Consider the following 144,179-nt stretch of genomic DNA (forward strand, 5'->3'; position numbering starts at 1 on the left):
TTATCTTAACACACTCTGATAGGTACACAAAAGAATTACGGACATTGGCTGCGAGAGGTCATTGGTTGAAATTAGTTGACAAAGATGAAAATTTGTGCCAGACAAGAACCCGGATCTCCTGCTTGCTAGGCAGATGCTCTGACCACTGAGCCATCTGGACACAGTTGTCATTACAGCTGCACGGTCTACACTAGCACTGTCAGACCCAAATTCTCAACTTATCCACACACTTCAAATTTATTGCCCCTTGCGCATTATCTTCATTACACGTGACATTTAGCCGATTTCCGTAAGAGTCCGAACCTGGTGTGTATTTGCACTAAAGAGATCATTGGCCGACGTCACGCGTTCAGAAAGAATAGCCCCCGGCCCCCACGCAGACATTCACCCTCTATAGGTACTTTATGATAAGGTACTGACACGCAGTGACGTTTAATAGCACGAAAAATCTCATCACATGACCCATTTAAAAAGGAGGTACGAATATGGATAGTAAAATACAATGAAACCAAGGCAGACACTCAAACCAACTTTCACACGGTGGTAGCAAGCACGTGACTACTTTTCATCGTAAATCCTCAGGATACGTATAGCCCTTCGTTAAAAGTTCAATAGAATATGTCCAGAGACACGCTCACAACACGTGCACTATAATTTAACAAAGCTTTAAACATAAATTTTGATTTTTAATTTCATACTAAATTGTGGTAAAATACTTGTGCGCTACGTGCAGACGCGTTAACGTGAAGTGGCGCTATTGGCAGTGAACAGGGGGTAAGTCCCGGCGCACTCGCTCGCCCCTGTATCTCACACATGATACAGCGCTTGGTTTACTTCAACATGTCCCCTACGCAAGTAATATTTCGCTGGCCTGGAGACGCAGTTATACTCGGTGGGCGGCCTTTGGTGCGGTAAAAAGCTCTGCTTATTGTTATGTACACCTTAAAAACCCTGCAGCAGACGTTGTATGTGGAGTAACCTGCCTACTGTAAGACAGCTTGCTGAGTGCGGAAGGCTAAAGTAGCATTATGTCAGTGCCTGCCACTGGATTTTTGTAACTGTTGATTCACGTGTTGCCCGAACGAGCCAATGAAGCACAAAGGAGTAGATGGCGCCAACCTGAAGGCATATCACCCTTGAAGCAATTGTAATAGCAAAAGCAGGATATCTGGCAACCAAGGCAAAGGAAAATAGATAAAAAATTGGAAGAATATACCTGTTCATCGTGACAGATACCAAAATGTCACGTTCTCCAGCGCCCGCCAGATAACATCCCTATGTGCAGTGCAGTGTCACTGGCTGCATAGTCAACAGGCGCGGACATCCGGCAAGGCACATTGCGACGACTGACCCAAGAGGGGATCACAGCAGATGGAAGTACATTGCTACACGTTCGGTAGACACCAATCACCTGACGGATGACATCAAATTACATGGCGGGCTAATGAAGAAGCAGCTTGTCATCCTATCCAGGAGCAGCCATGCACGCATACTGAGCGCACACATTTACGTGAAATTATACCCAGCATCGTCGTACTTCTAGGGCCAGTCCACTTTCGGTCTATAGCGAGTCCACAGCGAGTTCATGGTGCGACCAGTCCACAGTCAGGGTCCACACTAAGAAGCAAGCGATGCCACCGTCAGTACAGTAGATCTCCACTCAGTCATTTTGGAATTTAACTTGGTGGGTACGGACTTGTAAGAGCGGGACTGCATGTGAAGTTGCGCGTTTAGTTACTGGAAGTTGTCTATTTCAGGATAGGCTGTTTGTGTTCAATTAAGCCAGAGTTCTATGTTATTTCTGAGTTTTCTAATAAATGCAGCTATTGTAGTCGCATTATTTATTTGTGTAGTTGCCTTCAGCACTACCACTGGCGCAGTCGCCCTGAATTGACATGCCTCTTGGACAGACAGACACATTCACGTTACCGATCACTGTTCATTGTTCATTTTCCAGAACGCGTTTAGAATATTTAAACTTCCACCGCCAGGATGATTTACGTTGATCGATATGGCATATTTGTGTTATATTACAACTTTGGAGTAACCGCTGGTACTGTCTGTGAGACGAAGAACATAAACCCAAAATTTACAGGTACAAAGCTAACCGTGCGTTGGTATCAGGTTCCACATACCTAAGAAAACCTAGCAATGGCTTGTCGAATCCATTACACGAGACTTGCTGCTATGTGGGTTACGAAGGTGGACCAGAAGCTTTTAATCAGACAACCATAACGTTTTTGGCTCGTCTATGTATTACACGGTTTTGAATACTTGGGAAGCAAAAGGTGTTTGAATTAGAATTAGTATTATCCAATAAACGCTCTCGCTAGAAGTACACTCTACCAAAACTACGGTGCTGTAATTTTCATGCAGTACATCAGTGGCGTAAAAAGCAGTAGGATTACTGGTAATATTTGTAGCGTTGGTGGGAAAAAGAAGATAAATGAATAAACAGCAGAGGAATTGAGTTCCGACGAATTCTCTTGGTTTTTTGTTTCTTTGACTGTTTGTTTCGCACATAATTAGAACTGCACGTATATAGTGTTAGTCCATTGTGCATTGAATATAGCTATAAAATATAATGCGCATTTTGTTGTTGTTGTGGTCTTCAGTCCTGAGACTGGTTTGATGCAGCTCTCCATGCTACTCAATCCTGTGCAAGCTTCTTCATCTCCCAGTACATACTGCAGCCTACATTATTCTGAGTCTGCTTAGTGTATTCATCTCTTGGTATCCCTCTACGATTTTGCCCTCCACACTGCCTTCCAATACTAAATTGGTGATCCCTTGATGCCTCAGAACATGTTCTACCAACCGATCCCTTCTTCTGGTCAAGTTGTGCACAAACTTCTCTTCTCCCCATGCGCATTTTATAAGTAATAAAATTAGCTTATACCGTTGCTTCTGCCCTCTCATGTAACCAGAGGAATCACTTCTGATACAGCTGAGGTTTACAAACAAAAACGTTAAAAAATCTATATAATTATTGTTGTCATTTTGTAATGAATACAACATTCTTATCACGATCGAAAGAAAAGTTGCCTGTCATTACTGACAAGCGCTGAAATTATTTATGAGCGACAGAAACACGTTTCCTATAATCTCGGCGTAGTATTAAAGGGATAATTGATATGGTTTTAGCCGGACGGTGTGGCCGAGCGGTTCTAGCACTGCAGTCTGGAACCGCGCGACCGCTACGGTCGCAGGTTCGTATCCTGCCTCGGGCATGGATGTGTGTGATGTCCTTAGGTTAGTTAGGTTTAAGCAGTTCTAAGTTCTAGGGGACTGATGACCTCAGAAGTTGAGTCCCATACTGCTCAGGGCCATTTGCACCATTTGATATGTTTTGTTTCAGGGATTTCTTTCTTTTTTTTTATTCTCACTACAGCGTCCTCCCGCTTCAAGTTTCAAATCAACAATTTTCAAATAAAACCTGATTTAAACATTTCAATTTCAATTTTACTATAAATACGGTTTATTTTTAAATAAAAGGCAGGAGGAACAGTTAAGTAGAACAAAAAATATTCTATAGGTTACGCGGCCGATTTGTACATGATGCAGTACCATTAATTAGACCATCGCTTGTGTTGGACGTCAACGTGCAATAAACACCCCCTCCCCCCCCCCCCCAAAGACAACAGGTGGAAGCACTAGCAGTGGGTGCTGTACGAAGTGTGGGAACGCGGGAAACAGTGCAGCCGTTTACTTAATGGAGAAACGGAGCGATTTATCTGACGTACAAAAGGGCATGCTCATTGGATTTCTGGTCTATGGTGGAAGCATTGCTTGTAAACTGTTCGCGTGCCACTGTGGTTAAAAAATACCATGGAAAATGGCCCTTTCCAAAATCGTCGCGGAAGCAACTGTGATGCACCACAGGCCATGGACGACAGGCGTGATCGACGGCTGCTGAGTTTTCTAAACGAATACACGTGCAAAGTTGAGCAGCTCACCGCCCAGATGAACCAAGGGGCTACGAACCGTGTCGCTCCAACCACCGTTCAGCAAACTTGTTGCTTATCGACGCCGGCAGCAGGCGCTTGGTTCATCCACCCTCTCTGATGGCTGATCACCGACGCTGAGGGCTGGAATTTGAGCGCCAATACGACAGATGGCGACAGATGGCCATTTCAAATGAATCACGTTTTATGCTAAATCGGGCAGAGCTGTCGTCTATAGTTCTGCAACAATTGCCGGCAGGGTCCAGGACGGAGGAGAGAGCATAACGGTCAAGGGAATATTTCGTGGCATTCCGAGGCTTATCTCGTAATACTGGAAGGCACAATGGATCAAGTGTGCATCTAACTTTGGGGACCATCTCCGACCCTACATGCAATTTATTTTTCCTCGCCATGATGGAATCTATCAACAGAACAATACAAAGTGCCACACAACTTGTTGTGTGCGTGGATAGTTAGAAGATAACGAGGATGAGTTTACCGTACTCGCCTGACCACCAGACATCCAGGATTTAAACACATTTGAGAATCTGTCGGTTCTTCTCCATTTCACAGCTCGAACCAACGATCCTCAACCGTGAAACCTATCATAGTTGTCCACTAGAATCGGTGTGGCTCCACGTCCCCGTCGAAACATTCCAGCACCTCGCTGACACTCTTCCTGTACGCCCGCGCTGAAAAAGTTGGTCAGTCAGGCTTTCGACAGGAAGTTACATTAATTTGACAGGCCGTACATATCCTCAGTCAGTTTCCAGATGGTTCACCGCCTCCTGTTTCTCAAGAAAGACACAAATCGTACACGCAAACAAAGTGATCGAAACGCGGCAACGCCCAATAGATATGCAACATACATAACCTACAGGTAACCCAGTCAAAATCTTACACTACCGGCCATTAAAATTGCTACACCACGAAGATGAGGTGCTACAGACGCGAAATTTAACCGACGGGAAGAAGATGCTATGATATGCAAATGATTAGTTTTTCAGAGCGTTGTCCGCAGCTCGTGGTCGTGCGGTAGCGTTCTCGCTTCCCGCGCCCGGGATCCCGGGTTCGATTCCCGGCTGGGTCAGGGATTTTCTCTGCCTCGTGATGACTGGGTGTTGCGTGATATCCTTAGGTTAGTTAGGTTTAAGTAGTTCTAAGTTCTAGGGGACTGATGACCATAGATGTTAAGTCCCATAGTGCTCAAAGCCATATGAACCATCTTTTTTTTTTCGGAGCATTGAGACAAGATTGGCGCCGGTGGCGACACCTATAACGTGCTGAGACGAGGAAAGTTTCCAACCGATTTCTCAAACACTAAAACAGCAGTTGACCGGCGTTGCCTGGTGAAACGTTGTTGTGATGCCTCGTGTAAGGAGGAGAAACGCGTACCATCACGTTTCCGACTTTTATAAAGGTCGGATTGTAGCCTATCGCGATTGCGGTTTGTCGTATCGCGACATTGTTGCTCGGGTTGGTCGACAGCCAATGACTGTTAGCAGAATATCGAATCGGTGGGTTCAGGAGGGTAATACAGAACGCCGTGCTGGACGCCAACGGCCTCGTATCACTAGCAGTCGAGTTGACGGGCATCTCATCCGCATGGCTGTAACAGATCCTGCAGCCACGTCTCGATCCCTGACTCAACAGATGGGGACGTTTGCAAGACAACAACCATTTGCAGGAACAGTTCGATAACTTTTGCAGCAGCATGATCAGCTCGGAGACCATGGCTGTGGTTACCCTTGACGCTGGATCACAGACAGGAGCGCTTGCAATGGCGTACTCAACGACGAACCTGGGTGCACGAATGGCAAAACGTCATTATTTTGGATGAATCCATGTTCTGTTTACAGCATCATGATAGTCGCATCCGTGTTTGGCGGCATCGCGGTGAACGCACATTGGAAGCGTGTATTGGTCACTGCCATACTGGCGTATCACCCGGCGTAATGGTATGGGGTGCCATTGGTTGCACGTCTCGGTCACCTCTTGTTCGCATTGACGGCACTTTGAAGAGTGGACGTTACATTTCAGATGTGTTACGACCCGTGGCTCTACCCTTCATTCGATCCCTGCGAAACCCTACATTTCAGCAGGATAGTGCACGACCGCATGTTGCAGGTCCTGCACGGGTCTTTCTGGATACAGAAAATGTTCGATTGCTGCCCTTGCCAGCACATTCTCCAGATCTCTCACCAACTGAAAACGTCTGGTCGATGGTGGCAGAGCAACTGGCTCGTCACAATACGTCAGTCACTACTCTTGATGAACTGTGTTATCGTGTTGAGGCTGCATGGGCAGCTGTACCTGTACACGCCATCCAAGCTCTGTTTTATTCAATGCGCAGGGGTGTCAAGGTCGTTACTACGACCACAGATGGATGTTCTGGGTACTGGTTTCTCAGGATCTATGCACTCAACCTGCGTGAAAATGTAATCACATGTCAGTTCTGGTATAATATATTTGTCCAATGAATACCCGTTTATCATCTGCACTTTTTCTTGGTGTAGCAGTTTTAATGGCCAGTTGTGTAAATGACCAAGGCTCCTTCTAATACTACGGTAGTCTACGGTGGCCAACGGTAGTCTTACAACTTTAGGTCTGACTCAAGAGTTGTGCAAGACTTGAAAAGAGACGTGGTTTCACAGTTAACGATGATGAAACCAAATTTGAAACGTGAAACGGGAGGGATAGAAGAAGAAGATAATAGAGCTGATTTCGATATAATCGCACAGATCCGCAGTGGTGCTTCCCATGAACGCCGTGTAGCTTTTGGCGCCGTCTTGCGAACTTCCGCGAGACGGGCGCCGCCTTGTTGCGCTGGTTTATTGCACGTGCAGTGGCCCAGACGCTCCTGCCGTACTTGTTGCCGCCGGTAGGCCCTTTCTGCGCCGCTGAAATATCAGACCGTAACTCAGGCCGGCGTAACAAAGCCGGCGTTAACTGCGGCGCCACTTTATGCCTCGCGAGAGCGCGACCAACAGCCCCCCGGTCGCGTTATCAGCGCCCGTAAAGCTCTCAGCCGGCAGCCGGAGCTGCGGATGCGACACTGTGCCACTGCGCAGTGGGGCGCGGCGCAGACTCCCCTGTGTCTCGGAATGGCTCCCTAGGCGGTCTCTTCTTAATAACACTGCAATAACTCCTAATTCTAAATTTCATTGTGTTCTGTTATTTATTCCACGCACTCACTGTATCTTGTAACTGTGTTAAGGGGACCACACCGTGGTTCAGGTCGAAAAGAATCGATTTTCGATTTTCCTCATATTTAGATAGATTAAGGTTTTATTTAAGTACTCTTAAAAGGATTTTGCTGAAAAAACTTTTTCGAGCATTTAAAGGCACGTGTGTTCATGTGCCACGCCTACTTTTCTGTCACCCACTGTCAACCCGCCCACTGTCAACTCTAAACCATGTGGAGATGCCATTATTAGCAAAATAAAATGTGTGGGCCATGTTCAAAAACGTTTGGGAACAAGGCTGAGAAAACTAACTGTTGATATAAGAGGAAAAAAATTAGAAGATGTAAAACTGTTGACTGGACAGGGTCGGTTAACTAAAAGTGAAATAGGAAGGGGAGCAGGTATACTATGAGCAGGCAATTAGAAGAAATAAGGACAATCTTTCACTCTGCAGCGGAGTTTGCGCTGATATGAAACTTCCTGGCAGATTAAAACTGTGTGCCAGACCGAGACTCAAACTCGGGACCTTTGCCTTTCGCGGGCAAGTGCTCTACAAGTTTTCAGGAGTGCTAGTTCTGCAAGGTTCGCAGGAGAGATTCTGTAAAGTTTGGAAGGTAGGAGACGAGGTACTGGCAGACGTAAAGCTATGATGACGGGGCATGAATCGTGCTTGGTTAGCTCAGATGGTAGAGCACTTGCCCGTGAAAGACAAAGGTCTCGAGTTCGTGGCTCGGTCCGGCACACAGTTTTAATCTGCCAGAAAGTTTCAATGAAGAGAAATGTTTGGGCAATATTCTTCCATAAGTCCTCTGCTGATGATAAGCCATGTCATGGATTGTGTCCATCAGCAGAAAATTCGTGCTGCAAATACAACAGGGCTCAGGCAACTGGAGAATCTAATTCTCTCCAGCATTGTCTTCCTGCTGCTGTTATTACAAAAATGAAATCTATTTTCAGAGACTTGGCTCATCCTGGCCTTCCAAGGAAATATCTGCATGGGCAGACACGGAGCCCAAATGAATGTTTCAACAGCATGATTTGGAACCGCCGTCCTAAAACTGTATTTGTAGGCTCATGATGCTGTTATTATATTAAATTGTGGTGATATTGGAAAGTGTTCGGTACTGAAAAAGCTGGGAATTAATCCTGGTGAAAATATGATACTGGACTGCAACATTGCGATAAAATGAGGATAGACGATGCTGACCGGTCTGCATCTAGTATGGCCAAGAAAGCAAGACAATCATCCAGGAAGATGAAAAAGAAGCTGTAAGGCCTGCTAGAGGCCAAAGAAGGGACATCATATGCAATAGAACAGTTTTAAATAACTGTAAGTAAAAAATATAAAAAGTTTTTCTTTAAAGTCAATTTCCCACAAACCAAAATTTTTAGAACATATGCCCCATTATATCAGAAACTATCAGAGACATAAGAATGAAATTTTCAGAGACTCTGCATAACATGAAAAGCCACCTCTGGTACTACATTCATTAATATTCCCCCGTTAGGAAGTTAGCAAAAAATATTTTCTGCAGAAAAATCTTAATATTTTTTGTTAATAAATTTACAAAAGTGTTTCTTAAAAACTGTAAAATGGATAAAGTAGATTTTAGTCTAGTTGACTCTATTGGCATCATGTAACATACAGTAAAAATATTAAGGTCCTGCATCAAATAGTTTTTTCAGAAATGGGTCAAATACTTGCCTAAATTAACATAGGTTGGATAGGCAGGGTGTGGTCCCCTTAAGGGGCTCCGGAAAGGCTCAAAATCATGAAAAGTTCAATTTTTACTTTTTTGCGTTTTCTGAATCTGCAGACTATTACCTTTTAATAGATATATAATTTATTCAATTCCGAAGACTACAACTATTTTTAATTTTTTTTTGAAATGTGTTCTACATGGGCGTGACCCACTGTGGCGCTGTTAAACTGCTGTCAAATGGTGTTATTATTAACGTCCGTGTTCATCAGGTACATTTTAGTGATGTGAGATAAAGTATGTGTTGTGGCTAACCTGTGATGGTTCAATATATATCGCTGGTGTGATCGTCGATTTTTCATGTTTATTTACTCTGTCGTTATCTCGAAAAATTTCGTAATTAATTCTGTTTCTTGAGTCTCTGTTTTGTTGAAGTATAATAATGAGTAAAAGTAAAGTTATTAGAAATCCTCTGAAGGCTTTTAAGAAAAGGAGAAATGTTGGAAAGCCAAAGGTATGTGTTATTACTGTAAACAATAAAGACGATAACCAAGTGAGTGAACCTAACCTCTCAAGTACACCTGCCCATAGCAGTCAAAGTGGGAAAGAAAATACTTCACAGAAGAAGCTTGGTTCAATGAGTGAAAACTATGAATGTTTTATGGGCGAATCGGATGTGAATGAAATATTTCATATGTCGGTTCTCAAAGGAATTTTTTCAAACTGTGTAAGATGTATTCATTGTAGTGAAGTTGGTCTGGAACTCTCCAAAATAAAGCACGTAGGACTTGCTAGTGAAATACAACTGAAATGTGATAAGTGTTCATACATGAACACCTTTTGGAACAGTGTTGCAGTAACTGCAACTGAAGAAAATGGTAGCAAAATCTACGAATATAACAATGAGCGATGCTTGCTTTAGACAAGGAACGCCTTCGGACTGCAGACAGGGTTGTAAAGAGTCTAGAAATACAAGCAAGAGTAAACAGGAGGCGGAAGAAGAGGAAGCTGGAGGAGTAGTTTGCAGAGGATGAAGATAATCAATCCTATCGACCTGGAATACACTAACAAGTTAATCCAATCTTTGTCGCTCGATTCCCAAAACTTTTATTTTCTCATACTAATTAAATGTTTTCTAAGGATCTTCCAAACATATTTGTTTCAAACTTTCAGTAAATGTTACACAGTACCTTCTGCATAATTTAACACAGCCTTTTTCCAAAAAACTGTATATTTTTGAATATATAAATAAAAAATTGCAAAAAAATGTTGTGAATTTTCATTACAATTGAAAAAAAATCATCTTTAATAACTGAACTAAAATTTTGTAAAATCCCTGTGTTAAGTTGTAGCCCATATTCCAATAAATAATCTGTAAAAAGTTCAACTTCCTACCTCAAATACTTTGTGAGGAAAGATGTAATTTATAAGTGTTATTTTAACATTGCAAGTATAGGGCGTTCCGGAGCCCCTTAAGTGGATAGCGATTAAATCGAGAAGAAATAACATTAGGGTTCCCATCGACGGCAAGGTCATTAGATATGGGTTTGTAGCTCGGGCTGTGGAAAGAAACGGAAGGAAATTGACCTCGTCCTTCTCAAGGGAAACATTCCGGGGTTTCCTAAAATCGATTTACGGGAAACCACGGAGAAGCTAATTCTAGCTGGCCCTACGTGGACTTCAACCGTCTCCTGTCCAGTACGAGACCAGCGACTAACCACTATGTCACCTGACTCTGTAACAGCAGCTCACTTCCGATATAATAATAATTTAAAAAATAATAATAATACACAGCCCATTCACACTAATGTGTCCAACTGTTGAAAGCCTGTGAGCTCTGCGCGGCTCGCGGTTATTGCCGTTTACTGCTCGTCATCATGTTTCTGTGGTTCTGTACCTCGTTTTTCTTTTAATTGGATTTAATGGCGTCACTAGGTTGCTGCTTTGCTTGCCCGTGAGTGGTAGCAGCAGTGCTTATCAATAAGGCCACTGTCATACCATCTCTGGACCGACCGCTAGTATTTCCAGATCGTCTTGTGTCAGTTGGGAGTTCAGTCCGGACGCAGCAGCAGTTAAGTCTGGGACGGAGCACCAGTGAGGTGCGGACAGCCAGCGCTCACCGACCGCTGGAGACACACATGAACTGTCCGACGGAAAAAGATTGGAGCGGGGCGACCGTTGGTCGGTCGTTCGGGTGGTCGTCTCATCGGGCGACGTCTATTTGGTCTTTTGACCGTTTCTGGGCCTCGTCACTTGGTCATCTTGCCGGAAATAGGTCGGTTCCTTAATTGTGCAGAGATGTCGAGGCTAATGGGCAAGAATTACCTCTGCATGGATGGGTCCTAGCCAGGGAGCCCGGGTCACCGTGTCTCTCAGTTCCGAACGGACATGAGTCGGGTTGGAGCTGCAGTCAGATTCGGACAGCCAAGTCCCGCCCGACACACATAACTTCAGTTCGCTCGGTAGTCTCATGGGACGACGTGTATTTGGTCGCAGACCGGTTGTGCAAACTATCTGTGTGTTAAATTGATTCGTCCCTGTTGTTCCACAGTGATTTCTTTTACTATTGTTCGAGTTCTTGTGCAAGTGTGTTTACATCCAGTTGTGTATAGCTTCTGTGATTTCCACTGAGCAGATGAATGCTGTCTGCGTACTGGAATAGGCAGTGGTTGGCTGCGTCAGAGGGAATTGATTAGGTTGTTGGTTGATTAGGTTGTTGGTTGATTCTTCAGCCGTCTCTAGGTCGTGTTGCAACCCTATCGTTTAGTGTTACGATTGGCTGCCTGTCTCACGTAAACTGTGTTTAGACTTTCCTCCCCAGGCCGACTTTTGGAACCCTTCTGAGCACCACTGTTTATTTTTTGTGATTGTCATTTTATTTGGTCGTAGGTACTGTGCCAGGCCTTCACCCGTGTCTGTTTTATGTTTAGTATATGGCCTTCAGCCGAACTTCATAACAACTTTAGGCCTTCAGCCGAGTTTCATTTAAAATTCTTGTTGCTCGGCATTTAGGCCTTCAGCCGCGTTTGTTTCAGAATCTGTGGCTGTAACATGCAAATCCTTGTCTGTAAGGTTTGTGTTTAATTATCTTGAATTCTCGAAACAACCTTCAGCCTTGTTCTGTAATTATTCTTGAGTAGTTGTTTGGGCCTTCAGCCGATAACATACTTAAATTTTTCTTAAGATGTCTTTCTGTTGTACTGTGTAAAGGCATATCTTTAAAGTCTCTCATTTTTCATCTAAAGAAATTTTTTTTTTTAAATTTGGCTTTCAGCCAAAGAATTAACTTAAATTATCCTTAATATGGCCTTTAGCCGGAATTTGTAAATGCTTGGCTTTTATAGAATTTCCTTAGCTGATCTGAAATATTATTTCGGCCTTAAGCAGAGAAGATATTGTAATTTTACTTAAGTGAGGCCTTCAGCCGTTACTCTAAATCCTGGTGTTTTAAAAACAATCATTTAAACTTATTATGGAGTACTTGGACCCTCAGCCGTGAACTGATCTTTGTTGTTTTAAATAGAAAACTGTGCTTTGGTTTGAGGAATAAAGTTGTGTGTGTTCTTTTATATAGAACAGTAATTGACCTTGGCCCCTTTCCACAACCTGATCCGCTCTGTCCTGCGAAACCAGATTTCAGCCTGATTAACAAACTCAGCGAGATGTGCAAGAAAAGAGTCATTGTGATTGTGGAAGGTACCGACAGGGATGTGGAGCCATGCCGACTCAAGTATCGTGGTCGCCTGCGTTAGATTTGTCGGCTGATGATCCCTGGCACCAAGTATCTGATCAAGGTGGTCCCACAGATACTCGGTTGTATTTAAATCCGGTGGGAAAGAGAGTACGTTATGTTCCTCCTAATGCTCTTCGAACCACACACGTATACTGTGAGCTGTGGGACACGTTGCACTGTCTGGTGGTAGATGTCATTGTGCTAAGGAAAAGCTAACTGCAACTGGAAGTTGAGAAAGTTCCCAAAAATACATGTATAGAGATATATGAATTGATCCATTGTGTCTTCTAGAATGCCAAGATCACCTGAGGAATGCCAAGGAAATGTTCTCCAGACCATAGCGCTCCATTCTCCGCCCTGAACCCTTCCGACAATTGTTGCAGAGTGTTTGCTTACAGACGTTCAACGTGGTATACGCCAACGGCCGTCCGTCTGATGGGAGCATAAATCGTGAGTCATCTGTCGACACTCACACCCAGCCCTCCAGGTGTCAGGCACTCAGATCGGTGCGAAACGTTGCGTGTCGATAGAGTGCTAACTAAAACTCCGATTTAGTTCGTACCACGTATTGTCGGATGGCAGACCGGACGTAAACTAAAGCAGAACTACAGAGCACAGGAAATGCATACCCCTGAGTAACACATATATCTTACGTGGGTGAGTTAGTAGAGTGTTAAATAGTCGTATCAAGGGGCCTGGGCCCAAACCTCAATGAAGATATTTTCTTTACTGTGTTGTAAGTAAAATGTTGTATGGGACTAATACCACTTCCGCACGTGAGATGCAGTAGAATACTATTCCGATTGTTTATCGTTTATCCTGCTAAGCTACAAATGTAGTTGTTGCTTCGTCACGAATGGCATCTGTTATGTCACATGTGTCCAACGGAACATCGCACCCATCTACAGAAACATACACTACAGATTTGCTACTTCCAACTAACCAAGTGAAAGCAGATTGCCAAAAGAACATTGCTTCCAACTCCGGAAAGTCATTTCACATATCAGGAATATGTTCCCCCATATAACATTTTCACCTGCAAACCGTTAAAAAAATTGTTACCAGTGAGGTGTGAAGGTGAGACATTTGGTATGATGACCTCACGCTCTGCCAACTCACAGACGCGAGATCTGCGAAACTGTGGCTCGCAGGTACGCCTTTCGTGTGCTCCGTAGCTCTGGTGCTACTTTTAATTAACGTTTTCGTGTCTTCTACTGGACGACAGCCCAAAGTAAGTCGGTGTTTCGGTTGATCCTCAAGCGACATACAACGTTTCGTACTGATCAGAGCGCCTGCAATATGGATGTTTGGGTGTGAGTAGACGCCCAGCTGCAATATTGGGGTGTAAATTCCAGTCTTCGTCACCGATAAACAGCAGTCAGCGTGAATGCATAAACCAGGCGGATGCGGCGACAGCCCACGCTCAGCAACGTTCACTGAACGGTTGTTGTCGAGACATTGTTGGTAGCCCCTAGGTTCACCTGGGTGGTGAATTTCTCAACAGTGGAACTTCTGTTCTGGATACCACCATTTTGCTATGCACTGTATACTCTGACCACAACGGCACGCGAACAGTTTCCAAAATCACCCGTTCCGTAAATGTTTCTACCCTAGGTCTTAAAGCCAATGATCGTCTCGTTTTGGACGTCAGATACATAGCACCATTACGACAACGACTGCACTGTTTCCTGCGTCCCTCAGACACGCTTTATGTATCCTCCACTACTAGTGCTGCCGCACGTCGTCTGTGAGTGTTTATTGCACGTTGATATCGAACGTTGGTGGCAGTCACATTGATGTGACTGGACCGCGTGGTACACTACTGGGTATTAAAATAGCAACACTATCAAGACTACATACAAAAAACGTCAAATCGGCGTGGAGTGCATTTCTTCGATTATCATTTCAGTGCAGTTGCACAAGCGACACTGGTGTGCAAAATGCAATGACGATAGAAATTTTCAGCTGATGGATCACTGCAACATGTAGAATCTCTGTCTTCCTCTCCAATTTTTGCCCTCTACAGCTCCCTCCTAGTACCATGGAAGTAAGTCCCTCAAGTCTTCACAGATGTCCTACCATCCTGTCCCTTCTCCTTATCAGTTTTTTCCACACATTACTTCGATTCTGCGCAGAACCTCCTCATTCCTTACCTTATCAGTCCATCACCTCAAGATTCGTCTGTAGCACCAAATCTCAAATACTTCGTTCCTCTTCTCTTCCGGTTTTGCCACAGTCCATGTTTCACTGCCGTACAATGCCGTAAATTCTCAGAAATTTCTTCCTCAAATTTAGGCCGATATTTGATATTAGTAGATTTCTCTTGTCCAGGAATGCCTTTTTTGCCATTGCTAGTCTGCTTTTGATGTCCTCCTCGCTCCGTCCGTCATTGGCTACTTTGCTGCCTAGGCAGCTGAATTGCTTAACTTCGTCTATTTCGTGACCATCAAATCCTGATGTCAAGTTTCTCGCTGTTCTCATTTCTGCTACCTCTCATTACTTAGTCTTTCTTCGATTTACTCTCAATCCGTACTCTGTACTCAGACCATTCTGTTCAGCAGATCATGCAATTCTTCATCACGTTCACTCAGGATAGCAATGTCATCAGCGAATTGTATCATTGATATCCTTTCACCTTGTATTTTAATTCCACTCCTGAACCTTTCTTTTATTTCAATCATTGCTTTCTCGATGTAGATTGAACAGTAAGGGTGAAAGGCTACATCCCTGTCTTGCACTCCTTTTCAGTACGAGTACATCGTTCTTGGTCGCAAACTCTTATTATTCCCTATTGGCTGTTGTACATATTGTATATGAACCGTCTCGCTCTATAGCTTACCCCTACATTTCTCAGAATTTCGAACATCTTGCACCATTTTACATTGTCGAATGCTGTTTCCAGGTCGACAAATCCTATGAACGTGTCTTGATTTTACTTTAGTCTCGCTTTCAGAATTGCCTCTCTCGTGCCTTTACTTCTCCTAAAGCCAAACTGATCGTCATATAGCTCCTCCTCAATTTTCTTTTCCATTATTCTGTATATTATTCTTGTAAGCAACTTGGTTGCATGAGCTGTTAAGCTAACTGTGCTGTAACTCTTGCACTTTTCGACTCTTGCCGTCTTCGGAATTGTGTGGATGACGCATTTCCGAAAGTCAGATTATATGTCGCCAGACTAATACATTATACACACCAACGTGAATAGTCGGTTTGTTGCCACTTTCCCCAATGATTTTAGAAATTGTGATAGAATGCTATCCATCCCTTGTGCCTTATTTGATCTTAAGCCCTCCAAAGCTCTTTTTTCTGATTCTAATAGTGGCTTCTCTGTCTCTTCTAAATCGACTCTTGTTTCTTCTTCCATCACATCAGACAAATCTTCCCCCTTATAGAGGCTTTCAATGTATTCTTTCCACCTATCCGCTCTCTCCTCTGCATTTAACAGTGGAATTCACATTGCACTCTTAATGTTATCACCCTTGTTTTTAATGTCACCGAAGGTTGTTTTGACCTTGATGTATGCTAAGTCTCTCCTTCCGACAATCAGTTCTTTTCCGATGTCTTCACATTTTCCCTACAGCCATTTCGTCTTAGCTTCCCTGCACTTCCCATTTATTTCATTCCTCAGCGGCTTGTATTTCTGTATTCCTGAGTTTGCCGGAATGATTTTCTAATGACTCAAACTGAAGCCTACTCTTCATCAGTACTATGATGTGATATGAGTTTAGATCTGCTCCTGGGTACGACTTACGATCCAGAATCTGATTTCGCAATCTCTGTCTGACCATGATGTAATCTAACTGAAATCTTCCCTTATCACCCGGCCTTTTCCAAGTATACCTTCTCCTCATGTGATTCTTGAACAGAGTAATCGCTGTTACTAACTAGGACTTGTTACAGAACTCAGTCTTTCTCCTCGCTCATTCCTTGCCCAAGCCCATATTCTCCTGTAACATTTCCATGTACTCCTTCCCCTAAAACTGCATTTCAGTTTCCCTTGACTGTAAGATTTTCATATCTCTTTACATACTGTATTACCCTTTCAATATCCTAATAAACTTTCTCTATCTCTTCATCTTCAGCTTGCGACGTCTGCCCTGTGCATCCGAACTATCTTTGTCGGTGTTGGCTTGCTGAAGATTCTGGTGAGAACAAGCCTATCACTGAATTGTTCACAACACACACTCTGCCCTACCTTCTTATTCATAACGAATCCTACTCCCGTTATACCGTTTACTGCTGCTGTTGATATTAACCTATACTCATCTGACCAGAAAGCCTTGTCTTCTTTCCACTTCATTTCACTGACCGCTACTATATCTATACTGAGAGTTTGCATTTCCCTTTTCTGATTTTGTTGTTTCCCTACCACGTTCAAGCTTCTTACATTCCACGCCCTGACTCATAGAGCGTTATTCTTTCGTTGATTATTCAATCTGTTTCTCAAGGTAAACTCTCCCTTGCAGTGTCCTCCCGGAGATCCGAGTGCGGGAGGATTCTGGAATTTTTTGCCAATGGTGAGATCATCATGACATTTCGTCAGTTACAGGTAACAAGTCCTGTGGATACACGTTACGTGTCTTTAATGCCTTCTGCATCTTCATGCCGTTGATCATTGCTGATTCTTCCGCGTTTAGGGTTAGTTTCCCACCCCTAGGACAAGAGAGTGCCCTGAACCTGTGTCCGCTCCTTCATCCTCTTTGACAAGGCCGTTGGCAGAATGAGGGGTGACTTCTTATTCCGTAAGTCTTCGGCCGTCAATGCTGATAATTAATCAAAAGTTAAGCAGCGGCGTGATTCGAACCCCAGCACCCCAGCACTGCACAGCCGTCATTCCACCGCTTTCTTTTTTTGTTATTTCTATTTTTCTCCTTTTTCGCTACTTCCTCCCTCTCCCCAACTCTCCCCCTGCCGCCGCCTAACCTGCAGCACTTCACTGTCTGCCATCCCCACGATACTATCCCCCCGCCCCCCCCCCCCCCCCCACTGACCGCCCCAGCCTCTTCCTTACCCCCTCCCAGTTACCACTCCCATCATACACTGGCGCTCCTGTTTGCAGTGTGGTTTCAGTTGCCTGAGACTGCAGTCCTGTGTGTGCACTGCGTTTGTGTGAATATGTGTGTGTGTGTGTGTGTGTGTGTGTGTGTGTCTATTGTTGACAAAGGCCATTGGCCAAAAGCATTAAGTGTGAAAATCTTTTAGTTGTGCCTATCTGCGACTCAGCATCTCCGCTATATGGTGAGTAGCAGCTTCCCTTCTCAAAATATTTATGTCTATACTTAACTGTTTTTAACACCAAAACTGCTTCTGATACCACAAAACTAAAAAAAAAAAAAAATAAATAAATAAAAAAAAATCAGCTAGTTATCCAACTACTGATACCACTGTTGGTACTACAGAATTCGTTCTTATTTTCATTTATTTCGGTGTACTTAACGTGCAGATGTTTCCTTCCGCTATTGGACCCCCCTCATACTACTCCAGTCAACAGCCATTGTCTACTGGCTTCAGTCTCCTGGACGTATGAGAGGCGGGAAATGGTTCTTCACAGGCTGTGTGTGATCACTACAGACGGCAATTCACGCTCTGCAACCTGCTCCCAAGCTGACCACAATGTTCTTGTAAGAGAAGGTTCCATTTCTTCATTGATCAGACTGTTGGTACATATCTGTGTAATACAACACGTGTATACAACGCATTCCACACGTGTTCTATGGGATTTAAATTGGGTGGACTGACAGGCCAGTCCAATCCTCCTTTCATTCCAAGATCCTCCACGCATAATTTTCGATGCGCTCGTTTATTGTGATCCTTAAAAATGACGTCAGGACCAAATGCACCCTGAAATTACGCCATGGGGAAGGAATACAATCTGACAATAGTATTGACCTGCGAATTTATCGTGTTCTAAGATTTGGATGTCAGTAAACTGATGCAACATAATGCTTCCCCACACTGTAACATTTGAACCACCAAAACGATAGTGTTCTTGGCTGCATTACATGACACCATGTCTTGCCATATGAGGGTACGATCAGAATCACTACTCAGACAATCTGCTCTCATCTGAGAACAACAAGCGACCCCTCTCCTCGTTGGTCCAGTTCCTATGTTCTTATCACCAACGCAAAGGGTCAAACGGTGACGTCGATATGGGTGTGTCAATGACTCAGATGCCTTTGAGCACTATGAGACTTAACATCTGAGGTCATCAGTGCCCTAGCACATAGAACTACGTAAACCTAATAAACCTAAGGACATCACACACACATGCCCGAGGCAGGATTCGAAACTGCGACAGTAGCAGTCGCGCGGTTCCTGACTGAAGCGCCTACAACCGCTCTGCCACAGCGGCTGGAGGTGTGTGAATGGTAAACAACGTAATGGTCTATGTGTGTTTGCAGGTTATTTAGCCGCCAAATAATTGTTAAAATTCATGGTGCATCCTTCAGCTGTCATTTATTTAGCACAATTTCGGCCAGCGAGCATTATAAAGCTTAGCTGGGGTAAACGGCGGTAAATACTTAATTCTCTGTGTATTATTTTATAGGGTTTCTCAAACATTCATTCTGGTGAAGATATCCTTAGATGTGTCGAGACCTACATCAATGCACCAAACAGTTATTTGCAACCGGTTGGCTGTAAAATTACTACGTTAAAAGTTATTTATTGTTTCTGAGAAACAGCCATGTTTAAAATTGTTATACCATAATTTGAAAAAAAAATAATTTGCTCTTTTAAACCCATCATAGTACATACAAAATTTGTCATACTAACAACTGTGTATGATAATTTTTGTCAGGAAGCAAGTCCACATAGACAGCTAATAACAAAAAGCTAAGCTTGACAATGGCCGACGACAGAAACTAGTAAAGAATTGTGCAAAATAAATGAGAGCTGAAGGTTTCACCTTGACTTTTAACGAGGTGATGGTCATCGGGCAAAAGGATCAGGACCGTGCAGTCGCTGTACCAGTGTGGAGCGTGAGATGGTCTGCCTTGCAGTCCTGTTAACTCTGTTTGCAATCACAGCTATTGTGCGTCTTGCCCGTTAACACCGTGAAACGGTCACCTGCTGCTGTGGCTGACCTTGGTCGGCCACTCCGCAACTTCCTGTAGCAGTGCGTGCTGCTCGGAATGCCCCCCATGCACATGAAACAATGCTGTGCGCAATATCAAACTCCTGAGCTACTCACGTCATACTTTGTACATATTCCGGATTACCCATTATTCTTCCACGTGTGAAGTCATCCAGATGTTGTCTCCGAGCTATGTTCCAATAAAGAATAACTCTGCAGTTCACCGCAACAGCTCGATGATTGCCGTACACTGCCTTTCCAGTTTCTTCAGTTGACTCGAGTTGCAGGGAACTTGGCGCTATAGTTATGCTGATCTCAGAGCGTGTGACATCAACTTTCTATGCAGGGCTGGAGAATCTATGGCAAGCTGCTCTCACATTTCCGTTTATTTCCACCTGAAACGTCCCCTTAGAAAAGTTATTGAATTACTGTGCTGGTAAACCCTTTACGTTATTTGATTTTCAAACAGCTGACCAGAACTGAACGTACTCAGACATTTCGCTCTTTACTTATTCTGAACAACACTAAACTGATACACAATATTTTTAGCATAACACAATTTGACCTTCAATAATCCCTACAAAAGAATGGCCCTGACTAACAATAACCTATAACTTTCATGAATCACTTACTTCACAAAAATCTTCGTTACTCGAACTACTGCAATACAGCGAGCGCCACTACTGCCAGCTAAGTAAGAGATTCTAACTACTGAAGGCACTAACTGCTGATAGGTATAGTTAGCAAATGAAAGATTTTGATAAAGAACAAACAATTTATTTACCTTAATAGTGCTCAAAAGTCATAATATATATATATATCAGTTCATGACATCCACTCTTACAAATTTACTGTCTCTGATGGACACACGTCCAGATCATCCGCTCTCAAAACTGCGCCATCTCTCTCCCCACATCCACCACTGCTGGCGGCTCACCTCCAACTGCGCAACGCTACGCGCTGTTAACAGCCAACTACCCAACATTACAATAGAAAATTCCAACAATGCAAACCAGCCATAGACTGCACACAGCACAGTCAGTGATTTCCATATAGAGAGCTACATGGCGTTACAAACATAAAAACCTGAACAGCCTACTTACACACCGAGTTGTTAATATGTTACGTTAGTTTATCTATCCCTGCCTTAAGTTCTGCAGAGTAGTTTATACAGACATTACGCCATACACATTCTGCATTTATTGAAAAACTGTGTACCTGTTTCCTCATCCAGAAATAACGTTAAGTGCTGGTTGTCTGTGACAAGATATTGTTGCGTCGTGTATAATAAGGAGAGATACAGGTATCTATCGCCACTTAATGGAATTCAACAGTAGCAGGATCGTAGCCTATCGAGACTCTTGTTTATCGCTTCGTAATATTGCTGCTCGCTTTGGTCAGCGCCCCACGACTGTAATGGGAACATTAACGTCTATGGTTGGCAGTAAGGCATCCTCAACACCGTTTACACAGCCGGTAATTTGTACGGTAGGCGTTATGTTACTGACGTCTTGAGGGCCGTGACTTTGCCCGGGCCGTGACTTTGTCCTGCCTAGGATGCCTCTGTGGCGCTATGTTTCAAACATAAGACCACATATTTCCCGTGCTGTCCTGATCTACCACAACGAAGACTGTGTTTCGCTATTGCTCTGCAGGTCTCTCACCCACTGCAAACATCTGATCATGGGCTGCCGAGAGACTGCTACGCCACATCTCGCCATCTACTATGACTGACGAACATTAGCATTTAGTTGGAGCAGCCTGGTGTCACTTACCCCATCTGTCATCCCAGTCCAGTTGGACTCGATTCCCTGTCTGGTTAGAGCCGTTGATGTCTGCAGACATGACAACTCTGTATAGTGTCTTTCGAACGCTGTATACCCTCAAATGACTCGTAATTTTGGGTGGTTACTACTATACTGTACAAGCACATTAAGTGAATTTTTTTAATGTCCGGTATGACCTCTGTTCACAAATTTAAATACCTTCTAAAGTTTTTGCCCTAATTATGGCCATTGGAACATGGCGTTTTCAGAACGTACTTCTGACCAGAAGCGATTCTGGTAGCTGGAGTCAAAAATTCTTGTTAATCACACCTTTTGCGCTCTTATTGTGATATTTCCATAGAAGCTTTCATCCGCTAACATGTAGTTCTTTACATCCATCCGAGAAGTGAAACACTAATTTTCATAAATTTAGCGTAATAACTTTTAATACAACCAGGTATTTTCTTAAAAATTTTCATCCCCTTAGGGTCTGAATTTCCAGAAAGAGGGAAATACTTTATCTTTATTTATAACACAGAAGTCAAATACCAGTTTTCATAGCTTTAAAACTACTTTAGTAGTAATAATTGATTTTCAAAATAACTTTCACAAACCATTTTACTCGCTTAAATTTCTATAAGTGCTGAAACACGTATTTTTTAAATTTCTCACTGACAAATGAAATACAAGTTTTCGTAGTTCTAGCTTCAGTATGACTTAATATCGGAATATTTTCGAAACCCCTTTCATTCCCTATTTCATCTTCTCAGGAGTGGAATTTGAAACAGTGTTTTCGTAAACGAAGCCTACAATGTAAGATGAATATCCTCCCCAAATTTCAAGTTTCTATCCTTGACATTATTCACTGGACAATGATGGGTCACTCTAGCCCTATTTCACACCGCTTAGGGACTGAATTTCCACAAAGAGCGAAACATATTTTTTTCGTTTTTAACTGTGAAGCCAAATACAATTTTTTAAGGATTTACCTTTAAAAATGTTTTCACAATGAAATCTTTTCGTAAAACATTTCACGCCAGATTTCACGTCCTTTAGGGGTTGAATTTCCAAAACAGTGACATGCATTCGTTTTTTCTTTTGCAACAAAGAAGCCAAGTATAAATGTCTAATTGAGAATTTTTTTACCCGGGAGCTAAAACAGATTTTTACCCACTATTTCATCTCCATAAGGATTAAATTTTCAAAAATCCAGAAACACATATTTCTTTACTTCTGAAAGAGAAACCAAATACCAATTTTCGTAGTAATACCATCAAAGTCGCCTCATCAGCGAAACGTTTTCAAAAAGTTCTATTCCATAATTCACAAAAAGTTCTATTCCATAATTCACCCCCGTAGGGGCTAGAATCTAAAAGAATACGTCCTTAAACGAGTCCTACACTATAAGATCAACGCTGTTTCCAAATTTCTACCCTTACTGGTTTGGGCTGGGTGATGTTGAGTCTTTTATTCAGGACATTGCCTTTTATACGAATAGATAATAATGTTCTCACGAGGAACTGAGTTTGGGGTAGATGGTGTGTTGTGCAGAGAGCGCAACTGTGGTCACCGCAAATGGAATGTTATGTTGATACGTATATTCGAGGGGTGTTTGTTTTGTATATTGGTATTCCGGTTGATACGGGTTTATTTATCAAAATGGTTCAAATGGCTCTGAGCACTGTGGGACTTAACTGCTGAGGTCATCAGTCCCCTAGAACTTAGAGCTACTCAAACCTAACCAACCTAAGGACATCACACACAGCCATGCCCTAGGCAGGATTCGAACCTGCAACCGTTGCGGTCGCGCGGTTCCAGACTATAGTGCCTAGAACCGCTCGGCCATTCCGGCTGGCGTTTATTTGTCGATTGTCATTTTTTATTTGTAGTTCACCATTGTTCTTTGACTTTTCTCATTTGGAGACAGCGAGTGGAGCTGCGGATGGTAGAAAATGCAGTACCAAGTGGAGGAATCAGAACATTTCCGATATATTCTTCTGATTGATTTCGGTAGAGGCGTGTCAGGAACGGACGCAGCCAGAAAGATTTGTACCGCGTGTGGGGATACTGCCACTGGACGGCGCTTGGCAAGAAAATTGTTTTCTCATTTTAAGGAAGATCGTTTTGACATTAATGACTCTCCACGTTCATGAAGACCAAAGACCTCTGCGGTTTCGTGAAGATCGTTTAAGCACATTAATTCACGATTGTCGACGCCATTGTGCTCGAAAATTGCCAAATCTGATGAACTGTGATCATTCCACCATCGTACGACATTTGCATACAATGAGGAAAGTTCCAAAATAGGGTGCATGAGTACTGCATTCTCTGAGCCAAAATCACAATATTCAGCATGTGGTCGTGTGTGCCTGTTCATCATCAATTTCCTCGTGAATAACACCGACCATATCTATCCTCTATGGTTGCTGGTGACGAGAAATGGTGTCTTTATGCTAACATAAAGAAAAACAAGTTGTGACTGAGCCAAAACAAAGCACCAACTCCCCATACAGAGTCCTGGGCGCATTTACAAGTGACAATGTTATGGAACAACAAAGGTGTGGTCTACTAGGAATTACTTCCCCGACGTGTTACCATCATTGCTTAAATTTATTGTCAATAACTGAAACGTCTTGTGGACGCAATCCAAGAGAACCGAGTAGGCAGTCTGTGTAAAACGATGCTACCCGACGATTATGCACGGCCGCATTCTGCTGGGCCAACAAAAAACAGAGGAGTTGATTTGGGAAGTCATTTCGTACGCACCTTGCTCACCTGATCTTCCGACATCAGTTTTTCACTTTTTCTACTCTCTATTGAACAGCCTTCTAAGCGCTTTATTTCCGGATGGAAATGCGCTCCAGACATGTCTCCATGAGTTCTTCACCTTCAAACCATTTGATTTCCACAGTTGCGGAATCAAAAGCTAATACAGTATCGGCAAACTGTTATAGACAATAAAGGAGAATATATTATTGACGAATAAAGTCTCAGCCGGCTGGTGGTTGCCGAGCGGTTCTAGGCGCTTCAGTCCAGAACCGCGCGACTGCTACGGTCGCAGGATCGAATCCTGCCCGGGCGTCGATGTGTGTGATGTACTTAGGTTAGTTAGGTTTAAGTAGTTCTAAGTCTAGGGGACTGATGACCTCAGCATTTAAGTCCCATAGTGCTCAGAGCCATTTGAACCATTTGAATAAAGTCTCTGTTACGTGTATCTTCTGTGCTACGAACCTGTGAAAAACCAATACTTTAAAGTATCACATCACTTGGCTATCGTTAGACCCCATGCTGGACGTCGTGTTTATTCGAGTTCCACATCATATCACCAGATATTGATGCATTTGATCGGGGCCAGATCATTCGTGCATGATACGTGGCTTCTTCCAACTCTAAGGCCGCTCAGACACTTGGCGTTTAGTGCGCTTCTTTTTCGGGGAAAAGCCGTCGACAACAAACAGCCTTGGCAAAACGCGTCGCTAACAAGTGTCGCTGTCGATCAGGGTGAACTAAAATAGCTGACGGACGGGCAAACGACAGCAGACCACTCACCTATAGAGCAGTGGACTGCTGCAAATAGTGAACAGCCATGCCATCCTCAATCACCTTCTTGCTACCTTGGGGCACTATGGGACTTAACAGCTGTGGTCATCAGTCGCCTAGAACGTAGAACTAATTAAACCTAACTAACCTAAGGACATCACACACAACCATGCCCGAGGCAAGATTCGAACCTGCGACCGTAGCGGCCGCTCGGTTCCAGACTGTAGCGCCTAGAACCGCATGGCCACTCCGGCCGCCTTCTGCTCTTCCCAAAATTGTTACATTCTGCTGACTGCTTGCTCTTATGTGTGTTTGCATCTGATGACGCGAACTCTGGTAGACTCGTATTCCTGGCCCGGCATCCCAAACGACACAACTTATGCCTGTACCCCTGACCTACGTTCCACATTTCGCTGCTGCTGTTCTGCATAACTTTATTAACTAGAACTTGCAGTGGAAACGATAGTGAGGAGAAATGGTTTGTCCACGTCTTACGGGAGTGTTAGCAGAATGCAGTTTAACCGAGGGTGCGTTGTTTTGATGTTCAAATGTGTGTGAATTCCTAAAGGACCAAACTGCTGAAGTTATCTGTCCCTGGACTTACACACTACTTAAACTAACTTATACTACGAACAACACACTCTCTCATGCCCGAGGGAGGACTCGAACCTCCGGCGGGAGGGACCGCGCAATCCGTGATATGGCGCCTCTAACCACGCGGCCACTCCGCATCGCCGTTGTTTTGAAACATCCTCTCAGATGTCGCTTTTGGTGGACCTACAGTGTTAATCTTTTATTGTATGTGTCTGGAAATCAGGCTACGCGAAAATTGCAATTTCTGCAGCTGCCAGCTCACTCTGCCCAACAGAGACGCAGAATTAAAACCACAATAAAGGAGGGAGAAACTATACGATTATGGACATCTGACTCATTCTTTTGAAGATCACCTGTCAGAGAATTGCAAATTTTCTAAACACCTAATACTTTCAAATTTTATTCTTCTTCTTAGAATCCAATAAAAATCTCACGAAGCAGTCTCCAGAGAATGTGATATTTACAAGTGTAGTCGCAGATGGACAAAAGTTTCAACTTTAGTAACAACAGGCAGAATACTGTTGTCCTGTTTCATGGTGTAGCATGGATCTCTACTGATGCATGTGAAACTAATAATATTCTGTACCAAATGAAATAACTTATTGGCAAAGGCAATGACGCAGCACAAACGATTTTCACCACATTATATCTTAAAGAGAAGCTGGAAAAGTACGAACTAGAAGTAAAAGAATCTGAGAATTGTTTGGGGTACTTCATACCTCAGCAAGGTAACATACGTGTGAAATTAGTTACCGGAGATAGGGTGGAAGTAAAACTACGGCTTATTAACAGGATTAAGTGTCTGTGGAGTCAAAGACATGTCAGGGGGAAAGATGTGCACCTTTCTTGCAATAGTGGCGCATACATGCAGACAATAATACAAATTAAAGTGGCTGCGAAAGTGGATACAGCATAAGAGCTATTTAAAAACAAAATTATATTTTATAAATCTACATATTTTATGAAATATACCAAACAAGTAATGACTAGCTATTGAAAAAACGTCAACAATTGCACAGAAGCATGAGCGTATTAATATCCGCTGCCCTCTTACCTTATAAAATAATCATTTAAAATGGAAGAGGCTATATAGAAATGTATCCTTGGCTAAGAGATGGAAAATGTGGAACGAGTGCGTAAATTACTTCATTTACTCTGTACGTTAAAACATGTTTCGTATTACAAGCGGGAAAAGAACATCTTACCCGTCATTCATCATCGCTTGCCTGGGGACTGAGTACCCAGTAAATGTAATGTGCACTAGACGGAATCCTTGAAGAAAGGACAAGGAATGCGATGCGGTGACTTCCACAGTCTTTATCTTTTTAAAAACTGATAATTAAAGTCGTATTGCAATGAAGTCAGTCGTTGATGTTTATTTTCATACCACCCCTGTAATTTCAGGAGCGTTTGCAAAGTGATGGAAATGTGTGATTTAGTTCTTTCCATTTGCTTGTAAGTGATATAAAGTTTTAAAATTAAAAATATAATTGGTCCTTACACAGTGAGACAACTGTTTCTTCTCCTTCTCCTGATTCTGCTTCTTCTTCTTCTTCTTCCACAGCGTTTATCCGCAATGTAGTGTAGTTCACGCCTCTGGCTGTCTTTCTCCAGTTGATACAATAGTTACTTTGATCGGAGGCGATTCCAACTCTCTTAATGTTTGCTATATGGAGGGTACCTAACTGACGTTGTGTCGGTCTCCCAATAGGTCGTTGACCATCAGCTTTCAACGAAAATCTGCGTTCTGCTCTTGTTTCTTGATCTCCTCGCGGTATGTGTCCACACCACTGTAGACACATTAAAACCACAATGAAAGTTAATATCAAAAATATATAACACCACAAAAGACTACCGACTGGCGCAATTCATCCAGTGCCTGTTGCAGAATAGACGGTATTTTGTCACGCTGCAGTCGAAGAAGAGCCGATGGTGGACCCAGAAAAACGGCCTACCTCAAGGTAGCGTCCTCGCCCCATTGCTGTATAATATTTATACCAATGACCAACCGATCAACATGGACGCTCGCTCCTTCATCTATGCAGACGATACAGTCGTTGCCACCCAGGGAAAAACCTTTGAAGAGGTAGAAAGTAAATTAACTTTAGCGATTGAAAATCTGGGTGACTATTATGATAATAACCACCTCAAGCCAAACCCAGCAAAAACCCAGGTCTGTGCTTTTCAACTACGTAATAAGGAAGCATGGAGGAAACTCAACATAAGCTGGAAGGGACAACATCTATCTCACTGCGACACACCAAAATATCTTGGGATTAAACTTGACCGTGCTCTCACCTACAAGGAACACTGTTTGGCCACAAAGGTGAAAGTGAGTGCCAGGAACAACATCATCCGCAGGCTAACAAATAGCAGATGGGGAGCGCAACCTACAGTTCTCCGCACGTCAGCTTTAGCTTTATGTTTCTCCACTGCGGAGTACTCGGCACCCGTTTGGCAAAATTCCACCCACGCTGAACAAGTAAATATAGCATTGAATGAGACTGGACGCATCGTGACAGGATGCCTCCGCCCAACTCCCACAAAGCAGCTGTACCACCTCATGGGCATAGCCCCGCCAGACATCAGAAGAAGGACTGCCGCAGAAATCGAGAAACATAAACAGGAGACAGATCCCAGGCATCCAATGTTCGGATACAATCTTCAACCACGCCGACTTAAATCAAGGAAGAGTTTCCTACGAACAACTGAAGCAACTCTTTTATCGCCTAGAGCACGACGAGAAGAGATGTGGTACAATGTGGACCCAGGAAGACCAGGGAATAGCCCCAGGGAAGAACCCACAGCTGGCTCTGAACTCCCATATACGACCTGGAAAGCCCTGAATAGACTACGAACAGGCGTATGAAGATGTAGAGCAAACTTGGAAAAATGGGGCTACATCAGTGCAGACGAGCCCTGCGAGTGTGGAGAACAGCAAGACCCACAACACCTACTGGTCTGCAGGAAACTAAACAACCCGTGTTCGACTCAAGACCTATTTGAAGCAAATGGCAAGGCTATTCAAGCTGCAGTGTATTCACGTGGGATATGAAAATCGCTCTGTTTCGCATCCTTAGCGCTTATCGTTATATGTTACATACTTTTCTATATTATTGTAGTTAATTTACCTTATAACCATGTACTATTGTATTATAACTGCTTCTCTTGCATTGTAATATAATTTTTTTTTGTAAAATGGTGATGTCTTGGATACGATAAATAAAATAAACTGTGGACTTCTTTCATTCTTCTTCTCATTCAAATCCATACCGCCTGCGAATTTCATCATTGGTCACATGATCATGAAGATTTAGGCAAAATGTGCACAAAAACATTTTGGTTTCGAATTTTATTTGCATTTACAACTTTTAATTCGAGTGTTTCGTGCGAGAATCCCCGCAGCTGAGACGCACAAATGTTTCGAAGTCAGACGCAGTAACGTATGTTGTACTAAGGAAACATACTATTTCTGGGATATTTTTAGTCAAGCTGTTTAATATCTGTGGTTCAATTATAATCATACAGATTATACAAGGATCTGTAATCGATTACAAACGTTAGCCCTTGGGATCAAGTTTATCTATTCCATTGAGTTAGAATTAGGAACCACCACAAACTAGATGCTCGTCATATGTTGTTTCGCTTGGAGCACTCAGGAACGCAGCACCTTTATATATAATTCCCTTTCCTTTGTTAGTAACAATTATTACAGTCTTTAATATTAATAAACCACTTCAGGCATGTTTAGTCCTTCATTTTTACATACTATCGGATTCATGGCACTAAAAGACACGTCTTCAGGTGAAACCCGGTAATGATCTGAAAATGGAGTACTACAAACAGTTGAAGCGGTTTATTAATACTCAAGATGATCACCCATAGCTGTGGTTGCCCTGTCTATAAGGTTGTCTGCACGGTTATTATAGTGTGCACATCCTGATTCGGGCTTAGTACACACGAAATAGATGAGATTGAAATCCCATGTTTAGGCTAATTTTTCAAACCTCAGCTTTCAACACTTATTATTACACTTTCGCCGCTCTCCATTTCTGTTAGCATAATCTGAGCAGTACGCTGTGAATAGGCTCGTTGTTTATAGTTCTACTACTCGTATTTTCCTGAAGGAGGAGCAGTTAGCAACAATAAAATCAATATAATTACAAATGAGTTATTTCCTGGCACAAACGAGCATGTGTGTGTGTTCGTATGCGCCTGCGCTCATTTACCATTTACCATATTTGACCTTTTCTATTTCTGCAGTAGTCTCCAAAGGAAAAGCACTCATGGATTTTTCATACTTTTTTTCCACATAATATTGAGAATGCAGATTCAAGAGAATATTTAAAATATTGTAGGCTGGTTTAAAAGTGCCGTGGTGATTCAGGTGTGAGATATTCTCGTCTACGCTAAAAATATAGCACGCAAATGCCGAAAATTTATAACCGTAATGAGAGGGTTAACAGAACAGGCAGAAAGAACGCAGGAGCAAGGCGCATCCTCGCGTGTTTTAAACGCCCCACAGGAAATGTAGGCAACGAAAGGGAAGCGTTACTACAAGCGGAAGTGCATTATTTGCGCGTCAACGAAATATCTCCATCGCGCGGCCATTATCTGGGTGATAAATTAAGAGAAAATTACGGGAGCGCTGCTCGCGAGTGGGGCTATCGGCTCCGGCACGTGAACACAGCGAGAGTAGGGGCCGCCCTGTGACGTAGTTAACACTGTGCGAATGGCCGACCCACTGACCCGAATGCAGCGCAGGTCTAGCAGGCGGTGACCTCTCACCTGCCCACAGCGGTAAACAAAGAGGAGTTCTTTGGAGTGGGACGGCGACAGCACCTCGACTGTGGTCTTCTGCGGTTGCGCCGCTTAAAGAAATGAACTTTGCTAGAAATCTTTATTGTAGCCTTATAATGGACTATGAAATGGAACTGGTCAGTGCCACATTTTGTACTTCTCGACACACCAAAATAAACTGGTTACTAAAATAAACTGGTTGTACTCAGATTAAATATATGGATAAATCGATGTACACATTATTTATAAATCACAACAGAAATCTGATTTTTAGTTACTTACAAGCAAATATTAAAAATCATGTAATGTGGAATTAACAGGTTTTTCCAGATTTTGAAAACACATCTGAAATAATAATAATAGTAATAATTATAATTATAATTATTATAGTTCTTGTTATTTCTATAATTTTTACGATAATTTGAAAATAGGTGTTAAGTGAATTATTAATCACATACGACTTTCTCTGAATATATAAACCGATTACTGGTAATACCTTTGCACTGCATAATTCGCACTTTTCAGCACGTATTACTAGAGTTGTATTGGAGAAATGTTTCTCTATATGACCAATGCTATTTCGTCACATGTTTGATGGTGATGTGCTCATATTTTCAGACCGAAGCAATAACCAATGAAGGTGGAAAAGCGCCACAACGTTTTATTATACAATTTAATGCAGAAAATGGAAATCATGGATGTCTGCTTGCCAAGCAAGAACTTGTCCACGTGGACACTGAGCAGCGAGACCTAAGAAATTTAGAAAAGACTACATAAGAGAGACATGTTAAGCAACATTACTTCCCGTATACGAAGCATGTTCAGAGAGTAACTGTATTAGATTTTTAGAAAAATAGTATTTGAAAAAAAAGAAAAACAGTATCTGTTCATACATTTGTTGACTATTTTTCCACATAATGGCCAACCCATTCAATGCGTATGGTGACCTGTGGCACAAGCTCATTGTGCCCTTCTCGAAGAATTATCCCGCCAGCTTCTTGCTATGCTTCAGAACGTCTACTGCACCTGCCCGTCGGTTGAAAATTTAATTCATCACTGGTGTGCCTTCAGAGAAGTGAAAATTTGATAATCTCATGGCTGCAAATCCGAGAGGGCTCCTGTGTTGTCGTGCAACAAGCACACTTCTCTCGTCAGCATTGCCCTCCCTTTGTTCTGAATGTTCCTTTTCAGTTTTTTAGGGTTGCGCATTGCTTGTCTCTCGCTGAGGCAATAATTTGATCAAAATGATGCATTTTCGGTCTCAAATCAGAGGCCGTCATTTTTTTGCCGAAATTGTGGTTTTGAATATTTTGGCAGTTCGGAATTTGGTGTGACGCCACTCGGACGACTGTCTATTTGTCTGAAGCATATAATGAGTTTCCCTCACTTCTTATGCAGTAGCAAAGGAAAACCCTCGCGTTCCAGTTCAAGTCGCTCAAGAAACTCGTAGGCGCTACAGACATGATTTTTCTTGTCCCGCTCCGCCAGTTGCTTTGGGATATATCTTGTGCACATTTTCCGATTATCTCAGTGTTTCTGTGAGTGTGTCGTATAAGATAGTTCTGAAGAGTTGTGGAAACATGGCAGAAATTTCATGCATTGTCAGTCGGAGATCTTCACAGATAGTTCCCTCGACTTTTTGCATCAGTCTAAAAGGAAGGACTTCCCCACCTCTGGTCATCACGAACATTTACTCTGCCGCCACTAAAGGCCCTTTGCCAATTAAATAGGCTCGTTCTGTTCATAACACCTTCGCCGTAATGCGTTCTGATTCGAGAAAAAAATCTGTAGTTGTTATTTTTCTAACGGTACGACCGGCCGCCATGTCATCATCACCCCTTAGGCGTCACGGCATGCAGATAAGGAGGGGCAGGTGGTCAGCGCATCGCTCTCCCAGCCGTTGTCAGTTTTACGACTAGGAAGCGGATCACAAGGAACGGCTAGCACTCGGAGGGACACTTTTCACGCAACTGGACACTGTAACGTGATTTTACGTACTACCGTGTTACTTACACACTCGCTCTGCCCAGGTGATCCACCTCTACCACTCATTGTTGCCGACAATTAAAAACAAAAAACCACAGCCCGTTAACGATACAGTCTACATACTTCCTGAACATACCTCGTAGTATTCTGTTTGCAACGTCGTAATCAATCGCCCCTCCGTTTGTACTTTATCATCTGCAGCATACAGCAATGCGCACCTTTGACTGTCTGTTGACCTGCTTCTGTCAATGATACGCGTAGCTTAAGTTCGTTGAGTTTTTGTTTTGCATGTTGATATTACAGTTATAGGAGTGTTTATTAACTGTCTTTTATTATTTGTAGCCCTTTGTTGCTGTTTGAGTTAACATATTGTCATTTTGTAATCTGTAAGCAGTGACTGGAGCTGTAGACGTAGAAAATGGAATACCAATTAGAGAAATGACAACGTGGCTGCCATATTCGTTTGTTTTAGTACAGTGGCGGGGTGAGAGCAGCGAAGGCGACCAGAGAAGTTTGTGACGTGTATGGTGATAATGTCACTGGATGGAGCACTCCTAACTTTAGGAAGGATCGTTTTATCATAATTGACTCTCAAAGTTCAGTAAGGCTTGAGAGTTTGATGAAGAGCTCATAAACGCATTAATCCACAATGCTCCACGTCAGTGAACTCATCAACTGGCAAATGTGATGAAATGTGATCGTTCCACCATGATGCGTCATTGGCATGCAGTGGGTTCAAAAACTGGATGCTTTGGGACGGCATGCTCTAGGTCACAATAACAATAGCATCTTAGCTTGCTCGTCAATTGACACGTGGACAGCTCTCACCATTCCTATCTTGTACCGTTAATGGTGACGAGAAATTGTGTCTTTATGCTAACATAAGGAAAAGAAGGGAATGGTTGAGCTGAAGCAAAGCAGAAAATCCACTTGCAAAGACCTGGGCGCATTCAACTAAGATAATGTTATACATCTGGTGGGACAGCGACGGTGCGGTGTACTACGAATTGCTTCTCCGAGATGTAACTGCTAACATTTATTGTCAACAACTGAGACGTCTTGCAGATGCAATCTAAGTACAAGGACCAGGAAGACTGCGTTAAGCTATGATAACGGCCCCTGGCATTCTGCCAGATTGACAGAAAGCACTAATACCCCACCAACATTACGCACCTCATATTGCGCCCTCTCTATTGAACAACCTTCAAGGAAATTCCTTTGCGGTTGAAAATGCTCTCGCAACACGGCTCGATAACTTATTAGCCTCAAAAGCGCGTGATTTCTACGATCGCGGAGTCGAAAAGTTACGCCACCATTGGAAGACCGTTGCAGATACTGAAGAAGACTATATTACTGATGACTAAAGGATCCATTATGTGTATCTGTTGTGTTTATCAAACTTACGGAAATAGGCTATGAACTTAATAAATAGCACAACATATAGAGGAAGTCAGAATTAACTTCAAAGTAAAGTAGTGAAGTGGGAAACAAACACAGACAAAATTAAAACGATAGTTATAAAAGGATGTCCATAGGGCCGAGTGTATGGCCTTATATTTTGGAATAATAACTCCACTATTTAAGACACTTCAGACGTATTCATTCACTGATTGTGTCATAACATGTGCTGATGACATGATGATGATTGTATCTCACGACTAGAGAGAATAGTTGGAGACAATAAAAACTGAGATCTCTGCAAATAAGACGACATGTATTCTTCTTCATGGGAAACTGGTAAAAAGTACCTCTTTATAGCTAGATGGGGTCTCTATTCGGGAAAGTCCAATTTGAAAGTATTTGGGTGTCCTTCTACATGAAAGGTGGAATTCCATAGCTCATATTTGTAAAGGACTACAAAAGTTAAGCAGAAGATTCTGACACTATTTATAAACGAATACCGACCACCAGTACTGGCGTTTATAGTGTATAACTGTCCCATTTCGACAGCAATGTTTAGCTTCGCTGCAAATGAATAGGACTCGAAATTAAGAAGTGAATATGTCGTCGCAGTCAAACTGCAACACATCCAGAAAGGAATATTGCTAAGTCTGATAGATGCTCTTAGTACAACGCCTGTCAAGGTACCCCTGGTCTTGCTAAGAATTGGCCCATTGGCAAGAAAGTAAAATATCCACAAGTCGGCACAGTTCATCTAGAAGACGCTAAGTACTGAGCTGCCCAGAACATCACTAACAAGAACCTATTAAAAAACGGGTACTTGCCAAATGACAGCGTGACGCAGGAACAACAGCACGGAGGATGGATAGGTTTTTCCCTAGTATACATGAAAGATTTTAGCGCTGTTATGTGAACCCCTCCAAAATGGCGTCTGAGATTATCACAGTTTCTAAAGCGGATCCCATTAACACAGTAGGGGTAAACCTGCATCTGATATAAGTCTGCTAACCTGCTGATGTCCCAGTGCAACCCCTTCCCCGACAGAAAAAAATTACTACAGCAATTAGCCCAGATATAGATAGAAGCCTGATTTTCTTTGAACGAAATTCATAAACACAGAGATAATATAATGGTGTTTATAGTCAGTTCTCAAATTCATAATAATAAAAAGAGAAATGCAATAGACCCTACACAAAACTGTTAAAATTTTACCACTTTCGCTCCATCGTCACCAAAAGCAGAAGGCTTTCCTTTACTAGAAGTGCATTCTGTCATCTCATCTAAGTATGAAATGAACGCACTTAACATGTGGTTGATACTAAATATTCACACCACAAACATAACAGATAGGGGCATCATCTCATTGGTGTAGGACAGTGGCGTGCAAATAACTGCCACTAAGTGAGTTTTACACTCAGACCAGAGTGTAGCAGAATATTTAAGTAGGGACCTACACTCTACTGTAGCCAAAGACGAGACAAATGTGTTCAACTTAAAAAATTTTTGTGTATTTAGTATAAACTCTACGACATTCTCAATCAAGTGATAAGCCAGTCGCACTTACCTAATGGGAACGGTTTGTGGGGTCTTCTGATATTTTCATAGTTTATTATCTTTAGCTAGTTTGCCACTTTAAGTCACGCCAGTCTCAGAAACTATTTTAATGTAGGTACTAAGGAGACTGCCTTTGAGCGCCGATGCAAACACGAGAATTTGCAGCCTACGGCTTTTAGCGTAAGGAATAACCGTTGTTCAAACAGTGTACTTGCTGAAAAGGGCGGAGAAGAGGCCACCCTCTTTCCATGCGGTTGGCAAACTAGTCCTAAAAGGTGGCGGAATTAGCAATGATCAGCAATGGAAACTACTGCATTAAGGATACGTAATGTATATCCACAGAACATGTGGCGTGTAAGCGAAAAAGTGCCATGATGATCCATCCTTCAGTCAAAAATACCGAATGAACCTTCCATTCCTAACTCAGTGAGGGATCTGCCAAGGGGCAGTTGATCATGAGAAAAAAAAGAGGAAAAACTAGCGAAACTGTAACATGGTATGTCTCGGAGCTTGGAACGACAGAAATATCAACATTCCAGGGAAACGAGAATGTAGAGAGATTAATTCAAAGGCTCGGTTCTAATAGAGTGAGGATCAGAAAAATAATATGAGAAGAAGAAAAGTGTTTCTGGTCAGGCGGAAACAGAGTAATACCAGAAAAATGGTTCAAATGGCTCTAAGCAATATGGGACAACATCTGAGGTCATCAGTCCCCTAGACTTAGAGCTACTTAAACCTAACTAACCTAAGGACATCAAACACATTCATGCCCTAGGCAGGATTCGAACCTGCGACCGTAGCAGCCGCGTGGTTCCGGGCGGAAGCGCCTAGAACCGCTCGACCACAGCGGCCAGCTTATACCAAAAGCATTAGAAATTGGCGCGAAGGGGATAGGATTAATCGTGAACAGAAAGGTAGGGCAGAGGATGAGTTACGATAAATAATTAACCGACAACCAACCTACGCCAACAACAATAGTTCAGGTATACATGACGACATAAGAAGCAGAAGATGAAGAGACAGAGAAAGTATATTAGGATACTGAACGTGTGTAAAGGGGATGCTGCTAATAAATATGGGCAGTTGAAATTCGGTAGTAGGGAAAGGAACAGAAGACAGATATACTAGAGGTATAAGCTCAGGAATCTGAAGTACTAACTACTAATGAGGTAAGTCTGAAGTTCTCTGAGTCTGTAGATATCAAGGTAGTGAATATCGCAATAGGCCGTTCAATTAAGGTTAAAATCGATATCCCTCTTAAAGGACACTCGTAAAAGGATGCACAAATATGGACACAAGGAAGGTAAATGCTAAGAAACCTTGGAGACAGAAGAAATACTTCAGTTGATGGATGAGAGAAGTAAATACAAAAATATTCATATGAGTCAGGAATACAGCAGTGTAAATCATTTAGGAATTAAATACTCATTATTAGCAAGTCCAGGGCAGCGAAGCCGAAATGGCTGCAGAAACGGTCGTCGGAAAGGCTGATTCTTCATACAGAAAAGTCAAAATAATCATCCCTGAAATTAGGAGTAAAGCGTCAATGTTAAGAATGCAATGGGAATTCCACTATTAAATGCAAGGGAGAGAGCAGTCATGCATAAACATTATACCGAGACTCTCTATAAGAGCTACAAACTGTTTGACGACGTGATAGAAGAAGAAATGGGAGTCTCTGTGAAAGATTTTAAACACAGCTTTAGAAGACTAGAGATCAAGTGGGGTGGAAGGCATATTTAACATACCATCGGAATTTATAAATTTTTCGGGTGTCAACTAACTACTTTGTGATTTCTCAGAAGTATGTATGAGTCTGGAGATATGTCATCAGACTTTCGAAAAAATATCATGTACAACCCGGAAGATATCAATGGCAGATAAGTGTGAGAACCAGCACACAATGAATTTAGCAGCTCATGTAACCAAATAGCAAGAAAAATGGAAGCAAGACTCAGGATAAGTCAAGACACATTCATACAAATTGTTGACCCAGAAAAAACGCACAACAATGTGAAATGGTGAAAAATATTCAGAAACCTCAGAAAAATAACTGTAGGCTACGGGGAAAGACGGGTAATATTTAGTATCCACAAGAACCAAGAGGAAAATGTAGAAGGGGTAGATCAAGATAAAGAGGTCGGACTGGAAATGGTGTCAGAGAGGGATGTAGTATTTCGCCCTCACTGTTCAGTCTACACAGCGCAGAAACAATGGCAGAAATAAAAAAAAACTATTCAGGAGAGTAAAGTTTAAGATTAAAGGGATCAGTGACTAGATCGATTGATAACAGTGTTTTCTTCAGTGAAGTTGGGAAGAACTGCCATACTTTCGTGTGAAATGAGCGCTCCTCGTGACTCGTGCGAAAGGTTAGCTTTACCACCATTAACGGCTCACTGTAAAGCTATGGTGACAGATGAATGTACTGTGTATCTCAACTCCCGCTCTCGAAATGTTTGTGCGTGGACGAAAGACAACCCTGAGAATGACCACATCCGAAATGCTGCGCTGTGGAAGCAGTCGCACGTGGCACAAATGTAACTTTGCACCGAAAATGTTGGTCAGCATACAAAGATGGTTTTAAATATGTAATAAATATGTAACAACATTCTTTCCCGTGTTACTACATTCTTTCATGTGTCTTCTTCTGTTAAATACAATTTCTGATAGAGTTAGGCAGCCATTTCATGTTTCTGTTTGCCTTTTATGTTGATTCTTGTTTCAGTAAAATAACGTTTAACACTTCTGATAGTGACATCTGGCCAACTGGCGGACAACACTGGAAGCTCCGCGATGCTGTTCACGGAAGACGCTGTTATCTCTAGGAAGGTAGTAACGCCAGAAAGCTGGAGCGAAAGAGCGCCACAAATCCCCACTTTTTTTTCTGCCGTTTGAAAAACAGTGATCCCTAACGTAAACCAGTTCGACCACGCAATGAAAATCCTAAATGTAATAACTAAAGGACTGACCCTTTTAGAGGAAACAGAAATATACTCAAACCAGTATAACACCCAGACAGAATCTTGTAACCAGACAACATCGTTGACTTCCGGCAAGTAAAGCAGCCATATTTATAGAACACGAAAAAGGAGAAGACCTGCAGGGGATCGACTATTGGCTGGGAATTCCATTTGACCAGAGCATAAATTATTGTAATGTAATGCCCATAAACAGCATAAAAATGCGCAACCTGAGCGAGCTAAAGCGCAGTGGCACATAAAACCAGTTGTGGCGAAATGATATGCTGGATGGAAATTCATTAGGAGGAATCTTGAAGAAATGTAATTCTTGTACGAATGGGGTGGTCCACAAAACTCTTAGTCGACCGATTCTTGGCTACTGTCAGTTTATCTAGGACTCTCTCACCCATTTAAAAAAAAAAAAAAAAAAAAAAAAAAAAAAAAAAAAAAAAACTAGTCAGTGGCGCAGAGCCGGTTCCAAGCGACCAGACGACTTTCCACAGCTGACGACAATGGTAGTGTAGTGCTGTGCCCATGTGCCAGTCTGCTGTATGGAATCATTGCAGTGGGACTGATCGACGTGGAGACGTGGGAGAATGCCCACCCCGTGAAAGAATTCGCTCGACTGCCCAACGTGTCAGTGAGGAATGGTATTTATTTCAGATCCTGCAACATGGCGTAAGATCATTGGTCGTAAACATATCACAACTGACAGGCACCTCAGAAGAGTGTTACATCTTGCAAAAGACCCCCAGTTTCCAATGCGACAGGACTTGCTGCTGTCAATGAATAGATATCCATCTCAATTACTTTCCTAGCCAACGATACGGAGACCATGCAATCAACATTTTGTAGCCTAGAATCTTGAAGAAGCGGCACATGAAGCTGCGAACCTTCAGTGAGGCAGTCAACAGAAGAACGGAACTGAAGCTGACTGGAAACACGTGGTTTGGCCCGACGTGTTGCAATATTGTCTCTCTTCAAATGACGCCAAGCAACGAGTACCCCGATGGTTCCATGACTCATCTAACCTGTAGTGTACTTCAGGCGGCAAGTTGTTCAGTGATTTTTCCCATCTCTTCAAATGGTTCTATGAGGCGTTTAACTGCTGTATGCACTGGGTGCATTTCAAACCACGTGTGGTTATTTTTTCTCTTCTTGAGATGACGCAAGGCACCGAGTACCCCAATGGTTCTATGAGGCGTTTAACCTACAATGTGTAGTGGGTGTTCTTCAGGTCACACCTGGTTATGTGAATTTTTGCGAATGTTTTACATAACGTAAGTTGGGCCCACGCACTCTGCTTACCATCAACGTGAACCAGGATGTTTATATCAACACAATCCGTCTTCGTGGTAAGCATGACGGTCTCGTCTTCCACGATAACAGCATTTGCACACATACGTTTCTAGTTTGATGAACAATCAGGTATCGTATCAGATCTCCATTGTACGTCTATATCTTAATCTCGTAGAAAATACGCTGGGACCATTTACAATAGCATTTTTTTTATTAAAAATGAAATTCCTCCAGCCGTACTTAAGATTTTTTATTTACTTCGCTACTAGTTTCGACGTTGCGTCAACGCCGCCTTCAGGCTCATATACTTTGATGAAATCAGTTGTGTATGGCTCAGTCTAGAACTGATTTCATCAAACTGTATGGGCCTAAAGATGGCGTTGACGCAACGTCTAGTAGCGAAGTAAATAAAATATCTTAAGTACAGCTTGAGGAATTTCATTTTTAATAAAAAATTATACCAGCTGTGTCCCACCTTCATCCATTTTAAATAAGAATGTGCGAAGATTTACAATAGCAAGTGAAACGTAGTAATTACTATTCATGCAATTTGGTAGCTCTACTGGGTCTAATCATTAATGAGTAGCTTCAGCTGGATACCTGGAGAAACATGTAGATTCTCTTCCTCGCCGAACGTAGCATGTCACGGAGGTTAAAGGCGGTGTTACACGGTATTACCTATATGTCATTAAGGGATGATTAATTTTTTGTCTGGTGCGTGAAAATCAAATAACAACCAAACACGCAACATCCGGTATTCGTATCATTTCCTCCACTTGTTCTGGGACCTTAACTATTTCCTTAAGACAGTATGTTAGAATTCGCATTCGCGAGGCCTAGTAGTGTCGAGCACAGTGAGCTTGCCCATAGCTAAGGGGAGCCACCAGCTTTGCCGCTGCGGGCTGTTGTTTGCAGGAATGCGGTGCCGGGACCCTGCGGCCTGGCACGCAGCTAGGGGATTCCCGGCGTGGCCGCTGCCCGCCAATCAGCGCGCTGTCAGCACGAGCGTCCGCAAATTGCATAATATCTGCCGCCCAGTGGCCAATCAAACACACGTCAACGTGAGAGCCCTCCCCCTTGGCTACCGGAGCTCCGCGCTGGGACATGTCGACAGCTTGCCAACTCTTCGACTGAAAACACAACATGAATTTGCCGTATTGAATACACACAGTCTGGTCCCTTTAATCCCGCAAACCAACCAACCAATACACACGCTTGACAGCCTTCGCTGCAATGCAGGTTCTACGTAAGAAACTGGCGCTATTTTCATAAATTTTTATTTCCAATCATTGCACTGTACTGACGATGGGGATGAAATCGTCTTCTGGAACAGCTGAGTACAGAAAGTGGTTTCACAGAATACACAGAGCAAATATCGTTTCACAGTTCTTCGGTGATTGCTGGAAACTGACAGAGCGAAAGAAGAGCAATATATATTTATGGGCGTGGCAGTGTCGCGTGTTTGTTTGTGTGCTAGAGAGAGAGTGTGAGTGAGAGAGAGAGAGAGAGAGAGAGAGAGAGAGAGAGAGAGAGGTGGAATACACCAGCTGCAAAACAGAAACTCTTTGATACAAAGTAGCCACAAATAATTTATCGAGTTACAACACATGGTCAAATGTTACATCTTGACGCACTCGCCCGGTATTTATTAAACTTTGAGGAGATGGTCATCATCTAATGGGTACTGATGATTAAACTATCACTCCACTCTAAACCAACGGCCACCATTTATGAGGTCCGCAGGCGCGAATACACTCTTGTATTCGTTGTGACATGGGAGCAAACAGCCTCCCAATGTCATTTGGAAAACATTTTAGCCATACCTGAACATGTGCTATGACAACGTAATAACATTGCTATAAGTCCTCCAATTGCATTCCAGGCATGTTCACGTGTGACATACCAAGCGACCAGGAACACCACTCAAGTATCCGTAGATAGTCATACCCCAAGGTTTCCCTGGCGTGGACAGCAGTGTGGGGATTTTGCTTTATCCTGCAGGAACAAGTAAAGAGTGGAACAAGGAAAGAGTGGAACAAGGAAAGAGAGGAACAGAGAAAGAGTGGAACAGGGAAAGAGTGCAACAGGTAAAAAACTTAACAGGGAAAGAGCTAAACAGGGAAAGAGCAAAACGAGGAAAAAATAGTACAGGGAAAGAGCGGTACAGGGAAAGAGCAGTACAGGGAAAGAGCAGTACAAGAGATAATATTGCTACAAGCAAACCAAAGCAAATGAGCTTCAAGAGCCCATGGAGGCACGGGACATCTCCCCAAGAGAGGGAAAAGGATAGGAGAAGGGGAGACAAGCAGCACAGAGTGAAAAGCGGTGTGTAATGTGACAACGTCCCCCCATGAACCATGGACCTTGCCGTTGGTGGGGAGGCTTGCGTGCCTCAGCGATACAGATGGCCGTACCGTAGGTGCAACCACAACAAAGGGGTATCTGTTGAGAGGCCAGACAAACGTGTGGTTCCTGAAGAGGGGCAGCAGCCTTTTCAGTAGTTGCAGGGGCAACAGTCTGGATGATTGACTGATCTGGCCTTGAAACGCTAACCAAAACGGCCTTGCTGTGCTGGTACTGCGAATGGCTGAAAGCAAGGGGAAACTACGGCCGTAATTTTTCCCGAGGTCATGCAGCTTTACTGTATGGTTAAACGATGATGCAGTCCTCTTGGGTAAAATATTCCGGAGGTAAAATAGTCCCCCATTCGGATCTCCAGGCGAGGACTACTCAGGAGGACGTCGTTATCAGGAGAAAGAAAACTGGCGTTATGCGGATCGGAGCGTGGAATGTCATATCCCTTAATCGGGCAGGTAGGTTAGAAAAATTAAAACGGGAAATGGATAGGTTAAAGTTAGATATAGTGGGAATCAGTGAAGTTCGGTGGCAGGAGGAACAAGACTTTTGGTCAGGTGAATACAGGTTTATAAATACAAAATCAAATAGGGGGAATGCAGGAGTAGGTTTAATAACGAATAAAAAAATAGGAGTGCGGGTAAGCTACAACAAACAGCATAGTGAACGCATTATTGTGTCCAAGATAGACACGAAGCCCACACCTACTACAGTAGTACAAGTTTATATGCCAACTAGCTCAGCAGATGACGAAGAAGTTGATGAAATGTATGATGAGAAAAAGAAATTATTCAGGTAGTGAAGGGAGACGAAAATTTAATAGTCATGGGTGACTGGAATTCGAGAGTAGGAAAAGGGAGAGAAGGAAACATTGTAAGTGTATATGGATTGGGTGAAAGAAATGAAAGAGGAAGCCGTCTGGTAGAATTTTGCACAGAGCATAACTTAATCATAGCTGACACTTGGTTCAAGAGTCATAACAGAAGGTTGTACACATGGAGAATCCCGGAAATACTAGAAGGTATCAGATTATATAATGGTAAGACAGAGATTTAGGAACCAGGTATTAAATTGTATGACATTTCCTGGGGCAGATGTGGACTCAGACCACAATCTATTGGTTATGAACTGTAGATTAAAAGTGAAGAAACTGCAGAAAGGTGGGAATTTAAGGAGATGGGACCTGGACAAACTGACTAAACCAGAGGTTGTACAGAGTTTCAGCGAGATCATAAGGTAACAATTGACAGGAATGGGGGAAAGAAATACAGTGGAAGAAGAATGGGTAGCTCTGAGGGATGAAGTAGTGAAGACAGCAGACGATCAAGTAGGTAAAAATACGAGGGCTAGTAGAAACCCTTGGGTAACAGAAGAAATATTGAATTTAAGTGATGATAGGAGAAAATCTAAAAATGCAGTAAATAAAGCAGGCAAAAAGGAATACAAACGTCTCAAAAATGAGATCGACAGGAAGTGCAAAATGGCTAGAGGACAAATGTAAGGATGTAGCGGCTTATCTCACTAGGGGTAAGATAGATACTGCCTACAGGAAAATTAAAGAGACCTTTGGAGGAAAGAGAACCACATGTATGAATATCAAGAGCTCAGATGGAAACCCAGTTCTAAGCAAAGAAGGGAAAGCAGAAAGGTGGAAGGAGTATATAGAGGGTCTATACAAGGGCGACGTACTTCAGGACAATATTCTGGAAATGGAAGAGAATGTAGATGAAGACGAAATGGGAGATACAATACTGCGTGAAGAGTTTGACAGAGCACTGAAAGACCTGAGTCGAAACAAGGCCCCGGGAGTAGACAACATTCCATTAGAACTACTGACGGCCTTGGGAGAGCCAATCCTGACAAAACTCTACCATCTGGTGAGCAAAATGTTTGAGACAGGCGACATACCCTCAGACTTCAAGAAGACTATAATAATAACAATCCCAAAGAAAGCAGGTGTTGACAAATATGAAAATTACCGAACAATCAGTTTAATAAGCCACAGCTGCAAAATACTAACGCGAATTCTTTACAGATGAATGGAAAAACTGGTAGAAGCCGACCTTCGGGAAGATCAGTTTGGATTCCGTAGAAATATTGGAACACGTGAGGCAATACTGATCTTACGAATTACCTTAGAAGAAAGATTAAGAAAAGGCAAACCGACGTTTCTAGTATTTGTAGACATAGAGAAAGCTTTTGACAATGTTGATTGGAATACCCTCTTTCAAATTCTAAAGGTTGCAGGGGTAAAATACAGGGATTGAAAGGCTATTTAAAATTTCTACAGAAACCAGATAGCAGTTATAAGAGTCGAGGGACATGAAAGGGAAGCAGTGGTTGGGAAGGGAGTGAGACAGGGTTGTAGCCTCTCCCCGATGTTATTCAATCTGTATGTTGAGCAAGCAGTAAAGGAAACAAAAGAAAAATTCGGAGTAGGTATTAAAATCCATAGACAAGAAATACAAACTTTGAGGTTCGCCGATGACATTGTAATTCTGTCAGAGACAGCAAAGGACTTGGAAGAGCAGTTGAACGGAATGGGCAGTGTCTGGAAAGGAGGATATAAGATGAACATCATTAAAAGCAAAACGATGATAATGGAATGTAGTCGAATTAAGTCGGATGATGCTGAGGGAATTACACTCCTGGAAATTGAAATAAGAACACCGTGAATTCATTGTCCCAGGAAGGGGAAACTTTATTGACACATTCCTGGGGTCAGATACATCACATGATCACACTGACAGAACCACAGGCACTTAGACACAGGCAACAGAGCATGCACAATGTCGGCACTAGTACAGTGTATATCCACCTTTCGCAGCAATGCAGGCTGCTATTCTCCCATGGAGACGATCGTAGAGATGCTGGATGTAGTCCTGTGGAACGGCTTGCCATGCCATTTCCACCTGGCGCCTCAGTTGGGCCAGCGTTCGTGCTGGACGTGCAGACCGCGCGAGACGACGCTTCATCCAGTCCCAAACATGCTCAATGGGGGACAGATCCGGAGATCTTGCTGGCCAGGGTAGTTGACTTACACCTTCTAGAGCACGTTGGGTGGCACGGGATACATGCGGACGTGCATTGTCCTGTTGGAACAGCAAGTTCCCTTGCCGGTCTAGGAATGGTAGAACGATGGGTTCGATGACGGTTTGGATGTACCGTGCACTATTCAGTGTCCCCTCGACGATCACCAGTGGTGTACGGCCAGTGTAGGAGATCGCTCCCCACACCATGATGCCGAGTGTTGGCCCTGTGTGCCACGGTCGTATGCAGTCCTGATTGTGGCGCTCACCTGCACGGCGCCAAACACGCATACGACCATCATTGGCACCAAGGCAGAAGCGACTCTCATCGCTGAAGACGACACGTCTCCATTCGTCCCTCCATTCACGCCTGTCGCGACACCACTGGAGGCGGGATGCACGATGTTGGGGCGTGAGCGGAAGACGGCCTAACGGTGTGCGGGACCGTAGCCCAGCTTCATGGAGACGGTTGCGAATGGTCGTCGCCGATATCCCAGGAGCAACAGTGTCCCTAATTTGCTGGGAAGTGGCGGTGCGGTCCCCTACGGCACTGCGTAGGATCCAACGGTCTTGGCGTGCATCCGTGCGTCGCTGCGGTCCAGTCCCAGGTCGACGGGCACGTGCACCTTCCGCCGACCACTGGCGACAACATCGATGTACTGTGGAGACCTCACGCCCCACGTGTTGAGCAATTCGGCGGTACGTCCACCCGGCCTCCCGCATGCCCACTATACGCCCTCGCTCAAAGTCCGTCAACTGCACATACGGTTCACGTCCACGCTGTCGCGGCATGCTACCAGTGTTAAAGACTGCGATGGAGCTCCGTATGCCACGGCAAACTGGCTGACACTGACGGCGGCGGTGCACAAATGCTGCGCAGCTAGCGCCATTCGACGGCCAACACCGCGGTTCCTGGTGTGTCCGCTGTGCCGTGCGTGTGATCATTGCTTGTACAGCCCTCTCGCAGTGTCCGGAGCAAGTATGGTGGGTCTGACACACCGGTGTCAATGTGTTCTTTTTTCCATTTCCAGGAGTGTAGATTAGGAAATGAGACACTTAAAGTAGTAAATGAGTTTTGCTGTTTGGGGAGCAAAATAACTGATGATGGTCGAAGTAGAGAGCATATAAAATGTAGACTGGCAATGGCAAGGAAAGCGTTTCTGAAGATGAGAAATTTATTAACATCAAGTATTGATTTAAGTGTCCAGAAGTCGTTTCTGAAAGTATTTGTATGGAGTGTAGCCATGTATGGAAGTGAAACATGGGCGATAAATGGTTTGGACAAGAAGAGAATAGAAGCTTTCGAAATGTGGTGCTACTGAAGAATGCTGAAGATTAGATGGGTAGATCACATAACTAATGAGGAGGTATTGAATAGAATTGGGGAGAAGAAGAGTTTATGGGACAACTTGTCAAGAAGAAGGGATCGGTTGGTAGGACATGTTCTGAGGCATCAAGGGATCACAAATTTAGCATTTTAGGGCAGCTTGGAGGGTAAAAATCGTAGAGGGAGACCAAGAGATGAATACACTAGGCAGATTCAGAAGGATGTAAGTTGCAGTAAGTACTGGGAGATGAAGAAGCTTGCTCAGGATAGAGTAGCATTGAGAGCTGCATCAAACCAGTCTCAGGACTGAAGACCACAACAACAACAACAACAACAACAATGTGACAACGTGCCGTCTACTGAATGGCAGGCATAGTCAAAGCGCAACGGTAGAGAAAGTGGACACACATACCATCTGTGGGGCAGAATTTAAGGCAAAGCGGAAGTGCTTCCGCCTGGTCGCAGCTTAATTAAAGAACGATATGCGGAATACAGTGTCTGGCTTGTGCTGCACTCTGGCAGCGAAATAACAAAAGTGTTAAACTAAATAATATTGTTACATGTAGTAAAATATAAATGTAATATTACTTTAATATACGAAAATGACTGTAATTGAATGTTGTAATGCAAAAAGGTGGGAATTTAAGGAGATGGGACCTGGATAAACTGAAAGAACCAGAGGTTGTAGAGAGTTTCAGGGGGAGCATAAGGGAACAATTGACAGGAATGGGGGAAAGAAATATAGTAGAAGAAAAATGGGTAGCTCTGAGGGATGAAGTAGTGAAGGCAGAAGACGATCAAGTAGGTAAAAAGACGAGGGCTAATAGAAATATTTGGGTAACAGAAGAAATATTGAATTTCATTGATGAAAGGAGAAAATATAAAAATGCAGTAAATGAAGTAGGCAAAGAGGAATACAAACGTCTCCAAAATGATATCGACAGGAAGTGCAAAATGGCTAAGCAGGGATGGCTAGAGGACAAATGTAAGGATGTAGAGGCTTGTCTCACTAGGGGTAAGATAGATACTGCCTATAGGAAAATCAAAGAGAGCTTTGGAGAGAAGAGAACCACTTTTATGAGTATCAAGAGCTCAGATAGCAACCCAGTCCTAAGCAAAGAAGGGAAGACAGAAAGGTGGAAGGAGTATATAGAGGGTTTATACAAGGGCGATGTACTTGAGGACAATATTATAGAAATGGAAGAGGATGTAGACGAAGACGAAATGGGAGATAAGATACAGCGTGAAGAGTTTGACAGAGCACTGAAAGACCTGAGTCGAAACAAGGCCCCGGGAGTAGACAACATTCCATTAGAACTACTGATGGCCTCGGGAGAGCCAGTCAAGACAAAACTCTACCATCCGGTGAGCACGATGTATGAGACATAAGATTTTTTTTATGGAATGTATTGTGATAGCGCTAAGAAGTAAAATTAAATTATGAGAGGCACCCACATGCCTTGCTCATACTGTGGCATCAAGCAGTCAGGCCTGCAAGATGAGTGGTCTGCCAAGCGAGTGGATTCATTGTTATTGATCGAGTAACATGAACTCTCGTACTCACAATTTAGTTACAAATTATCCTCTTGTACGAATAATACGCAACGGAAACGCACATCTGACTATCAGTAATTTACAGAACTCTGACTGTTCACTACGCACTGGCAATACCACATTTTCTTTTTGTCTTTTATTTAATGGCTTTTATCAACACGTGGCCATCTCACTGAATATGAGTGGCACACACATTATAAATTCTGGATATCATGACAACATACAACTCGAAGGAAAAGGCCACCAATCTTTTTCTTTTCACTATCTTATTTATTCCGATAAATTCTATAACCTAAACACACAAATTCTATAACCTACAACAATAACACACGAGAAATTCCGCCCAGTGGGCTTGGCTTTACATTCGTGAATCTCTATCTTGTGGTCTCATAATTATTTAACGCTACAGTGCACTTTCTGGATAGGATGGTGGATCTTTTATTATATCTCACACTTCGACTCTCACAATCATCATCACGAAACTTTCCTCCAGAGCGAGCAGTAGAAAAGAAACACGCATAAACCACTAATCTTTTGAAACTACCTCGCTACTCTCCCATGCAAATCACACATACCGAAATTACATGACATACACCACACTACAATATGAAATACTACACAGGGAAAAGTCACAACATTATCACTGTCAGCTTTCCCACTTCAATTAATAATTATCCCAGTTTCACATGACACTACCCCACTTCGTAATTCTACTTTCCTACTTTGAACTCTGGAGATATATGCACGTCTTCCTGTGCAGTGCAAGCCAAGTGGCGTTGCTGGATAGACGGCCGACTCACTTTGCTTCTCTCTCAGAGTTTGAATCTAGCGTCACACGGAATCATATCACGCAAAGTAATATTAAGAACGTATTCATCACACACGCGAGTCCTCAACTGATACCATGGACGAGTACTTCTCTTTATCTTTTGTCTCATACACAGTTTGAGACTCACACAGTACTCACCATGTGGAAGTACTCGTCTCTAATTTCAAGTCCTGAACACGCCATTTCTTAAATATTTCAACTTATGGTACACACGCTATTTCTTAAATATTTCAACTTATTGTACACACGCTAGTAATTCAGCTTAACTTAAGCACGCGGAAGTATTTCAACTTATTGCTACACGTGGTTTCATTGTGACCATTGGTCACATCCGAAGATTACTACGATCCCATTAATATTACCTGCCTGAAATTTAATTCTCCCCACAAAAGTTCCTGAAATAGAGAAATTGTTATTTCAAACTACTCTTAAATATTCCACATGCACACCATGTCTCCACTGTTTTGTCTTTACGGAGCACAACTAAAACAGGTCTTAACAGCACAAGATCCAGCGGCAGAGTGCTGAAACATGGGCGTTCTTCAGGTGATCTCGTACCTCTGTCGAGGTGGGGGAAGACCATGCTACCGTATTGGTCAGCCACATTTCAGGCGCTCAAAGCTCCGATAAGTTTCATCTCTTTGGTTCCACCAAAGGTGGCCAAAGGATCGTCTCAAAGATGATCATATATTCACATTCACTATCTGCAGTTAGCAGACGACCATACATTCATTCATTTCACAGATCTCACCAAACTGGATGTAGGGATTTATTTTGTGGGAGTGCACATGTGATCAATTGAATAAATAAATTGTCATTCTTTTCCACACTGGTATCCAGGTTCGCTGTATTAATTGAAATTGAGTTATTATTAGAAAAAAATGTGCTGTTCTGACAAAAATAATGAAGTATGTTGTACCTATTTTGAATGTTGGGCGGACTGTACCCTTTCACCACCGGCTACCCATGCAGAAAAAAATGACATGGTACTATCCTTGCAATGCGAGGGTAGTTCCGAACATTTTTTTTAAGAAACCTGTATTAGAGCAAACGTAGCAAGTCATCAAAATAACCAGGAGGAGACCTTAGCCCCTGGTGACCTCAAATAGACGACCAAATGCTGTTACTTTACCAAATTATTGACACAGTTGTTGCATTATTGTACTCTCCACAATCCGGAGTAACGTACACATACAAATTTACAACAATCCACATGACAAATAAAACATCACATCATACAAATAAAAAAATAATGTTGAGGTAAAAATTTGCTTAGTTACTGGGATCTTCGTTATTTTTATGAGTAATCCGGACTTCACTAATTCTATGACAAATAAAAAAAATACTAATTGTTCTCATGAAATTTTAAATAGCTCACCGTCCAAACACAGAGCAAGTACTCTGACATTCATAAATTGCGTTGTAATAATCTTTTAGACTGCAATGTCTATATACAAAACGAAATCAACAAAAGAAAAAAAGTTGCGTACACTTGTTACATGTAGAAGACAGGCTCCATACCATTACTCTAAAATATACATCAAACCTACAGAGAAATAAAGCTGAGAAGAAAAACAATGATATATACCACAAGTTACATACTGGTTACGTAATATAGTTCGTCTAAACATGTCATACCTCATTAACTATCATCACCTAAGCAATTGCCACCACTACTCGACTGTGAGTTTAACCTTATCCTCGTCCACCAGTACAAATACCTGCTGCTGAGCTAGTCAGTCCATCAACTTTGATCAGTACACGCAATAAATAGTTAGCAATAAGTGCTTGAATCCACCAGTAGCTCTCGTATCTTACTCTACTGCTCATTTCTCTTTTGTTACACATTTAGATGACAAGAACTTGTATTTCGACTAGCCTTCGTGACACTTTAATGTGAAATATCACTACTGTGATAATGAAAATAAGTGGCTTCAGTCAACACACCAACAAGATCATTACTGTCCACGACATCAAAATGCATCAGTTAATTCCGATATTTGTTGTGCTATGCAAACCCTTGTCCCCTGTGACAACCTTATTGATCAATGCTACGTTGGTATTACGCCACTGGCTAATAATTAAAGCACCATTGTACTAAATATTCTAATAAACATGCTACGTGAACTTGATAACCCAGAATAAACAAACAAAAAAAACTCTAACTATTCTAAACACAAATGTTACTGAAATACAATTACACTTGCTGTCCCTTCAGGAATGAAACATATAAAAAAAATTACACAATTACAAGTAGAAATACATTATTCCCTATCTTGCGAGTCACACGGAATCATTTCATTCTGTGATTTTCTTGGGTTCTAAAAAGTTGCTGACAGGTTCCCTAGAAACACTGTCTCGGTGTCAAAGCTCTCCCATGGTTACCCAGACGAAAGTCTTTAAGTCACTCAAATTGGCATTTTGAACACGCACTGAACAGCAAACTGTATCTCACATTAAACACAAATGTCATAGTCACTCTCAGCGTACCATCCACACGAATCTGGTCGTCCAGAAATGGCCCTACGACTACTATTACCCACGGTTCTGTCCTTTCAGTTCATGGTGTAATTAAAAGTCGTAAGTTCCAACAAACAGCACCTATTCCCACACCAACTAAAGAAATGTCTCCTACTACAGACGCAAATGTCAATGTCCCACTCTAGTTTCTTGCGTTCGTACAATAATTAGTCACCAAACGACAACTGTCCTCTTTAAGAATACCAAGCGTCCCACATGCAATTCACAAAGCACACTTAACCAGTCACTGCCAAAGGTTTATGGATCCCACCGTTCAGTGGTCAAGACAAAACAAAACAATCGTCCTGTCAGTATTGGGACAGGGCCGGCACCATTCCAAAATACCGAATGTATCCGGCACGTGTTGCCTCTCTAGTCGTTATTACCGTAGCGGGTTGCGACATAGAGAGAGTCCTTTCCTAAGCATCGTTAGTAGACAGCAACAAGGTCGCACGCAGTGTATCCGGCAAGTGTTGACTCTCTAGTCGTTATTACCGGCGCGGGGTTGTGACATAGAGAGAGAAACCCTTTCTGGAACTCGAACCCTGCTCCTCCTGGGTGGAAAGGCCAAGTGCTCCCACCTAACACAATTAAACCACCAGACACACATGGAATTGATGGGAAATTAAAAATGCCGGAGCCCTTTCTGGGACTCGAACCCTGGTGCTCCTGGACGGAATGCTCAAGTGCACCCCCAACACATGAAACCTGTCTAGATGCGGGAGAGGAAGGTTAGGTTAGTGTACTTTATTTATTTTGGTCGAGAAACTGACGCAAAGATCGATCCTAATTGCGTAATTAATCACAAAGATAGGTCCTAATTACACAACTATATGCAAAGCACTACAGAAGGACGGCATAAAATCGCAATACGCCGCGGAAACTGACGATACCATACAACTGGTGTTATCCTGCCAAGAAAAAAATTCTCAGAACCACTCGAAACCAGCGACAGAAACATCGAAACTCTACCCTACACCTACAAGCTGCCAGAGTCGATATTAGCTAACTTTGAGACGGGTGTATTTCCTGCTTTTCATGTATGCGTGTTTCTACTGCATTACAGAGAAGTTATTATCAGGGTTTTTTTTATTTGTATACGTCTACGGCATTGCATGTTTCGAATTCTTTAAGTTCAATGGGCCCCCATGTACAATTAATCTTAAATAGAGTGATGGTAGAACTGCTGTCTGGACGCTTCCATATGAGGTCTACTTTTTTCGTATTTGGTCTTCGTGGTCCTTATGCGCAATTAATGTTAGCTGCAGTAGAGTCGTTTGGTAGTTACCTTGAAATGAGGGTCTCTAAATTTAGTGTTTACAGTTCCTAGGAAAGAACACCGTCCTCCAAGGACTTCTGTTTGAGTTCTGAAAGCAGCTCCATGGCACTTACAGGTAACAAATCTAGAAGCCATTCGCCGAAATTCTTCAACATGACCTGGAACGGATCAATCCCACCAGTGAAGTAAGCAGGACGATAGTAATACTTCACCTGAATGTTACTGGTTTATTATTCCTACTCATCAGCATTAACTTGCATTTTTTCCGCATTTAAGGCTAGCGACCATTCATCACACCAAATGGAAATTTTGTCTAAATCGTCTTATGTCCTCCTACAGTCACTCAGCTTTGATGACTTATCGTAGACCGCTGCATCGTCGGCAGACTATTGACCCGCCAAATCATTTAAGTATAAAGAGAACAGCAGCTATCCAATTGCACTGGGCTACATATTGGATATAGCCACTCTCTTATCCCTGAGCCTGTTAAATATGCTCGTGCCTTCGTTAACGGGCTGCGATGGGAGATCGTGTCATATAACTTCCTGAAATCTAGAATATCATAGCTGAAGCAAATTTTCTATACTATGCGACCCAGTGGTCCCCATACAACAAAATTTAACATCAAACACATAATATACACACAATCCATGCCAAAATAAGACAAGCACATGAAAATAGGAAAATAAATACACACAACATAAAACAAATAATCACAAAACACAAATAAAACAGTGCCTATACTAACACAAATAAACATCGCCAACAAATCACAAAAATCTAATCTAATTATACACTACTTTGTTCCCGGCCGCGTTCTTCCGCTGCCGAGTGTGCCGCCCTAGTCATTCTTGTCTGTTTTGCGCAGTTTGCATACGGCCAGGGTTCGCAGGACGTATTTTGATTATTTGTGTAGGTTCTGGATTGCGGTCTTCACTCGCTCTCCAGTTCTGCACTGGTTGATCCCTTCCATTTTTATTGGTTGGTTTCCAGTTATTATTACCCTGGTTCCACCTACGTTCCTGTGGCGGATAATGTTTGTCCTCTATTATCGCGTCACTTCGGATTGTTTCTTCAAGTTGCATGCTTTGTGGGCTGCACCGCGTTCTGCACTGGTTGATCCCTTCCATTTTTATTGGTTGGTTTCCAGTTATTATTACCCTGGTTCCACCTACGCTCCTGTGGCGGATAATGTTTGTCCTCTATTATCGCGTCACTTCGGATTGTTTCTTCAAGTTGCATGCTTTGTGGGCTGCACCGCGGAACTTACCCGTAAGATGACAATGGTCTCTATGAGGAGTCTCAGCTTTTCTATCTAAGGCCAGCCCGCAAATATGACAATTAACGGCCTTTTCATACAAGTCATCATTTTCCTTTGATTTGGTCATGGGAATATTGATGCTGTAGAGCTTGTGAACTTGCCATGAAAGTTTTCCAAGCTCAGTGAGAAGCCAAACCGCCGGATCGCCCCCTACATAAGACTGATAGCTATTAAGTTTACAATCATATGCGCATACAACTTGGAACGCAGTCGCATAAGGTAAGTGTTTTTGTGTGAAGGTTGTGTATGAGGCTAAGGGGTTCCCTTCACAACGAGTAATAGGAGCCAGCAAGCATCAAAATCGGCGTACACAACAAAAGGACAACGCTGCTGGTGGTGAGCATTTTTAAATTTAATGAAGTTATTTTCCTCAGTGGGCATAACAACACGTACCGGGTCCATGCATGCACAATCTAATAGATGTGTCGCTAATAACTCTTGAGATGAAAAATAATTCAAACACCTTATACAAATATGTTGTTTATGTTCATTTTTACTTAACTGGGAGGAAATGAGTCGGGACATGTCTTTGATCCAGACGTAGTGATAATTATCACGTTCAGAGAAGAGCAGCATGTTGACATGCAACTCTCGCTCACATGCAAATTTTGAGAAATGGAGGGGGTCTACTAGTGTATGCTTGTTCTGCTCATCTGACTTGCTTTTCCTCTCCAGGCCACAAACGTGGACCGATATTGCGGTATTCTGAGCTTAAAACTTAGGTATGTCCTGGATTCTTAAAGGGAACTCTATTCCATCAAAGTTGTACTGTCTCTTAATATCTTTGACTTTGTAACTGCTGGGACGCTCGGGATGATGTTTGTAATTGTAATTGTAATTGTAATTTCTCTCGCAAGCCAGGACTGACCATGCAAAACACGCATTATCATACTTATTTTGAACATTAATGCACGCCTGCTTTTTCTCAATATCTATAGGGAGTTTAACTGGACCCTCCATTCATTGGATCATAGACATGTATATGGATGTCGAGGTGTGGTATACTACTGAGCGCTTTAGCGGATCCACGTACTTCCATCTCGGAAAATTGGGCCATAATAGCGCTCAAGGTGGATTCTCGGTACAACTCAGCAATCGATGTGCTCCGATAAATAACACCATTTTCACCCCATATATAATGCAGAGTAGCCGTCTCCGCGTCACCTTGATGTTTAGGGGGGTGACTCAGTTCACTGCATAATACCGCACTGCATTTAAAGGCGTTAAATTCCGGATCTTCCAAGAGTTTGAGGAGCTCGGTCTCCAAGACGGGGAGGCACGCCTCCAAAAACCTTACAGGATCGCGATACCTCCTGCATGGATTCTCAATTCTGGTGAAAGAGATTCGCCCCTCAAACGCTCTAGCAACTGCTGAGTATTCTAAGGGAGTCATTACGCCGTTATTCTGATCGAATTCGTTATCGATAGGACGGGGGAGAGAACTACCGTTAGCCATAAGGAAATTACTATTATTACTGTTGCTACAACTAGGAGTCCACCCGATAGATGAATGGACTGGTGATGGGTGATCGTAATCATCATCATTTGCGGGGAGAGGCATACGTCTCGAAAGGCATACCTTGCGTGGTCGGCGAGCTGCTGTTTCTAGAGGAGGAGGGGGTGACAGCCGGTTTGAAGGGTCAGGCTGTGGCGACGGCGGACGGGCTGCGCAGCCAAACGGTTGCGACAGCGCTGGGGGAGGAGATGGCGCTAACTCTCTCTCTATGTCACAACCCCGCGGCCGCGGCCGCGGGGTTGTGAGAGAGAGAGTTAGCGCCATCTCCTCCCCCAGCGCTGTCGCAACCGTTTGGCTGCGCAGCCCGTCCGCCGTCGCCACAGCCTGGCCCTTCAAACCGGCTGTCACCCCCTCCTCCTCTAGAAACAGCAGCTCGCCGACCACGCAAGGTATGCCTTTCGAGACGTATGCCTCTCCCCGCAAATGATGATGATTACGATCACCCATCACCAGTCCATTCATCTATCGGGTGGACTCCTAGTTGTAGCAACAGTAATAATAGTAATTTCCTTATGGCTAACGGTAGTTCTCTCCCCCGTCCTATCGATAACGAATTCGATCAGAATAACGGCGTAATGACTCCCTTAGAATACTCAGCAGTTGCTAGAGCGTTTGAGGGGCGAATCTCTTTCACCAGAATTGAGAATCCATGCAGGAGGTATCGCGATCCTGTAAGGTTTTTGGAGGCGTGCCTCCCCGTCTTGGAGACCGAGCTCCTCAAACTCTTGGAAGATCCGGAATTTAACGCCTTTAAATGCAGTGCGGTATTATGCAGTGAACTGAGTCACCCCCCTAAACATCAAGGTGACGCGGAGACGGCTACTCTGCATTATATATGGGGTGAAAATGGTGTTATTTATCGGAGCACATCGATTGCTGAGTTGTACCGAGAATCCACCTTGAGCGCTATTATGGCCCAATTTTCCGAGATGGAAGTACGTGGATCCGCTAAAGCGCTCAGTAGTATACCACACCTCGACATCCATATACATGTCTATGATCCAATGAATGGAGGGTCCAGTTAAACTCCCTATAGATATTGAGAAAAAGCAGGCGTGCATTAATGTTCAAAATAAGTATGATAATGCGTGTTTTGCATGGTCAGTCCTGGCTTGCGAGAGAAATTACAATTACAATTACAATTACAAACATCATCCCGAGCGTCCCAGCAGTTACAAAGTCAAAGATATTAAGAGACAGTACAACTTTGATGGAATAGAGTTCCCTTTAAGAATCCAGGACATACCTAAGTTTTAAGCTCAGAATACCGCAATATCGGTCCACGTTTGTGGCCTGGAGAGGAAAAGCAAGTCAGATGAGCAGAACAAGCATACACTAGTAGACCCCCTCCATTTCTCAAAATTTGCATGTGAGCGAGAGTTGCATGTCAACATGCTGCTCTTCTCTGAACGTGATAATTATCACTACGTCTGGATCAAAGACATGTCCCGACTCATTTCCTCCCAGTTAAGTAAAAATGAACATAAACAACATATTTGTATAAGGTGTTTGAATTATTTTTCATCTCAAGAGTTATTAGCGACACATCTATTAGATTGTGCATGCATGGACCCGGTACGTGTTGTTATGCCCACTGAGGAAAATAACTTCATTAAATTTAAAAATGCTCACCACCAGCAGCGTTGTCCTTTTGTTGTGTACGCCGATTTTGATGCTTGCTGGCTCCTATTACTCGTTGTGAAGGGAACCCCTTAGCCTCATACACAACCTTCACACAAAAACACTTACCTTATGCGACTGCGTTCCAAGTTGTATGCGCATATGATTGTAAACTTAATAGCTATCAGTCTTATGTAGGGGGCGATCCGGCGGTTTGGCTTCTCACTGAGCTTGGAAAACTTTCATGGCAAGTTCACAAGCTCTACAGCATCAATATTCCCATGACCAAATCAAAGGAAAATGATGACTTGTATGAAAAGGCCGTTAATTGTCATATTTGCGGGCTGGCCTTAGATAGAAAAGCTGAGACTCCTCATAGAGACCATTGTCATCTTACGGGTAAGTTCCGCGGTGCAGCCCACAAAGCATGCAACTTGAAGAAACAATCCGAAGTGACGCGATAATAGAGGACAAACATTATCCGCCACAGGAGCGTAGGTGGAACCAGGGTAATAATAACTGGAAACCAACCAATAAAAATGGAAGGGATCAACCAGTGCAGAACGCGGTGCAGCCCACAAAGCATGCAACTTGAAGAAACAATCCGAAGTGACGCGATAATAGAGGACAAACATTATCCGCCACAGGAACGTAGGTGGAACCAGGGTAATAATAACTGGAAACCAACCAATAAAAATGGAAGGGATCAACCAGTGCAGAACTGGAGAGCGAGTGAAGACCGCAATCCAGAACCTACACAAATAATCAAAATACGTCCTGCGAACCCTGGCCGTATGCAAACTGCGCAAAACAGACAAGAATGACTAGGGCGGCACACTCGGCAGCGGAAGAACGCGGCCGGGAACAAAGTAGTGTATAATTAGATTAGATTTTTGTGATTTGTTGGCGATGTTTATTTGTGTTAGTATAGGCACTGTTTTATTTGTGTTTTGTGATTATTTGTTTTATGTTGTGTGTATTTATTTTCCTATTTTCATGTGCTTGTCTTATTTTGGCATGGATTGTGTGTATATTATGTGTTTGATGTTAAATTTTGTTGTATGGGGACCACTGGGTCGCATAGTATAGAAAATTTGCTTCAGCTATGATATTCTAGATTTCAGGAAGTTATATGACACGATCTCCCATCGCAGCCCGTTAACGAAGGCACGAGCATATTTAACAGGCTCAGGGATAAGAGAGTGGCTATATCCAATATGTAGCCCAGCGCAATTGGATAGCTGCTGTTCTCTTTATACTTAAATGATTTGGCGGGTCAATAGTCTGCCGACGATGCAGCGGTCTACGATAAGTCATCAAAGCTGAGTGACTGTAGGAGGACATAAGACGATTTAGACAAAATTTCCATTTGGTGTGATGAATGGTCGCTAGCCTTAAATGCGGAAAAAATGCAAGTTAATGCTGATGAGTAGGAATAATAAACCAGTAACATTCAGGTGAAGTATTACTATCGTCCTGCTTACTTCACTGGTGGGATTGATCCGTTCCAGGTCATGTTGAAGAATTTCGGCGAATGGCTTCTAGATTTGTTACCTGTAAGTGCCATGGAGCTGCTTTCAGAACTCAAACAGAAGTCCTTGGAGGACGGTGTTCTTTCCTAGGAACTGTAAACACTAAATTTAGAGACCCTCATTTCAAGGTAACTACCAAACGACTCTACTGCAGCTAACATTAATTGCGCATAAGGACCACGAAGACCAAATACGAAAAAAGTAGACCTCATATGGAAGCGTCCAGACAGCAGTTCTACCATCACTCTATTTAAGATTAATTGTACATGGGGGCCCATTGAACTTAAAGAATTCGAAACATGCAATGCCGTAGACGTATACAAATAAAAAAAACCCTGATAATAACTTCTCTGTAATGCAGTAGAAACACGCATACATGAAAAGCAGGAAATACACCCGTCTCAAAGTTAGCTAATATCGACTCTGGCAGCTTGTAGGTGTAGGGTAGAGTTTCGATGTTTCTGTCGCTGGTTTCGAGTGGTTCTGAGAATTATTTTCTTGGCAGGATAACACCAGTTGTATGGTATCGTCAGTTTCCGCGGCGTATTGCGATTTTATGCCGTCCTTCTGTAGTGCTTTGCATATAGTTGTGTAATTAGGACCTATCTTTGTGATTAATTACGCAATTAGGATCGATCTTTGCGTCAGTTTCTCGACCAAAATAAATAAAGTACACTAACCTAACCTTCCTCTCCCGCATCTAGACAGGTTTCATGTGTTGGGGGTGCACTTGAGCATTCCGTCCAGGAGCACCAGGGTTCGAGTCCCAGAAAGGGCTCCGGCATTTTTAATTTCCCATCAATTCCATGTGTGTCTGGTGGTTTAATTGTGTTAGGTGGGAGCACTTGGCCTTTCCACCCAGGAGGAGCAGGGTTCGAGTTCCAGAAAGGGTTTCTCTCTCTATGTCACAACCCCGCGCCGGTAATAACGACTAGAGAGTCAACACTTGCCGGATACACTGCGTGCGACCTTGTTGCTGTCTACTAACGATGCTTAGGAAAGGACTCTCTCTATGTCGCAACCCGCTACGGTAATAACGACTAGAGAGGCAACACGTGCCGGATACATTCGGTATTTTGGAATGGTGCCGGCCCTGTCCCAATACTCCTGTCTGCTAAAGACAAAATATTTTCCACCACTCACAACGTGGAAACACCAGTCCTTCACTTTCCACCTTATGGAGACATACAAGCAGTCATCTTGTTTCACGGCCCCACAGACCAGTACTAGTCAATAGTTGCTGGTAAAAAATGCCCGCCAGACTCTGCCGTCGCTCCGCCGTTGAGCAGAAGGAACCACCCGCTGTTGTCTCTGCGGGATACTGTCCCCAGTCGTAAGGGTGGCGGAACTTATGAATGGCCAGTGGTACGTGCGTGTCGCCCCAGGCCGTTCACCTGCTGTAGCGGGTGCGTGGAGTGTACCCCGACCGGCAGTGGAGTGGGGAGTGCCGCGGTTCTGTTGCCAACGTCTGCTTGGCTTATGTGGTACGGGCGTGTTCTGTGTAGCCCCTCAACGCTACGACACCCAATCAGTCACACCCTTCCATGCATCTCGCAACATTACAGACAAAAGGATATTCTTACATTATTTAAATACTCATTGATTACATGTATGATCTATCAGGTACATTGGTAATAAAAGAATCTTTGTTCTGAAAAAAAATAAAATTATACACCCTAGTTTTCTACACATACAACTTCAACTTTTATCCCTTTTCTATATACAGCCCATACTTGTGCTACTGATTGTACCTGTCGTCCCGTATACAAAACATGAAAGTGTTAAAATAAAACAAAAGGAATGAGAAACAATCTATACAGCTCATAATTACAATATCAAATAGCAGACTACTCTATCATCCTATCACAGTGAAAATATTAGAAAATGTCGATTCTAAAACTACAATATACAGTGAACCTTTGTGCTTGTGACAGACCGAAATTAATACCCCTTGAAAGTTTTCTAACAAAAAAATAAGAAATAATCTACACAGCTCACAATTACCTACCACATGTTATTAAATAGTAAACTACTTTAACATCCTAACACAATAAACATTTTAGAAACTGATGATTCTAAATCTACAACGTACAATGCACCTTTGTGCTTGTGACAGACTGAAATTAGTATCTTTTTATATATTTTACCTTTTTATTATATATAACAACATTTCTAGGACATGTATGAACCATCTACATGTCAGATCCTGACCTGACATCGAGGTTCATCCCAATCAAACAATAACACAATAATGTTTTAGTTATGTATCGGTAGCACCCCTTTACAGGAGTGTGCGCATTGATCACACTACTCTACGACTCTCACTCACCAGACATCACATTTTCCTTCTCATTCAACCCATTAATACACTAACAGAATAGGTCTAGAAGTCAGCTAACCTTAACACCACCACACTCACGACAACATACCATACCTTTGCTCCCTTATACTCAACCACATAACACATGAAGCTGCTTCGAAGATAGCTTTCCAGTCTCCAAATTCGTCATTTCACTCTGGCACCTCTCTCCATCGGCTTACCTCTGCATTCAATTTACCGATTATTCATCCTGCTAAATATCAACTTAGAATTGCGACATTTCATCTAAGAACAAAAAATACACAAATTATTCATCCTGCAAAATAACTGTACACATTATTGGTACCGATTTGATTAGTTATACTTCAACAACAACAACAACAAAAATTATTTTTTTTATATAGCAAATGTTATGGTAAGAATTAGATTTACACTTATATTACATCTTACGTCGGTATTCCACAACGTTCACCATCTGGATGTCATACTCCCTTTATGTCCTTTCACGTTGTGCAGTTGTCCTCATCTCTTCATTCGTGTTTCGGCTCTCCGTCCTTCCATTACTCCATCATTTCCTGGTCTTCCTTCGCCATTCGCATCTACCTCGATTGCAGCATACACCGGCCTCTCTGTAACATACATCTAAGACATCTCCACATTATTCAATTCTACTCACCTTTATTTACCACTGTTTCATCACGTCGAATCTCTCTTTATTAATCACACTGCCTCACGTCGCTTCTCTCCTTAAATATCCCCTTTATCCACTACTATTTATCACGTCGCTTCTCTATCTGCCATCTTTATCCACTCATTAATCATCACCTCGTTTCTGCTTGATCCTTATTCATATGACAAAAAATACGTACATACGCCACTCTGTCGACTCCTGTTCATGACTCATTCGACCAGTCTATTCCGTCATACTTCCTGACATCCCGCCTGATAATTGTTATGTTCGATTTGACCCTGCACAACGTTACACACCACAAATAAATACACTGACTATCTACCATAAATTGCCTACTTTAGATCTATCCTTAACTTTTCCATAATTTGATGTTAGGAATGTGATGAAGCCCACGAGATTGTTTTCCCTTGATCGTCTCAATCAGTACAGCATTTTCATGGACAATCCGCCTCACTCTGAATGGTCCACTATACACAGTAAAGAATTTGCTAGTTAGGAATGTGAGCTTACATGAGAATTAAATGTGTGCAGAGAATATACAAGTTGGGAGAAATGGGCAGCCCAAGTGTTAGAAACTTAGGTGCTAGTGGCCTCTTTCCCTAACACCGGATTCCGAACAACCATACACACCACTTCATTATAACTATCACCACGACAATGACATACTATAGATCAGATGGCATCTGATTTAAAAACTTCTATCACATTACTGATGTTACCTGTAACAGCAGTATAAACGTACCCTATTCCATACAGATCACAATGTTTACGTTTTACATTACGTGTTAAGTACCTGCAATAGTCAAATCACACTAATTAAACTGGACTCATTGGCATTGTTACATAACATTTTTTTTAGCAACTGGTTTGTTTTGAGGAAACAGTCCTTTTACTTAGGTGTTCGAAATAAAAATTTGCAAATTTTGCTCTGGGAGACCAGCCTAACAGATGCCATTACTGGTGTTTTATTCTCTGATCAGAAGTATGGTATTTGCATTCCTACATATTAGTAGAGTATGTCTGCTACATAGACAATTTTCAGTGCCAGCGGCATGTGTTTTAAGGCAAGATGCTGAGGGCTGATATGTTGGATTAGTTTCTCCTATCCATCAATCCATTATGAAAAGAATGAAATGCCAGGATTCCATGCTCTCCTGTCATTCTGATAGTGTCTATCCTCGACACTATCTGACCTATGAGTCGTGTCTCCGTTCACCATATTGCTCTCATTACCCAATCCTTGTAACAAGTGCTGAAATGACGCAGAATTGTCTACGCCTCTGCCTGCTATCGCTATATCTCTGCGCAATTTCACTGGCAACTTCGCTATACAGATCCTAATGAGCTCCCCAGGTTCGTATGTCACATCCAAATACCTGTTTCGTCTGAGCATTTCCTGATAGCACGCCACTGGATCTCTTATACCACCTTCGTTACAATTTGGCATCATCAATATGCTTTGCTTAACCTGGTCCTGCTTACTTTTCGACCAGAATTCATTTAAAAACTTGTCACAAAATATCTTGTAGCTACTACAGTCTTTAATAACTTCCTGCATTTTCGCTCTAGCCTCGTCCCTCAAATGGTTACACACAAACTTCATTTTGAGGGGCAGTCCCCACGATGAAGGTAATGAATCTTGAAATTGAGACAGCCTTGGACTACACCCAGTTGGGTTTGCCACCTGTTTTATCCGACACAACCGTTCTTCTAACTCTCTGAGTTCGTCTTCTGCTTTCTGCCTATTTTCGTTTTTTGAATTTATCTCCCTCTCCCTCTGCAATCTACCTGGTGGTGTGTCACCTTCGCTACTGCACGCTAATTGCAACTGTGCTAGTTCTTCGCTATGTTTCCTATTTATTTCTAATTGCGCCTCTTTAAGTTGTAATAGTGATTGTATCTCCCCCTGGTTGGCATAAACCTCTCGCTGCGTACTGTCTGAGCCTGTCTCGCCTCTTATACTGAGCTTTTCTACACCTGCACTAATCGTATTCATTCTCACCACTACCTCTTTGATTCGCTCATCCGGCAACACGTCCCTACATTCAGTAGTATCACTCTCTATTGTAAATACTCGTACCTCCAAATTATTGGCTTTTTCTTTCACGGCGTCACATACTTGCTTCAACGCACCCAGATTCTTCTCCCCCTCATCTATCCGATTATTAACTGCGGGCAGACGCTCATCGATAACTGTGTGTAGCTTCGTCATTGACTCCTCGTTTCCCTTATCCATTGCCTCCAGTCTTTCCTTATTTGCTTCTGATCTTTCCTTCACTATCTTATCCATCGCATCCAATATTTCCTTAAACTCCCTATCTCTCTCCTTATTATCTCTATCCATCGCTTCCAATCTTTCCTTATTTTCTTTATCCATCGCTTCCAATCTTTCCTTATTATCTCTATCCATCCTCTGTAAAAACTGCAGTAGCACATTGTCATTGGCTACTCTCGGTGCGCTCACCTCGTTCGCCTGAGAAACCGTAGCTTCGCCAAGGGTAGCTTCGCTTTCACTGCATACCTGACCTAGCCCGGCTCGCCCGCGTCGTCGGGAAAAGCCCCCAGTTGCGGACAAAGCCCGCCGCTCAAAGGATCACCTAGCCGCGGTCCACTGAACAATGCAGCCCCTTCCGAGAGTTTGCCGTTCCCGCTCATTAGCCCATGGTCGACACCTACTTCCTGCTGCACTGCTACATTCACCCCAGAATCGCTATTCTCCATGGTGACTACACTTTTCGACTGCGACCTAGTTACTACGGACATAACGCAAAAAAAATTATACAACGATCTTCCAGCCTTGGACGATATAGCAATTAATTACATAAAAAAATAAAAGATCCTCACCAATCCAGAAAGAAATTGCAAACAGAAAAAATTTTACTTCTTAGCGCTATCACAATATGTTCCATAAAAAAAGTCTTAACAGCAAACCCTAACAGCAAAAAATCCTGGAAGAAAATATCCTGGCTGAAAACAATCCTGGCAGGGTCGAAATTATGAGAGGCACCCCAGAGTGCTGAAACATGGGCGTTCTTCAGGTCATGCTACCGTATTGGTCAGCCACATTTCAGGCGCTCAAAGCTCCGGTACATTTCATCTCTTTGGTTCCACCAAAGGTGGCCAAAGGATCGTCTCAAAGATGATCATATATTCATATTCACTATCTGCAGTTAGCAGACGACCATACATTCATTCATTTCACAGATCCCACCAAACTGGATGTAGGGATTTATTTTGTGGGAGTGCACATGTGACCAATTGAATAAATAAATTGTCATTCTTTCCTACACTGGGATCCGGCTTCGCTGTATTAATTGAAATTGAGTTATTATTAGAAAAAATGTGTTGTTCTGACCAAAATAATGAAGTATATTGTACCTATTTTCAATGTCGGGCGGTACTGTACCCTTTCAGTATGTGCTACGGTAACGTTGCTAACAGACCATTTGGAAGTGAGCTGAAAACAGATATGGACTTCGTTTATTGTATGGCTACAAGCTACCGTAAATGGACACTAAGGCTTGTAAAATGCGGTATTTCGACGGAGATAGGCTGTGAGCGCCAAAATAGTACGGTTTCCCACTCTGAGGTACATGGCACTGCATGGTGCAATGCAGTGTTAATTGCGACGAGTAGCTTGTGCCAACGGCGAGGTGTGAAGGGACCGGTAGCCGCATCCAACGGCGTATTGTGATCTCAATAACTGATGGGGTCCACTGGTGACCTCACTGTTGTAGCAACGAACTAGAAGTTATCTTACAAGAGTATTATTATGAACAGTGGTTGTTATACCGACGCCATTACCAGTACATTTATATTTTGTGAATCTGTTTGTGTAATAGTCAAACCAAGTTCTCTACAGTGTGTAATGTTTGGAGGAAATAATAATTTTGTGGTTTAAATTGCATTCCCCGAGTGTAATCAATTATTTAAAGGAAACAGCTCATTATTACCCCATATCCAGTGGGAACATCAGTGAAAAGTTATGGTGCGTGAGTATCGACGTAGCTATATTACAAGAGAAAATAGTCGGAATTAACGCCGAAATTGCCTGCAGACGGCGCTTCATGCAATGGATGGAAGATATCAGGTACTATGGTGCCACCTTAATTACTATCCAGCTCGATATGGTGGCTTTTCAGTACATTGCCATAGTCAAAAATGACTCGGTTCCGCCCGAGCAACATGATTCTCAATCAGTGTTTGCAGTAACTATATTGACAAGCAGTTCTATATTGTTCTTTAATTAAGTGTTCAAGGAAATTGGTGCCACCACAGTACACATTGTGCCTTCAGCACAATGCAAGCTCAATAACATTAAATTCAGTAATTATAATTTGTGTAGTTAACATTAACCTAAATCAAGTTCAAGTGTTTATCATATGTGTTAATGTATTAGGAAACAATTTCAGGCTTTGGTATTGTTTTAAATGAATAGTGTCCTCTTGCTCGGCAATATCAAACATACAGAATTAAGTGCTCCCTGTTCAGTCACTTCAAAGATATTATCAATGCTACTAATAATCAAATACAGACGTAAAAATAAGTTTGTTACGCACCATTATCATTATTTATTCCAAAAATTCCATGTAGTAGTTGGATCATCATAGGGAGTCTATTCTAACCTATTACACGCGAGAGCCACTTTCCGGAAGTCCGATGCCAAATGGTCTAGTCATAATACAGTCAGTTCGGGTAGTGGCATTGCAGGTGCTGCAAGGGCTGGGGCCCCGTGGTCGCCAAGCACGTACTCATCAAAGAGCGGTGAGCCCCCTGGTGGGCTTTGATGGAGTAACAGGTAGCAACTATCTAAGAAAAAGTGAGAAATATGTATACTTGCAGTAACGTAACGTATTTATAACCTATATTTATGTGGTGCAAACATTGACTCGAACAATACACATTTGTTTCAGTGGTTGAAAGATATATCAGATTGGATTTGCTGATATAAAAATAATAATTATAATCCCGTGTGAGGTTCTTAGATTCTCCATCGGGCGCCCCTTCAGCTAGCGGATAGAGAAAAGCCTCCCAGATGTGGGTGGTACCGAGGAAAGCAAATACTTGGTGTGGACCAAATACTAACACAATCCTCAGTGGCTACTCAGCCTGTTGAACCCACAATCCTGACAACTCTAAGTGAAAGTCAATTGTACTCTGGTCAGAGTCTGTTAGCTCAATGAGCTCGGCTGGAAACATTTGGTTCCAAAGGCTTCAACAACCTCTGGTCCTATCCGGTCCTGGTATCATTCAGGCCAAACTAATGAAGCACAAACAAACCATTGCAAGTAAATTCAACTTTACCCAGGCGGTACACAACCTGCCCGTTGACAGACGGCAACTGGACTTTCGGATTCTGAGGAGTACAGGCTAGCACAGCAGAGAATATTGGAGATCTCAGGTAAACTTCCCTACAAGCAGAAAACATTCATTGGAACAATAAATATCAATACATTGATCCAAAAAGGTAAACTACATAATCTCACATAAGAAATAGACCAACAAAAATTCTCATCCTTGCTCTTCAAGAAACATGAGAAACTGACAATGAAACCTTGCTATACGGAAACTATCGCTTCTTCAAAACACAACAAAAGGTAGCGAAAGGCGCACTAATCTTCGGCATGGCATTTCTCGTACACAGATCCATCATGAAGTCTGTCAAAGAAATCACAGCCATCAACAATCGACTTATGACTATGTGTACTCAGAGTTACAATAAAAAATATACACACATCAATGCACATGCCTCCACCAACAACGAAAATAAGAAAAACGATGAAAATATCGAAAAATTCTTGAACTCACTCGAAAAAACCAGGAGCAAAATTGAACAATATGATGTGGAAATCCTAATGGGAGGCTTCGACGTTCAATTTGGGACAGAAAAAAACCTATAGAAAGATCATCGGTAAAATTTCAGTGCACCAAAATACTAACAACAACGGCACACTTCTGATTGACATTTGCCAACAATTCAACCTCAGAATGATGTCTACCCACTTTAGGAAAAAAAACAGAAAAACAGAAAACGTCGCGATCTCCGATCCAGCATCTTGGTGAATACCAGAACGGCCACATTGCCATCTCCTATGCCCACTACAGAATAATCCACGTTATTCAAGTCCGACGAGGCGCGAGCATTGACTCAGACCACTACCTCACATGAGTTGAAGTGAAATTCTCTCCGAAGAGAGTTCACATAAAAATTCTCTGCATTCAAAAATTCGACACATTCAAAATTCAAGAAACCAATATCACAGAAGAATGGGAGAAAGAACCGACGAACAGCTCGAGTGACTTCTGCAGAAAAATTATTAGAAAACCCAAAGAACTAAACCCACTTGAGAGAAGGCAAAACACTCATGGTGGGACTCCAACTACGATCAAGCCATCATCAATCGCCGACTTGCCTTCCAAAAACACAACAGCAACACATTGACAGGAACCCTACAACATTTCCTAGACATCCGCAAACAGACAAACAGAACCATCAGGAAAACCAAAAGCGATTTCATCATCAAACAGCTGAAATCAGTTGAGGAGAATTTCAGACACTACAACAGCAGAAATTTCTATAGAACTTTCGCAGACAAAATTAAAGGTTACTCACCACAAAATTTGACCTTCAAGAAACAAAATGGTAAACTCACTCTCACCAACCAAGAAAACTATGAAGAACTTCTCCGATCTCCTTAACTACCTCGAACCAAACTATTCCCACACATATCCCCAAGATACACAAAACCCGAAGGCGATCCACCGACAGAAGAAGAAACCCAGCACCATATCAAAAAACTCAAGAACTGAAAGTCGTCGGAGAAGACGGAATCATCTCATAACTACTGAAAAATCTTGGACCACGATCACTTCAGGAAATAACACAAATCATTCAGGAAATCTGGCGAAGTGGAAAGCTCCCAGACGACTGGAAATGTGCAGTGATCTACCCATTCCACAACAAATGGAGATAAATCTGGTGTGAATAACTACAGAGGAATTTCTCTCCTTTCAGTTTCTTATAAATTCATCTCTGCGTGCCTCTTACACCGCGCACAAGAACAAGTAAAACCCTCAATTGGTGAATACCAAGTGTGATTTAGACCACACGGATTTGGCACCGAACAAATTTTCAACCTGAAATCCACACTGAAAATAAGAGCCATAAGAAATCTTCCAACCATCTGCACATCCGTCGACTTCAGGAAAGTCTACGACTCCATCGACAGACGATCCCTCTTTAATATATTCGAAAAGTAATCTCGACCCTAAAACAGGACGACGCATCCAACAAACCCTAGCAGACAGAACTTCGAAAGTCTAATTCAACGAAGAAATCTTACAACTCTTATCCATTAAGACCGACGTCTGGCAGGACGATGGCCTCTCCCCATTACTCTTCAACATCGTCCTAGATAAAGAAAAAGAAATGAGAAACACAAACATCCTGAGACCCACCAGGCTAGGAAGACAGCAGCATAACATCAACGTCACATGCCCAGCTTTTGCTGACGATCTTATGATCCTTTCCGGAGATGAACAAACAGCAATTCATCGGATTGCAAGTCCCCAAAGAATGTGCCGAGAAAGTTGAACTACAATTTCTTTGTCAAAAACCGAATTTGTGGCCACAAAACACAAAATTTGATCGCAAAATAGGCACAATAAACAAGTCAATTACTTTAAATACTTAGGCGAAATCATTCAACCCATAGGTACGGAAAGATTAGCACAAAAAAAGACACGCGAACTGAAAATGCAGAAAGTATATGGCAAAATCGCGGGCATCTACATCGAGAAATGCTTGAACATCAAACCCAACACCGAGGCTACACGACTATTACCAAACCTGAAGCACTATGCCAGTGAAACGTGTAACGTTCCCTGGCAAACTCACGTTATTTAAAAAAAAAAAAAAACAAAAAAAAAAACAAGAGTTTATTTGTATCATATACGCCGCTCTGGGCAAGTTGTATATATCGTAATTATTGAACAAAAATATTACTGAATGTGGTGTAAAAGACATTTGTTATTCTCCTTATATTTTTTGTTTTAATATTTCTCTGTATTTAGGATAGGAATTTTTCTGTATTTATTATGTGATTGTAAAATGTGTCAGTATTTGCGATAGCAGAGATATGTTGCCAGAAGAGAATAATATCGTCAATTTGCAAAGAAATGTTAATAGTCAGCAATACTATTTAAGCACAATGCATTATGTATTCTTTGGTCTTCTCTGTTCAGAAGTCATTGCGGTAGGACACTGTGAAAGAGTTTTTTACGAATGGGTAGACTTCTTTTGTCTCTGTCTGGACTTAGCCGCCATTAGACGATGCGTTACGAATTAATGTGAGTTGTATTGTTGTTTGATCTAAATATATTAGAGTTTATCAAAAGTGTGAATTATTTATGGAAATTAGCTTGCCCACGTCATCTATAAAATTTCTTTAAGAATTTTTCAGCATTTTTTTAGCGGTGTTGCTGGGCTGTGCCGCGACCAACAATGATAGGCATATAAATATATTTAAAAAATTATCAAACCCGTAAATCGGGAACAGATGCATAAAAATCAATGGTGAATTAAGAAATTGTTCTTCTTTTTCAGTGATCCTGTGGCTGATAAAATTTGAATTAATTATACGTTTGTGCATTCGTAGGCGGATAGCTAATGTTAGTTAACTTTGAAATTTAAACAGTTTGGTTCTCTCAAAATATCTTAAATGTGTAATGAAGTAGGTTTGATCAGTGATAAATGTCGGCTTGGCAATAATTAAAACATTTTCTGCTAATAGAGGTAATCTTGTGTTCTATGGCTAGTGCCGGGATAAAATTCAGTAAAAATATTTAACAAAAAACCCACTGCATCTGGAAAGTGTATGCCAAGGCCGAATGATTTAAAGGACTCAATTCTCAACCTAATATTCTTAACCAGTTCATATGAGTTCACGTAAATATTATTTTTTCTTTAGATGTACGTAATTCTTAAGAAAGTAAAAAATTTTTATTACCACACGAAAATCAGAGTGGTTCTACAACAAAGTTCGCACGAAAGAAAATTAACTTAAAAGCAAAAGATAAAATTTATTATTCTTCTTTAACGAAATTTCAAATCAATCCCATTCATTACGACGATTTCGTTAAATTGGCGCCCAACGTATGGCACGAATATGCAGTGGCCACTAAATACCCGTGAGATAACTAGGGAATTAATATAGTCGAACTTTGTTGCAGAACATTTAATAATTTTTCTATGTATTGTATGTATTGCATAACCAATATTGTGTGGTAATACCTGTGTATGATTTTTTGCATGAGAACACTATGTACCCAGAGGCAAGCTGAAGAAGAGAGCTCAATATTTCGAAAAATCAATTACCTACCACAATATCAGGGGGCAGCTGCACCCAAGATAGATCACCAAAAGGTAAAGCTACAGTGTAGTTGTCCTGTGGGTAGTAAAGTAGCCTCAGTGCAGTGTTCTCGGCTCATTAGTGGTGTGCTTGTTGTTAGTACTTTGTTTTAAAATAACAGGACATTTAGGTAGTTAGTCATTGTAGTATATAGTAAGTGTGTATTAGTTAATGTCCATTTCTTGTGTGATTATGTCAGTGAAACCTGAGTGTTAGGATATTTAGTTCAGATTTTATTTCTTTTGTTTACTATGGTTAGATTGCGTAGTCAGAAAGATATCAACATGGATAATGAGCAACAGTCAGTAAGTAGTGATACCGAGTTGGAAAGTGGGACACAAAGTAATGTTAGTGACGTAGTTCAGGAAGTACAATGTGAGAATCTGGGGGCAGAAGGACAAGAAATGTTGCCACTGCCACCCAGTGATTCAGTTGATAGCGGAAATACTGTGCCATCCGCAAGCACTGGACACGGACCAGAGAGTGGTGTGATGTCAGAAGTGCAATCATTAAGAGTTATGTTCGAGCGCATGCTCAATTTCCAAGCTGAATTTGTACATATGCAAGCAGAGCGTGACCAGAGATTGGTAGCTGAATTTGCATGCAAACAAGCAGAACGCGATAAAGAACGTGATGCTAAACAAGCAGAGCGTGATAAAGAACGTGATGCTAAACAAGCAGAGCGTGACCGACGCCTGCATGAGAGGGACTTGCAGTTGATGCAAACTTTAGAAGTTATGCAAAGTGAGCTTGTTAGTTTGAAACAAAAATATGAAACCATACCCAAAACAGTGCATGAATTAAGCGAAAGAGTAGACAGTATTCAAGTGGCTAACGCCAATATCGTAGAGGAAATTAGTGTCCTGACTAACAGAGTCGAGCAATTGGAAATTGACACATCTCAAGTAATTGAGGGCAAAGTGATCGAACAAGTGCACAAAGTAGAAAATGAAGTCATAAAAGAAATAGATCAGAAAGTGCACGCCGCAATTGAGGCCAGAGATGTGGGCTCAAGTGCGGATGTGCAGGATCTATAAAAGATAGTGCACAAAGACATTCCGCTGTGGCAGCGGAGTGTGGACCGTCGTCTTGCCGAAATGGACCTTAGCTTGCGGCATGACGAGGCACAGGCGTATGTCACGCCAGCCAGGACCAACAATGATAGGCATATAAATACTGCAGTAAAAAATTGCGACTGCGAGACAGAACAGGCAACCAATGTAAGCGAAACAAATAAATGTCATTCCAAAGTAGTGATTGAAGAAAGCTTGATTAGGAACCGACAGTTTCAGATCTTTACAACGGAGAAGAGATCTGTTCACCCTGTAGTGTTTATCAAGGGATTTAGAAACATTTTGCCTAGCGTTTGGAGTCATACCCAGAAAATACAGTTCGTTATGTCTTACATACAAGGAGATGCTGCTCTATGGGCAACCGAAGCAGCTGACAGTTGTGATACATATGAGCAATTTGAAAAAGCATTCTTGGCCAAATATTGGTCAACATGTATCCAGGAGAGATTACGGAAGGAGGTATATAATCCAGAGCCGTATTCTCCACGACTAGGCAATTTGCGAAAATATTTCGAGAAGTACATTAATAAGACCCGTTACTGGGACGGACAGATTTCATCCCGGGATTTGATCAGGCTTTTGAAATCACACTTGCCGATACATGTAAAGGAAAAGCTTATACACGTGCCTGAAAATGATATGGAACATTTCTTGTCTGTTCTGGACTCAATTGACCTGATTCAGGAGGACGTTAAGGCAGCCTCTGAACAGGCTAGAAGTAACGGAAATGGTTATAGAAATGGTAGAAATAACACGCCTCCACCAAGTAATGGAAACGGCGGAGGTAATAATAGGAGACAAGAGTATGCACAAAACGGAAATAGAGGTAGAGACCGGAACGGCAATAGTCCGCCGGTGAATAATGACCGGAAAAGGAGGTTCGATGATCGGTATGAGACAGGCCCACCAAGCAATAATAGATGGAAAAATGCCAGGGGGCCGAGCAATACTAATACTTATAATGATGCAAACCGAACTTGGCCGCAGAACCAGAGGCCCAGTCCGGGCCGGCAAAACAGTGATAGGTATGACAATAACCGACCGCCACCACAAAATGCGCCAATTGCGCAACCGTGGCGGCCGACGCAACACAACGTGCACATAGTGAAGGTTAGTGACACAGAGCAGCCACACCCATCCACTAGCAATAATTCAACAAACTAGATGCAGCCGAGATACGCTCTCCATCGTCGGCTGAGGTTTGGAGTGAGAGCAGCCCGACACAGAACAAAACACCGAACAAAATCTGTATCCTTAGGTATAATGACGGGGTACAGATGGGAGATGAATTAATAACTGAACCATCCACGGGCATAAAGGAGCACAAAGACAAAGTACAAGCGATAATAGGGGTCAAAATTAATAATATTGATGTGCAAGCGGTCGTAGATACAGGTGCTACTGTCAGTGTTATGAGTATGGACTTATTCAAAGTACTGGGGAAGGAAAGGCGTATGCTGACTTTTCCCGTGAATAATTGTAAAGTCACTGGAGCCATAAGTGCACAGCGACAAATAATTAAACTCCAAGTGCGGGTAGAGATGTATTTAGGGGATGAAGCCATAGCGTGCTCATTCCTGGTAGTAAAGGGTTTAAAGGTAGCCTGCATTTTGGGGGTAGATTTTTTAAGAGAGAGGGACGCAATAATCGACCTTTCTCGGGGAAAATTAAGCTTGATGAATGCTGGTAGGAGAATAGAATTGTCCATGCTCAGATCTGAAGAGGTACCTGTACCTAATTGTAACGCTATTAACATAAGGTGTAGGAATCAGTGGATACTACATTTAGACAATCATTGTCTAGGTCAGAATCTCTATTATCCTGACGTACAAGGTGATCAATTAAAAGCAAATGTGGACGCACTTGTGAACAAAGTATCACAGTCCGAAAATTTAAATTCAATGCAACAACAGGATTTGGTGCAGTTATTATTTAATTATGCAGATGTATTTTCTGAACGACCAGGAATTGTTAAGGGATATCAGTACAAGATCGAGGTAAAGCCTCACAAAACTTACTGTCGAGCCTCATACTCCATTCCTTGGCCCAAGAAGGAAAAAGTTTTTTTACGAACATTTGGAGAGTTAAATAAATTGTTCAGGTTATACATTGTACAACCTTACCAGGTGCGCTAAAAAAGGGAAGAAAAATATAATCGACATGTGACGAATAACCAAAAAATTTAGTGTTGGGGACTTGGTACTCTTACGCAATCATCCTAAGTCCTCGGCATCCTTGAAACAGAATAGCAAGTGGCAATTGGTGTACAATGGACCTTTTAGAGTAGTAAGTGTGCCACATGAGTGTAGATATCTCTTAGCAGATCCCCACTCAGGAAGAGTACGGGGACTGTATCCGCGTAAGGATGTAAAAGCATTCCTACAGTAAAAGACTAATAGTCCTATGTGGACACCATTCTTTTCTAAATAATGAACATTAATGATGTGTGATCTTTAGAGATAATGTACTAGTGTAGAAGTGTTTAGTTATAAGAATATGATTGACTTTCTCATGTGTATGGATATTTGTGTTATGTACTCTTTTAATTTGTGTTATCTAGAACATGCTCTAAATGTTTGCACAGATAATCTGATTAGTGCAATTATTTGTAGTGTTAAGCTGTGACAGAGTTCAATCAAAAAGAACATTTTAGTAATGATTAGTTAGTGTACTACATAATTTTCTATGTGCCCAAATTTGAAATATTTCTTGGCACAATTTTTTCTATTATGTGTATGTATGTAGATATGTGTAGCTGTCAGATTGACAGATTCGAACCCAGAATAATATCAATAATATGAGGCCCTGAGAACTTTATTATCTCACCAACGTTATTAGAGAAAATAATGCACCCAGTAGTGACCCGAGGGCACCACGGGAGGCAAACTTGTTTCAAATTTATGTAATGCAAAGTTACGCACAAAGAAGCTTCAATTGAAGCATGTGCAGATTCAAACAGTAAAAAAGTGCTAGCCAGATACAGTCCAAGTCAATTTTTGCCTACAGAGACTACACTGTAGTTACGTAGGACGTTGATAGTAAAGTGTGACATGAGTTCAAAGGAGTTATTGAACAATATGCCTGAATCCGGCTGGAATGCACAAATAAAATCTACTCGAACACGAATATAGATGACTTTTGGGCAAACTAATACCAAATTTTAATATTTTGTTACCATGTACGCAAATATCACACCTTGGTAAAGAGTTACGAATGTGCTATTACAAAAAAAAAAAATTGCACAGCGGACATTGTAAATAAAAATAAAGGAACTTAAACAAAAGTGTAGTATTGTGCGGCAGAGACAGACAGTGACTGTTAAACCTACAGCAATACGTCACGGAGTAGTGGAGTATAAGTAATAAAAAACTGTATCATCGCCGTGTGTGCAAGTGGACAAGGAACTAGCACGACACGAACAGTGAACCGATAACGGACGGTGGATCAAGCTAGTGTCAAACTTTAACTATTTGTGTGTCAAGGGACGCTAGGAAAGCGCATTGACTACAGAGATACATTTTGTCCAAAGGTGAAAACTTGCGTGTGACTAATGACAAGTCATGACACGGTGAAAAATATTGTATGCCCATAAAACGTGTTACTGTGACAACGAAACATTGTGCAAACCAGACTAGTGAAGGCCTACTGAGTAATAACTGCCACTAACTGTGTACGTTCTTTCCCACAGCAGGAAAAATGCCTATAAGGATAGTACACTGTTTCTGAACTTGTTGCATGTTTCCTGGAGCACTGCAAGAAGACGTCGCACGGGCGAGCGGATATCCAACGCGCATCCGGCTACATCAGCTATGCAGCGGCCGCAGCAGCCCGTAGCAGACCAGACAGACAGCCACGCCCCTCCGCGCCGTAGCTGTCAACGCCGGGGGCGGTGACCTACACGGAGTCAGCGCGCCGCGCCGAGCGCCGCTCAACAATCACTCCGCACCGCTCACCAAATACAGCATTATTGATTTTTTTTATATTCACATAAACTGAATAACATGTCAATGACTTCATTTCGATAAACATTGAACGTTTACTACGTAGGACAAGTGACCTTGTAGTGTATCACAAGAATAATAGTATCACACACAAAAAAACTTGAGTCGAACTGTATGTGACTGTGATATTGTCTAATTGTGTAACCGTTTGTGACGAACTGCATTTAATCCAAATGAATAACTGCTAAAAAGACAATATTGACCATGAACCAACTGGGATGGCTGGGCTCCGGCACAGTTTTGCCCAGGTTTCCTGTTTGCCTACGCCCAAATGGGGGAGCCATGAACTTATATAACCCTGGGACTAAATAAAAGAGCCATTCCGTAAAATATACAAGTGTAAAGAACGTTACTGGCACCATTGTGTCAAAGTGTAAAAACTCTTTGCCAAATGCTGCCAGAGGGCAATGTAACGTTCCCTGGCAAACTCACGTTATTAAAAAAAAAAAAACAAAAAAAAACAAGAGTTTATTTGTACCATATACGCCGCTCTGGGCAAGTTGTATATATCGTAATTATTGAACAAAAATATTACTGAATGTGGTGTAAAAGACATTTGTTATTCTCCTTATATTTTTTGTTGTAATATTTCTCTGTATTTAGGATAGGAATTTTTCTGTATTTATTATGTGATTGTAAAATGTGTCAGTATTTGCGATAGCAGAGATATGTTGCCAGAAGAGAATAATATCGTCAATTTGCAAAGAAATGTTAATAGTCAGCAATACTATTTAAGCACAATGCATTATGTATTCTTTGGTCTTCTCTGTTCAGAAGTCATTGCGGTAGGACACTGTGAAAGAGTTTTTTACGAATGGGTAGACTTCTTTTGTCTCTGTCTGGACTTAGCCGCCATTAGACGATGCGTTACGAATTAATGTGAGTTGTATTGTTGTTTGATCTAAATATATTAGAGTTTATCAAAAGTGTGAATTATTTATGGAAATTAGCTTGCCCACGTCATCTATAAAATTTCTTTAAGAATTTTTCAGCATTTTTTTAGCGGTGTTGCTGGGCTGTGCCGCGACCAACAATGATAGGCATATAAATATATTTAAAAAATTATCAAACCCGTAAATCGGGAACAGATGCATAAAAATCAATGGTGAATTAAGAAATTGTTCTTCTTTTTCAGTGATCCTGTGGCTGATAAAATTTGAATTAATTATACGTTTGTGCATTCGTAGGCGGATAGCTAATGTTAGTTAACTTTGAAATTTAAACAGTTTGGTTCTTTCAAAATATCTTAAATGTGTAATGAAGTAGGTTTGATCAGTGATAAATGTCGGCTTGGCAATAATTAAAACATTTTCTGCTAATAGAGGTAATCTTGTGTTCTATGGCTAGTGCCGGGATAAAATTCAGTAAAAATATTTAACAAAAAACCCACTGCATCTGGAAAGTGTATGCCAAGGCCGAATGATTTAAAGGACTCAATTCTCAACCTAATATTCTTAACCAGTTCATATGAGTTCACGTAAATATTATTTTTTCTTTAGATGTACGTAATTCTTAAGAAAGTAAAAATTTTTATTACCACACGAAAATCAGAGAGTGGTTCTACAACAAAGTTCGCACGAAAGAAAATTAACTTAAAAGCAAAAGATAAAATTTATTATTCTTCTTTAACGAAATTTCAAATCAATCCCATTCATTACGATGATTTCGTTAAAAACGCTAAACCTCATTTACAAAGGGGACATCGAGAACATCAAGAAAGCTGGAAGAAAAATCACCCGAAAAATCCTTAGGCTAAAACTAACACATGAAGGATAACGTCTAAAATCACACACAGTAATAAAAAGAAAACACTTCAACATCGAAACAGATTTCCGCAAATGAAGACAGAAATTCTACGGCCACATCACGAGATTAGATGACAGCCAACTAACAAGGAAAATGTTTATGTATCCACAGAAACCAAAAACTACAAGTCTGTATCAAACAAGTCCAAATTGATCTAAAACATGCCAACACCACACCCACAGACATCGACAGTCGAAAAGTCTTCAGACATAAAATCCAACGCTGGGAAACAATTCCAGAAGATAAACCCAACATATCTAGGAGAGAATGGACGGAAGGACGTTGCGCTAAACACAGCTAGATAATGAATGAATTCAGGAAGAACAAGAAAAATAACAGCAACAGATTATAATTTGATTTATGTGATTCTCTATGGGTCTAAGCAATGTAAATAAACAAATAAATAAATAATAACAGTAGTAGCAGTAGTACAAAATTCAGAAAATAAAAATGACCATTCAGGTGCCAGCCAACGCATTATGAAAGACGAGATTCAAAGTAACATCTAATTAAGCAGCTCACGGAATGGACGGCAACGAAGAAAAATACTAATGAGATCAACGCACATGGAAAAGCGTTGGGTACTAAAAGTTAATCACGTCAAGGTCTTCAACTATGTCGAACGTGATCTTTAGTTAACGATAAGAGATGCTTAGTACTAGTAAATAGAAGAATGGTAATAAAAAAGCAAGCATTTATAGCCAAGACGTTTCAAGAAGTAAACGCATCAAAGAGGTAATACATAAATGCAATGCAAAATCAACTGTACCGGATTTACATCTCTATAACTCTAGGCAATCAAGCAGAGAACTTTCTGGAAGCAACAGTAGTTTACGTGCAAGGGACGGTGGCTAGGACAATATGGATGGAATGAATGAAAAATCTGAAAGCACTACGAGATGGAAAGGAAGTCAAATGGGGAAAATAAACAGAAGGAAGATGCAAATCATTTGATACATCTTTATATACATCATCATACTCATCAATGTAGTTACGGATAAGGTGTGAGGCTAGGGGCTACGAGGGCGAACAGGAATCTTTACTTTCAGGACACCATGACCAGAACAAAATGCAACATCAAGAGACTACCAAACGACGGAATATAATGGTTTCTTCGATAAATTGTAGGACATAGTAAGAGAGTGAATCAGTATTTGGGAACTATGAAACAGCTTTCATGCTACTTGTTGTTCATATCTGCAGGAATTAGAGGTCTCCTTGAGGATACACCAGCTCAGCGGTTAGCTTATGTCCTCAAATTTTAACACACGTTTCTCCGTTGAGGATCCCCTCAATATGCCATAGGGGAAATGCTCCCCGAGCCAAGAAGTAGCCCCAAACGCCAACAAAAAAGCGTCTCTCACTTTCCACGAGGTATTTCGGACTGAAATACTCTCCCCGTCACTCTCACCTACAATATCAAAAGCGTTTATCTGTTAATAAAAACGCTGACGAATTGAACACAACCACGCATGTAACAAAGGCGATACCAAACAAATTTAACGACAAAACAAGAAAAGTATTTTACAACTATTCAGCATTAAAATATCGTAAAGTCACTTCTATCGAAAACAGTTTCATTTACAATACTTTATACAACAACTCTATTGATTTATCACCTGAACCGGAGCATTGGTAACGGAAGAAAATATTTTCTCGTCAGAAAATATGACGCTGCTCCAGTCAAACTCGATTTACTCTTCCGCAAAAGCCTTACAGTCGATCTTCTGATAATCCGTCAAGCGTTGCTTTAAAGCAGCACTTCGGCATAAATGTCCATGACCTTTCAGTATCCTTCTCACAGTTCTTAAACTAACAGGAAAATGAATAGCCACCCCCAGTTGACGGCAACTGAGGAATGGATTGGGGTGTATATTGTCCAACATACATCGGTCGCCCCTCTCACTAGACCCACGGGGTCGTCCACTCCCACTTTTACGCCAGATACGGCCTGTTTCGATATAGTTATTCCACCAACGCCGGGACGTCTTCCTCGGTACTCCGCACCTCTCACCGGCTTCAGACGGGCAGTAATATCCATCCTCAATCAGTGTGATAACCTAACTCTAGTCTCTCGATTCCACTGAGCGAGCGTTGTGACTGGTGCTTTTGAAAATCAACCTTGAACGTCCTCATTTGCCTTTGCTTGGGGTTTTTTAGGGTTACATGCTAATAGCTGTATCTCTGTACTCAAAAGTGGACACATTTAGACAGGTTTTTAATGCAGTTCGTCTATTCTACCACCTGCTAAAATATCTACTACTCCTCCTAAAACACCCTGTATATGCTTATGTGTGGTGCCTGTTCTTACAGACATGTCCGAAAGAAAAGACACCACGAATCCGGGTTCGAACCTGGTAAGGCACAAATTTTCATCTGCCGCCCTAGCTGTTTTTAACGCCCTGTGACAGCCTGGACATCTGTCCTTCGATATTTAATTGATTAACAAGCTGTCTGTTTCGTTTCGTAGTATCGGTTCTTTCAGAAATGTCCGAAAGGACAGACACCAAATACACGCATACACACAGATATTTCTATCTTTAATGCTATTTGGAAAATGTTTTGCAACTCTGTTATAGTGACGGACTAGAGCTGCATTAACCTAATTATTTCACTACATATAGTTGTAATTTTCTGAATAGTTCATGTTTAATAAGTGACAATGATTTGGAAAATTTATGTTTGCGAGATAGCTATTTTATGCGTTAATACAGTGTCTCTCATTGTTTACTTTGTGGAAAACCTGCGTCTTTCTGCCCTAGCTTGTACTACAGCAATAAGTGAATGCACACATTCGTGATACTTCACTGGATCTGCTACTGCAACTGTAGCCATAGATTCAAATCCCGCTGGAAAAGTATATTTCAAGTCAGATGGTTTTGCTCTTCCTCTATTGTCGTTGGAAACGATCACAACTGAATTAATTATAGGAATCCTACGAAACCCTTGAGTCAATACTGCGATGCTGTGCAGATGAAAAGAGTAGTTTTTAAGTTAATAGATGACAGATGAAGTTTGCGGATTCCGCTACATTTTAATTGTTGGTTCACAGGCGCTTTTCTACCGCTTATTGTAACTATCTGAGATTGCTAAGGTAGTTTACAAAATATATTGATTATAACGATGTCATTAATCCAGTGTAGTTTGAAGAGCATTTTCGTCCAGAAATGAACTGCCTCAACGGTTGATCGATCAAGAGCGGGAAAGGTAAAATTTTACCATTATACCATCAGAGGGTCAAGTGCCTGACAGATGAGTTCCTCATCAATCTCCTTGATAGTTTTTTTTTCTCAAAACATAGCGCGTTATCATGCAGTAGCACACGTGATGTAGTTTTGTCGGTCGATTTTCTTACACTGCGACCAAAAGGTGTCTCAGTTGTTGGCAACGGTATCCAGCTGTGATGGACACACCCTTGGGGAAGAATTCGTAGTGCAAATCACACTTTTGGAGTTAACATATGGAAACAGTTATGTTGACACTACTCTTTGCTCCAGTTTAAGTCTACTAGGAAGTTACCGATAAAGGCATCTTAACTGGTCACCAGTAACAGTCTTGCATAGGAATGCTTAATGAGCGACCTGATGACGTTCAAGCAAAAATGCAATAACAGACACTGTATTGATTTTTGTTGTTTCGAATCAGAGCATGCAGTACTTCTACACCAAACTTCTGAAACTTACCTGATGAATGCAAATTTCGCATGATGGTTATATGGTAATCCATTACCTATATCAGTAGTTGAGACTTCCTTTATGTGGAATATCATTCATGCCAGAACGATCTTTGTTGAAACAAGGATATCAGTTTCTTTCGTATTTTCCGCAAAAGCACTTGCTGCACACATAGTTCAAATCTTTCGAAATGCCTCCTCTGTATTCACCCCACTACTATACCAGAAGTGAATATCGTGTAGACGATGTTACACCTTTTCCACTTGCGACCCAATTTTCCAACACTTAACCGTAGTTCATGATTTTCAAGTATGCAACATCCTATGGTCACCTGCAAGATGATAACTAGAACTACAAATTCGAAAGTGGCAGTTGATACATACACTGATAGCGTCGCGCCGCGTTCACCCGGGCGGCGCCCGATTTCAGGGGGCAGGTGGCGTCTGGCCGGCGGCCAGTAGCCGCTGCAGCGCGAAGAAACGCTTGAGCGTTAGCTGTTCTGATGGCGAAGCAGCCACGAGGCGTCCTGCGGAATTGTTTCTGGAAGCCTATGTTATTACTGGTGGGTAGAATATGAAGCGGATTTTCTTCTACGTTCAATCAGACTCATAACTGCAGTCGAGGGCCGAAAAACTGTAAAAAAAAAGTAAAATAGGTAGAAATACAGCCGGACGAGAATGCGCGACGATTAGTTTAGAATGCACGAAGACTACTACTATTCTTTTTCATACATTCATGGAAAACATACACTACTGGCCATTAAAATTGCTATACCAAGAACAAATGCTGATGATAAACAGGTATTCATTGCACCGATATATTATACTACAATTGACATCTCATTACATTTTCACCCAGTTTGGGTGCATAGATCCTGAGAAATCAGTACCCAGAACAACCACCTCTGGCCATAATAACGGCCTTGCTACGCGAGGGCATTGAGTCAAACAGAGCTTGGATGGCGTGTACAGGTACAGCTGCCCTTGCAGCTTCAACACGATACCACAGTTCATCAAGAGTAGTGACTGGCGTATTGTGACGAGCCAGTTGCTCGGCCATCATTGACCAGACGTTTTCAGTTGGTGAGAGATCTGGAGGATGTGCTGGTCAGGGCAGCAGTCGAACACTTTCTGTATCCAGAAAGGCCCATACAGGACCTGCAACATGTGGTCGTGCATTATACTGCTGAAATGTAGGGTTTCGCAGGGATCGAATTAAGGGTAAAGCCACGGGTCGTAACACATCTGAAATGTAACGTACACTGTTCAAAGTGCCGTCAATGCGAACAAGAGGTGACCGAGACGTGTAACCAGTGGCACCCCATACCACCAAGCCGGGTGATACGCCAGTATGGCGATGACGAATACACGCTTCCAATGTGCGTTCACCGCGATGTCGCCAAACACGGATGCGACCATCATGATGCTGTAAACAGAACCTGGATTCATCCGAAAAAATGACGTTTGGCCATTCGTGCACCCAGGTTCGTCGTTGAGTACACCATCGCATGCGCTCCTGTCTGTGATGCAGCGCCAAGGGTAACCGCAGCCATGGTCTCCGAGCTGAGAGTCATGCTGCTCCAAACGTCGTCGAACTGTTCGTGCAGATGCATAAAAAGCTCTCGGTTTACTTGCCGCGTCAAATTTGGATAACATTGCACGCTTTCGATGACTACCTCCGTCATCTTCGTCAGGGTAAAACTGACTGTCGTGCACCGGTGAGGCTTCCGCTTTTATAAGCAGTGGACGGCTTCTCATTGGCTGGATGACGTCACGGTGAAAACGGCGCGTACTGAGGTGGCGGCCTCTATATCGATAGATTTTCTTGGCGCGCTTTATCCAGCGTTGCTTGCAGCGCCATCCATCGCAACAGGCGGAGAACTGCGAGGAATGTAAGAAGTCTTGCTCTGCGCCCTTCCTTTATCAATTGCGCGCTTCCATGCATTGCTGAGTGCATAACCGGAGTCTGTGTTGAAATTATTTTCACAGAGTCTAATTTCAACTGCTTCCCTGATGACAGAGTCCCAATAGTTTGAAGCGTGAGCAAGTAGTCTTGTTTCATCGAATAAAATCTTATGTTTATTTAACACACTGTGCTCAACCACCGCTGATTTTTCTAGATGCCTGTTTTTCAGGTGACGCTGATGTTTCACACAGCGATCGGCAACAGTTCAAGTGTGGCAAAATTTATGTGGGCCAGTCTATAAGAACTGTTGCCGATCGCTGTTTGGAACATCAACGTCACCTTGCACGTTGTTAGGCACAATATCATGAGCAACTTGGTACCACGGTGACGCCACTTCCATCGGTAAAATCTTACGGCTAAAGGTAAGTCAAACAATCTTCCTTTCTTGGGAAAGGGCTTCCACAGAGGAAATACTATGAGGAACTGACCAGCGTCACAACAGCATTTTTAGGGAGAGATTCGCTTGGGAAAGGATATTCACTCCTAAATAACTTACTTCAAGAAAAAAATTCTTAACATGCCTTAGTTTATAACTAATCTTACCAATATCTACTGGAGCTGTTAAACTCGCCGGTCGGATACAATCATAAAAGTGAGCTGTAAGTGACTAGATGGCGCGGAGATATGTTAAAACGCTGTGACGGATAAATAAGGCAGGAGCCTTAACTCGAATGTCAGGGAGGCCCAAACCTCCCAGCACACAAGGCGCGCCACTACCCCATAACGCACGTGAAATACAGAAACGTGCCAGATAAACTTGTCAGTTAAACTTTGCAACTTACGGTACATCATCGATGGAAGTGAAAGCATTTGTGCAATAAAATGGCCCGAATCTTATGAAGAAGTGAGAGGGAGCGACGCTCGTGTTCACTGATTGCTCCCTGAAGCTTATCTGTCGTAGACTTCCAGTTAATCGTAGCCATCTTTAGCGGACAACTGTCAATTATAACACCTAACGATGGATATCGGGTGACCATCAAAGCCCATGGAATTTCAACAGCGTCAATCCTCGAAAGGTGAGTACGCGACATTTCTGATCATTAACCCGCTCTCCGGTAAGGTGACAAAAATCATCTAAAACTCCCTTCAGCAGTGGTGAATCATCATGGGTACGGAGAAGAACGATAACGTCATCAGCATATGCACCAACGGTAAACATTTCTCCCAACAGCGACCAGCTATCCAAACGAGCAGCTATAGATCACAATAAGGGTTCCAGAAACAGAACGTAGATCGTCATAGAACATGGACTTCCGAGAAGGATGCCCTGACACACCACGATGGGGGAAGTAAGACGGCCATTTACGTCAATGGACGCCCGAATACCAGTAATTAGAGGGCTACACAGCCGTCGTTCAGCATCGTTAAAATCAAAACTCGCGTAAGGAATCCATGATTATCGCGGTGGAACGCTTGGTGAAAATCAATGAAGAGCAAAGTGCTTGGCACGGGAATGGAGCAATCAACCGAAGTGAGATAACGACATTCAGCAACGGGAGTCAGAGTACGACCCGGAAGACAACTTCGATGGCTCGCGATGATGGTAGCCAATAACACCCATAGTCTGCTATCTACCGCTCGCACCACTATTTTATAATCGTAATTGAAGAGGGGTATCGGACGGACCTGATCCACACTCAAACGTCCCTGCTTTTTGGGGGTCAGGACAAATTTAGCAGCCTTAAATCTGGGCGGGATAAGGCCTCCGTGGAATACTTCATTCACTATAGAAGTTATCGTATCTCCTATCAGGGGCCAAAATCGAATATAAAATTCTTTGGGAAGGCCATCAAAGCCAGGAGATTTGTGGAAAGGAGCCACAATATTATCATCGCGATGGAGTACAGAGAAAAATTTCCTAGAGAGCTGGCGCAACAACACTATCAAGAAGGGAGGTAAAATCAACAGACGGTAGACCGTCTGAATCCACTTCAGTATAAAGTTCAGAAAAGTACTGGTAAAGTTCACGCATGATATCAGATTGGAAGGACCACTCACGCCCATCTAGGGAACGAATGGTAGAAAGACACGTCCTTTCAGATCGCTTGTGAAGCCGGAGAAGATGATAGAGAGATGTCAACTCATCCTGCACGATTGAACGAGGCTGGGAACGCAGTCGGACACCATCCATTTGCCTATGTTTGAGTTGGAGAAGTTTTGCCTTCACACCTTATTTCTGGTACTTTTTCAGCGCTAAAATGCTTGAGTGTATTTCGAATCCGGGGTTTAGCAAAGGTAACCCATCACTCTAGAATTGAATGATATCGCGCCTGGGACTGGATTATCCGCCGCCATACGTCTGCGATGATGCCTTCCAGAGAGGGGTCAGTGGGATGTAAAGTGTTTAGCTTCAATAAAGGGCGCGAAGGATGGAACCGCTGTGAAATGTGGTTAAAATTAATTGAAACAGCACAGTGATGAGTGAAACTGGCAGGAATTACATCAATCGATAGAAGCTGACTACAGATGGGAGCAGATGAATAAATGCGGTCCAATCGGCTACTTGAAGTAGCTGTAAAAAACGTAAACCGCACCAATGTAGGATATCTGCAAACCCGAGCACATCTGAGATGCAAAGACGTCACCATATTATTAAGTTCAAGACGATATGTATAACTGGGGGTCTGATCTACACGACGTAAGACGCAGTTAAAATCGCCCGCCAACGAAACCTTGCACGGGTTCCGTCGGAGGAAATAAAGAGCTTCTTCCTTATAAAACCGATCGCGGTCGGATGAAAGAGTGGATCCAGACGGAGCGTAAAGAAAAATTAAGGTGAGGTCATAAAAACTACAGCCTATACCGCGACTATCATCTAGCGTTTCGAAGTCCGTCAGCGGGATTCCATCTCGATAAAGCAAAGCCATACCGGCAAAATTTTCAGGCGCGACATTGAAAAACAGAGTATCCAGGAAGACAAAACTCATCAAATAATACCTCTTGTAAACACACGATATCAGCTTGGGAATCGTAAATAAACTGGCGTAACGTAGCAGTCCATAATTGGGAACATATTATATTGCTTGAAGGTCTCTCGGGCATGCAGCTGCGTGCCCGAGAGACCTTCAAGCACCTCATTCGCCGGGAAAATCTACGAACACACATAACATATTCTATTAACAGCGAGGGTGAGAAAGTATATGCCTGCATCCGTTAGCACATGTAAGGACAATGAAACAACACTAAGCTAATTGCACTGATCACGCCCTTCTATTTCAACGTCTGGAGGCAGTGGAAAGAAGGCATTGTGCTAATCTTCCCCACCGGAAGCCGAGGAATCCTCAATTTTCTGCACGTGCAGGTTGAAAACGCTGTTTCACACCACTCCGTGAAAACATACACTCTTGATGTGGAAGGGTTTGGGGCACGTCAAGCTCCGATATGATAGAGGAGCTATCTCCGCTGCACTCATCGGAAATCGGGGAGCACAACTCAGAACGACTTACAGTAACACCAGGTACAGAAGAGACAGATAATGCAGTATCGGTGTCGGATTGCATCACCTGATCATCAAGGTGAGAACTCGTAGAATCCCGTTGCCTCACCGTCTCAGCGTGGAGGGGGGGGGGGGGGTTGGTATTTCACTGGAACGCAGTAAATACTGGCCAGCAGGCAACGTCTCTGAGGGAACATCACAACTTGTGTGAACCGTCGCGACTACAGGTGAAGTAGGGGAGACAGATGCAACACACATTTCAGAAGCAGCTACATCGTCTCTGGTAATACTGGAATCACAATTAACGTCAGTAGGCAACTCAATACCGCCAGAAGGTGCACTCTCTGTCAACGCCATATCAGAAGAACAAGACTGGAGAGGGGCGCTCTCGAAATCTGTACCGTCCTCAGTCCGCCGGCGTTTGACTTGCGATGCAGGAACCGTCGTCCCCTCGTGGACGGAGGCCGCACTGGGACGTGCCGGAAGCCGTAGAAATTCGCGAGGGGGAGGGGGTAATGTCGCCCCAACATCGCATAAAGTTGTAGATTGCCTGTCAGTAGATTGCGAAGACACTATGTCTGCTAATGTTAAAGGAAGACGTTTTTGATAAGACGACGTCGGAACAGTAGTACGGCGCGGACAATCGGACCTGACATGACCGCTTTCGTTACAGAGAAAATAGGTTCCTTCTTGCCTTGCATACTTAACATGGATCCGGTAACCAGAAAGAGTTAAGTGGGAAGGAATATTCTTTTTAACGCATATGTCCACCATTGTAACACTGGAAGCGATGTTGTGCTAACCAGCGTTCCCATGCCGTATGACTCCAAACGGAAGCAACGCTGTTTTAAGAAATGAATCGTCCACTTCAGGAGGCAGGTTATAAACTCTAACCGGAGTATACTCGAGTGGCTCATTTTCAAGGAGGACTTGACTAAGGAAACATCTCGATGTGTAAACAACACTTTAGAACCAACCCGAGAGAGAAGCAGTTCTACTTGAACGGGATCATAAAACTTCACAAAGAACGAATACAAATGAGAATCAAAGTAAGCAGTATCTACCTGATGAGGTGTAACAGGGATAACTTCAGCCAACCAACCGTGAATTTCTAAGGAGTCGCGCTGAACACGAAGGGCGTGCTCTTGTCAAAACTGAAACGAACAGTAGCTCGACGAGGAACAGACTTAGGAGACTCGACAGACACCTTGGCGCGGGCAGAAAACACCGCCGCCATGAGAAAAACAACAACAAACTCCGCGACGCAACTACGATGTAACTCCGGCCGATACACCAACAAGACTGAGTAGCTTCGCCACAAGGGGCGCTGCGGCATAGGCGGAAGTTACCCACGACCTGCTCGCTCGACGCGTAGGGCGACACGCCTACTAGACCACGAGTTCACACGATCCAACAACATCTCGGAAGTAGACAGAACTTCCTCCTCACACTTCAGTATCTTACTGTGTTGACAGATTGTGTAGGTGGCCGGACTTAGCGTTGTCAGGGGCGGTCGGAGTTATTGGCCACCTTAGACCTAGTCTCAGTGGCGGCCAGCCGACTGTCAGTTTTTATGTCCAAGACTGTACATTTCGTTTAAAGATCACGAAGGTAAGGTGTGGGAAATTAGGGTTCGTACAGAGTTTCTTAGACAGTGGTTTTTTCCCTTGCTTTATTTGCGGCTGGAACTTTCGCCCTACTGTGGTTTGTGGAATATGTATGTAGATGTATTGTCTAATGGACTTCTTCATAAACTTTTGATCCATAAAGGTACGAATATTTATAGACCAGTGAGGTGGTGAAACATTCCGCTGGAATACGTCGCCGAGTTTCAGGTGGCATAGAAAACTCTTGTAACCTATCCCGATAAACATTAATATTGACCATTGACTTATTGCAAAAGAATGGACCAATCATACATTTGCACATGTCCGCAGGAAACGCTAATCTTATAGATTTAAATCTGACGCGAAACGTGACGACATCAGAGCCGCACATGCGAAGATTCTCACGGTTCATTTTTTCGGATGCATAAAAAGCTGCCTCATCAGAGAAACAAATCTTATGCGAAGACTTATTGTTTGCGCCAATTTTGGCTAACATATCCACCACAAATGTTCGCGATGAGGTTTCTCCTTCGGCCTTGAGGATCTGGAAGAGCAGCTGAACGGAATGGACAGTGTCTTGAAAGGAGGATAGCCGGCCGGAGTGGCCGAGTGCTTCTAGGCGCTACAGTCCGGAACCGCGGGACCGCTCCGGTCGGAGGTTCAAATCTTACCTCGGGCATGGATGGGTGTGATGTCCTTAGGTTAGTTAGGTTTAAGTAGTTCTAAGTTCTAGGAGACTGATGACCTAAGAAGTTAAGTCCTATAGTGCTCAGAGCCATTTGATTTTTTTGAAAGGAGTATATAAGATCAACATGAACCAAAGGAAAACGAGAATAATGGAATGTAGTCGAACTAAATCGGGTGATGCTGCGGGAATTAGATTAGGAAATGAAACGCTTAAAGTAGTAAATGAGTTTTGCTATTTGGGGAGCAAAATAACTGATGATGGTCCAAGTAGAGAGGACATAAAATGTAGACTGGCAATGGCAAGGAAAAAATTTCTGAAGAAGAGAAATTTATTAACATTGAGTATGAGTATAGATTTAAGTGTCAGGAAGTCGTCTGTGAAAGTATTTGTATGGAGTGTAGCCAGGTATGGAAGTGAAACATGGACGATAAATAGTTTAGACAAGAAGAGAATAGAAGCTTTCGAAATGTGGTGCTACAGAAGAATGCTGAAGATTAGATGGGTAGATCACATAACTAATGAGGAGGTATTGAATAGAATTGGAGAGAAGAGAAATTTGTGGCACAACTTGACTAGATGAAGGGATCGGTTGGTAGGGCATATTCTGAGGCATCAAGGGATCACCAATTTAGTACTGAAGGGCAGCGTGGAGGGTAAAACAGATACAGAGGGATGTAGGTTGCTGCAGGTACTGTGAGATGAAAAGCTTACACAGGATAGAGTAGCATGGAAAGCTGTATCACATCAGTCTCTGGACAGAGGACCACAACAATAACAACAGCTGTACATTCATAATGGTTCAAATGGCTCTGAGCACTATGGGACTTAACATCTGAGGTCATCAGTCCCCTAGACTTAGAACCACTTAAACCTAAGGACATCACACACATCCATACCCGAGGCAGGATTCGAATCTGCGACTGTAGCAGCAGCACCGAGCTGTACATTGTCGTCATTAAGATGTAACTTCATATGCAAAACTTTGTTCAATGTTTATCGTGGTATCTCCATCTCCCTTGACGCCGTATGTACTGATTTTGCCAGACTCGTGGCAAACGGATGCCGTCCAGGCCCCCTCTCAGACTTGGCATACGAAACCAATGAGTGACTCACGCCCTGTTTAGGGAGAACACTACCTGTTTGCGTAAACGACGTATGCCAGGCATTAATAGTAGATTGTAACGGTGGTCCCCTTCTGTACTGCTTTCGAAGTTTTGTTCTGTATCTAGCTTCGTCTCAATGGCGGAGGCTACACACTGTTTTTCTCCAGTGGCATCCAAATGTTTCGTCCTGTGGCACTCGGAAAAAAAAATGAAAAAAGAGTGGCGAGTTACCTTCCCACAATTGTTATTGTTTAGTATAGTTAATGATCTGCTTGAAGCCTACAACTAGAAAATTAACAAAATGAAAAAAAGAGGAAAGTAAAGCAAATACGTCCTGCGGACGGGTTGTGATGCTGCCACGGTCGAGCTCTCTGGATTTATCCCAGACGGTTCGCTGGCGGCGAGCGATGACAGTCGCCTTGATACGAGGTAAGTGCCGCCCGTCACTCGCAGTTTATGCACCATATTCTGGCCGACACTCCGCGAGGCACTCGGGAGCTCCTTATTGCCTCCGGCGCGCAGCACGGCTCCGCTTTATGGAATGCGCAGCACCGCTGGCCGGAGCTCGACGGCGCAAAATTGCTCACTCGTCGCCTCGTACTCCACTATCAGCCCTCTACGTGCATAGCAAAACCAGAAACGTCACTGAAACGCGAGAGGCTTCCAATAGCTTCCACAGCGAAACCCTCTCGAAATCCTGAAGGAAATCGAAAAAAGTTCTGAGATCTGAGTAAGGGAGCCACAACTAAATCGTGACAGCGGTTACATCCTTAGCAAGGCGTGGGAACCCGCGATCACCCGGATTAAGAAGAAAAAAGATATTTCCCAGAGTGTACCGACTTCGGGGGAGGAGGGAAGAATAACGAGAGCGGTGCCGGCAGACCCTCCTGAACGAGAAGACCTGGGACGCAGCGCCCAGACGGCGGGAGAACGGACGCTGTACCTGGACCGCGCGCGGGGCGCGGACCGCACCGACTCATAGGAAGCGCCTGAGGGAGGGGGATTGTCCTATATATACATGGCGCCGGCCCACCGCCAAAGACACTGCTAGCTAGGGCATAGCCACCTATGGTAAACTAACATACGCAAACGTCGGCAAGCCCCTGCATATCAGCAACACTGACTGGTAATTACCAGCTGCTACTAGAGCCGACCAACAGGCCACAGCAGGGACACCGACGAGCTCGCCCACTGACGCACAAACAAACCGCCAACATTACCTTACACTGTGCATCCGGTATATGACCTATCGGGCACAAGATAATTAATCGAACTGTTGCAGGTTGCTGACGCTTAACGAGGACTCTACACCGGCACCCAGCGCCAGCCTCCGTTCAACACAACCGCACAACGACAAGGTATCGACATGCATGATACCCACTACTAACAAAGCCTATTCTTGCACGACCTATCGCAGGCAGCAAGACATCCGCAACTGGTCTTACCACCCGACCAAACTATCGCAGAGGATTTTTTCCCTTGGCTCTTGCCTTGGCACTTTTTTTCCTCTGCCCTTCAAACCGCTACCCTTCGTTCGATTTCGACCCAACCTATCTCCAGATGAGTGCGTGTTAATGGTTAACCTTAACCAGACGTACCCACATCCTGCGACACATCACTTTTGTGAATACTAACCCTTATGCAGAGATGGCAGTAGACCTATTGTGTTGGCCATCATGCCGGTGTGGGCGTGGAGGGGCTTCACCTCTTGAAAATTAAAAAAAAAGAAAAACGCCGGTCAGTACATTAGCGCACCTGAAGATGGCAACGTGATCGATTGCCAAAATATTGTGTCCTATTCACACTCATACGAGGCTGTACACCCGAGACTTATTTCGTCAAGTTCTGCTAGTTTGTAAACTGTGCCACCGACAAGACACAATCAGAACCATCACTGCCTCTTATTAATAGCCCTGTTACTGCAGTTGCAGCTTTCCGAATTTCATTCACCGAAAAAGAGGGAGTAAACACTTAAGAATTAGAATCGAGCAAAGCTGCCAACATGAGAAACTGGGAAGTAGATACCCTCGGTGTGCCGAATAAACTTATGTACCTTAATAAACGAAAACATTTCGGAACAGACTTCATACGACTTAGATTCCTATCAGAGTTTGCTGCCCGAAACAGTTCCACTTTCAGCGCAAATATGCAACTACTTGTTCGTCGAAAAATCATTACCCGGAAGCTGGACATTTGTACACGAATACACAAAGTAGAAATAATTCTCTGAATTGTAGACCCATATCATTAACACTGATTTGTAGTTAAGTTATTAATGTACGCTATAGTCGAAAATTATGAAATTCCTCGGAGCAATATATGTGTTGACACATAAGAAGCGCCTTATCAAACAATACCGGCTCATAAAATTCGGACCAAGTAATAAATGCTGACGAGGTGGGATATCTTGTTGCTTCTGTGCATCTAAGATTTCAGAGTGCATTTGACAACGTTCCACATTAGCTACTGTAATTCAAATTGAGTGCCCCTCGAATATCGTTTCAGCTGTGTGACAAGACCTGTGGTTTCATATCACGAAAGCCTCAGTTCATAATAACTGAGAAAATCATGTACCTAAACCGCGGGTTCCAATGGAAGCGTTACAGGCCCACAGCTGCTCTTTCTGTCTCTCTGTCTCTCTCTCTCCCTGTCTCCGTCTCACATACTTTGGTACAAAATGTAAGCAGCCTACATAAATTGTTCCCAAATTATCTCTATGACGTCGTTTACCGTTTAGTAAAATCACCACAAGCTCAAGAACGATTACAAAACGGTTTAGACAAGATTCTATATAGTGCGAAAAGTGTCAACTGAGGTTGGAAAGTGACAACTATGAGGTGCCCCACATGAATACAAAAAACGAATTCCGTTTGATTTCGGTTACACAACAAATCACGCAGATTTGAAGGTTGTCGATGCAACTAAATGTCTAGGAATTGAAGTTACGAACGGCTTAAACTGGACATTCCACATAAAAAACGTTGAGGGAAAGGCGAACGAAACATTAATGTTTTATCCGCAGCACACTTAGGAAACGCAACAAACTTACTAAAGAGTCTGCCTACATTGTGCTTGTCCATTCTTCTCTGAAGTATTGCTGCGTGGTGCGGAACTCTTAGCAGGTAGGTTTGAAGGAGTAAAGGGGAGAGGTGGGCGAGGATTTTTAATACGTGTTAATTTACCTGTTTTGCAGAAAGGGAGCAATAGGATCTAAGTAGGGGTTGTTGCTAAAAATTTCTTCACACCAGAGTATCTACATATCAATGAATTTGAATGAGGCATGTGTGTACGTAAAGGATTTCAATCGGACTTGATTTGACCACTGATGCCATTAATGACAGTTTTATGCAAATGAAAACTTTCCGCCGGCCTGTGTGGCCGAGCGGTTCTACGCGCTGCAGTCCAGAACCGCGCGACTGCTATGGTCGCAGGTTCGAATCCTGCCTCGGGCATGGATGTGTGTTATGTTCTTAGGTTAGTTAGGTTTAAGTAGTTCTATGTTCTAGGGGACTGATGACCTCAGATGTTAAGTCACATAGTGCTCAGAGCCATTTGAACCATTTGAACCAAAATCTGTAAACTACCATTAACAAATGAGAGCTACTGAGAACCTAAAGATGTTCAGTAACCACTATGGAACTGACTAGGGTCACTGTCACTGGTCAAATACCGAACCAATGAAAACCACGTTAAATTTTGTAAATTACAAACAAGAAGAACTTAATTACCCACATCGGTTGTTATCGGTTCGTAATTTTATATACGACTGTAAGAATCATCACACTGCTGCATCTAAAGAACATGTAACAGCATCTGCGTATGACCACAAAGTACAACATCGAGAAAAAATTCTCTCACTAGCGATAAAAATATTCCCAAAAAGAGGACAGCGAAATGTCTTAAAACAACCACTTAAGGCTATAATACATTCATTCAGGAACTTCAAGTTAAGCTTGAATTAAGTACTAGGCCTTGTGGTGTGCTCTCTAACAAAGGATAGATACTAAGACAAATGCTAATTTAGTTAGCAAAGAGTTGGATATTAAAGAGTTTTCTAAATCATTCGGATTTAGAAATGTAGTAAAGAATGATACCATTCACGGATATTTCAGTTCGCGTGGCAACATTTCGTCAAAAAACAAAGGATATATTAAATATCTTAGTGATACATCATCGAAGGTAAGTACGTGATTGTATGAGTAGGATTGAAGTGAAAACGTACTGACGTTCTGCATGATGAAATAACAACTAAAAACCTAACCCCAAACTTTAACAGTAAGTTCACCAAGAATTCGATATAATACTTACAGTATCCGCCGCTGATGGTCAGAAAGGAAGACCCATGTATACAATGAATTCTAAGTTTATTTTAATCAATGCTCCTTCGTTGAGGTCAGTTTGAAAAGAGTCACAGACAAAATAAATTTTATCCTTTTAACACAAATAGTACTTAAGGCAGAAGGCCTGTTAAATGGTAAATAAACAAGCAGTTCTACACTGAAGTCTTTGCACGCTCGAAGTGGACTGTCAAAATCAGAGTTCACAACGTTACTAAGTCTGGCGAGCCAATTATGACGACGTACATGGAATTATTACAAGTCTCCTGATTGGTCACCATGTCAAAGCCACATCTTCTTCTGGAAATACTGCTTTGGAGGTTTTGGGATGCAAAGATTGCCACTGCCAGTGATGAAAGCAATTATGCCGATGGCTCCGGTACGACCATCTGATGGACTAAATGTGACTGCATTCGGGGCAATGACACAGCAATGCTCACTCGATGAGTACCTGAGAAGTGACGTTGTGTCTTCCAGATTCCAATAGGGCAATTTTCACAGCATGGAGGGGATAGATAGCACCTTTGCCTGCCTTGAACCGCAGGTCAACTTGTTCAAAAGTAACACAGCAACTTTGACACTGACTTATCTGTTATTTCTACAATCAGCAAGTTGTTGCTTAGTTGGCATAGCTCACACTGAATGGAGTTAAATCTATAGGCTCATCCAGGATGAAGATCTACCTCTGGTCCCTGCGAAACCTTTCAAACAGCTACTGATTAATTCCTGTACTCACTCACAAAGGTTATTGGGGTGGAAAATGCATTAAGAGGTGTCAATGGGTGACAAATAAATGCATTATCTCGTTCATTCTTCCTTCAGAGACTCCTCACAACTCGCTTCGAGATGGCGAACGAACGTCAAGTGAGGCAGAATACCGTTTCAGATGTGAAAAGTAAGGAGGCTTGTTTTCTGTCAACAAATAGGCGAGACAGTCTCGTGGATATGATACGCGAGTTGGGGTGTCAAACATAAAAGTAAAGGGCTTTTCGTTTCGGAGAAACCCTTTCACAAAATCACCGTCACCAGCTTTCTGCTTCAAATGCAACAATATTCTCCCAGGTAATCACAATGAAATTCCTTGTGGAGGCTTGCAACCATTGTGAATATAATAATTGGAAATAATTCAAAAAGGTTGTGTGGTTGATCGAAAACAGTCGCAGCAAGCTGTTTAATAACAGTCACGATGCATTCCTAGTTTAATACATCTTCTGAAGGCCCTTTGTGAATACAAAGGTAATAGATGTTATGGTACAAATTTTATAGTAACGCAAATTTTCTATAAAAGTCAGTTCTAAAAGAACGTACTCAGGAAGAAAACCTTTTTGATACATAAATATATACCATTTCAGATGGTTGTGAAAACATACTTTACCTCTTAGCAACAAATAATTCGGACCAAATAAGGATCATCGTGACGGACACAGGGATTAGTGACCACAAGGTCGTCGTAGCTACAGTGAATAAAGTAACATCAGAAGCCACCAAAAATAAACGCAAAGTACATCTGTTTAAAAAAAACGGATATAATTTCGCTTGACGCCTTCATAAGAGACAGTCTTCACTCCTTCCAACCTTACTACGAAAGCGTAGATCAGATGTGGTTTGAATTCAAAGAAAGTGTCGACGGAAACTGAGAGATATGTACCAAACAAATTAAGAAGACATGTTACTCATCCCCCTCCCCCCACCATGATACACAAAACAGATCAAAACGTTATTGCACAAGCAACGAAAAAAGGCATGCCAAATTTAAAAGAACGCAGGAACCACAAGATTGACGAAATTTTACAGAGGCACGAAATTTAGCGGGATCTTCAATCCGAGATGCTTTTAACAGTTCCCACAACGAGACGCAGTCTCGAAATCTGGCACATAACCTAAAGTGATTCTTGTCGTATGTAAAGTACGACAGTGGCAAGACGCAGTCAACATCTTCACTGCTCGATCACAATGGTGATGTTACAGATGACAGCTTCCAGCCGTCGTTCATCCGACGAAGTGTACATACGTACAACATTAGGCAAAGTTGAACTTTCACAAGAGGCAGATTACAATTTCATTTTCACAAGCGAACAAATACCCATGACCCGTTACTCACCCGACCTGGAGTGAAATAGGTATAACATTAGATTAAGACAGAATTTCGCAAATGAATGTTTATTAATAGCTCAGATAATGTGATAAGAATGAACAGGATACTGTATTCTTTTATTTTATTTCGGTGGAAGAACAGGTCGTCAAAAACGATAAAAAAACGCAGTTACGGTTGCTCAACGTCTGCTCCTTAATGAAAACGGTTGGTTTCGACCGGTTTTTGACTGTAAAATTTCACTTATTCGAGTATATCAAATTTATCGCCCTCATTTTCACTGTGCGATATTGATAAACGCCGGCCGCGGTGGTGTAGCGGTTCAGGCGCTCAGTCCGGAACCGCAGGACTGCCTCGGGCATGGGTGTGTGTGATGTCCTTAGGTTAGTTAGGTTTAAGTAGTTCTAAGTTCTAGGGGACTGATGACCACAGATGTTAAGTCCCATAGTGCTCAGAACCATTTGAGCCATTTGATATTGATAAACAATTTCCAGTGGAAACTACACACATAAAAAAAATTTTGCATCACCTAGGTTCCGAGAATTCTGGAACCTGTACAGAAAATTGGAATAGAGATCAACATAAACATCATTTCCGCCGTTTTTATTGCTCATGAAAACCACGCATTGCATGTTGTACCACCATACAGCGAGACCTTCAGAAGTGGTGGTCCAGACTGCTGTACACACCGATACCTCTAATACCCAGTAGCATGTCCTCTTGCATTGATGCATGCCTGTATTCGTCGTGGCATACAATCCACAAGTTCATCAAGGCACTGTTGGTCGAGATTGTCCCACTTCTCAACGGTGATTCGGCGTACATCCCTCATTGGTGGGTCACGTCGTCCATAAACAGCTATTTTCAATTTATCCCAGGCATTCAGAATGAGATTTTCACTCAGCAGTTGAGCGTGCGCTGATATGATCTGCCAGGAAGTTTCTTATCGCAGGCATGTTCGATAGGGTTCATAACTGGTGAACATGCTGGCCACACTAGTCGAGCGATGTCATTATCCTGAAGGAAGTCATTCACATGATGTGCACGATGGGGGCGAGAATTGTCGTCCATGAAGACAAATGCCTCGCCAATATGAAGCCGATATGGTTGCACTATCAGTCGGAGGATGGCATTCACGTTTCGTACGGCCGTTAACGGCGCCTTCCAAGACCACCAGCGGCGTACGTCGACCCCACATAATGCTACCCCAAAACAGCAGGGAACCTCCACCTTGTTGCTGAACAATGTGTCTAAACGTTCAGTGTGCCCGGGTTGCCTCCAAACACGTCTCCGACGATTGTCTGGCTGAAGGCATATGCGACACTCATCGGTGAAGAGAACGTGATGCCAGTCCTGAGCGGTCCATTCGGCATGTTGGTGGGCCCATCTGCACCACGCTGCATGGTGTCGTCGTTGCAAAGATGGACCTCGCCATGGACGTTGGGAGTGAAGTTGCGCATCATGCAAGCTATTGCGCACAGTTTGAGTGGTAAAACGACGTCCTGTGGCTGCACCAAAAGCATTATTCAACATGGTGGCGATGCTCTCAGGGTTCCTACGAGCCATAATCCGTAGGTAGCGCTCATCCACTGCAGTAGTAGCCATTGGGTGTCCTGAGCGATGCATATCATCGACAGTTCCTGTCTCTCTGTACCTTCCTCATGTCCGAACAAAATAGCTTTGGTTCATTCTGAGACGCCTGGACACTTTCCGTGTTGAGAACCCTTCCTGGCACAAAGTAACAATGTGGACGCGATCGAACCGCGGTATTGACCGTCGAGGCATGGCTGAACAACAGAGAATAAGAGCCGTATACATCCTTCCTGGTGGAATGACTGGAACAGATCGGCTGTCGGTCCCCTCCGTCTAAAAGGCGCTGCTCATGCATGGTTGCTTACATCCTTCGGCGTGTTTAGTGACATCTCTGAACAGTCAAAGGGACTGTGTCTGTGACACAATATCCACAGTTAACGTCTGTCTTCAGGAGTTCTCGAAACTGGCGTGATGCAAAAAAATTTATTATGCGTGTAAATAATGCTTCTGTTCCCTGTTAAGTGGTGTACAGGGCGTAGCCATTAGTTGTGTATGCACGTTCCCTGAAACGTATTTTGCATTCCCTTCCCATTTGGACAAAGTACTAACATTAACAGGACCCAAATTTGATCCTGTACACGCGGGCATTACAGAACTGATATTTTACGGGCTTTCCAACTATGTCGCTGAATCTGCTCTAGTTTGTTATTGGTTTGGCAACCGAGCCACATACCGAATTTTTTAAACGTATTTGCAATTTTATATGATAACGGACCACAGTAAGGCATAGGGATATGTCTCATGTTTTCCTTACTCATTATTTTATGCCAGGTCGAGTGAGTGAGAACCTGTGAGTCTTTGTTATGTTGTGAAAAGGAAATTATCTCTCATTTGTGAAGTTTTAACTTTGTTTAGTGTTGTACGTATTTGCACATGGTCGAATGAGCAGCGACCCAAGAACTTTTAATCTGCAATAAAAATGACAACGTATTTCTATGCTAAGTTACATAGCCAATATGCGCAGTAACAGATCTGCGTATCAGAATGTGGTTTCTGCCAAGTGGCAAATTTCCCGACGTAAGCAAGTACTTTTTTTTATATTTTCGTGGAATTACGAATATAATTATTTCTGTGCCACTGGAAACAGCCTTCAGGGAGTGACATGAACAAATAGTAACAAATGTCAATGCTGCAAAACACAGAGGTAGAGCACGTACAAACCTATGCCCTTCTGTGCAAACTGTAAGCAGATTTGAAACTTAGTTACGGTTAATGTCGTTATTATTATCGCTGACAGATGAAGTACCCAAAATTGCGACGGTTAGTATTCATACAGGCTGTAGAAAAATTTAGAGATTCCGGACAGACAGTGTTGCGCGTTGAATTTCATTAGGACTTAGCGGAGCACAGGTCAGTGTTAAATGACATTCAATGCCTTCAGAAATCGTCGGCGCTTCATTGTAGATCCCATGTTTTTAGTTTTCTCACAGATAAAACTCCGGAGGTGTTGCACTTGGTGAGTGTCTAGGCCATTTCGTATTCCCCACAAGACCGATTCAGCGCTCTCAAAATGCTTTGCTAAATAAGGCTGTAATTACACGTGGAGACATACATCATGTTTGTACGATGTGGACTGCATGCCTCTCAACAATCACAGCATTATGCCTGTTGGGAGCTGTAGATATGTGCTTGAAGTCATTCAGAGTCTCATCAGCAAAGCAGAGATCAATTGTGCAGTTGTTGGCAAACTCACATCATATGTTGATTGAACATGTCGGATGTTTCTTCCACTTCCTTCAGCCTACGTAGATCTGCGTCTAGTCTTGCTCATTCAGAATATTAATTTTCCCATTTTTTTAAGCGTTACATCAGCGTTAAACGAAAACTAGTACTGAAATGGTGCCTGAATACGCTGTTGCCATGTACACTGTTTCTTGTATGCACCATTCGAAGAACTGCAACAGAATTTGAAAGTCATTACCCTGAAGCCGCTGATGGAGCGAAATGTGGAATGGATGACATGTGTTGGAAAGCAGTATTCGCAGAACACTCATTTGGCAGATCCCACTCGCATATTCAAGCTGCCTCGTAGTTATGCGTCGGTTGTGCGCTACCGCTGATGAAATATGAATTGCGTTTCTCTCATCATGTGCTGTTATATCTAGCTGATGTAGTTTATTCTTCACACGTACAGCATTTTTTGTAGTTTTTGCAAAGAAAATGTGGCGCTGCGATTTTACTCTGAAGGGTTTCCTGATTGTGTCGATCATCCAGGTCACTTTGATCACACTAGAGAGAAACGACAATCTTATCAAGTTTTTTCGGATGACCTTTGCTTGTGAAAGCCTAAAAGCCTTAAGAGCATATTGAGGGACGGCTACAACAGCAAAGAACAGACTGTTCGGCTTCAAAGGCATATAAGATGAAAAGTGTATTCAAGTCACTTTATAAAAACAAGAGATATCCTTTGAAGGATAGTCATGGCCTTTGAGTCCTAGGTGGTTGCTATGTGAATCTTGTAGGCAGCCTTGCAAAAAACCAGCGGCAAATAATTATAGAAATATAGAAAAATCCGCTTCTGCAGAGCACGACTAAACGAAAAAAAAACAAAAAAAAAACGCAAAATCCAAATTGAGCAGGCACGGATTCCACCCCACATATTGAACTGCTGGCACTGAAATCATCAGGAAGGCTATGCGACGTCATAAGAATGTACTTTCGCTGATTTTTTGTAATGTTCTACTACCTTTTGCATTTTGGTCGTTTAAATATTTGGAGGGCTGTATCGGAAATAAATTTTAATCTATAAAACATTTATTTTTGTTGAAATAAGATTTAATTGGCTCGTGAAGTATTACGAACTGTAACGTATCCATCAGACCATCTATTTTGTCAAACAATTTGTCAACTTGTTCCTTGCTGAAATCTGCTACTCGTTGCAAACGCATGGATTTAGCTGTTTTCAGTATTCTTCAATGTCTTTTCACAAAATCATAATAAAAGCCTTTACTTACTTTTATTTTTGTCTTATTCAATCGATGCCGTAATTTCAGTTACTCTGAGAGATATTCAATGATTTATGAATTCATCTTCACTCAACGAACAACCTATGTATCAAACTTTTTTAAGATGATCGTAGATTATTTTTCTTGTTCAGCTCTGAGTATTCTTCGAAGGAAGTTGTTATTTCCTAAATACGTTTTACGACAACCTCTTCCTTTCCCTACAACGATTTAAATCTGTCACTTACAGGACTTCTTGGAACAATATTTCTCACTGCCTCCCCTGGTCATCATTTGAAGAAATCTTTTTCTTCGGCTCCCTTCATGGTACTCTCAACCTATTTATGCACTGATTTCTCAATCATCTGGCTGTTAAAAAAAGAAAAGTCGAAAAAAATCTAGTTTTTATGGTATATGTATTGTCAGATACAGCCCAAAATTTGTCAGATACAACCGGAAGGTAATGTAGTGGTAATTTAACATTTCCGTTATTATTACTTGTACTATAAACTTTCAAAGCCTATAGTATAGAGAATAATATCGATTGTATCTAATGATATCATAAATATTATCTGCATGTAAACAAAACACAAGACTTCGAAGCCCGTGCGTGGAAAAAAAGCACTAGAAATAGATAACTTGTTGCTACTCCGAAATGTACTGTTATTTTTATTGAAAATCACGCGAGTAGTACCGGTACTGTCCCTGCAGTGGTGCGACAAGTGCTGCCACCGGCGGTAATCGAAGAAGCTGATCGTTAGATTGAGATCCGTCCCATATTAATTAGTAGTGGTTCTTTTCAGTGATGTGTCCCTGCGGGCTGTGAGAGGAGCAAAGGGTATCCTAATAGTTTTAATATATTTATATTAGAATTTACTGTGCGTGTATGTGTGTCTCGGTGTGAGCAAAAATTATAATTTGCTGTGTGTGCCAGTGTGCACAAAAATTAGAATTTACTGTGTGTGTGTGTGTGTGTGTGTGTGTGTGTGTGTGTGTGTCAGTGTGTGAGTTCCTTGTACCGAACTCTTACGCTATGTTACCCTATGTTACGTGTTATGTACGGCGTTGGAATCAAACAGTGCAGTTTCATCGCTGGGACCACTGTCAGAACCAGTGTCATCTTTGGTCATAGAGGCACAAGTATAGTAGATACATCTGTCCCATTTCCTTAGCTCTTCGTCAGTGGTTCAAATGGATCTGAGCACTATGAGACTTTTCTGAGGTCATCAGTCTCCTAGAACTAAGAACTTCTTAAACCTAACTAACCGAAGGACATCACACACATCCATGCCCGAGGCAGGATTCGAACCTGGGATCGTAGCGGTCGAGCCGTTCCAGACTGTACTTCGTCAGTGAATTGCTTTCCTTAGGATGAGAGCGTTGGATGTAGCCAAAATATTGCATTTTTCATCGCGAAGCAGCGCTATGACTGCGCCGAGAACATTCAATATAGATTATATATATCCGCTTGTTCATATTTTAACAGTATTTTCATGAAATTCAGCTTAGATAGGAAGCTGTAACACCCCTGCGTTCCAAGACAACGAGAGAGGCGTAACCGCTTCGCGGCTGTAACGAGATGACTCGATTTGCTACCCACAACGAGGCGTGGTATTTCCAAGGGCTGCCGGAGGGTGGCCAAATTCCGGGCGTGCCTACTTTGGTTAACCGGTCACATGGGTAACACGATTTCATTCCCCCTCCGGTATTTGCTAATTTCTTTCCGTTACTCGAACGCGACCGACTCCCCCACACCCCGTACCCTCACCCACTCCCCGTTACCCTCCCAAATCCGCTGCACCAAGAACGGCACAATCCGTGAGCCGCGCCAGCAATTGGCAATTGCCACGATTAGCCCCGCTGCGAGCGGCGGCCGGCAGGGAACGGGCGAGCCGTCGCGATTAGCAGGGGCCGCGACGCCCCACCGCTGGGCGCCTGTCACCGCTGGCGTGGGCGGCGCCGCCCACGTCAATCACGGCGTGCAATTAGCGTCCGACAGGTCACACCGTGCAGCGCCGCGCAGCACGGTGTTCGCCTCTGAAAATCACCTGCGGGCTGCCACGCGCTGCGGGCGTCCGCGGGAGGCATTTTATTGTGTCTCTCTCTGCTGGCTAACAGGGCACGAGGGCGTCCAGGAATACGAAACTGCGGAGGTGCCGGCCGAGGAAGCGTGTCTCCCGAATCAAGGTGTTTAGTGCACTGTGTCCCCATAAACGCTATGTGATGTGTCGGCAGATGGGCCGACACCTTGTAGTTCGAGATGGCTGAAAATGCACGCTAGACTAACGCAGACGGGTGTGAAGTACTGGAACAGGCTACGTAATTAATGCTATGAAGAAAAGTACGTAGCGGGATTAATACTTATCTTTAATCAATCATTGTGGTACATCGCTCTTGACTATACACAGGAGACTTTAATTACAATCACTGTAAGGCTAATGGCGCCTTGCTAGTTCGTAGCCATTAACTTAGCTGAAGGCTATTCTGTCTCTCGGCTAATGAGAGAGAAAGGCTTCGTACATCTAGTCGCTAGCTAGGTCGTCCGTCCAACTGGGACGAGTGCTTGTTCGTATCACGAGACCTGCCTTGTGGTGGCGCTAGGTCTGCGATTACACAGTGGCGACACGCGGGTCCGACATGTACTAAATGGACCGCGGCCGATTTAATCTACCACCTAGCAAGTGTGGTGTCTGGCGGCACCACATTCCTCCCCCGCAAAACGGCGAACGGTCGTGAGATAAGGCTTCCGCCCGCCGTGGGGAGGACCCCATGTTGACGTATGCGATGAGGTGGGGAGCCTAACAACAGACGAGGCTGTGCCACCCGCACCCGGCCATTCGGTCCGAGGGGAGCTAGGAAACGCCTGAAAACCTAGTCCAGGGTGCACGTCAACATGCGGTGTATGCGCCCGTAAAGAAACAGGAGGGGCCGAAGGGTCGACCTCCATTGCGTCGGGGTAGCTGACGCGCGATGACGTCATGTGGTCCGGAGCGGGCGGGAGTTCCATGGCGGAGGACAGCTGGTCACGGGAAGCGATCGGCGGCGCGTGACCCTGGGAGGCGCTTGGCGGCTGCAGCGAAGCGTCGAATGTGGGCGGCGCCGGCGGGAGTACCGGCGGCTGCGGCGGCGGCTGCTGCGGCGGCGCGCCGCCATGGGGCAAAATGGAAGGCATCGTCGGTAACACCTGGGGATGAGGCGAGCCAGTAGATGGGTCCCCAGGGCGCTGACCGGACGGCACCGTCGCTGAAAGCAGATGGGGAGCGGCAAAACCCGTGCGACGACAGAGGCGCAGCTGATTGAGATGCCGGCGCACCTCACCAGAGGCCCCCAAAACCAAATACATCGCGCAGCCGAGGCAGCGAAGAATGCGCCCTGCGAGCCAACGCCGTGAACCGCGATAGTTGCGATAGAATACAACGTCGCCTGGAGCAAAAGCAGGAGTCTGCCGCTGCACAGGAACCTGATGCGGCGGATGCAGAAAAGACATCAAGGTGCGATGAGGACGACCATGGAGCAACTCAGCCGGCGAGCGACCATCTCGGGGCTGAGAGCGATACGAAGACAAAAAGAGCAACAATGCGTCCTCCCGAGAATGCGACTCTTTCAATTTCAACATCTGTGACTTGAAAGTCCGGACCAATCGTTCAGCGGCACCGTTTGACTGAGGCGAAAACGGCGCGGATGTCAGATGTTGAATACCATTGGCCTGGCAGAATGACTGAAATTCTGCGGACATGAATTGTGGGCCATTGTCGGAAACAATAGTCTGCGGAAGACCTTCAATACAAAAGATAGCAGACAACGCTTGGATGGTGGCAGATGACGTCGTGGAAGACATCCGGACAACAAAAGGAAAATAACTGAAGGCGTCGACCAGAACCAACCATCGAGCATTCCAGAATGGACCAGCAAAATCAATGTGCAAGCGTTGCCAAGGGGAAGTGGCTTTTGGCCAAGCAAAGACTTTCCGCGGCGGTGCGGATTGTTGTTCGGCACACGTCATGCAAGAAGAACACATCTTCGTAATCGCAGCATCGATTCCTAACCAAGTACAGTGCTGACGAGCAAGTTGTTTCGTTCGCACTATACCCCAATGTCCTTGGTGAAGAAGCCGTAAAACAGAGGACTGTAACGAACGTGGGATCACGACTCGGGACTGATCATTATCAGAATGCAACAACAAAACACCATGTAGAACAAAAAGTCTCTCCTTGTGAGCAAAAAATCGGCGAACCAACGGATCCTCGATCCGAGACTTTGACAAAGGCCATTGCGTAGCAGCAAAACGCAAAACAGTAGCAAGGACAGGGTCAGCAGCTGTGGCTGTAGCTACACGACGAAAATCAATCGGAAACGATTCGACCACTTCATCGGTTTCCGAATCAATGAACATGCAAGCAAGTTCGGAAGAATCGAATGCTTTATCCTCAGCAACCGGCAAACGGGACAACGCATCGGCGTTTCCGTGCTTAGCAGTGGACCGATACAAGATATCGTAGCGGTACTGCGAGAGGAAAATAGACCAGCGAATGAATTTCTGCGCTGTACGCGGAGGTACAGGCTTGGTCGGATGAAAAAGCGATGTCAAAGGTTTGTGGTCTGTGATGATGGTAAAATGACGACCATACAAGAAATCATGGAACTTAGTGACACCAAACATGAGAGCCAAAGCTTCTTTCTCTATTTGTGAGTAATTTCTTTGCGCAGACGAGAGCAATTTGGACGCAAAGGCAATAGGGCGATCATGCGAGCCAACTTTGTGCGCAAGGACAGCACCGATCCCGAAATCCGATGCATCTACCATCAACAAAAGGGGTTTCTGGGGATCGAAAGGCGTGAGGCAAGTATTAGAAAGCAACGCCGATTTCAACTGGCGAAAGGCGCGTTCGCATTCCGTCGTCCAGACGAACGGAACACCTTTACGGCGTAAGCGATGAAGCGGAGCTGAAATGGAAGAGGCATTGCGCATATATTTGTGATAATAGTTAATTTTACCCAACACACTCTGTAGCTGTTTCACATTGCGAGGGGAAGGTAAATCTTGTATGGCACGGAGGTGCTCTGGACTCGGATGTATGCCTTGGGCATTGATGACATGGCCCAGGTATGGTAAGTCACGAGCAAAAAACACACATTTGTCCTTCCTCAAGCGAAGACCATTGTGTCGCAAGACCTGAAATAACGTTTGTAGGTTCGCAAGATGATCTTCTTCTGTCTGTCCGGAGATCACTATATCGTCCAGATAGTTTGCTGCAGTAGGGACCGACGCACAAATAGTTTGTAAATACTGCTGAAACAATGCAGGGGCGGATGCACACCCGAACGGCAGTCTTTTGAACCTGTACAATCCAAGATGCGTGTTAACCACCAATACGCGCTAGGATTCGTCGTCCACAGGTATTTGCAAGTACGCATCGGCTAGATCCAACTTCGAAAAATATTTTCCCGGGCACAGTTTAGCAAAAAGATCTTCCGGGCGGGGCAAAGGAAAAGTAGCAGTCACTAGTTGTGGATTCACTGTGGCCTTGAAGTCCACGCAAAGTCTCAATTTTCCGGAAGGTTTTGGCAAAATTACTAAGGGTGAGGCCCAGAGAGAAGCTTGCACACGTTCAATTACACCCTGTGATTCTAGATCGCTTAATGTTCTTGCGACCTCATCACGCAATGTGGGGAACATTGCGCGCTCTGAAAAATTTTGGTTGCGCGTTGACCTTCAGTTCCAAATGTGCTTCATAGTTTTTAGCGCAACCTAAGCCCGGTGCAAAAATGTCTGCAAATTCGTCACATAAGCGAGAAACACTGTCTGAAGGCACAGTCTGATGAAGTGATAGGATCTGATTTACAATAGACATGTTAAACAACTGAAAGAAATCTATGCCAAACAAGTTCACTGCAGTAGAAGAACGAAAAACGTAAAATGACACAAGTTTTGATTGTCCCCTATATGTTGCAAGAAGAGTGCATTGTCCTAACACAGGTATTGTCTGTCCGGAATAACTTTTTAACTGAACATTTGCGGCACGCAACGGAGGGGCGCCCAGTTGTTTGTACGTGTCGTGATTGAGCAATGAAACTGCAGCTCCGGTATCGAGCTGGAATGGTATCACTTTGCCTTCAAAGTCTAAGTCCACAAAAAGTTTATTGTCCTGCTGACGACAAGAGCGACTGTTTTGTGCAATAGGAATAGACACTGGAACAGAATCACTTGCTAATTGACGTGATTTCCGGCGACGTTGACGCACAGTTTTTGTGGGACGAACACAGTCACTGTTAGAGAAAGTGGCACTGGACGAATCGGAATTAACTACATGAATGTCCATGGGCGAAGGTCCACGATCCTGAGTGTCCTTTGTTCGATTTCGGCGCGAAGCAAAGGGCCTGGAATGATTGTGATTGTCTGATCGGAGCTTTTTCTGGCAAAGACTTTGAACATGTCCTTTCCTATTGCAGAAAAAGCAAATAGCTTGGCGTGACGGGCAATGTTCACGCGAATGTCTAGTAGCACACCGCGGGCATGATTTCACTGCATTTGTGGGCTGGCGCGGCACACGTGGCTTAGAGCGCGGCGGCAGCTGCGTTTGTTTGCGGAAGGGCAGTTGACCGGACTGCGCAGCTCGCCCGGCGGGCCGGTTAATGTTACACACTGCTGGCGAAGTTTCAAAATATTCCTGAGCACAGTCAAGTGTGTCTTGTCTATCTAATATGTCGATCACTTGTTGAAGGGAGGGATAACCTAGTTTCAATATCTGCTCCCGTATGCGAACATCAGAAACGTTCTGTGCAATTGCATCACGTACCATTGTATCTGAATAAGAAAGACCACAGTCACAGTCAAAAGAACACTCCCTAGTAAGTCCTTGCAATGTTGCTACCCACTCCCTATTAGTTTGACCGGCCGTACATTTTGTGCGAAAGAACGTATACCGTTTTGCAACCACATTAACTGTTTCTTTGAAATAGGCATCTAAAGCAGACAAAATTTCCTCGTAGGACAGAGTTGCTACGTCGCGTCGGGGAAACAATTTCACTATCACACGGTAGGTGGACACACCGACACAAGAAAGCAAAAACAGCTGCCGCTCATTACCTTGAATTCTGTAGGCGGCGAGGTGGAAGGCAAACTGGCGGGACCATTCCCGCCAAGTCTCGTGGGTTTCATCAAAACTTCGAAATGGTGGTGCAACGGCAGGTTGTGGCTGCGGTACCGGTGAAGCAGCGGCGGCCGCATCGGGTTGAATGGCACGTTGACCCTGGACGAGCTGTCCAAGGGCATCCAATAACGCCTGTGTCTGCTGATTCTGCAAGCGATAAAATTCGGACAGTACATCTGGAGAATGTGGAGAAGCCATGACACAAATAAATTAGGGCAAAGTAAAACACAAGATCCTTGGTAGACTCGTCGCCATGTGATGTGTCGGCAGCTGGGCCAACACCTTGTAGTTCGAGGTGGTTGAAAATGCACGCTAGACTAACGCAGACGGGCGTGAAGTCCTGCAACAGGCTACGTAATGAATGCTATGAAGAAAAGTACTTAGCGGGATTAATACTTATCTTTAATCAATCATTGTGGTACATCGCTCTTGACTATACACAGGAGAATTTAATTACAATCACTGTAAGGCTAATGGCGCCTTGCTAGTTCGTAGCCATTAACTTAGCTGAAGGCTATTCTGTCTCTTGGCTAATGAGAGAGAAAGGCTTCGTACATCTAGTCGCTAGCTAGGTCGTCCGTCCAACTGGGACGAGTGCTTGTTCGTATCACGAGACCTGCCTTGTGGTGGCGCTAGGTCTGCGATTACACAGTGGCGACACGCGGGTCCGACATGTACTAAATGGACCGCGGCCGATTTAATCTACCACCTAGCAAGTGTGGTGTCTGGCGGTGACATCACACTATGTCCTCACTTTTGCGGTACAAAGTCATGCGTGGGTGGGATGGTGAAAGGCTGGAAGTGATGCACAGTGCGTTTCGTTTGGTAGAGTCAAATCACCCTTATCCTACCTTCTTTCACCCACTAAGACGAGATAAATTCTGCCGCATTCGCTTGAAAGGTTACCGTCAAACCTCGTTGCCTAGGGACGCCAGATGAAAGTTGATGTCGTCAAGCCCTGAATGAAAATAGCGCAACTGGTAACTTGGGAGGGGACTTTGAGAGCGCTACCTAGAGAGCGTGCCCTTTCTGTACGATGCTAGGCAAGGGGCTGGAGGGCTCACTCGGTGATGTGTGGGTCCCTGCATTCTACACTCCTGGAAATGGAAAAAAGAACACATTGACACCGGTGTGTCAGACCCACCATACTTGCTCCGGACACTGCGAGAGGGCTGTACAAGCAATGAACACACGCACGGCACAGCGGACACACCAGGAACCGCGGTGTTGGCCGTCGAATGGCGCTAGCTGCGCAGCATTTGTGCACCGCCGCCGTCAGTGTCAGCCAGTTTGCCGTGGCATATGGAGCTCCATCGCAGTCTTTAACACTGGTAGCATGCCGCGACAGTGTGGACGCGAACCGTATGTGCAGCTGACGGACTTTGAGCGAGGGCGTATAGTGGGCGTGCGGGAGGCTGGGTGGACGTACCGCCGAATTGCTCAACACGTGGGGCGTGAGGTCTCCACAGTACATCGATGTCGTCGCCAGTGGTCGGCGGAAGGTGCACGTGCCCGTCGACCTGGGACCGGACCGCAGCGACACATGGATGCACGCCAAGACCGTAGGATCCTACGCAGTGCCGTAGGGGACCGCACCGCCACTTCCCAGCAAATTAGGGACACTGTTGCTCCTGGGGTATCGGCGAGGACCATTCGCAACCGTCTCCATGAAGCTGGGCTACGGTCCCGCACACCGTTAGGCCGTCCTCCGCTCACGCCCCAACATCGTGCAGCCCGCCTCCAGTGGTGTCGCGACAGGCGTGAATGGAGGGACGAATGGAGACGTGTCGTTTTCAGCGATGAGAGTCGCTTCTGCCTTGGTGCCAATGATGGTCGTATGCGTGTTTGGCGCCGTGCAGGTGAGCGCCACAATCAGGACTGCATACGACCGAGGCACACAGGGCCAACACCCGGCATCATGGTGTGGGGAGCGATCTCCTACACTGGCCGTACACCACTGGTGATCGTCGAGGGGACACTGAATAGTGCACGGTACATCCAAACCGTCATCGAACCCATCGTTCTACCATTCCTAGACCGGCAAGGGAACGTGCTGTTCCAACAGGACAATGCACGTCCGCATGTATCCCGTGCCACCCAACGTGCTCTAGAAGGTGTAAGTCAACTACCCTGGCCAGCAAGATCTCCGGATCTGTCCCCCATTGAGCATGTTTGGGACTGGATGAAGCGTCGTCTCAAGTGGTCTGCACGTCCAGCACGAACGCTGGTCCAACTGAGGCGCCAGGTGGAAATGGAATGGCAAGCCGTTCCACAGGACTACATCCAGCACCTCTACGATCGTCTCCATGGGAGAATAGCAGCCTGCATTGCTGCGAAAGGTGGATATACACTGTACTAGTGCCGACATTGTGCATGCTCTGTTGCCTGTGTCTATGTGCCTGTGGTTCTGTCAGTGTGATCATGTGATGTATCTGACCCCAGGAATGTGTCAATAAAGTTTCCCCTTCCTGGGACAATGAATTCACGGTGTTCTTATTTCAATTTCCAGGAGTGTATATCCGTTATTTTAAATGAATTGGCTCAAAAATTGTTCAAATGAGTCTGAGCACTATGGGACTTAACATCTGTGGCCATCAGTCCCCTAGAACTGAGAACTACTTAAATCTAACTAACCTAAGGACATCACATACATACATCCCCGAGGCAGAACCTGCGACAGTAGCGGTCGCGCGGTTTTAGACTGAAGCGCCTAGAATTGCACAGACACAACGGCCGTCTTAAATGAATACCTTTAACTTAATTTTTGTGGTATGCTAAAGATTGATGACAGTTGATTACCTATCTATTTTAAACATTATCATTCGACTTTACAGTGATTGCAGGAATTGTTCCAGTTTACAGATATTACAGGTTTACAACTTATAGCTCGGGTATATTATATACTAATCTGCAAGCACATTTCTACAGGCAAGACGGAATTGCGTTGGCCAAATGTATACCGCTAATGTCTCCCAACACTTTACATGGGACATCCACTATCTGAGGAGGATAACGGGCAAACTGAGGAGAAGATACGTTAACACAGTGGGTCAAATTTCCGAAATTATACCAGAACATTCATTTCTTTACACAATCCGAAGCTGGAAATAAAAGAATTAGTGCAAATATTCAAATACCACTCTTCCACGCGTGAACATCGAGACAGCGCACTGAAGGCATGTCTGCTCACTTAACCGTCTTCTGTAACACTCCCAGAATATCGCGGGCACCCGGAGGTCTTCCTGGGCCCCGATGGAGGGGATGGTCGAACCAATTGGCCGTGACCAACCTCTCCACACCATCTTGTGACAATGGAACGTCTTTGACTTTTATCTGCCTATGCTGTCTCTCTGATCCCCTACCCAGGAGTAAGGTTGGCACCACTATGCTACGGAACTACTTCCCAACTAAGATTTGGCCACGCTTTATGGAAAGGTGAGAGGAGGATTAGGAAAGTTCCTGTGCAGATTCACTTTCACGTACAAGAAATGCATGATACACGACACATATAAATACGTATTATGAAGCCTGACACATTTCTTTCCATCTGTCCACATGGGTTCTGTTGCACCCGCGGCCGGCCGCGTCGTGCAATAAAATTGGCGGTACGAGCGAGCAGCGAAACCTGCTGCTTATCGAGCGGAAACTACTGTACGGTTTCACGCTTTCGGATAGGGAAGAGTCTTGTTGGAAAGTGGCATTCGTTCCCTTTATTTCAAGAAAAAGGACAAGTTATAAGTACGGTGCAAGTTGAAAATTCGCTTCACGACACAAACTTTTGGCAGATTGCGGTACTGCAAAGAACGAATAACGTACGTCAGTGAATAAATCCCCACAATGTAGTATTGCGATGTGAAATGCAGCCAGAGTCAAACATCAAACATAGATCATGTTCGCAGGGTAGGTCGTCGACAGATGGTACCCAGAACATATGTTGTAAGCACGTTGATTACTTGTTGTCTCTGAACGGAGTGTTTTATCCCTTCCAGACATCATGGGGTCAATCTTCATGCCGTCCTGTGACAGAAGAGGGCTTCCTTCGAGCCTGTTGTGGTTTGCTAAATGCTTGATGCTTGTATGTTGTACCGCTAGCTGTGAGAGAGAGTAAATATACTGCTAGAAAGAAACTAGTACACCGTTTTAGAGTCTTCTAATTTAGTCAAGATTTTTGTTGTGACAGTGCATATTGAGTACATAAACATAAATGTCGTCTGGCTTGGGCCTGCCATCGGGTAGGCCGTTCGCCTGGTGCAAGTCTTTCGAGTTGACACCACTTCGGCGACTTGCGCGTCGATGGGGATGAAATGATGATGATTAGGACAACACAACACCCAGTCCCTGAGCGGAGAAAATCTCCTACCCAGCTGGGAATCGAACCCGGGCCCTTAGGATTGCCATTCTGTCAAGCTGACCACGCAGCTACCAGGGGCGGACATCGAGTACACGAAATGCTTACATTCACATATCAATAGAACAAGAGGTTCTGAGGTATCAGGTATCGACCCCCGGTGGAAGAGCGTTATTGGTACACGCTGTAGCCTCTACGGGTGACAACGCAGGCAATGACTCTGGCATTCAGTAAACCGTTCAGATGGCGATTCCTGTCCTGAGATACGTTACTTCACGCCGGCTCCATCCGATCACGTAGTTTTGTACGAGTTGTTGGTTAACGAGTCGCTGGAGTCACTTCTTGTTCCAACATTTCCCACCTTGCCTAGTTGGAGGGAAGTCAGGAGATCATGCTGGTCAGGAAAGTAACTACACTTCTTCCAGAACACGTTGGGTCTCATGGGCAGAGTGTGGGATAATATTAAACTACCGGAGCAACATATCACGTTCTTGTTGCAAGAACGGCAAAAGAAGGGGTCTAACAACGTTCTACCTGTCCCGTGCAAAACCACCAAAGGCGAACGAGAGCTGTAACTTAACACACCTCAGACCATAAGGCCTGGGGTGGGGCCAGACAGTCTTGAACGAATGCACTCTGCAAGACAGCGCCCACCAGCTATACGTCATATGCGCAAACGACGTTCACATGCTTGCAGATAGAATCTGCTCTCAATGCTGAAGACCACGGTCTATCTTTCAACTGACACATTTTACCGCATCTACTGAGCCGTACATGTCGATGCTGTGATGTGAATGGAAGACGGGCCAGAGGTGTGGCTACTCATAGTCGCACTACTCATAACTGCTTCGCAACAATTCCTGCTGACAAGTCTGTGATCACAGGCATAACTATCTTTACTATCTGCCACTGTTGCCCTTACAGTACGATGACCCTGGCGGGCGTCTGTGCTACGTGAATTTCCAGAACATCGTCTACGGATGTGAGTAAGTTCCCGCGGCCGCTGATACCAGCATCGTTGCACAACTGACACAGCACGTGTGGAAATTCTCAAAAAGGATTACCGCGCCACTGGTAGACCATAATTTGATCCCTTTCAAAGTCGGTCAGTTGGCTGTAGCAAGTACGAGTTTGTGTCTGTGGCATGGTTGTCTGCTTGTCTACACCTACATCTACATCTACATCATTACTCTGCAAATCACATTTAAGTACTTGGCAGAGGGTTCATCGAACCACAATCATACTATCACTCTACCATTCCACTCCCGAACAGCGCGCAGGGAAAATGAACACCTAAACCTTTCTGTTCGAGGTCTGATTTCTCTTACTTTATTTTGATGATCATTCCTACCTATGTAGGTTGGGCTCCAAAAAATATTTTCGCATTCGGAAGAGAAAGTTGGTGACTGAAATTTCGTAAATAGATCTCGCCGCGACGAAAAACGTCTTTGCTTTAATGACTTTCATCCCAACTCGCGTATCATATCTGCCACACTCTCTCCCCTATTACGTGATAATACAAAACGAGCTGCCCTTTTTTGCACCCTTTCGATGTCCTCCGTCAATCCCACCTGGTAAGGATCCCACACCACGCAGCAATATTCTAACCGAGGACGAAGGAGTGTAGTGTAAGCTGTCTCTTTAGTGGACTTGTTGCATCTTCTAAGTGTCCTGCCAATGAAACGCAACCTTTGGCTCGCTTTCCCCACAATATTATCTATGTGGTCTTTCCAACTGAAGTTGTCCGTCATTTTACACCCAGGTACTTAGTTGAATTGACAGCCTTGAGAATTGTACTATTTATGGAGTAATCGAATTCCAACGGATTTCTTTTGGAACTCATGTGGATCACCTCACACTTTTCGTTATTTAGCGTCAACTGCCACCTGCCACACCATACAGCAATCTTTTCTAAATCGCTTTGTAACTGATATTGGTCTCCGGATAACCTTACTAGACGGTAAATTACAGCATCATCTGCGAACAACCTAAGAGAACTGCGCAGATTGTCACCCAGGTCATATATATAGATCAGGAACAGCAGAGGTCCCAGGACGCTTCCCTGTGGAACACCTGATATCACTTCAGTTTTACTCGATGATTTGCCGTCTATTACTACGAACTGAGACCTTCCTGACAGGAAATCACGAATCCAGTCGCACAACTGAGACGATACCCCATAGGCCCGCAGCTTCATTAGAAGTCGCTTGACCGGCCGCGGTGGTCTCGCGGTTCTAGCCGCTCAGTCCGGAGCCGCGCGACTGCTACGGTCGCAGGTTCGAATCCTGCCTCGGGCATGGATGTGTGTGATGTCGTTAGGTTAGTTAGGTTTAAGTAGTTGTAAGTTCTAGGGGACTGATGACCACAGATGTTAAGTCCCATAGTGCTCAGAGCCATTTGAAATTTAGAAGTCGCTTGTGAGGGACGGTGTCAAAAGCTTTCCGGAAATCTAGAAATACGGAATCAACTTGAGATCCCCTGTCGATAGCGGCCATTACTTCGTGCAAATAAAGAGCTAGCTGCGTTGCACAAGAACGATGTTTTCTGAAACCATGCTGATTACGTATCAATAGATCGTTCCCTTCGAGGTGATTCATAATGTTTGAATACAGTATATGTTCCAAAACCCTACTGCAAACCGACGTCAATGATATAGGTCTGTATTTCGATGGATTACTCCTACTACTCTTCTTAAACACTGGTGCGACCTGCGCAATTTTCCAATCTGTAGGTGAGCGAGCGGTTGTATATGATTGCTAAGCAGGGAGCTATTGTATCAGCGTAATCTGAAAGGAACCTAATTGGTATACATTCTGGACCTGAAGACTTACCCGTATCAAGCGATTTGAGTTGCTTCGCAACCGCTAAGGTATCTATTTCTAAGAAACTCATGCTAGCAGCTGTTCGTGTTTAAAATTCTGGAATATTCCATTCTTCTTCCCTGGTGAAGGAATTTCGGAAAACTGCGTTCAATAACTCCGCTTTAGCGGCACAGTCGTCGGTAACAGTACCATCGGCACTGCGCAGCGAAGGAATTGACTGCGTCTTGCCGCTTGTGTACTTTACATACGACCAGAATTTCACACTTTTGCACCACAGTTCTGGCTGTGAGCATTGCCAATAATAGATGGCGCTCTGGTAGCTATACCACTATGCAATCTGTCGGCGGACGACGATTGAACCATAACTGCTAAGCGCATCTTCTAAATCAGCTAGCTCAATATGATATCTCCCTACATGCTAATTAATCTCTGTGAGGATACACAGTCATATGGCAATGGTAAGAAGACTGATTGGAAATGATGGACAATACCTTCCTGCCGCTAAAGCCAAATACTCCTCAGTGGCGTACATCCTTCCAGCACCGAGGCGAGGTAAATTCCTTTCCATTCGCCTGCAGATGCGGCACGGTTAGATGATAAATTACTTCCTGCTCTGACGAAAACGTCCTCCAACGTTTGGACTTCGTGTCGTCTGTAGGAAGATCAGACTATATTTTTATGTTGCTTCAGGTTCTAAAACCACCAGTACACCTAACGGTCGCACGACCTCTCGGGGAAGCACTTTTCACAAATCGTCGGCAGATACCGAGGCCGTTCGGGATACGTTAGAATCATGACGTGTGCACTCCCTGTTTGGCAGCTCGCTCCGTTTCCCTATCCACAGTTACCAAATTACTACTTTGAACATTAGTTAATTCATTACACGGTGACGCTAACACAATGCTTTCGTCTTCACTGTCATTTCTCAATTTATTTTGCAGCCTAGTATTACGTATTTCACACGCCATTATTGTCACAATATTCAGCACAGAAAAGCACAATTTGAAGAGCAAAATAAGAAAACACATTAACATAGCGTTGAAAATAATATCTCGTTAATTGCAAGCGCAGCTGTGAAATACTTGGTGCAAATCTCCATGCATGCCACAACTGTTTTACTGTACAACAATGAAAAACTACAACTACAAAGTAAATTCTCTCTATAATTACGCGCTAGCAATAAACAATAGCTACACTAATTACAGAAACTACAAGAAAAATCAGAAGGTTCCAGTGAGGTATCCTCGGCTAAGGGTCGACATATGAAACGTCCCCTTAGAAAAATTTATGAATTACTGTGCTGATAAACCTCTTACATTATTTGATTTTCAAACAGCTGAGCAGAACTGAACGTACTCAGACATTTCGCTCTTTGCCTATTCTGATCAACACTAAACTGACACAATATTTTCAGCACAACGCAATCTGACTTTCAATAATCCCTACAAAAGAATGGCCCTGACCAACATTTACATATATCTTTCACAAATCACTTACCTCACAAAAATCTTCGTTACTCGACTACTGCAATACAGCGAACGCCACTACTGCCAGCTAAACAAAAGATTCAAACTACTGAAGGCACTGACTACTGATAGGCATAGTTAGCAAATCAAAGATTTTGATAGAGAACAAGAAATTTATTTTCCTTAATAGTGTTCGAAATTCATTATATATATATATATATATATATATATATATATATATATATATATATATATATATATATATATCAGTCCATGATATCCAATATTACAAATCTACTCTTTCTGATGGACACACGTCCAGATCGTCCGCTCTCAAAATTCGGCCATCTCTCTCCCCACATCGACCACTGCTGGCGGCTCGCCTCCAACTGCGCAACGCTACGCGTTGTTAACAGCCAACTGCCCAACACTACAATAGCGAATATTACAACAACGCTAACCAGCCACAGACTGCACACATCACAGCCAGTGATTTTCATACAGAGCGCTACGTGGCGTTACCAATATAAACACCTAAACAGCCTACTTACACGTTTTTAATTTCACTTTTTCTTGATGCACTGTGTCTCAGTTTCTATCTTTAACCTAATTCACTAATCTTAAAATTATTCACAATTTTTTGTTTTTCTGGTTGCTCACACCGCTTCTTGGTGCCATGAGCTGCCATTTTCGCGCCCTTGTATGTCCTCGGTTGGTCTGCCGAAATTCACAATGCCGAAATTCACGATACATAAAAGACTACCATATGCAACTTGCTTTTGAGAAATGGAAAGAGACTGACAAGGTATTTATTCACTTCCTTTCACTGCTTTTACACTTTTTCAATTCAGTTAAAGTTAATTATTTCAAATGCAACTTATACGTCGAATGAAATGTCTCTCTCTCTCACGGTACCCGTCAGACCGTATACATTATCCTACGATTAATAATTTATGCATAGTTTAACAAAACATGAAATTTCTGCATATGCGCTCACGATAAATGATAAAGATATTATTGTTAAAACAGGAGTAAAAAATTAATGCGACCCGTTCAATAGACGCGTCTCTTTGCGCTCTATTCAATAATGGGTGGAATACTACATTTAAATTATCATTTTCAAGTGATGATAATTTTTAATAAAGATCAAATTTAACACTCAATAGCACAAACTAGAAAACACCTTATTTTCTATACCTATCATAACGACCCTATACCCCTCTTTCCTATATTCAAATATAGTGTTCTCGACACGTAAGTTTTTTCGAGAGCGACCTCGAATCTGTGGAGCACTGCGACCGTGCTACGACTTTGTCTTTCAGGCGTAGCGTGTAAAATGGTAATTGGGAATAAAAAAAAACACTTTTCTTGCACTTTGAACACTATACTCAACTACAGTGCACTGCTTAGGTAATCGTGACCTAGTGTTTCCCTAATTGAAATTTAATTTTGTTATCGAACGTCTCCTGAATCGTTTGGAAGGTAAACAGTTGGGTCATTGTATTCAGCAACACAGTATTCAACGCACTTCGCCGATTACGTTGATTTCGGTTTTCTTCTACGCGCTGGAACAAGATTCGTGACTGAACACACCGTGATAAATTCCTCCTGAAATGTCATGCTTCTATTTACATTCTAAAGGAAAGAATTTTGGGAGTTAAATGTCTTCATTCAGTTTGGAACAGTTGTTCAAGCTAAGTTATAATAAAGTGAAAACTTGCTTTTGAGGAACTGAAAGAAACCGGCAAGGTATTTATTCACTACCTTTCACTAGTTTTGGATTTTTACTGTTAAAGTTATTACTTCTTATTTAAATACAGGGCCCTTGTAGCTTTTTATGCAAATATAGTATACTCAAGTGATGTAGCAAAGCGTCCACGAAACATTGATAATATTAGGACTAAAACTTTAAGAAAATACTAAGGCTATGGCGGCTGCTGTTACAATAGGCATCGTTACGTTTGAATGCGAGACCTAAGGAAACAGAAGTGGATTCTGAAACCAAACAGTAACACTGGGTAGGTGTATAAATGACTGTATACTGTGCAAGATACACTTTCCTTTACAGAATCAATTAAATTTAATTTGATTCTATTGTTCATTAAGGGGAACTGAATGATCGTAGCTTTCCTTGTCATGAGCAGTGCGTGTGCCGAACAACACATTTCAAATACCCTCACTTCTCTGTTTTAAACGATATGACGATGACACCATCTAGGCTTTTTACATTCAACATACTTGAAGTAAAGTTGGGCAACCGCTGCAAACCCATAACTAAGGCTTGTAATTCCTGCTACTAATGCTAGTAATTATCAGACACGGCTTTTTAATACAGAAGTATTATTAAACATCTTCCTCGAATATTTTATGCAGATGTTAGCGCGAAGTATAAAGTTCTGCAGAGCTCACAAGAAGACACTGTCCACTGCCGCTGCTGCGTGGCTACCTCTGCCCTGCTCGGTCTGCCTGTGGTAAAATGTTTTCTATGTAGAAGATGGTCCCCAAACGGAGAGCTGGAAGGTCACCTGTAACCCTAGCGGCTTCCTTCCTTCGTATGTTTGGGTCTTCTACTTTATGGAATAATATATAATGTTACATTACTCTAACAGTCCACGAGTGTACTGACGGTCGATAGTGTCCAACGGGCACAATATTTCGGCGATCAGATATGTCGCCATCGTCAGGTGCGCTGACTAACTGAGCTGAGGGCGGGTTGCCGTCTTAAATCCCTTCCCCTCGCGAGGCGTTGTGCGGGAGCGGACCGCGGAGAGAACGCACCTCGAGGGGAGGGGACTTAAGACAGCCGACTGCACTCGGGAGTAGACATTCCGAGCTGCGATGTCACTTGCGACTGATGCGTGTTCTGAAGCTGAGGGTGTGGCGGATCGCCGCCTGGCGGAGCTAGCTTCGTCAGCGGCCCCATCCAGCCCCCCACCAACGACAACCCGGCCTATTCTACCGGGCTCTGCTATGGCTCGTTCTTTGGACTCTCCACCTTCGACTGAGAGTGCTGCCTGTTCCGCTGGCGGCTTGCCGCCGACACCGGCCCCTTCTGCTGATTCTTCTGGGCGATGTGGCATCGATTCAGGAATCGATGCCGCCGTCCTTAGGCGGTTGGATAGGGCACATGGCGCGTCAGGGCCCCCTTCACGTGGGACCAGCCCGCGCGCGCCGAGGCAAAGGCAGGATTCCACTTTCCTTCGTCCCTCGTCCGCCCTAGACATGCCGGACATTTACGACGCTGTCAATGTGTCCGAGCATTCGGACTGCGCCTCGCTCGACGGCTACATGGACGACAGCGACATCGCGGAGGGTCTGGAGGAACACCTTACCGCTCTCCGTGACGCTGCAGAGGAGGGAGAGTACCCCTTTGACCGCGCCTTGGGAGCTCGGCGGTTCCTCTACCCTCACGCCGCTGCCGCTGACAACGCCGACGACTCCATGCAGTTCGAGCAGGAGTCCTGCAAGAGGAAGCCTGCTGCGGCCTCTTCCGATTCCGAAGCCACCCCCACCGCTGCTTCACGGGGCAAGAAGCAGAAGGCAGCATCCGATGCAGAGGGATTCACCATCCCCCGGAAGACAGCGCCCCGCCGCTACCTTACCGTGCCGCCGACAGTCTCGGTGCACAACTAGTTTGCGCCGATTTCTGACGGCGCGGCAGACACTCCTCCCCCCCTCCCAGCCCTCCCACCCCAAACCTCCGCCGCCCCCTCCCATTCTGGTGGAGTATTCAGAACCTTATACAAATCTCCGACAACTCCTCGACCACATCACTGACTCCGACTACCGTGTGAGGCAGACTGGCGAAGACCTCTACCGCCTCTACCTACAATCCCCCGCCGACCTCGTGAAGGTGCTTCATGTCTTTGGTGACAAGAACATTGGCTGCTCCACCTCCCCACAGAGGTCGAGGCGGCTCCGGGTTGTTGTCCGCGGCCTCCCCTTCAAATATGCCGCCGACGACCTCTGGGAGGCGCTGCTTGCCCTCAACATCACCCCTGCTCTCATCTCACGTGTCGTCTCTCCCCGCACCAAACTCCCCACCCCCCTTTACTTTGTTTCTGCCGACGACACGCCAGAAAATAGAGTCCTCCTGACTCTCCCTGCCATCGACCGATGTCCGGTCACCATCGAGAAGCCCCGTTCCCGGCGCCTCATTCTCATTTGCTACCGGTGCCAGGGCCTGGCGCACTATGCGAGTGATTGCACTCGTGCAGTGCGCTGTGTCAAGTGCGCCGGTGGCCATGAGTCCACCTCCTGCTCCAAACCTCGGGAAGTCCCCCCCACCTGTGCTCGCTGTGGTGGCGCCCACACAGGCAACTAGCAGGGCTGTCCTAAAATTAAAGCGTTTCGCGCCCATCAGCGACGCTCTGCGGCCACTTCCCTTGTGGAGCATCACGGGGTTGGGTCTGCGGGTCCGCCTGCATGGTCCCGTCCGCCTGGCCCATCTTCCCTCCCGCCTTTCCGACCCCCCCCCCATGTAATGCAACCTTCCCCCCCCCTCCCCACCCCCTCCTCACAACACCCATTCCCCTTCCTGGCAACCTCCCGCCCTCCCCCTACCCCAGCAAGCCCCGTTCACCCCAGATCCCTCCCAGCCCCCTCCCCTCCTTCCCCGTGCCCATCCTGGTCCTTCCCCCCACACTCCCCCCTCCTCCCCCGTTCACCCGATCTTTGGCGACCTTCTCTCCAGTGTCGTGGAGGCTTTGACCTCTGCGATCACTGGGGTCCTTGACGCCCTCCTACATTCCATCCCCCAACAAATTGCAGCCGCCCTTTCCCACTCCCTCTCCCCCATCACCGCCACCCTCCCCACCCCCCGTCATGGCTGTTAGACTCCATGGCCTCACCGTCTTCGTCTGGAATGCCAATGGCATCCACCGCCAGCAAGGGGAATTCCGGCAGTTTCTGTAGATATCTGCCTCCTCACCGAGTCCCACCTTAAGCCGGGGGTCAGTGTCCGGGTCGCCAATTTTAGCTGCTGCCGTGTATGTCCGTGCATCCCTCCGCCACCACCCGATTACTCTCCCCGCCCTTGCCACCCTTGAGGCCACCGGCCACCGGCGTCGTTGTGCACACTGTGCGAGGCCCAATAACATTTGTGGCCCTCTACCGTCGGCCCCGTGGCCTCCTCCATGCCCCTGAATTCGCCACAGTCCTCTCTTTAGGCGGCGACCTCTTCCTTGGGGGCGACTGCAACGCCAAGCATGCTGCCTGGCACAGCCGCCTCACGAACACCCATGGCCGTCGCCTCCTTCGCGTGGTCAAAGCACATGGTGCCCGCGTCGTCAGCCCATTCGACCCCACCACCTTCCCCCATCATGGCCCTCCGGATGTCCTCGACATCGCCCTCGTGAAAGGCCTCCCCCTCCCTATCGCCGCCACCACTCGTGCCGCCCTAGCCTCTGACCACGTCCCCATCATCTACTCTATCGACCTTGTCGGGTCCCTGGAGACACCCCGTGCCTCCTTGGACTTGCGAGGCATTGACTGGGACTCCTATCGGCGACGCGTCGAGGCGGCTCTGCCCACCATTCCCGCCGCCGCCACGGTGGGGGCTGACCTCACCCTCGCGCACTTCACAGATGCTGCCGTAGCTGCTGCTGTTGCAGCCACCTCTGCCCGTCCCCCTCATCCTCCTTCTCACTTGCGTCCTCTACCCCCGGCCATCCGTGCCCTCATCACGAGTAAGAACCGGGCCATCCGCGACTGGCAACGCACCCGCGACCCTGCCACCAAGCGGCATGTGAATAGAATGCAATGCGAGATACGGGCCGCTATTCAAGCCCATCGCAATGCAGCCTGGGAGGCAAAGCTGTCTGCTCTCGACCTCCACGACGCGTCTGCCTGGCGCCTGGTCTCCCAGTTCCTCCGGACGCGTCCCCGTATTCCCCCCCTCCTGGTCGGTGATGAGGCTGTGTGCAATCCTGACGCTAAGGCCAACGCCTTGGCTGATGTTTTCGTGCGCAGCTTCACTCCGGTCGATGACCCCATCGACCCCGCCCATGTCCACATGGTCTCGAACCGTGTCCACCGGTTCCTCGGCGCCCATGACCCTGACCATGTAATCACCCGTGTCACGGACGAAGAGGTCGCCCTGGAGCTTCGGTACCTCCATCCTCGGAAACCTGGCGACCCCGACACCTTGACCAACCAGCTTCTCAAACAGCTTCCACCACCCTCTGTTCCCATCCTTACCTCCACCTTCAATTCTATCCTCTCTACCGGGCAATTCCCTTCCACTTGGAAACATGCGGAGGTGATCGCCATCCCTAAACCTGGTAAAGATCGTCGCTCCCCTTCCAGTTATCGTCCCATCAGCCTCCTCCCTGCCTCTCCAAGCTGTTTGAGCGGCTGTATCTCAAGCGTGTCCTCATCCATGTCGCCCGGGAGCGCGTGCTCCCCGACGTTCAATTTGGCTTCCGCCGTGGCCACGCCACCACGCACCAGCTCCTTCGACTTGTTGAGGAGGCACTGGACGCCATCGAGCGTCGGGAGTACTTCGGGGCCATCTTCCTTGATGTCTCCCGGGCCTTCGACTCGGTCTGGCATGAGGGTCTGCTGTACAAGCTATTTGACCATGGCTTCTCCACCTCCCATGTCCGTCTCATCGCCACGTACCTTGAAGGCCGCACTTTCCATGTTTGCATCCCAAGAGGTACCTCCACCAGGAGGCACATCAGGGCGGGTGTTCCTCAGGGGAGTGTGCTCTGCCCTGTCCTCTACAGCCTTTTCACGGCCGACACTCCCACCATTCCGCAGGTTCATCTAGCCCTGTATGCCGAAGATACGGCGGTTTATGCTCGCTCCCGGAGCAAGGCCCTCCTCTGACAACGTCTCCAGTCTGCCATCGACACTCTCATGGAGTATGCCAAAACATGGCGCCTCGCCTTCAACCCTGGCAAAACGCAGGCTCTCATCATGTGCCGGCGCCGGTGGCCCGTTAACTACCCTCCTGTCACTGTCCTTGGTACCCCTGCCCCATGGGCAGGGACCGCCAAATATCTGGGAGTCACCCTGGACAGGGCCATCACCTGGCGTCCCCACATCGAGGACATACGGCGCAAGGCCTTGGGGCGCCTCGGTCAGCTCTAGCCTTTCATTAACCCGTCTTCCTCCACTCCCCGGCATCTTGGCGTCCTCCTCTACACATCCCTGATCCGCCCCATCCTCGAGTATGCTTCCGTTGTGTGGGGTAATGCCGCCGCTACACACCTCCACCGTCTCCAGACGGTACAGAACCGTGCCCTCCGCCTCCCGTACCGTTTCCCCACCCGTGAACTTCATTTTCTTGCTGGAATCCCCCTCCTTCACGAACGCGTCTGCTCCTCTGCCATTTCCTTCTATCACCACTCCCGCCAATCTGCCAATACTCTTATCCTTTCCCTCGGCACTCGCCTCCACCGCCTGGGCACCACCCGATGGCCTGACCTCCTTGCCGTCTGATCACTGGTCGCCCCCTTCTCCCTACCCCTCCTCACTCCCCATGTTCCCTTCCTTTCCTCCTCCCCCCTTCCCTGCCAACTGCTCCATGCCTCCGCTCCCTCAATCTAAGAGTGTCTGCCTCGCCGTCAGAAGGGCCGACCGGCTCTGTTGGTATTCGTTTTTCTAATCTTCTTCTCTCATTCTCTCTTCTGCTTCTTCTCTTCCATCTCATCAACGACCGGCTTGTCAATTGAGCCTTTCGTCTTCCTGCTTCTCTTACTGTCCCTTCTACTATCCTTTTCTCTTTCAAAAAAAAAACCCACACCAGGCCAGCCATATGAGGCCTTTCGTTTTCCTCCACTTCAACTATCTCTCTCTCACTCTCCTGTCTTCTTTGGGTAAAAAAAAAAAAAAAAAAAAAAAAAAAAAAAAAGCAACATGCACACCGCCAAGCCATTCTCAACCGCCAAGACTCCACTCGCCACACCGCCATGAGGAAGGCGAAGCGCACCAGCGCTAGAACTTCCTTCTCAAGCCGAGGGTCCACCCTCACCTGTGCAGCGTCAGCGTCAGCGGGAGTAGACGAGTTAGTGATGTCGAGCTGCACGGACACGCTACTCTGCGATCGCGCGACCGCCGCTTCGGCGACGGCAGCGCCCGCGCCGGCCGGCCGCGGTCCGGTGGGGTTTGCCCCGCCTGCCGCCCCGCCATCAGCCGGCGCGCCTATGATGGACCAACCTGTACCGAAGGAAAGTATTAGTACCCAAGGTGCAGAGCAGCACACGGACGCCGATATGGAATATTCTTCGGATTCCGACGCAAGCAGCTTCGTAGATACGCGCTAGCGCCGACACCAGCGAGAAGATGGGGCGAGAGGGGCAGTCCGTGATCGCTCCCCAGCACGCCGTTCCTCGAGGAGGGACGCACAGGAGGATGTGTTTCAACAACCACCGAAGAAGCGCCAGGCGCGGCGGCAACGCCTTATCGTCGCTAGGGAGCTCCCTGTCTCCAATGCTTTGGAGCCACTGCTGGGCACTGGGGCAACATTGGACGAAGCAGCCACTTCCTTAACGGACCGACAACGGCAGCATGATGGACGAAGAAGCGCGTCTGAAGAGGCGCGACAGCAACGAGCCGACCACGACGCCGAAATGAATAACGCCGACCAACAGCCGCCACCAGTTCAGCAGAAGGTGCCGCCCATAGTGATGCACTCTGCGGGTGACTATAAGCAGTTTCGTGACTGGCATTGTACGCAGCCTTTCCACATCAAGCAAACCGGCGGGGACACGCTGAAACTAATCTGTCAGTGACTGACGACTACGTCCTTGTCATGGAGAAGTTGGGACGTGATGGCATCCCTAACTACACGTTTGCAGCTATCCGGCCACCGACTATCAAGGTTCTGGTCAAGAAAATCCCGAAGTCCCTGCAAAATGAAGACATCAAGAAAGATATTGAGTCCATGGGGTTCGTTGCCACGCGCGTGGACTTTCACAGGATGCCGGGCCCCAATCATGTTACTGGCCATAGGGTGGTTATCTTGCCTGATACGCCTACCCACCGAGCAATATTTCAAGTCACACGGTTTTACAACCGGTGTGTGACTATTGAGAAACTGCGGAAATCGAGAGGCTCTGTACAATGCTTCCGCTGTCAGGGATTTGGGCACGTTTCCCGGCTGTGCACTATGCCTCCCATGTCTGTGCGGTGTGGTGGCGGACACACCGGCAAGGAATGCACCCGCAAATTGGAAGACCCGCCCATCTGTGGCCTGTGCGGTGGGGCACATCCAGCGAATTACCGCTCGCTCCTGCCGTAAACACAAACAGGAGAGCAGACGCCAGCGTGGTGTCCTCCCCCCCCCCCCTCCCCCCCTTGAAGACTACTCTGGCTGCGGAGCTTCGTCGCTGCCGTCAGCCCCCGCCGAATATGGACAAGAGGACTTGGCCGACTCTGATGGAACGGCGCTCGGCTAAACTTCGGGAGGGTGTCAGCATGACCGATGCAGTACAGCGACCGCCTCCCACAGCTGCAGCAATGAACGCGGACGCACAGGGACCTGTGCCACCTGCTACTCACCTGCCTCCGGTTCCGGCTGCGCAGCCTCCCGTGCCATAGAAGCTACAGACGCTGATTGGTCTCCTTACCCAAGTCACATCTACACTGACATAAGTCACGAAACAGCTTGCGCAACTGCTAGCGCTCGTCGCCTCCACTGTGGAATCGACGACCTGCAGAGCCGTCAGGGCAACTCAGGATGCTTCAGCTGCGCCACATCATGGCTAGAGTGCCTCGACTGGACGACCTCCGCATCGTTGCATACAATGCGGACAGTCTGACCCACGACCTGCGAGAACTTCAGCACTTCATTACTGATCATAATATTGACATCTGCATGGCAATGAAACGTTTCTTAAAACGGACATACAGGAATATTCCTAATTGTTGCTGCTATCGAACGGACAGACCTACTTGGGGCGGAGGCACCACTATCTTCGTCAAACGTTCCATCAAGCACTATGCTGTCCGGCAGCGCACCACGCACTTCATCGAACCGACGGCGGTCCTTGTCGACACCCACACTCGACTCATTACATTTATCTCGTTGTACCGCAGTCCGCGCCGCGTCTTGGACCTGGAAGACGCTCGAGCTCTCCTCCGCCATCCTGGGAACCTCTTCATTGCCGGGGATCTGAATTCCAAGCATGCTGCCTGGAATTCGCTGAACACCAACAACAGAGGCCGCCGACTCCTCCAGGTTCTCGAAGAAGTCAATGCCTATGCATGCGGACCCGAGGAGCCTATGTGCTACCTGTCGTCTGATATGGCCATCACCAAGGGCCTCTCACAATTCCTGGACGCCGAGGTGATTCACGAGTTAAACTCGAATCATCTGCCAGTGTTATTTCGTCTGCGGGTCGCCCCAGCACATACCCCAGGACTCCTCAACTTATGCAGAACTAATTGGAATCGATTCCGCGACCATGTGGACTACGCCGGCTCCGTCATGGCCGACGACGAGGAAGTCACTGAAGACACAACTGACCGCCTTACGGATGCCATCAGTGACGCACTGCATGTATCCACCCCACCGCCGAGGCCTCCCGCTCTTCGGACGCCTGATCTGCAACAACATATCCTCGATATGATACACACTAGAAACAGGTTAAATCGGGAATTGCGTATCACTCGTGATGTTGGCTTGAAGAGGAGGATCAACCAGTTATGAGGCGATATTAAGGCAGGAATTTCTGACCACTGCAACCTGCTCTGGGCGAGTACACTTCTGCCCTTCACGGCGGATCCTTTAGGCTGGCAGTCCCTCTGTCAACTGACGAACAGGTGCTCCTCGATGCCGCCCCTCACCATCCATGGCAGGACGGCGTACAGCACAGCGGACAAAGCCATTATGATCGCGGACGTGTTCGAGCAGAATTTTCGCCCCCTGCAGACGATGCTGAAGATGAAGGACACGTCCCCAGCATCACCCCGGAGGAAGTCCAGGAAGGCATCAGGCAACTACCAGCATCTAAAGCTCCTGGCAAGCATGAAATCACGAGCAGGATCCTGAAGCATCTGCCTGGTCGGCGGTCGTCCAACTGTCGGCCTTCTTCAACTGGGTGCTTACCTCTGCAGTCTTCGCCCAGGACTGGAAACTTCACCGCTTCGACTTCCCGGTCCACCTGGTGAAGCGTAAAGCAACCTATCTCCAGGGCCGCACCTTTTGTGTTAAGGTGGGCGATGCGCTCTCAGCGGCACGACACATCGCAGCAAGAGTTCTCCAGGGCTCCGTCCAATGGGCCTGTCGTGTATACGACCTTCACTTCTGACCTCCCGACAGTGCCTCGTGTGGAGAAGGCTGTATATGCAGATGACACCGTGATCTACTCCCAAAGCCGCTGGAAAGAGGTCTTAGTTTCCAGACTACAGAGTGCCTGCAACACCTTGGAAGACTGAGCTGCAAAATGGCGTGTTGGCTTCAATCCTGCTAAGACTCACGCCATCATTTTCACGTGGAAGAGGACGATGCCCCAACGGCAGTTACATCTTTACAATACCGACCTACTGTGGCGGGTGTCAGGTGAAATACGTAGGAGTCCTCCTGGACAAGAAGCTGACTTGGCGACTGCATATCGAAGAAGTCCAGGCTAAGATCAACTGCATGGGTGCTCTCTACCCTGTTTTAAATGAGCATTCCGCCTTATCCGTCGAGAATGACTTTCTTATCTTCCGGCTGTACCTTCGCCCGATTTTTGACTACGCCTGCGAGGTCTGGGGAGGAGCAGCCCCCATCTACCTTCACAGGCTACAGACGCTGCAAAACAAGATCCTGCGTCGGATCTATCATGTTCCCGCGAGGTTCCCGCATCGGTACCTACAGGACACCGCCGATGAGCTGGACGTTATGCAGCGCCATCGAGACATCGTCCGACGATTTCATGCCAAACTGGATTCATCTACTAACCGCCTCATCCGACTACTGGTGGAACCAAACCTACAGCGAGGATCGCATAGGCGTCGCCTCGCACTGCTCGACCATTATAGTTGCCAGGGAAACAACCCCCGCCCTGTAGTTAATTTCTGGAAATAGAAGATCCAAACCATCGTCCCACACATACCTCTGACAAACACTACGATAAAGATGTCCACCTCCTATCCGTCTCAGATAATCTCATGCTGAAGGAAATGCTATTGGGTAAACCCTTCGTTCATTCGCTGTCAGAAGAAGCCAGCAGAATGTGGGCTGGAGCCCTCAGGAGTTCAGTTCATCAACGCACCTGACGATGGCGACATGTCTGATCGCCGAGATATTGTGCTCTTTGGTCACTATGGACCGACAGTACACCCATGGACTGATCAAGCTAGAAATACGCCGGGAGAAACTGAAGAATCACAATATTATGTTACTTAAATCTAGAATAATACTTTAATCATTTATTTGTCATCATAATTAATACTTCAAAAAATTTACTAATGAAGCACTACAGATTTCAACGAGACACTATACACATCAACAATAACAGTTTTCTGCTGTGATATGACATATGGGCACACAAGGGCAGGTACAAGGGAAATGATCATGTGTTACGTTCTGTTTTGCGAGGAGAATATGACGATGTGGCACGTCTATGTGATAAAAAATTATGAAACATATAATTATTCAATGAATAAAATGTATACAGATATCTGCATTTTTGTGACAGTTACTAGTGTCCTACACTTCCGTTTAATACTTCGATTGTCAGTACTGCACGAACCTTTCAATTGTTGTTAATTTTTAAGAGTTTTTGTATAAGAGTGTATATTTGCTGTTACGAAGTAACATCTGTTTTTTTATTGATATACATGATGTTAACGTCTCAAAAGCTGCTCCTCAGTGTCTCTGACTGGACTGGCTTCGCTATACACCAAAACTGTGCACTATTTTTTAATTTCAAAGTTTTTCTGATTAGCCAAAGTCTGTGATATTGACATTGTCGCTATCTTTAAGGCCATCTCCCTTCATCCATGTGCTGCCCAACGGCCAACCACGGCCTCCCTCCCTCCTCCCGCCCTGTTCACCAACTACAAAGGCCTGCTCACCGGCGATCGCATAGCCACCGAAATTGCCCAAGCCATCTACCCTCGCCTCGACCCCTCAGCCAAGTTACAATTTACAACTCCAAGATTCCAGTAAATTCTGGCATATGAATAGTTCTCCATCATACGCATCATGCTACGCACTTCCCTTGCAATTTGTTGCGTTTGTGCTTGTGTTAACTGTTCTTCTTGTTCCATATCAACGGCCTTTCTGAGGTGCATACACCATCTATGAGATAACCGAAGTTAAGCACCTCCAGGCAAAGCCAATGCTTGGAAGGGTGACCGTCTAGATGTGCTGCGTGCTGTTGACAATTTTCCCTTTTGCTTTACGGGAGAGGGGACATGGTGGGTGATGATGTAAAGTTAGTGGTCGCTAGCCTTTGCGCCAGCATCCTGGTCCAATTCCAAATCTATCCACAGTGTCTCATGAACTGAGGTTAACAAATACACGTACACAACTCTCATACTTCGAGAAGGAAAAGTACTTGTGAGCGCAGAGGATACGAAACACCTATCCACTAAAGCGGCTGACCCTGGCCTTCGGGGTCTCCCAGCAATTCATTCCATTCGATCTTATTTGTTCACATATTCATTGCTATGAGATAGGCGTTTCTGCGAAAAATAGCGGTAAGCAATAGGAAGACACGGGTAGCATATAATATTTACAAGAGGCAAGAGCATATAGAAAATGAAGATGACGAAGAACGAAGTGTTTGGATTAAAAAGGGTTTAACGCAAGGATTTAGGGTTCAGGAGTTGAATTAAAATTCAAGGTGAAAGGATATCAATCATACGATTCTCCGATGACACTGCTGTCCTGAGTGAATTTGAAGAAGAATTACGTACATGACCTGCTGAATGGAATGAACAGTCTAATGCATAGAGAATATGGCCGGCCGCGGTGGCCAAGAGGTTCTAGGCGCTTCAGTCCGGAACCGCGTGGCTGCTACGGTCGCAGGTTCGAATCCTGCCTCGGGCATGGATGTGTGTGATTTCCTTAGGTTAGTTAGGTTTAAGTAGTTCTAAGTTCTAGGGGACTGAGGACCTCAGATGTTAAGTCTCATAGTGCTCAGAGCCATTTGAACCATTTTTCGTAAAGAATATGGACTGAGAAAATATCAAAGAAAGACGGAAGTAACGAGAAGTAGCAGAAGTGATAATAGCGAGAAATTTAACATCACGATTGATGATCAGGAAGTAGATTTAGTTAAGTAATTCTGCTACCTAAGCAGCAAACCATGACCATAAGAGCAACGAGGATATGGAAAAGACTAGCACTGGAAAAAAGGCCATTCCTGGCCAAGAAAAGACTGCTGGTATCAAATATAGGCTTTAATTTGAGGAGGAAATATCTGAAAAGGTACGATTGGAGCACAGCATTGTATCATAGTGAAGCATGGACTGTGGGAAAACCGGAACAGAAGATAATCGAATCATTTGAGACGTGAAGCTACAGACAAATGTTGAAAATTACATGGACTGATGAGGTGAGGAATGAGGAGGTTCTGCGCAAAATCGGAGAGGAAACTAATACGTGGAAAACAATGACAAGGAAAAGGGACAGGATTATAAGACGTCTCTTAAGACATCAGGAAATGACTTCCCTGGTACTAGAGTGTGCTGTAGAGGGGAGAAAACTGTACAGGGGGACAGGGCCTGGAATACATCCATGAAATAATCTGAGACGATGAGTTTGACGTGGGAGAGGAATTCGTGGCAGGGCGCATCAAAACGGTCAGAAGACTGATGACCCAAAATAAAAAGAATAAAAAAAAGAGACGTCTCCAAACTACGTCCCCCGTGCCGGATACTGCCCGCGGCAGCAGAACGCCGACAGTACACGAATGTGCTTGATAAAACGTACGGGACACGGGACGTATCTGCCCTACCGCTGCTGTGCAGATTTACTTCGCCTCCAGTCTGTAAACCCTAATGAAGCTTTCGCAGCTGAATGCGCGTATGATGAACAACTCATACTGACTTCGTACCAAATATTTAGAGCAACAACTGGGCCAATATTCAGTAGATCTTCCGATCCTTCTACAGCAAGTGAAGAGTTGCATCTCTGCATTTCACATGCCGCCGGCATCCCGTCGTACGAACTCGGATATCTTTGCATACAACCATCTACCGACAATTCGCTGTTACAAACAGCACAGATGGGCCCTTGTCCCATATTAACAGAAATGTGGCTGACAATTTCAGTTTCCGAATTCGTTTGATTGTAACCTTGATAATGTGAAACTGTTGGAATTTACTGATCTGCAAGTAAATGCCTTGTTGAGAGAGAGAGCCGGGGTAGCCGCGCGGTCTCAGGCGTCTTGTCACGGTCCGCGTGGCTTCCCCCCGTCGCAGGTTCGAGTTCTCTCGTGGGCATGGGTGTGTGTGTCGGCAATAGCGTAAGTTAGTTTAAGTTAGATTAAGTAGTGTGTAAGATTAGGGATCGAGGACCTAAGCAGTTTGGTCCCATAAGATCTTTCCACAAATGTACAAATGTTGAGAGAGAAGCAAAGACAAAGAAAACTTGTTAAATTTTACCGCTGCCTGTCTCATATTCAGTTTGCGAAACGGAAGAAATTTGCCACTGGTTTGGCATCAGTATTACGAAAAACCTATGTCGGTGATCAAACATTTTCAAAAATGAAGTATTTGAAGACAGGACATCGAACGAAATTGACTGAAGAACATTTGAAATCAATTCTCTTGATCTGATGCAGCAATGCGAAATCAAATAGTGATGATATAGTGAAAGTCAAACTTCAGTTCCATAAATTTCAGTAACAGCTTTTGCTGCTTACTTTGTGAAATTCGGATATGTGCATACTACGCCAGATGTAACTATGTTTTTGCTGATGTCACCTTCCCTGATATCTTTTTTAGTAATCAAATACGTTGTCATCCGTGATTTCTGTGAATTACGTGCGCCTCCCCAATGATTTACACTCAATGCTAAACTTAGTTTTTAGTCCTTTTCTCCCACAGCTTTTGCTCATGTTTTCTGTAATGTACAGGAAGAAAATGCGTCCTACGCTCGTGATTTTGTCAATTATCCGGCCAACTGTTAAAAAAAATGGTGACCTTTGATGTAAGAGGTGAACAGCAGTGATACGAAACGAGACTCGTCTTTGATGTGTGGCCCACTTCTGTATATCGGCTGCCTCAAGCCGTTGGCGTCCGCGAGCGCTTTTTCCTTCTAGGCAGTCGGTGACCGGGTCCCTGGAACACCTGGCGTGTGGACTGCGACGCAACTGCGTCGAGTGGGCGCGGCGCCGCAGCCGGAACGAGGGGGTCGTTAAAATTCAGGGCACACCGCGTCCACCTTATAACCCGGCTGCCAACACCGGCGGCCGGCAGAAGAGGGAGTAAACTGAATGTTTTATCAGCGCCGTAAAGGAGAAAAAACTCACTATAAAAGTTGCCCTGATTTGTAGCCCCGAGCAATTCGGAAAGTCGTGCGCTTTTTAATGGAGCTCGCGGAATATTGCGATCGGCTATAGAATATAAATTCGCTCCGTCCGCCGTATAAGTTAGCGCCATGACGAGGGCCGGCCCTGCTCGCGGATATAAATATAAAAGAAGCGGACTGCTACTGCTGCCGCGTAATTCGGCGCTCTTTATGTGCCTCTGTGCCGCCCGGGTTATTAGATATGCCTTCCGGGGATACCGCCCTGCACTCGGCAGCAGTGTACGCAAAGTGTGACGAAACGTTTCACAGCACATGTGCCCTAGAAATTAAGAATACACTGGAATTGTTGCCTAGCAACTGTTACTGCCACGGTTAGTAGACTTACGTCACACACATCCAATTCGTCTCGGCGCAGCAAGTTCCTGGGTACGTAAACTGACAGGGGAAAATGAAGAAAGTTAATGAAAGGAACCAATGATGCCATCTAAATCGGAAATTTATGCAGGATCAGCGGCGACAAGAGAAACTACCGGCATCATCTACATCTACATCTACATTTATACTCCGCAAGCCACCCATCGGTGTGTGGCGGAGGGCACTTAACGTGCCACTGTCATTACTTCCATTTCATGTTCCAGTCGCGTATGGTTCGCGGGAAGAACGACTGCCGGAAGGCCTCTGTGCGCCCTCGAATCTCTCTAATTTTACATTCGTGATCTCCTCGGGAGGTATAAGTAGGGTGAAGCAATATATTCGATACCTCATCCAGAAATGCACCCTCTCGAAACCTGGACAGCAAGATACACCGCGATGCAGAGCGCCTCTCTTGAAGAGTCTGCCGCTTGAGTTTGCTAAACATCTCCGTAACGCTATAACGCTTACCAAATAACCCTGTGACGAAACGCGCCGCTCTTCTTTGGATCTTCTCTACCTCCTCTGTCAACCCGACCTGGTAGGGATCCCACACTGATGAGCAATACTCAAGTATAGGTCGAACGAGTATTTTGTAAGCCACCTCCTTTGTTGATGGACTACATTTTCTGAGGACTCTTCCAATGAATCTCAACCTGTTACTCACATTACCAACAATTAATTTTATATGATCATTGCACTTCAAATCGTTCCGCACGCATACTTCCAGATATTTTACAGAAGTAACTGCTACCAGTGTTTGTTCCGCTATCATATAATCATACAATAAAGGATCCTTCTTTCTATGTATTCGCAATACATTACATTTGCCTACGTTAAGGGTCAGTTGCCACTTCCTGCACCAAGTGCCTATCCGCTGCAGATCTTTCTGCAATTTTCTAATGCTGCAACTTCTCTGTATACTACAGCGTCATCCGCGAAAAGCCGCATGGAACTTCCGACACTATCTACTAGTTTATTTATATATATTGTGTAAAGTAATGGTCCCATAACACTCCCCTGTGGTACTCCAGAGGTTACTTTAACGTCTGTAGACGTCTCTCCATTGAGAGGCTGCTTACCAGGCAGCAGCGTTTACCACTGAGCCAGCCAGACAACATGTTTATCCCATGAGCGCGGATTGTCTCGACACGCTCCCTGACCGACGCAAACTGTCTATCAGGCGTCACCGTCCATATCCTCCAAGCTCGCTAACTTTTGTACCCCTGCTGGAGGTCCAACGTAAATGTGCGTCCGGACTGAATTTTGCGGATTCTATATGAGTGCGTGGTGTCTGTTCTTTCGGACATGCCTGAAAGAACAGATACCACACATTCATATTCTTTAGTGAGCTAGCTGAGCAATGAATCGAACGTTTTCACTACAGATGCACAAATACATCCGACCTTGTGTGAGAATCACGGAGAGTGAACATGGAGGCAATGGACAACGACTGTGGATAGGTGGCACTCTATGGAGATGTGGATCGGCTGTGCGGCGTGCCGAGATAGTCGGCGAAGTTTCTGTGTCCCGGATGGTGCTGTGGTTGACACCCCTCAGTGCTAAGCAGGAAGTCCTGTGTTCGAATCGCCGTACAGCAAACATTTTCACTCGTCACCACTGGATCTGCGTCATGTCCCGATGCAGCTAACAGCAGTGATCACCTCCGTTTCCTTTTCTTTCATCCCCTCTTGACCTTAAATTTACAAATGTTGTCGATTCATTGCCCATCGAGATGAATCAGTTAATAAATCGTGATGTCTATTCCTTTTCATGTGAGGTGTTGGGTTGTCTGCCTCTGTCCCTGCCAATGTCCCGCAAGAAGCCCTGGGAGAAGTATTACAACTCTCTTAATAAAAGAAGATATGGAACCAATTTGTACATGACATACATTCGATGTGGAGAAATGGTGGTATAGTAGAAGAGTTTCAACACGGCACTGCACGTTCTTAAATGTTGCTGCCACAGTATTGGGTTCCCATGTAACTCGTCGACGTGACAGCATCTGAGAAATGTAGCAACAATGAGGTTTAGCGAGCTGAGTGTGGGTGTCGTGTTCCAGTGTAGTGTCGCGTTCCTTGCGGCTTCCTTCTTCCGGTGCTGTTTGATTCTGACAGTGTTTCGACATTCTGTGGAGTGCGTGTTTCCTGTGAAAAAGTACTGGATAAGTGGTTGCTTGAAGGATAAGTAGTTGCATCGAATATTTTTAGAACGCTTGAAATCTGTTCACAGTTGCGGATCTGAACAACCGTCAGTTGTAAAAGGGAATGGCAATGAAGATACATATATGTATTTGCGAAGGAACATTGCATCGCTATTCTTACTTTCCTTAACAACACGGGCACTGAAATATCGTATTTATCCGTCGATTACCGGGCAGCGACTTCATACTAAAATGCTCTACTCTGTACAGAATTAGATAATGTTTGTACGAGTACAGGTGACTCAGTAAGTGGATGCTTTGGTCCACCCGTGAATCGTGCACCGATCTCCAAAGCGGTCACCGAGCGAGGTGGCGCAGTGGTTAGCACACTGGACTCGCATTCGGGAGGACGACGGTTCAATCCCGTCTCCGGCCATCCTGATTTAGGTTTTCCGTGATTTCCCTAAATCGCTTCAGGCAAATGCCAGGATGGTTCCTTTGAAAGGGCACGGCCGATTTCCTTCCCCATCCTTCACTCACCCGAGCTTGCGCTCCGTCTCTAATGACCTCGTTGTCGACGGGACGTTAAACACTAATATCCTCCTCCTCCAAAGCGGTCAAGTTCATCGCTCGCGTAAAGCAAGTAATTCAGGTTCGAGAGGCACATCGGCACAAACTTTCACTGTCGTCATTGCATTATACAGCTGCTGCTTGTTCGTATTCGAAACTGCGAATACATTTCGAGCACTTCATAACAGCTGTAGTCGTCGCAGTGCCTGTTACATCGAATATGCATCCATTTGCGAAGGGACACTGCATCTTCTTCTTAACAACAAAGGTACTTCACTATCGTATCGTTTTTAGAACGTGATGGCGATCGACAAGCCTCGGAGCTGGAGACAATGGAAACACTGTTAGATTTTCACACTAGCGGGCGCCTTCATTACAGGTCTCTGTGGCCGAGCGGTTCTAAGCCCTTGAGTCCGGAACCGCGCGCCTGCTACGGTCGCAGGTTCGATTCCTGCCTCGGGCATGGATGTGTGTGATATCCTTAGGTTAGTTAGGTTGAAGTTATTCTAAGTGTAGGGGACTGATGACCTCAGATGTGCCTAGAAGCACCTGAAGCGCCTGAATTTATAAGAAGAATTGTAAATTAGGAAAAAACTTGATTGCAGCCGTCGCCCTCAAAGTTTCAGAGTCAACCGTTGTGCATGAACTGTTACAGGCTGACCATGACAAGAACCTAAGATTCTGCTATTGGTTTCCGCGATTTATCGCTGAAAGGCCAGGTTCAAATGGTTCAAATGGCTCTGAGCACTATGGGACTTAACATCTATGGTCATCAGTCCCATAGAACTTAGAACTACTTAAACCTAACTAACCTAAGGACAGCACACAACACCGAGCCATCACGAGGCAGAGAAAATCCCTGACCCCGCCGGGTTTTGGTACAATGATGAACCCAGTTTCCACCTGGCGGGATACGTGATCTGACAAAACAAGCATGTATAAAATAGTGACAACCAGCATGCAGTCGCTCAGGAACCCCTCCAGTCAAAGAGAATGGTCGTGTTCTGTGCATAATAACAGCTGCGCATCGTCAGGCTAAAATTATTCGACGGAACTGTTACAGGCGAAGTGCACCAGGTATTGTTTCACGAACCTGTAATTCAGCTGGATGATGAGAAACTGACACGTGGCTGGTACCAGCAATACGAGGCATCATGCCACACGTATAAAGTGACTACGCCTGTGGTGTCCATTATAATTATCCGGGCTGTTATGTCGTGGTCGGTTGACGAATTCTGTGTCAATTATTTGGGTACTACAAAAAGAACTGTTTCAAAACGTTTGGAAGAGCACAAGGGCAGTTGTAGAAGAGGAGAAACAGAACGATCAGCTGCTGCGGAGCATGCTTTCCAGCCAGGGAACCACCATATTCGTTTCCAGGAGACGCAAGTACTAACGGCTACAAGCGGATATTACGAAAGGCTCTACAGGGAGGCAATCGAAATCGCTAACACCCTAATAATTTCAATCGAAAGGAGGAGGGCGTGAAATTAAACGGTATATGGATGCCGGTGTAATAGAAACTGTGTACCACCCGTCCACTAGTGGGTGATGACAACGGCGATCGACTGCGACGGACAGCGGCCAATTGCACTGACGTTTTCAAAACACGTGACGTCACGCTGCCGCACGGGAGCGCGCGGACACGGAATTTAGCGGCAGTCGGTAGCGAGCTAGTGGGTGTGTTGGACCTTCCATCGAGCTACAGAGCCCTTTGAAGATGTCTCCCGCAGACGGGGACGAAACGTTGGGAATGGACACAGAATTCATCAAGCGACCACGGCATAACAGCCCGGATAACTATAATGGACATGACATTTCCGGCCGTGAGAGTCTACATTTTAGTACGCCTGTGGTGGCGTCATTTTTTATTTTCAAGGGATTGTGGCCTCCACAGTCACGTGACTGACTTTCTTCTGTGTGGTCACCTTAAAGGTAATGTGTACTAAAATAAACGACGCATCAGCGGTGAGTTATCGGGAACAACTGCCATTTGATCCAGGCAGACACTCCCAATAGTCTGGCAGCCACATTTACAAACATGCAGTGCCCTTCTGAACTATGTATACAGATACGGGAGGTGACTGACAGCACTTCTTGTAATGTACCTCCGTTTCTCAACCATGGATGTAAGTCATGTGCAAATTTCTTATTACATCCACTATTGTTAAAAATTTTGTAACACTTTTCCTGGTGCCCCTTACGGCTGGTAGATCCGTTATATGCTATTCGATGCGTATCTATATCTTCATCTCCTGCCACAGCCCGCAAGTCAGATTATGGTGAGCAGCGGAGGGTACTTCAGCGACGACTATATTTTGGCCCCTTTCCTGTTCCGTTCACGAACGGCTTGCGGAAAGAATGACTGTGACTGACAGTATGGCAAGTAATTTCTATGATTTTCTCGTAATGATTATTTCGGGAGATACATATGGGAGAAAGTAAAATATTTCCTGAGTCTCCTAGGAGTACACGCCATCCAGATTACACAAGTAAACGCCTTTGTGACGCACAACGCCTCTTTTGTAACGTCTGCTACTTGAGTTTGTTGAGCATCTCCGTAACGTTCTCCCGCTGAGTAAATTACCCCGAGACGAAACGCGCCGTTCCTTGTTGGATCTTCTCTATCTTCTTTTAATCCTAATTGATAAGGCATCCATTCTGATGAACAGTATTTAACAATCGGTCGAAAGATTTTTTCAAGCAGCTTCCTTCATTGATGAAGAACAGATTCGTAAGATTCCCCCGTTGAATATCAGTCTGGCATTAGCGTTGTTAGTGTTTATTTTATGTGGACATTCAACTTTAGGTGTCTCCAGATGGTTACTCCTAAGTAATTTAAGGTATTTACTGTTTCTAGTGATACGTTGTCCACAGTGCAATGGAACAGTAGTGTGTCCCGTTTGTTATGTGCAATACGTTATATTTATTTATGTTGAAGGTAACTGCAATTACCTGCACAATCTTTGATCATGTACAGGACTTGTGTCTGCTACATTCTTAAGGCATTCAAACTTCCATATAGACAATAACATTGTCCGCGAATAGCTACGCGGAGCGTCACCGCTATACATTACCCTTAACACAGGGCGTCCGAATTCGCATTTACCAGCGTAACTCAATTAAGAGCAAAGTTACATGTTTTCGAGTGTCAGTGCTGGTTGGTACATATTCTACGCGAAGCTACAAACGCTTCTGACATCAGCTGCCATGTGGTGAGTGTTTCGATCATTTATAGAGTGACGTAATACACTCCTGGAAATGGAAAAAAGAACACATTGACACGGGTGTGTCAGACCCACCATACTTGCTCCGGACACTGCGAGAGGGCTGTACAAGCAATGATCACACGCACGGCACAGCGGACACACCAGGAACCGCGGTGTTGGCCGTCTAATGGCGCTAGCTGCGCAGCATTTGTGCACCGCCGCCGTCAGTGTCAGCCAGTTTGCCGTGGCATACGGAGCTCCATCGCAGTCTTTAACACTGGTAGCATGCCGCGACAGCGTGGACGTGAACCGCATGTGCAGTTGACGGACTTTGAGCGAGGGCGTATAGTGGGCATGCGGGAGGCTGGGTGGACGTACCGCCGAATTGCTCAACACGTGGGGCGTGAGGTCTCCACAGTACATCGATGTTGTCGCCAGTGGTCGGTGGAAGGTGCACGTGCCCGTCGACCTGGGACCGGACCGCAGCGACGCACGGATGCACGCCAAGACCGTAGGATCCTACGCAGTGCCGTAGGGGACCGCACCGCCACTTCCCAGCAAATTAGGGACACTGTTGCTCCTGGGGTATCGGCGAGGGCCATTCGCAACCGTCTCCATGAAGCTGGGCTACGGTCCCGCACACCGTTAGGCCGTCTTCCGCTCACGCCCCAACATCGTGCAGCCCGCCTCCAGTGGTGTCGCGACAGGCGTGAATGGAGGGACGAATGGAGACGTGTCGTCTTCAGCGATGAGAGTCGCTTCTGCCTTGGTGCCAATGATGGTCGTATGCGTGTTTGGCGCCGTGCAGGTGAGCGCCACAATCAGGACTGCATACGACCGAGGCACACAGGGCCAACACCCGGCATCATGGTGTGGGGAGCGATCTCCTACACTGGCCGTACACCACTGGTGATCGTCGAGGGGACACTGAATAGTGCACGGTACATCCAAACCGTCATCGAACCCATCGTTCTACCATTCCTAGACCGGCAAGGGAACTTGCTGTTCCAACAGGACAATGCACGTCCGCATGTATCCCGTGCCACCCAACGTGCTCTAGAAGGTGTAAGTCAACTACCCTGGCCAGCAAGATCTCCGGATCTGTCCCCCATTGAGCATGCTTGAGACTGGATGAAGCGTCGTTTCACGCGGTCTGCACGTCCAGCACGAACGCTGGTCCAACTGACGCGCCAGGTGGAAATGACATGGCAAGCCGTTCCACAGGACTACATCCAGCATCTCTACGATCGTCTCCATGGGAGAATAGCAGCCTGCATTGCTGCGGAAGGTGGATATACACTGTACTAGTGCCGACATTGTGCATGCTCTGTTGCCTGTGTCTATGTGCCTGTGGTTCTGTCAGTGTGATCATGTGATGTATCTGACCCCAGGAATGTGTCAATAAAGTTTCCCCTTCCTGGGACAATGAATTCACGGTGTTCTTATTTCAATTTCCAGGAGTGTACTTGATTCTTTTTTTTTTTGTTCTACGAAGAAATTTATTCGGGTGTTAACGGATTAATTTGAAATTGATATACCCAGGGCGAAGAAAAATTCGCGCACTCGGACTTCGCAGTGCTATTCCTTACATACTGGCAATAGCAAATGTCTCACACAAAATTTTGTCCTATGCCTATTTCGGGCAGTAAATGGACGTTAAAGCTCGGCAGTCTGGCAGTACTGTAATCACATGTACGGTAACTACCTCTGTCAGCACGTATTACACTTCTGTGGAGTAGGTGCAGTGGATAGTGTTTTCAGTTAGTATGCAGGAGGTCGAGGGTTCAGTTCTGGGTGGAGGCTTATTTGTTTTTATTTGCTAAAAGTAGTCCGTGTGGGTGTATATCTGGCGCCTTAATCGTCATACAGCGATTATAGTGAGTCTTCTACAAAACATTTGCAGTTACGCACAACGAACACAGAAATGGAAGTGCAATTGTTTTCATTGTTCAGATTTTAAAAAAGCCATTTTCACGTCGTCGGCGCGAACCGTTTCGAGCCACTGCATCTATTAAATTCCAAAACTGATTTTTGAGTACCCTCCCCGAATGCGGCCATTGCATTTATTTGCAAAGCCCGTTGCTAGCCCTATTGGTAACGGAAGGCCTTAAGGAAATGTAATGGACCTGAATGTGGCAAGAATAATAATTTGTATCAATCGATGAGTCCACCGAGAGAGGGCACACATAAAAAAAGTTTGGAATCTAGTAGATGTAGTGCTGCGAAACAATTTGCGTCCGCGACGTGCAAGAAGTCTCCTTAAAACTTGAGCAATAAAAAGTATTGTATTTCCTTTTCTGTGTTCATGGTAAGTAACTGCAATTTTTTGTAGAATACCCGCCCTTATCACCAACAGTGCGTTTTAAAAAGAGCTCCCTAGTTGTAAGTATGAATTTAATTTGGAAATTAATGAAAAATTACATCATTGAGTATATATCATGAAAGAGAATTCCTTCAAGTTTTGCTTAATATTAGTAGACTTCAATGTGGGATCCATTTGTTGCCCTGCACACGTGGAGACGATACTCCACTTCTGGCCGCGTATTCACAAATATTTCAGGTGTAACAGTCCCAACCGCCACGACGACTGTTTCCCGAAAATGATTGACGTCTCTGATCTTTTCACTGCACACACCATTTTTTATGTGGCCCTAAAAGAAAAGGTCCAATGGGGTTAAGTGTGGGCTTCGTGGTGGCCAAGGTATTGGGCCAACCCTGCGTATCCACCTTCCTGGGAAACGAGTGTCAATAGTTGAACGCACATGGTTACTGCAATGAAGTGGGACACAATCTTTCTGGAAAAACACAAACCCCTTTTCCGCCTCAATGTTGTCCATTTTGGGAAAGATGTACTCAGTCAACAAGTCACAGTAAACGTCCCCGTTTATTGTTTTTTTCTACAAAAACGAAAGGACCAATCACACGATCTTCCATCAAACTGCACCAGACATTAACTTTGGGAGAGTCACCTTGATGCTGAATAACTTCATATGGATGCCCTGCGCCCCCAAATACTGCAGGTACGATGATTAACTGTTCCACTGACAAGAAATGTAGTATCATCATAAATGAGAATATATTTTAAAAAATTGACATCATGATCTGTGGTGTCACCGCCAGACACCACACTTGCTAGGTGGTAGTTTTAAATCGGCCGCGGTCCATTAGCACATGTCGGACCCGCGTGTCGCCACTGTCAGCGATCGCACACCGAGCGCCACCACAAGGCGGGTCTCGAGATACGGACTAGCACTCGCCCAGTTGTACGGACGACGTAGCTAGCGACTACACTGACGAAGCCTCGCTCCTTTGCCGAGCCGATAGTTAGAATAGCCTTCAGCTAAGTCAATGGCTACGACCTAGCAAGGCGCCATTAGTAACATTGCATGTATTTAAAGAGTCTCACTTGTATCGCCACAATCTCCAGATGAACCAAAAGGATGGATTAAAGTTAAGTATTCCAGAAGCTACGTACTTTTCTTTATAGCATTCATTACGTATCCTGTTTCAGACCTCACGCCATCCTACTTTAGCTTAGCGCGTGCCATTCGGCTTCCTCTCATTGTGTCTAGGCTGTCTTGTCTAGACACAACATTTTTGGCGACGAGGATGGGATCGAGGATCCGTGGGTTCGCCGATTTTTTGCTCACAGGGAGAGTCTTTTTGTTCGACGTGGTGTTTTGTTGTTGCGTTCTGATAATGATCAGTCCAGGGTCGTGGTCCCACGTTCGTTACAGTCCTCTGTCTTACGGCTTCTCCACCAAGGACATTGGGGTATAGTGCGAACGAAACAACTTGCTCGTCAGCACTGTACTTGGTTCGGAATCGATGCTGCGATTACGAATATGTGCTCTTCTTGCCTGGCGTGTGCCGAACAACAATCCGCACCGCCGCGGAAATTCTTTGCATGGCCAAAAGCCACTTCCCCTTGGCAACGCTTGAACATCGATTTTGCTGGTCCATTCTGGAATGCTAGATGGTTGGCTGTGGTAGATGCCTTCAGTAATTTTCCTTTTGTTGTCCGGATGTCTTCCACGACGTCATCTGCCACCATCCAAGCGTTGTCTGCTATCTTTTGCATTGAAGGTCTTCCGCAGACTATTGTTTCCGACAATGGCCCACAAGTCATGTCTGCAGAATTTCAGTCTTTCTGCAAGGCCAATGGTATTCAACATCTGAAATCCGCGCCGTTTTCGCCTCAGTCAAACGGTGCCGCTGAACGATTGGTCCGGACTTTCAAGTCACACATGTTGAAGTTAAAAGAGTCGCATTCTCGGGAGGACACATTGTTGCTCTTTTTGTCTTCGTATCGCTCTCAGCCCCGAGATGGTCGCTCGCCGGCTGAGTTACTCCACGGTCGTCCTCATCGAACCTTGATGTCTTTGCTGCATCCACCGCATCAGGTTTCTGTGCAGCGGCAGACTCCTGCTTTTGCTCCAGGCGACGTTGTATTCTATCGCAACTATCGAGGTTCACGGCGTT

The sequence above is a fragment of the Schistocerca serialis genome, chromosome 9 (genome assembly GCF_023864345.2).
Source record: "Schistocerca serialis cubense isolate TAMUIC-IGC-003099 chromosome 9, iqSchSeri2.2, whole genome shotgun sequence".
NCBI lineage: Eukaryota > Metazoa > Arthropoda > Insecta > Orthoptera > Acrididae > Schistocerca > Schistocerca serialis.